The sequence below is a fragment of the Maylandia zebra genome, linkage group LG10 (genome assembly GCF_041146795.1).
Source record: "Maylandia zebra isolate NMK-2024a linkage group LG10, Mzebra_GT3a, whole genome shotgun sequence".
NCBI lineage: Eukaryota > Metazoa > Chordata > Actinopteri > Cichliformes > Cichlidae > Maylandia > Maylandia zebra.
This window is the reverse complement of record NC_135176.1, coordinates 560,993-667,285: the sequence shown is the minus strand read 5'-3', so window position 1 is coordinate 667,285 and position 106,293 is coordinate 560,993. Positions and strand designations below refer to the sequence as shown.

General features: G+C 44.1%; 4 protein-coding genes across 10 annotated transcripts in view; 1 reads left to right on the top strand and 3 right to left on the bottom strand.

Moving 5' to 3' along the window:
• The window catches only part of ska2 (spindle and kinetochore associated complex subunit 2), a 6,555-nt gene extending 2,154 nt beyond the window's left edge, over positions 1–4,401 (bottom strand). The window contains exons 1-4 of one of the 2 annotated variants that reach the window (XM_004574280.5): positions 4,264–4,401; positions 2,720–2,812; positions 2,079–2,255; positions 1,464–1,535 (exon numbers count right to left, since the gene is read on the bottom strand). In XM_004574280.5, the coding sequence (XP_004574337.2) occupies positions 1,464–1,535; positions 2,079–2,255; positions 2,720–2,812; positions 4,264–4,296 (375 nt within the window). In that variant the 5' untranslated portion in view covers positions 4,297–4,401. The remainder of the gene's footprint in view (positions 1–1,463; positions 1,536–2,078; positions 2,256–2,719; positions 2,813–4,263) is intronic. The other variant, XM_076888873.1, reaches the window with a different exon arrangement.
• Positions 4,402–11,344: 6,943 nt separating this feature from the next.
• tiprl (TIP41, TOR signaling pathway regulator-like (S. cerevisiae)) lies at positions 11,345–19,259 on the bottom strand. 4 transcript variants are annotated; one of them, XM_004574283.4, is made up of 8 exons: positions 19,173–19,259; positions 18,115–18,242; positions 17,508–17,687; positions 17,091–17,190; positions 16,884–17,015; positions 16,694–16,789; positions 16,534–16,596; positions 11,345–11,900 (listed from the first exon to the last, which is right to left on the bottom strand). In XM_004574283.4, exons 2-8 carry the CDS (start codon positions 18,237–18,239, stop codon positions 11,769–11,771), a joined length of 828 nt encoding a protein of 275 aa, XP_004574340.1. In that variant the 5' UTR covers positions 18,240–18,242; positions 19,173–19,259; the 3' UTR covers positions 11,345–11,768. The 4 variants fall into 4 exon arrangements, with proteins under 4 accessions (XP_004574340.1, XP_004574339.1, XP_076744985.1 ...); XM_004574282.3 differs by having other exon boundaries at positions 19,149–19,230; XM_076888870.1 differs by lacking the exon at positions 19,173–19,259 and adding an exon at positions 18,891–19,107.
• A 1,256-nt stretch (positions 19,260–20,515) lies between these two features.
• Positions 20,516–29,227, bottom strand: riox2 (ribosomal oxygenase 2). 3 transcript variants are annotated; one of them, XM_004574287.3, is made up of 10 exons: positions 28,752–29,227; positions 27,731–28,177; positions 25,988–26,107; positions 25,778–25,906; positions 24,538–24,641; positions 23,576–23,678; positions 21,879–22,044; positions 21,714–21,802; positions 21,507–21,617; positions 20,516–20,778 (listed from the first exon to the last, which is right to left on the bottom strand). In XM_004574287.3, the coding sequence occupies exons 2-10, from the start codon at positions 28,166–28,168 to the stop codon at positions 20,626–20,628; spliced, it is 1,413 nt and encodes a 470-aa protein (XP_004574344.2). In that variant the 5' UTR covers positions 28,169–28,177; positions 28,752–29,227; the 3' UTR covers positions 20,516–20,625. The 3 variants fall into 3 exon arrangements, with proteins under 3 accessions (XP_004574344.2, XP_004574342.2, XP_004574343.2); XM_004574285.3 differs by having other exon boundaries at positions 28,740–29,226; XM_004574286.5 differs by lacking the exon at positions 28,752–29,227 and adding an exon at positions 28,307–28,724.
• Positions 29,228–40,631: 11,404 nt separating this feature from the next.
• Positions 40,632–100,680, top strand: sim2 (SIM bHLH transcription factor 2). Its single transcript, XM_012915725.2, has 11 exons — positions 40,632–40,909; positions 45,935–46,017; positions 76,479–76,568; positions 76,809–76,917; positions 83,879–83,964; positions 86,021–86,220; positions 86,526–86,632; positions 86,895–87,042; positions 87,121–87,274; positions 93,923–94,244; positions 98,639–100,680. The coding sequence occupies exons 1-11, from the start codon at positions 40,735–40,737 to the stop codon at positions 99,325–99,327; spliced, it is 2,163 nt and encodes a 720-aa protein (XP_012771179.1). The 5' UTR covers positions 40,632–40,734; the 3' UTR covers positions 99,328–100,680.
• The last annotated feature ends 5,613 nt before the right edge of the window (positions 100,681–106,293 follow it).

The following is a 106,293-nucleotide window of genomic DNA, read 5'->3' as shown; positions in this document are numbered from 1 at the left end:
TATCTGCAGCCGTCTGCTGTGTGTAAAAGTATTAAAGTTATGTAACACTTTGTCTACGTCCACACTAGCCCCAGATAAATTTGAAAACGGCGTTTTCGTCTGAAAACGCGTCCACACTATCGTTTTCATAAAGGTGTGCGTCCAGTCCTGCGCATGTGTGAAGCGCAAGAAGATTCAGCCCGCCTCATTTCTGTCTGCCGTTCATTTACTTTCAGGCTCTTTGAAACGTGGCGGCAAAATGTCGAGGAAAAGCACCGAGTTTGTTAAATGGACTCACAATGAGGTGGAGTTGTAGCTGTGAGTAACACAAAAGTATAAAGTTGCAAAAGCGAGTGCGAGTTAAAGAATTTGAAGAAAAGCTCTCTGGAGCACGTGCAGACTGATTAATCTTTAATAGGGCTGTCAAACAAAACAGCTGCTGTGTAACGCCCTCCGCTATCTTAGTTTAATTGGTCACATGACTGCATCACATGACTAACATGTGTCATCGTTTTCAAAAAGGCTCCGGGTTCGCTGTTCACACTGCGACACGAAAACGGCGTTTTCAAATGTATCCGCTTTGGAGAGCGTTTTCAAAACGCTGCGTTTTCCTTGAGCAAAAACGGCACCTCAGTGTGGACGGGAGGCCAAAACGGAGGGAAAAAGATGCGTTTTCAAACGGAAACACATTAGTGCGAACATGGCCTTTGATTCTTTACGATTCCACATTTTCAGGCTCAGAGCATCTTTCTGTCGCTATGTTTAAAAAGAGCAAACAAAGACTGATGTGCTCTGGTGAAGTGACAGTCGCGTTTGTGGCAAAGATTAACAAAAAAGGAAAAAAGAAGAAGCTGCGGGTGGGGAGCAGTGCTATGCTACAACACCACATACTGTGAATATTACAGGTGGACTGGGGGATCACTGGGGGCCACTATCAGGTTTTAAATGTGAAATGAGGAGCCTGTGACTGAACTCAGCACCGAGACCAGCAGGAAATAAACCTAAGAATAATGATGATGATGATGATGAATGTACACAGTCCAGGTTGGAAGCAGAGACGTTCTGTGGCTCACTGTGAGGAGAAGGGCTGGGATTACATCCTTCTTACTCCTTACTGACATGTAAACTCGTGTAATTTATTTAAAATGATACATCGTGGGACACATTCAATGGCAGGTGCTGCTGGCACCACTGTGGATGATGGTGCAGCTACCACTGCTGTACTTAGTTTGACTTTTTCTCTCTCGGCTCCACATCTCTCTACACTAAACTCTGCTCTGCACGGCGCACAGGGAGGAGATGTGATAGGGCAGTAATGAAAATGAACAAAGGGCTTGTTGCTCAGCGGCCCTTCGATCGACCCACTGGCCTCCCGGGCCAGTCCAGCCCTGGCTCCTCCTGTTAAGCTCCCACTGAAGCAAACCAAGCATATGCTTCTAGTCCACTATCAAAGAAGTGCCGTCTAAAGGTGTCGTACTGCTTACCTCGGCTGTGGTGCGACTGACAGCACTTAGCAGTGCTACAGACTCTCGCTCTGACTCGGTCAGTGTCCCAACCTGCAGAGACACCAACAAGGAAACACAGCAGATCCTGAATGGAAACTTTAAAGAGAATTCAGGAGAAATGTCGATCTGCACGATAACCACAAACTGCAGCAGGATGGAGGTGTGTGCACAAACCCGTGAACAATACACACAATTAATGTGATTAAATGTCATTAGGCCTGCTTTCCACACATGTTATGGATATAACTGCAGTAGCTGCACCGTGTTTGGAGGCAGCTAACTGTGATTAAACCAATGAAAAGAAAACACCACACCTAGGACACGTCAAAGCGCTCTCTGCAGTCTCTGTGTGTGTTCAACTTTGATGCTTTCTTGGGCCAAGCGCAGGTACTCTGGGACAGGAAGACCAGTTTAAACTTTGAATTAGCACTTCAAGTGCTCTCACGCCTTCCTCACTTCATCGCCAAGTTCACCACAACGTATCTTTGCACATTTTCCCTTTGATTAGATGGTTAATCAAATCTGACCTCCCACAGCAGTAGTACTTGTATCAGTGAGCTATGTTAAACAGTCATAAGGTGTCGATCTACCCACCTCCATATCAGTGGTCTGTTCAAAGTGTTGCAGCAGCTCCATGACGCCGCTGAGGTTGTTTCTGATCGAGTCTACAGACTCCTTCTGTGCACTCGTGAGCTCCTTCACCTGCGAGCACAGGGCTGAGTGTTTGGACTTTATAGACTTCAGGTTCTCCAGCACCACTGCCAGGTTGTTCTACAAGCACATGGTCAATCATCAGCCCACAGACTACATGCTCAGGTGTGTACCTGATTTTCTCTTATTGCCTTTCTGCAAACATGAAATGTTCTACCTCATGCATCACTCGTATCACTGAGTGACAAAGTGTTTTTCCCACTAGAAGCGCTGCATCCAGGTGAACTGAATGATAGCTCTGGGATTTCCGTCCCTCTTCTATGTCTTATTACATGTACTGGTTGGTACGGTTATAACTATTAGCATCTTTATGGGTATAGGCCGGTTCATCTTACTTTCACTTTAGTTGGAGTTTGTTCTTCTGTGTATCCTGATGACATCATGTTTTTTTTAACAAAAGACAAATAATACACAACTTCCAAGCACAAAGGCCGCAGTGTTAGCAGCCAGTAATTCACTAAGAGCTCTTTGATTTTCTCTAGATCTGCCTGCAGATGCTGGGAGAAATGTCATCTGTTAGTCACCTCAGCTGGACATCCATTTTCTGCACTGCTGTTGATGAAGTCCAGCTTCAACCGCTTCTCAATGTAATCCAGGTCTGCCTCTGCCTTCAGAAACTGCAAAGACAAAGTGCATCACATTGTGGCACTGAACTTCCTGCACCATGTTCAGATTCTTTGCTGTTTGACTCAACATTCCTGGTGGAATCACACTTACAGCTCATTGCTTTATGTGAACCTCATCATGTTACACTATATCAAGTGCAGCGCCCATGTTCCTGTTCCAGGACAGAGTGTGTACTAGGCAGCAGGACTTTGGCATATCCAGGTAGCTTCAGGATTAAACCGGGGTCTTCTGTACCACTGGGTGGAAATCACCAAGAAACGTTCCAGATCAGAGATCAACAGGTATGAACTCACCACCTACTGACCAATGCATTCTCAGGACAGAGACACAAGGCTGCAAAGGTCTGGACATGTGCAGAGGAGGGACAGCGGATAAAGATGGTCTATGGTCCAGCAGTCCCCAGACAACATCAGCCATCAGATCTCCTCACTGTAGGGGGCCAGTGGTTCAAGTTTCTGATTTGATGAGTGATTGAGTGGTTCAGAGAGCACCGTCACTGCTGCTACCCTGACAGCTGTACTGCAGCCACATCGGAGCGAACTTAAGAAGGAAGTCGTCTGATTCGTTGTTTAGAGAGCACAAATGTGTAGATTACTCCAGCTTGAGCAGAAGTAAGGATCGATGTGTGCGCACACACACACACACATTATTATTTTAAATATTGTTCTTGTATTACAAGGTAATATTTGTATTTAGACTTATTTTCAATGGCTGTATTTACATTTGGATTACAGATAAGTAATTATCTGATATTGACTTTATTCCAGCTGTGAGGTAAATAAAGTGCATCTTTAATGCATTTATTGAAGGTGTGTAAACACAGAGGTGGTCCTTGCAGTTTTCAGATGCTTTGACAATACTATTGCACTACTAGTTGTCTGATACAGTAGTGCAATGAAGTCAGAGCATCTGCCAACAGCTCGAGGTTCACACACGGTAAACTTTGCACTAGTCCCAGGATTGCACAACCTGTACAGATGGTCAGCAGCACAGACAGACAGACAGAGCTCAGCTACAGGCTGCACATCCTCCCATTTCCCTTCTGCAATAAGAGTTACGGGGAAGTAAGCACGCTTGTCTTTGGCACCGTGAGACTTGATGCACTGAGCCATGTGCAGGAGACAGCTGGTGTTTGAGACGGTCTCGAAAAACAAACAATTTGTGAATAAAAGTCCTAAAACAACAGAGCGATGCTACACTTGGTCCCGCTGCGGACTGCTTGCTCCGAGTTGCTCTGTGACGTTCGAGTGGCGGCGATGTTGAAACTAGCCGAGCTCCTTCGCGGTCCTGCGGTATTTGATGGGCCTGACTTTGGATTATTTCTTAGCAGAGAACCGTGAGTCGCCTGCTGTGAGCGGCACACCGTGTGCAAAGCTACGATCAATAGCGGTTCAACAGCCAAAAGATACAGTCGGGAAAAGGAGTTTGACGCTGTGCTTACCATCGCCTCAAGCTTTTCAACTGTTGTCTCCATGTTGAACAGTTTTCACCCTGAACGTGGGCGCTGTGATTGGCCAGCTGTCAGGAAGGAAGAAAGCTGATTGGACGTGTGTCAGAGCCGAGAGCTGTGCGCCATATTACTCCCAGTCTGTTTCTGTGTTTGGCGCCCCCCTCTGGCTTGGAGTGAGATGAGTCCTGCTGAAACATTTTAGGATCTTCCTGATAGTGATGGGATTCCGGATCTTTTTAGAGAACCGGCTCTTTCTAGAGAACCGGCTCTTTCAGCTCGACTCAATAAAAGGACCCGATACTTTCGGCACCTAACCGACTCTTTAGGTTGTTTTGTTTCTTTAGTTAATTTATTATTAACAACAATATAAAATTATGCACAAAAGGAATTACTAATGTAAAAAAAAAGTGGCTTTATTTATATATGTTTATATATAAATATATACGGTGGCCCCTAGAGACAAAGCACGTACAAACTCCAAAACACATTTCTAGCGTTAACTGAACTTCCAAAACAGAGCTACCTAGATCACTTAAATTACACATTGAAAGCATATGTGTATTGTTTGTATATTTATACACCAGCACTCATATATATTCAAACAATTAAAAAAAAAAAAAGTTCATTTACCTGTTACTACCACACACCAAATCCGGTCGTTGGTACTTGCTGGCTTGTGTAGCCACTAGGTAACAAAAGCTCAACACTGCGCCCTAGCATCCTGGAGAACTTCTGTTGTCTTTTGTACGTGTTTTGGAGTTTTTACGTGTTTTGGAGTTTGCACGTGCTTCGGGGTTTGTACATGTTTTGGAGTTTTCACGTGCTTCAGGGTTTGTACGTGCTTCAGGGTTTGTACGTGCTTCAGAGTTCGGACATGTTTTGGAGTTTGTATGTGCTTTGTTAGTGGCCACCGTAAATATACTTTTATTTATTCACTCCACATAAAATGTAATAAATAAATCATATAATACAAAAACCAACTATTCACATTTCAGCTTTTATCTATTTAAATTTTCCTTTTAAACAAATTTAAAATGAAACAACACAAAACACTGCAAACCACAACACAATTAAATATAAATTAAAATATGAAAACAAAAAGAACATGCATATTCTCTGTCATATGGGCCTGCATGAATAAACTTTCTGTATCCGTTATCATCCGCAACTGAAAATAGTTGTGGATGATTACTATACCTTTCTAATGTGACGCAGGGCTCTAGACTAACTTTTTGCCATGGTTGCACTGGTGTGCCTAAAAATAAAATTTAGGCGCACCAGCACAAAATTTAGTCGTACAAGCACAAAAGTTAGGCGTACCCAAATTTTTTAACTGCATTACTTAACACCGCAGTTTTACATGTTCACGTTTTTTTTGATTTGTAAATGATTAACTAACAACCTTTCAAAATGATTAACTTGACACCCCCTTTGCTGCCCAAATTAACAGCAGCTCCATCAGCCCCCATAGCAATGATTTTATCCAACCAGTTACTGCACTGGTCCCCAAGAGCAGCAAATGCTTTCTTTGAGGCAGCATAAATTCCTAAACAAAAAAAAAAAACAAAAACATTTACTTATCAGATCAAGAGTTTACAATGCAGTCTTTTTCAGTTTGAGTTTCTATATTCATGTATTATTGCTATGTTTAATTTTCAATGATGCTAGATATGGTTAATTCAGTAACACGATGTAATATTATTAATCATATACATAGGCTACGTGACATGACATGGCTTACCTTGGGCATGGGCATGCTGGACCTCAATGTGTCCAATCAGTATATTCGCTGGTCTTCCTTTTTGTAAGATACGAGCGTACACAATGACACATTCTTTTGTGGCGATGTCTGTGTCTCCATCGATCAGGAAGGCCATGTATGTACTGTTCGCAATTTCCACTGACGTCTTTTTTTTCAGTGTGTCAGCGATTACGCCTATAAACTGGGCGCACGCAACATCATTGCTGTATGTGGGGTTTATGTCCAAGCCATTTTTCCTGTGAAGAGTTATTTCTGACTTGAACTTAGTAAACGGAACTTCTTCTTTTGCAATATTGTAGGCGATGTTAAACTTAATGATCATCTCGGCCTCCTCCGATGACCTGTTTACTCCTGCCTGCCGCTGAAAGGCAGTGGGGAGCGGGGACATTTTGGCAGAGCATTTATCGCAGCATATAATGTGTCTTCTCGATGCTGTATGCTTTTTCAGCGTTTCAATTCGAAACGTATTAGCACCAGTGACAAATGCTGTGTTGCCGGCCATGGTCTTTCCACACTCGTGACAATAAATGCAGTGCATCATATTGTCAGCTTGGCTGTATCTTAGCCAGGGAAACTGGTCAAGCCACTCGATTCGAAATCTATACATTTTCTCACTTTTACTTTCAGTGGACTCCGGCTGGGAGTCGATCGTATGTGGCTCATTTTCTGATGCCGTCTCCGGACCAGTGTTTGACAAAAACGGAGAGGTTGATGGCTCCGTGTCAGAGCGCTGGCTCAGAATTTTGGACTGATCAGGCCTTAACTTTACGAAAAAGTTATCAATTGTTCTTTTCATATTTTCTCAATACCAACTTCATACACTTCTGACCTGGGCTACTCACCCATCTCTATCTGCCCGCACTTTCAAACGTAAACACAAGTAGGTCTGCAGGAATATCTGGACCACGGCCAATCACAGAGGTCCCCGCCTCTGAGTATCTCTGATTGGTTTAGAACACGACATGGGCATAATGTGTGTCTGTTGTTGAACACACGGAGACTTTCAGGGTTGCTGAAACTTTTTTTTTCCGAGAAAATACTTGGTTGCACCGGTGCGACCAAGTATTTTTTTTACTTGGTCGCACCGGTGCGACCAAGTATTTTTTTTACTTGGTCGCACCGGTGCAACCAAGTATTTTTTATTAGTCGCACCATGGAGAAATTTGGTCGCATTTGCGACCAAATTGGTCGCACTCTAGAGCCCTGTGACGTTGTTGTCCCTGGCTCTCTTTCTCTGTCTCTCCCTCCCGCTCTGTTCCTGTGCTACTGAGAGTGTAACTACTGCCCCTCCCACCTCTTCCCAGCGCAAGCACAAGGCTCGAGTGCGGAGTGAAGCGGGAAAAAAGTGCGAGAGAGAGAGAGTGAGAGAAAGAAAAAAGAAAACCCACGGCTCGCCATAAGGAGCCGGCTCGCATCGTCCACGTCAAAGAACAGTAAATTTACGCTACGGTAGGATGTTTTGACAAGGTAGGACGTTTTGTCAGAACACCGGCTCTAAGAGCCATTTCGTTCGCGACCGACACATCACTACTTCCTGAGAGTTACAGACACATCGAACCGACCTCCTCTCTCATTTCTCTTTCTCGCATTATATTAAATAAATAACCTGGTGCGTTATGTTCTTCTTTCCATAATCTTCACATTTTCAGGTATTATGCCTTCCAGTCACGTAGATAGCAAACATTTTGAATTTACACCTTTTCTCACCGCTTTGTTTGGCCTGTGAGAGGAAGCCAAAGCACCCAGAGAGAACAAACAGACACAGGAGAACACAGCCGGGTCAGATGGAGGATTCAAATTCAGGGCGCTCCTCCCGCCAGGCAACGGAGCAAACCACTGTTCCGCTGTACTGCACAGGGTGTGTTATATTATGTGGATTGAAAATGTGACGTCATTCAGGGGTAAAACCGCAAAGAATTCTGGGAACTCGTGGCAAGAGGTACTAGCGCACGCAGGCTTTCAGTAGAGATTGAAAATGTGACGTCATTCAGGGGTAAAACCGCAAAGGATTATGGGAACTCGTGGCAAGAGGTACTAGCTAGTACCTCTTGCCACACAGGCTTTCAATTGAAATTACATTACACAGCGATAAAAAGAAACACAAAAAATGGCAAGAAGCTGTTGTATTATTAACTGCGATAGCCGGTCGCATGACAGCCACGGGAAGCCGACGGGTAAAGAGATCGGTTGTTATCGGATTACGTCGTTGAAGAGAAATTGTTTGAGCCATGTTTCCGAAGTAACAAAGAGGTGATGGATGGCCTGGATTGCAGCCATTCAAAGACCAAATATAACGTCCCAGAACACTCCAGCTCACAGGTTAGTCTGCTCCAAGCATTCCCACAAAGGTCAGTCTTCTGTTGTAGTTAATACGTCATTTTTCATAACATAATTGGTAATATAGGTTACAAGCAAGTCTGGCGCTGAACAGAAATTGTCGCGCTATGCTCCTTTGTTTATTGTGCATAAATAGTGAATTGTCCTGACACGATATTGCGTTTCGCTTCTGTTATTACCATGGTACATTGACAAAAACATATACTTTTATTCACAGGATAAAACTGTTTTTTTGTATCACTAATTGCCCAGTACGATTACAGCATACAATATTATTGTCACTGCTACATTTCTGTAATGCGAACCAGAAATTATTTCCACTACTAATTAACGGTTAACGAATGTGTATTTATGAAGACGATTTGTGAGACTGGTAAACTTATGATACGTACAATGGTCTTTCGTTCTACACGGTGCATTTCAAGGTCCTGTACTCATCCGTCGGTAAACTGTACCTGGGCTTGTTGCAGTGACCTGAAGTTACTAAAAACTTCATGAGTGTATGCACTCACTCCAAGAACTGTATAATTATAAATATGAGCGTGGTGAAAGTTGGGCAGCACGCTGACGTATTTTGTCCACTCTGTGTGCTCGTAAGGGTCTAACCCTTTCACTCCTTTGATTTTTTTTCCTTGTATCTTTTCTTTGACATTTCATCAAGTCTGTCTTTGTACGGACCGGCATTGTTCTCCTTCGTTTTGTACATTCCCTTTTTGGGGGGCAAAGAAAAAAGAATTTATTGGAACCGGAGAATGAACGTTTTGCGGTGCTGCAAATGCTTGCATTTGATGCGGTACTTGGATTGTTTTGCCACGAGTTCCCGGCATGCAATGCGCGAAAGTCACGTGGTATTTCAATCTCTATACTGTTGTTCAGTGATGACGCAACGAATCCTACTTCCGGGTCTAAAGTAGTCTGCGTTTAATATGGCTTTTGTGTTGTTAACATGTTTAATGTTATGTATTTTCTTCTATTTGATCTCAAAAAGCTCCTAAAACAGTCAGTGATCACTGTTGACCTCCCTCGGCTTTTATTACCACTAATCATTTATTTAAGCTCAGTTTTTAAAACCTTAGGATGTAACTACAGCCCAGCCCATGCAGCAGTATATGAATGACTAACCTCATATTGTGGATGGATTATCTCAGTTGTTCTCCTGGCTGAAATTTGGTCCTTTTACAGCATCCTGCCACGCGATTACATTTGTTCCTGACCACCGAGAACACTCACGTTAACTTTTATCGAGTGGAAAAAAAGTTAGCTTGTTTATATTATGCTAACATAGCTGTGTCGCTAGCGGTCACGTAGCACATCATTATATACCAGCTAGCCCAACTTCAGTAACCCTACAAACGTCACTGCTGTTTAGTTTCCTGTCTTCATTTATGTTGGAAGTGATAACAGAGCTGTACTTTGAATTTGTTTCCAAAACCCCGCAGTCAGGACATGCTATATTGTATTTAGATAGAAGCTAGCGAGCTAACTCCCTGCTAACTTCTAACTCCGTTAAATGTCAAAAATTCCGTTTTCATGGATGCCTGGATGTTAAACTCAATTGTTACACCTGGTAGAGCAGAACGCTGATCATTTTATTAAAGATGAAAGACTTTAGACAGTTTTTCAACTCTCAGTAATGCCACAGTGATCGTTTGATATATGGACCTGCAGCGGAGTTTAGGCCCAGACACGGCTAGTGACGTCAGACTGAACAACCGGATAGAAAAACGGTTCATTACTCGAAGCTTTTCAACACAGTCCACTCTGGTGACATCTGGTGGCCAAATATATGAAGAGCAGCTTGAATCCACAAAATAAAACCAACTGCCTCATTATGATTGCCCACTCGATAGAGTGGAGTTCTGCCTGATATTGGGCCACCGTTGTGTTGCTTTAAACGTGTATTTATGGGGGTGAAAAAAATGTTGTTTATTTCTTTAATAAATAATTTTGACCAGTAAACTTTCCTTGTTTAAACATGCACCATGGTTTGGTCTTTGCTTGTGACTTCTCGATGTTGGTAAATACAATAATTGAAAAAATACCACGCTACATATAATATACATATAATAATGTACAACACATTTTGGAGTATATTTCTGCTGTGAGGTCCCGCCTCCTTGTACTTATGCAATTAACCGGGTTCCAACCCGGACAAACGGATCAGATTTTCACCCAGGTGTCATCCACATATCTGAACCAATGGCTTGGTGGTGTTCCAGGGTAGGATAGCAAAGCCCTCTTTTCCACTTCTTCCATGTACAAATTGGCCACAATGGATGAAACTGGGGAGCCCATGGCACACCCATGTTTCTGCCTGTGGAACTGACCCTTGTATGTGAAGTAGGTGGAATGAAGACACAGTTCAAACACACTTGGTCGGTGCTGAGAGCGGTCCTGTTGCTGAGGTTGGGGTCATCTTACGGACCACCTTCAGTGAAGACAGATGTGAAGCCTGATCTTGAAAGTTGAGCAGATGTCTGTCTCCTGAGTCTGATCTGGGAGCTGCTTCCACAGGAGGTGGGTACTGTAACAGGCCTTTTAGAAAACGCCAGCTACCACCAATCCTGTGGCAGAGGTTTACTGGAACAACATGCTCTTAAAAATATGATGCACTCACATCATCACACACGACTCTGTATATTCTGCCAGTGCAAGAGTGGAGCTCCCAACTCTCTTTCATGGTTGTTATACACACTCAGGGAATTCTTTCTGGATAATGACGATTATGTCTGTTATAAATTACATTATTTAATGTAATAACAATTCATATTTTAAACATTTTTGTGCAACATTATTACTGCCATTATGCTGTTATTACAAAACACTATCATCACATGTTCTCATTGTTCACCTGGTGAGGCTCAAAGCGCTCCCAGCTGGAGTCCAACCGGAACGCTGTCTGATAGAGGGAATGATTTAAAAATGTTGATACTGTTTTGTCAGGAAAGAACTATCGACCACACACAAAGCAACGTAGTTACTACACAAACAAAATTTATGTGGCCATATGGGAGACATTTGAATCTGAAGGTGCTTCCGACACAAAGGAAAAATACACTTCTTCACCTTCAGCAGGGATATTTACACAAACTGTTGATTTTGAATTTGGAAAATACAGGATTTGTTTGTTTTGTTCCGATGAACTAATATTAGAAACAGTTATTCTACAATGCTTTATGTTACAAAGCAAGTCTCATAATAAGAAATGTCAAATATGAACAAAACAGGAAGCAGATTCTAGTTTTAAGGGCAAACTATATGAAAAAAGTTGTTCCTGTACAGATAATTGTAAGAGCAGTCGTGGCTTTGTGTTGGTGTGAGATAAAGGAACAGTTTAAGACTAATATTTCTGTTTGTCACTATGCAGAACAGTTAGCGCGGATCTTTCACTATACTGTCACTCAATGACTTTATTATCAGCTGTGTGAGTCTGCAGCACAGGAAGTTCCAGCTTCTCACACTCGGTCATCTTCAGGGTTAAGTACTGGGCCACCTCGTTGGGATCGGTGAACAGTGGAGCCGGAACATTCTGAAAAGGAGGACACAACGAATCAAACTGAAGAACTAATCTGGAGTCAAAATAAAAACCACATATTAAAGTAAAAATTGATCTGAATATTCATATTTATATAAAAAACAACAAATAATAATGTACTTCAGAATCACCCATGAAAAACAAAAATCCTAAATGCTGTATAAACAGCATCATGAACGTGTGATGGTGCAGCACAGTCAGCATGTCAGTGTGAGCAGTCCTGGTGCTGCTTCAGACAACACGAGTACACTGAGCGCACCACAGCTCCCAGCTTCCTCTGCAAACACACTGCTAACATGCTGGGGTTCTTCTGCACACTGACATCTCGTCCCAGGACGGGCACAGGCAGCTGTCTGACGCTGGTTTCATTATTATTGTTGTTGTGATACAGTTTTAGTACATTTCCATCGTCACCCTTAGCCCTCTACAACATGAATTTAACTGTTTTGTTCTGATTTCTTTTTTTTTAGAATTAAATATTTCATCCTACATTTTGATAGCTTGGAGCGTCCTCTACTGATACATCAGCCAACAAGTATCCACAGGTAAGCCAGCGGTCTGAGAGCGACGTGCTGTCAGGATAATAACTGTGAGGTGTTGAGGATGTGGCTGAACAGACTTTGAACATGAGAAGGATTTTAAATTCAAGTCTGAATTTATCAGGGAGCCACTGAAGGGAAGCTAATAATCTCTTTGCAGTGCCAGTGGGCGGAGCTTTGAGTCAACTGAAGGCTTTTCAGGTCATGTTTTGGACATCCTGAGAATAATGAACCCGTTTTTTAGCAGCACTCTGACTCAAGATGTTTCTAACTTTAATGACATTGCACAAATGAATCAGGCGAGCTCTACGTATTTGTTGAAAGTACACCTGAGGCCATCTGAGCAAAGTATCAGGTTGGACATCAACTTTTAACATTTTTAGGACCAAGTATAATATTCCTCTTTTGGAGATGATGAGTTAACTCTTTGATTACTTCTCTTTCAAAACGTCTATAATGAAGATAAGATATCAGTCTATAATTAGCCAAGGCAGCTGGATCAAGTAAGGGTTGGAAGTCCGTGGTATGTAACCTGTTAATAAAGACAGATTCATCCTGTTAAAACCCGAAGCATTAATTCATAGGGAAACAGATGGACACCATCTGTCCAGGTTTTCCCACAAAGTTTGCCAATAAAACCCACGTTGTTTTTCTGGACACTGCTCAGACAGGAGAACGCTACTAGTCCAGGTGGAGAGGGGACCACAGAAAGCTTCAGAGTCTGACATCTTTTTAGCAAAACTACCATCGACACAGTATTGGTAAATGGACTGATTCTTATATAGCACTTTTCTTCTCTCCCACAGCACTCAAGGTGATCTATACAACATGCTTTATTCACCCATTCATATTGTTCTATCCTGTTTCCATCTAAGCAGCAGAACAGACTTCACCAACTTCACGAGGACATGACGTACTCTAGGGGGCGCTGTGTTTGCTGCCCAGGACCGAGGAGCCTGATTGGCAAGTTTACCCTGAAGGACATCCATGGAGGACATCGTTTAGCATGTCCGGTTTGGCGGTGGGTCAGTGATGGTCTACGGAGGCATGTCCATGGATACCCACCCTCACCTGACCCCAATCCAACTGAACACCTCAGGGACATCATAGTTCGGTTGCACCTCGGACTGTCCAGGAGCTCGGTCCAGATCTGTGAGAAGAGCTGCTAGTGCACCGGAGGAGCATGGTCCCATGTTGTCAGGCATGCATGTGGCGGCATAAACACTACTGAGGCCCATTCTGGCAACAAGCACTAGCCTGGTGCACATTTTTGTTCACTTTGATTTACAGCTTGTCTTTGAATTCAGCCTGTGATTATTTTCATTTCATTTCATGTTGTGGTATCCTTCCTTTTCTAACACATTAACCAGTCCAGTCAGTAGATTATATTTTTTAAAGCTCAATGAGGATAAAACTGAAATCCACCTTACAGGCATCAAATCCAACCTTTTGAAGGCGAACCATTTCTCTCTCACCATCGATAACTCCAGTTTTCCCCTCTCCTCAGGTTAAGAGCCTTGGTGTCATCCTAGACAGTTCACTGTCCTATAAATCTCACATCAATAATCTCACCTGCCCATTTCCATCTATGCAGCATTAACAGATTACATCCTGCACCCAGTCTACATCCACAGTCTCGTTACCTCCCACCTTGACTATTGTAATTCTCTCTTACATGGTCTCCCCCCAAAATCCCTCCATCAGCTTCAACTGGTTCAAAACTCCGCTGCCTGCATTATTACCAGACAGATTATTACCAGATTATTACCAGAACCCCTCCTACCAGCACATCACCCCTGTTCTTCAGGAATTTCACTGGGAGCCTGTGAAATTCCGAATAATATACAAACTTCTTCTGCTCACCTTCAAGGCCCTTCATGACCTTGCTCCTTTTTACCTTTCTGACCTGTTAAGCACCACCTGTTCTGCCGTTCACTTCGATCCTCTTCTTCTGTCCAGCTTGTTGTGCCTTCCTTCCGCCTCACCACCATGGGAAGCAGAGCCGTCAGCTGCTCCGCTCCCAGGCTGAGGAACTCTCTCCCCCAGATGTAAGAAACACTTTCTCTCCCCCAATTTAAATTTCAACTCAAAACCCATCTGTTCAAATCTGCATATTCACTGTGAACCTAATGTTTGTTCATTTTATCTTGTGCTTTTTTGTTTTTATTGTTCATCTTGTTATTGATCTATTATGTGTTTTACTCTTTGTTAAGTGTCCTTGGTTGTCTTGAAAGGTGCTTTTAAAATGTACTATTATTATCAGGCCTCGCAAAATTTCAAACTCCCTGGTAGCCCTTCGGGCAGGGACTCTTCAGTTTTAGCCCAAAATAAATTTAAGTAGCCCGAATAAAAAAGAGCAATGTTTTGATTGATGTTTTGTTTCTCGTTTTGTTTCCGTTACAATATTATACATTAAAGTATAATATTGTAACGGAAACAAAACATTAATCAAAAAATTGTTGAAAAACAAATTACAACATTGTATAAAAATGACAATCATCAACTCAAATACTTGGTTCTAATTGAACAGAAATTTCTATGAACTTGTAAGAACTGTGTAGGACACGAATCAGTCTGTGTCAGATCCTGAATTTGAAATTTCCACTGAAGTCACGGGTAAGAGGCAAGTGGAACCAAGATCGAGGCCGTTTGCTTTTTGAAGTTTGCAAAGACTGCTAAATTTTGCCAGTGGTAGTTCACTCTTTGCAACATAGTAGCTGTTCTAAACAGATTTTTCAGGTTTATTTTTAGTATGTTATTTGCAATTGGTGTTTGTTCTGGGAAAGATATTGCAGACTGAGCAATAATGCATTTCTTGCATTTCTCATGGGTTCTAATGGGGTCTTTCTTAAAATGACTGGTTCCAGTAACAAAGGCGCTTGTCGACTCAGAAATCGAGGGAAAACCAACAACACACCCGGCAGAACATTATGTTATTTACACGGGTGCACATAAGTGGTCTGCATGTGCGCATTCGCTGTCAAAATAAAAGACACGCACCAGATAAGAAGTTGCAGCGCGCGTTTGCGTCCATATAAAAGGCTGTTTTTGTCCTAGAGTGGGATTTTCACGGCACATTCTGCACCACATCTCTGTGCGTTCATCATTTGTTTGAAGCCAGCTCACCTCCTGCAACCACTTTTCCGAGAATACGCGCTTCTTTTGTGGTTCGGACTCCTGACGTTTCTTTGGAGGTGGAGGAACATCACAGTAATTGCTTAAAGGAGCTTCTTCGACATCTTTAAGAGTTTTAAACAAATGTCTGTCCTCCTCCTGAAAATCTTATGTACGCAAACATGCGTTGCAACTTCTTATCTTGTGCGTGTTTTTTATTTTGACAGCGAATGCGCACCTGCGGACCACTTATGTGCAGCCCTGGTTATTTAGCTCGTCATGTTGCAGCCACAGAAATTCTTTTGTCCATGAAACCATAAAGCTGCACTTTCTTTTTGCCTTATAGTCTGATTTGTCATAACTTCTCCGTTTTGTGGTAAGCTTTTCTTTGGCTGTCACTTCTTCACCCTGACCTGTCTTATTTGGCTCAGCAGAACTAAAATATATATCCTGCTGCTTTTACACACACACTCACATAAGCTCAGCGATTCTCTGCGCGATCAACCTCTCACATGTTTAAGCTGCGGGAGATTTCACTTGTCATGTTTGCATAGTAAGCTAACGATTAATAAGACGATGTCAGAGGAATTGGTGCACAAATTATCATCACTCACAGATCAGTGCTGTCGCTCTCTATACACAGTTCGCACGATTGCAAAGTGAAAGCAAAAAAACAAGCGCAAATTCAAACGCGACTTCAATATGTCACATATTGACAGTGGCTCACCGATGCCAATGACATAATTACCCAGCTACATTTCTGAAAGAATGCAAAAGCATTGACATATATTTTTCCTTCCTACGATAGTTATTAACAAATCCAAAAGGAGTCGGTGCTAGAATAAAGTGCCAGACGACGTTCAAACTCACACAAAGCCTTTCGTGAACATGAAAATATTCGGGCTCTGCTTTGGATCGAAGAAGCCAGTAAGTGGAAACAAATAACAGAATCACAGCTCTGTGTCACTGCTCACCTTCAGCTCTGAGATTTTGCTTTCCCTCGTAGTGAACTCTCGCAGCATGTAATCCTTCCCAGCCTGAAACCAAACGTTACATCACGTGAGTCACTTTGAAGTCTGTCACCTGCCCGTGATGAAGTCTGGCAGCACACTCTCAGGTGATGAAACAACTTACCTCGTGATATAGTCGAGTATCGTTTATTCTAATCAGCACTCCGTCCACTCGCAGGAAGAAACGCATCAACAGGAAGAAGCTGGTCGGCATCACTCGCTGCATCAACAAGAAACATCATCGTCATCATCAGTGTTAAATCGGCTGCTCATTTGGATTTGGCAGTCCCACGGGACAGGAAGACGGCACTCACAATTTTGACGCTAAGCATAGAGACTCCATGGTCGTGCAGCTCATCTTCAAACAGCAGCACCTCATCAAAGAACATGATGTGTTCCCGAGCCTTAAGCTTCTCCATGTCAATACGCTCGGCAGTCTCAGACACCTTCACATGAAAACCTCACATCACTTTCTTACAAACCTGTGACTGTGAAGAGTGAACAGTGTCAAACCTGCCTACCTTTATCTGCATGCTTTCTCCTGTCAGAGTGCCTCTGTAGTCTGTGGTGTACGTCCAGTCATAAGGTCGGATCACATCTTTAGAGTGTTCAGAATCAGCTCTGGAAGGGATATCATCCAAGATGTTTAGCTCAGTAAGCCAGTGTAACCCTGAGCCTATACTACACCTTTAGCTGACAGAATGAACGCACCACACTTTGTTCTCTAGGGTATGACTGAAACACCAAGACCTGTCAAATACATTGGACAGTAGCTGACAGTCAGAAAATTGGTGCAACGCAGCGGCGTCGCAGAAAATCTGCCGCAGAACGCCGTAGACAGACACAGCAGCACGCCGAGTCCCAAGTACTGGTCTAAAAGTGGGTTTTTATCCAAGCAGAGAAGATTATCTGACAGAAGCTAACAGTGAGCGTCTTACCTGCTCTCCTGCCATTCCTGAGCACACGCCACCTTGACGCTATCCTCCATGTTGCTGACTCTCTTCAGGGAATCAACAGCATTGAATTCAATCCCGTAACCGTCCGTGTGCTGGATGCGCAGTATGTTGTCTCCAAACAACATCTCTGGAAGAGAAGGCATGTTCATGTCTTCTGCTAGCCTGGAAAGTCAAACAGTGAAGACTGATATCAATCAGGTTTTCTCATCTATTCTAGTCGTTTTGGGAGGATTCAAAACATCAGAAACAAATCGAGCAGCGCCTGCAACAATATTAGTTTGTTTTCTTTAACGTGTCGCGGCTGCTTCTTTCAGTGTCTACATTATTCATTTATGGTTATTTCTATTTTTCCACCATGTGATCACATCACAGCGAGAAGATGTGATGATGCTCGGTGCGTTGCTGTCTGATGAAGAGGACGTGTTACAGCTTTTGTGATGCAATAAACAGGCAAAAACAGCTGATCATGTAAACACGACTCATGTGGACACACACAGACTCTACTGTTTGGTTCTCTGACAGTCCGCCTGGTTACACAGGCTGGACCCAACACAGCTTAGATGATATTAAAATGTGACAAATATCTCACCGTTCAATGTCCTTGGACTTCATGATGTGGTTTTTGGAAGCAGTCACTTTCCATGGTCCAAAGTTGAAGTCCTGCTTACTGCTCTTGAAACCATGTGACATCATCATGGACAGAGAGGCCAGCATCAACTGCAAGACAAACATCAGCAGGTTTGTCCAAACAGAACAGGTGGACAGTATCTGCTGTTCAGAGCTTATGGTGTGTTTGTCTGTTTAAATGCGATGACTTTGTAGTTGTCATGTGTTGTCTTTGTTAGAAACCAAATCTGGCAAGGACACAGTGAGCTCCTTCCACCGATGCAAAATCCCTTTCCAGACATTTTCACTAAAAGGGCGATTTACTGGCTGTAGCTGGTCCCAAAGTTGAAACCACTCACAGGAGTAGTTGTGGAAATTTCGACTGTGGGAAACCCGCTGATGATTTGCAGAAGTGGCCCACAGATGCTGACCATCCAAATGATCCCTGGTCAGGGTTTTCAAAGCTGCTCAAACGTGGGCACCGAGACAGAAGAGCAGCACTGTGCCAGTGAAGAGCTGTGACTACAGTCAGGGTCAGCTCCGTGCCCGCCAGCTGCTGCACAACAATCCGAGAAAATCACTGCGCAGCGCATTTTGCTAAAGAGGATAAAAATCCCAAATAACAGAGACATCCGAGGTTTAAAAAAAGGAAATTCTTGTCAGCCGTGCAACATTTAGTTATTCCTACAAGCTGGTCGGTTTGTAGCAATAACTAAATGTTGGTCAGGCCGTCAGCAGCTTTATTATGAGTGAACATACCGAATCTGTGACTCGTATTATTATAAACTTGCACGATCTGCACACTTAAAGTAGCTGAGGCTCGGTTCACGCACAGCGTGTTTGCCGTGTTACAGAAACAAATATTAGCACAAAGGCTCGCCGGACGTTTGTTTCCCTGCGCTGACTCGATGTTCGCTCAGGCAGCTCCAAATGCTTCGTCCCAGTTTAGGCTGTGAACGTAAAGCTCTGCGGTCAAACACACAGGCTGTACACAAACACACAAACACATTCATTTACCTTGATGTTGTTGTCGAGCGTTACCTGTCATTGGAGGCTCCCGGGTACGCCGGTGAAATCTGCCCGGTGATGTTTGTGACGCTCGCACTTTGGTTCCACTTTCAAACCTTTCTTTAAAAAAAAAAAAGATAATCATTTTTCGGTGTTTGTGGGTGAACACGAATTCAGTGGTGATCTCACAGTGTTTCATTAACATAAAACATTTTGAAATAAATTCGGAGAGTTAATCGTCTGTTTTTAGAACTGCGGCTGTCGGTCTTACTGTTGGCCGGTTTCAGCCCATCCCTCCTTCCTCTGGTCTCCTGGCCCCAGCCTCCTCCTTTGTCCTCGGTCAAAAGCAGCCATGCCTTATTCAGCACTGAAATCTTAACGATGATATGCATGCTCGATTTGGAAAACATTTGATCCTGATGCAGTCCTCTGCATTTATGCCTGTGACATGCTCCAAGTCAAACAGTTGTGAGCCCTACTGCTGTGTCTCAAGTCGCCTCCTCCTTTCATGTGCTGCAGATTCAGCCGTCCTATTCAATCCCTCTGTAACCAGCAGGTCACAGGTGCTGCAGTACAGGTCTAGCAGCATCTCAAGGAAGGACATGGCATTTGCCCAATTACATTTGAGCCTCTGAAAATGGAGAGCTGTAAAGAGATGGCAGTGGAAATGGTAATTAAATAGTTACTTAATACTTGTGAAACCAAGCTGAAAATCTGCTCTTAAATCACATCTTCATTGAAAAACCACTATTGTGATGTTCAGAGGTGAAATCCTAAAAATGTTATGAACCTGTCTGTGAAGATTGGCCTCGGTCTCTGGTATCAGTGTTTCCATGAACTGGCCAACATCTACATTCATCATGACTGTAGCATCTCGTCTTGTACGGTTGCACCATTCTTAATGAAGCTTTGCATAAACAGCTTATAATATTTTATACAAATGACACAATCATGCATATATGTCACATTAGATCATGATGATGGCGACCGCTCCGTGTGGGCCGCCTCCCCGTCTCCTGCTTGGGGTCAGGTCTCCTGACTGTGATGGCGGATTGTGTTTGTGCATCGATTAGGCGCCGTTTGTTTTTGTATGCACGTCGTCGCAGGAATGACCAGTTGTGTTTTCCTGGCACTGCTGTATTACTGACACACTCAAACTAATAACAGAAACCAATAATTACATTAAAAACAAACTAGATGAGCCCGTCGATTTTACAAGTCTAGTCTATGGTTACAGCAGTGAGAGGCTACAACACAGCAGCTATTACTACTGTTACTGCACAGGCACACAGAGCCATGCAGGTTTTCCCAGTGACGTTCCTGTTAATCCTCATTATACAAGAAGACATTTGAACTCAAGCAGTAACTGTCAAAACTTTGTAAAGGTCAATCTTTAAATACCAGCTTTATTCAGGAAAAGAGGTCAAAGACAAATACGACGTTTTGATAACAATCAGGTGTACATCAGTAGCTGACTGCAGGTGAACTACAGGACACGCAGCAGGTTCTCACTCCACAGAGCAAGGGCCAGGTTGAGTTTGTCCTCCTGTGTGGGCAGCTGAAGCTGGGCAACAACCAGCTGCTCTGCCAGCTGGAGCTGCCGCAGGGCCTGGAGGTAGGACAGGGGAAACTGCAAGCCCTGCAGACACAGACATATGGTTGGGGTGGAGACCTTTTTCAACACACATGTTCAACACACATCCATATAGTGCGCTTCATTGTCTCACTGTCCATGTCCAATCAGAAGGTAAACCCAGGTCCTTCTTCAAATACCTGATGATATAACACAGCTGCACATCTCACTGGTATTGATTGGTGGATATTTTCAGCATGTGACGCTCAGCCTCACAGTCTGGGGTCTTTACCTTGGAATGTAAAGCACCTTGAGATAACTGCTGTGAACTGGTGCTGTATAAATAAAGCTGCCAGTGCTAACCCTCAGCCTCCCAGTACACACACCTATCGGGTCAAAATCTTACGTCAGCTTGTTCTCCAGTTATGGCATTAACAAGACTTTCAGAGAACATGACCTCTGACCTTTATGTTGAGGTCACAGACTTGAACTGGTCCAGTTCTTCAGCAGCAGCACCTGTGTGTCAGTGTGAACCTCCTACACTGCCTGATCCGAGTGACAGCACCCGACCAGCTTTTACAGTTGAGGATAAAAACCCTTAAAAACACTCGTTTTAAACCAAACATGGACAAATGTTTCGGTTTTCGCGGGTCACACTAACTGTTTCGTGGCTGTTCGAGGTTTCGTCACAGAGGATAAATATCTGTGGCGGTGGATTTCTGCACCTCTGCAGCAGAACACTGCTGAACATGTGTTATGAATATGAAAGGACCATCAGCGAGGTATGGCATTACCGTGGAGATGCTGCGTTCTTCCTGGTCATCACAGCTGTCACCCATCATGTGACCTTCTCTCTGGTTCTTCAAAGAATGCAAGACAAATACTACCAGCTCTGTGGCGTCGTCCTGAAACACACACAGTTCAGAGCACACTGTTAGAGCGCACGCACAGAACCCCAACAGGGCTGCACATTTCTGTACTTACAGCCTTAAAGGACTCACTGTGCTCTGTGGGCGGGGCTCCACTGTTATTACCACGTGGTCTTTAAAGGTCAGAATCACTGTATCCTCCAAGGCAGGACTCTTTCCAGCTGTGACACACACCATATGTTTATATGCACAAATGTACATCACTGAAAAATCGATCTGAATGCATCCATGACATACATGGTGAAGACAGCTGCTGCTGGCAGTAAGGAGGCAGTCTGTTCATGATGAAGTCTCTCTTCATGTGAGTGAAGCCCAGGTCCTGCGCCCCAGTTTCCATCTCGTCAGCCAGAGCTCTGAGGCTGGCGGCCAGCCGCTGGTTGGTGTGCAGGCCTGCACTGCTGCTCTACACACAGACATGCATGTGACTGTGAATGCATCTCATTCATATTTTACATAATTCAGAAAGCATTAGAAGTTGAGCTGTAATGACAGAGGCACAAATACAGACCTCGCTCTCTTCTGAAGCTATTTTCGTTTTATATTCATTCTTAGAAGATAAATCTTCTAAAAACTATGAAAGCAGTGCATTATGAGGACCCGTTTACCTCAACATTGCTCCAGTTTCAGGGAAAAAGATCACAGAACAGCTTTAAGTAATTATGAGTCAATTAAAAACAGCACATTGCAGATGTTACACACACTACCTGTCAAACGTTTGGACAGAGATTCTCATTTAATGCTTTCTCTTTATTTTTACTTCTTCAAACTGATACAAACTGAAGACATTAATATAATAAGCATGACGGGTGGAATTATGTAGCAAAGAGAAAATGTATAAATAACTCTACATATATTTCAGATTCTCCAGCGCCCCCCGCGACCCTGAAAAGGATAAGCGGTAGCGAATGGATGGATGGATGGATATTTCAGATTCCTGACAGTAGACGCCCTTTGCTTTGTTGACAGCGCTGCAAACCCTCGGCCTTCTCTCAGTGAGCTTCATGATGTAGTCACCTGACATGGTTTCACCTCACAGTGAGCCTGTCAGGGTTCGTCTGTGGAGTTTCTTGCCTTCTTAATGACGTTGGGACCATCTGTTGTTTGTGTCAGGTTGGTGCACAGCTGACAGGCCTGTTTGACAACTGTTAGAAACAGTCCCTCATTACTTTAAGAACTGAAGGTCAGTCAGTGCATAAAATTGCTAAAAAGGTGAACGTATGGTCTCTACGTGCATGGTTCCCACTGTGAAGCATGGAGGAGGTGTGATGATGGTGTGGGGGGCTTTGCTGGTGACGCTGTTGGGGATTTATTCAAAACTGAAGGCAGACTGACCCAGCATGGCTACCACAGCATCCTGCAGCCACAGGACAGGACAATGAGCCCAAACACACCTCCAGGCTGTGTGAGGGCTGTTTGACCCAGAAGGAGAGTGATGGAGTGCTGCACCTGATGGCCTGGCCTCCACAGTCACCTGACCTAAACCCCGTGGAGATGGTTTGGGATGAGATGGAGCGCAGAGTGAAGGCAAAAGGACCAACAGGTGCTCAGCATCTCTGGGAACTCCTTCTAGACTGTTGGAAACCACTTCAGGAGACGACCTCATGAAGCTCATGGAGAGAATGAAAGAGTGAGCAAAGCAAAGGCTGGCTTTGACCGCTACTTCACACTTTTTGTTTACTGCATGATTCCACATGTGTTCATTCATAGTTTGGATGCCTTCAGTGAGACTCTACGATGTAAACAGTCATGAAACTAAAGACAAACCATTAAATGAGAAGCTGTGTCCAAACTCCTGACTGGTACTATGAAACCATCTCATATACTGCCATAGATTCTTCAGCGTGCAGTCACAGACAGAAAAAGCATCTGTCAGGATCAGTTTGGAATAATATGTCATGGGAATACAGAGATGGTGTTCATACTGTCGTGATTACCAGTAAGAGTCTTCTGGCCATCCCCTCTCTGAGGCTGACTTCCCTCCTGCTGCGGCCACACAGTAAGCTGGGAAATACGTCCAACAGCAAATCTCCCCATGACCTGACAGCAGGCGGGGACAGTGAGACAGTGTGGGACTGATTAGCAACAGAGAACTCTTCTGGATCTCATTCACACACCAGTTTTGTTTGAGCACGACAGAAACAATCATCATCAAACCCATCTGTTATCAGTGTTTGGAGCTTTGAACAGGACCAGTTCTTCTGTTTCTTATTGGCTGAAAACCTGATGATGTACCCTGACTTTACTCTGCTGAGCAGACGTCTGTTCTACTGAGTCGAGTACGAGTCTGTGTGCCGGATCAGTGGGCAGTAGTTTTACTGCACACTTACTCCCTGACATGCCAATAAAGGAAAAGGAAGTGCGATTTCAACAGAATCTTTTTTTTTTATGAAAGTTGATACTTTGTAAAAACAAACAAACAAACAAACAAATCACTTTCAAAATTCTACATCGCCTTGTTGTCAAGTCACTGGATTCATGAGATTTTCATTAAGTGTAACCTCTCAGGTCAACGCCATGGAATTTGAACTCTTCTGAGTTAGTAGATGCTCCTACAGCCGGGTCTCGAACTCCAGGCCTCGAGGGCCGGTGTCCTGCAGGTTTTAGATGTCCTTGATCCATCACAGCTGATTTAAATGGCTAAATGACCTCCTCAACATGTCTTGAAGTTCTCCAGAGGCCTGGTAATGAACTCATCATGTGATTCTGGTGTGTTGACCCAGGGTGAGATCTAAAACCTGCAGGACACCGGCCCTCGAAGCCTGCAGTTCGAGACCCCTGACCTATGGTATCAATCTGAGACTACCTCGGTCTCCAGTTAGCACATTCGCAAAATTTTTATCTGCTACTATCAGCCTTTTAGGGCTTGGGGTAAAAAGGGGAAGAAGAAGAAGCTTACATTCTCTGGTAGGTGCTGAGAGTTAAGTGGATGGAGCAGTTCACTCCTGCCGGGGTTCTGGCTTGATGGATGGTTCCCCGAGGAAAGTACAGCAGATCTCCAGCCTGTCCAGAGAGAAGACTTGTTCATACTTAAAACACTGTGATTAACATGGTCAGACAGAGCTCTGTGTTACTGGTCTCGGTTAAAGGTTTTGTACATATAAACACAGAATAAGTTCAATTATGTCTCACATAATAAAGCAATGACATGACTGTTCAAACTTAGTTTAAGAATTCAAATCAAAAATCTTTGTTCTGTGTAAAAACTTCAAAAAGTATCTTTGTTTCATAATAACTGTATGACCTCATAGTGACATCAGCCACAAGTAGTCCTCACACAATGAGGCAATACTTGGAATGTGACCCATCCTTGTAAATGTTGAGTCAAATTGTTACATGTTGTCATTGTGTTACTTAAATTTGTAAGTCTTAGTTCAAGCAGCAGGATCAAAGACATTCCTTTGTCTCGGACCACCTCCCCAGCCTGTTGGTGGGGGGGCTGTAGTGTTTTATAGGGACACATCCTATGAGAGGGTTCTGTTTCTTACTTAGTGACTTGCGTCTTGCTGTTGTAGTAGAATTATCTTGGCCTTCCAGCAGTAGGTCTGTGCTACACTGACCCATCAGTAAAATTCACATGAAATTCCTAATTCAAACCCAGCCCTTTGTTCTCATGTGGCAGTGTAGCTGAAGGAGGATTCAGGGTCACTGATCCAGCTCTAACTACATGTTTTATTAAAAGGAAAGTTTGAAGCCTAATCTTGAAAGTAGAGATAGTGTCTGTCTCCTGAATCCAAACTGGGAGCTGGTTCCACAGAAGAGGGGCCTGAAAACTGAAGGCTCTGCCTCCCATTCTGCTTGAAGCAATACCACGCTATGAGGTCTGTAAGATACGACTGGGTCTGATTATTTGAGACCATGTGCGAGACAAAGGATTTCAACCTTGATTCTGGATTTAACAAAGACAACAGAGTCAAGCACGTCTGATTTGAGCTCCTTTTCTTTTCCGCCTCTGTGGGAGAAACATTTAAGGAACCATTACTACTGCTCCTCCAGGGACTTCTGCACCCCTGCCCATTCCTACAAAGACATTCCCAAAGATGATCATACGTTTGAATAAAAATGAACATTAAACCTTGAACAGAAGATGTACTGCAGAATCAGATCATACTTGCTTTAGCTGATATAAAGTGCTGTACCTTCAGTATAATATCATGAGTTGGGATGCCAATACTGTCCTCTGACTGCACGCTGTATTCAGCTGCCAGTGGAACAGTAGGATTATAAAGACGCCAATGTTTCTGTCCCTGCAGCTGCAAGATAAACACCTGTGCACAGAGCACCATGGAGATTAGCAACACGTATGCTGGACCGCACATTACTCACATCATCCACAGTTATTGTTGTACCTCTACATCATCATAATGAGGTGGAAGGCCCTGCGACTCCTCTGGGGTGATATAGATGTTCGAGCCCACCAGAGCCCCAAAGAAGCACTCCAGCTTCTCCTGAATCCTCCACAGCTCATCCTGACAACACACAGAAGACCTGCTGAGAGCGGCCTCCACATGCACAGTGTTAGCTCCACAGGTACTTGGACAGTGTCATGATCTTTGAAATCTGGCCTATGTTCACAGTGGGTGTTGAATTAAACAGTTCAGGCTGATTGGAGTGAAGACTTTAATCTGAACAAAAGCTGTGTCGCATACATGTGACAGCGCCGAGCCGGAGTTAAATCTTATAAGCACAGGCTCATCGAGGAATATGACAACAAGCCTTTGCTGAAGTTTGACTGCTACGCCGAGCGTGTCGTGCTGGACTGCAGGGCGACGAGGCGGCTGACCACAGACGGAAAGCTGACCGAGGAGGTGGATGCCTCGGTGACACATGTTCGACTATGTGAAGGGAAAGTTGCTGCAAGAAGCCAACGTGACACTGGTTTGAACTTCAGAGATCAAGGAACAGTGTGAACGAGTAAAGCTGCAGATGGCAGCGATGGAGGGGAACTTTAATACAAGCAAACACTGTGAAGATGGGAAAGAGAAAACAGATAAACGTGGGGGTCAATTTGCTAAGGAACAGGCGTGCCTCAGGACGATCATGTAGAGAATACAGTGGAAAGCAACAGTGAGATGTGTGCAAACAGAATCAGAGCCAAACTATACGTTTGTAATGAGAGATCAAACACAGTGACATGTACCGTTGGTGAAGTAGATCTGTAATGCCAGCTGACTTCACTGCATCAAGCAACAGGAGAGCCAATACTCAGCAAGGAAACTGCAATTCAACTAGATGTGCTGGGAGTGGGTGCAGACATGTCCAGGGTGACATTAAAGCAGAAATAAGACACAATATCCACACACAGCGGCACACAGTTCCTATCTTTGACACCCACGTGGACACAAGTAAACGGTGACGTGAAAAGGAATGCACATCGCACAATCCGAGGGGTTAGACTGGAAAAAGGAACTCCGGAAGGACGTCACAATCCACAACTGGGACGAGCCCGGCAGAGCTACTCTTCAAAGGACAGTAAGAGGAAAATCCCCACAGAGACACAGATGAGGAGGAGGAGGGAAGATCAATGAGCACAGGGCAGAAACTCAGTGGGAGACAAATCCCCCACTACATTCAACAACACATCAGATCAGGTGGTCAGGATGGATGGAGAAACACAGATATCACACGAAACACGACTGAGCACAGCAGCAAACAGGCTGCAGAGACTAACAGTGAGCCGAGCCTGACTGAGCCCCCACCCGTGAGGCCTCATGGGAGACCAGGATGCAGTGCTACTGGTTTAGTCTAACATGAGGTGGTGGATGTTGAAAAGAAGAAACAAAGGTGCTCGGCAAGAAATGAAATTGTTTGGTGAAAAGGAAATGAGATGGTCTGAGAGAAATGTGTACATGGAACATCCAGACACGGGTTTGTGAACAATGCTCGGCCATAGAAACGTCTTCAGTTTCATGTACTGGTGATGTGTGTGGTCCAGAGGCGAGGGCGCCAACACAGCTGTGCAGACAACAACTGCTCATCACAGCTGGCCATGTATCGGCAGCGCACCAAACACACTGCATACACAAAAAGGAAACAGGTGGATGAACCATGAATGCAAACTGGTCCAAAGGCAGCAAAGCCATGACACTCACCTTGAACCTCTGCGGCTGGTGGTACTGGACGGTGGCTTTGTTCTGACTCATGATCTTATTGAGAACACTGTGCTTCACTCGGCCTTCCTTGTTCAGAAGCTTTTTCTTGCCGTTGACGCAGCGAACGACGTTGATGTCCCTGTAGTACTCGAGACCCTGAGAACACAGGCTCTGCAGGTCACACAGCTGAAACAGGGACTGGTAGTACGAGGCTGTGCCAGGATCAGACCTCTGCAGATGAAGAGGCTTCTTCTCCCAATACTCTGAGAAGAACCGATCTGTCCCCATCGGCTGGATGAGGCTCTCGAACAGTGTGGCTGGGCTCTGGAAGCAAAGGGGTGAAGTGTCGCTCTGCTCCTCTTTGCTTCGTTTGACAGCGGGCTGCTCTTGGTCAGCGATCCGTCTCTTCACACTCGGAGTTTTGCTTTTCTTTGGCATCTTTTCAGTCTGCACACAAGTCCAGAGAATATTATTAGAGTTAAAGCAACACATTGAAGGTTACTGAATTCATTATCTGATCATTCCTATATCAAATTCCTTTTCTTGCACGGTGAGCGCTGTTGAGCTGTGTCTTACTTAAACTGGCCAAAGTCTGCTGGAGCAAACTGGGAACACTTGATCATCCCACTGAGCCAGTCTGTGGATCAGCTGTGTGGAGCAGACAAACTCTTAGCTTCTCCCGCCTCTTTCACCGCTCACACAGCGACACCTCTGGTCAGAAGGAGTAATAGCACCCACAGAAGCTCGTAACGTTCAGATTCAGTCCATACAAGCTTGTACACACAGCACAGCCCACACCGCAAGCATCGCTGCGAACAGAGTTTTCTACCCGAACGGTGTTTGGGATGGTCCCGGATCAGGATGGGCTGACGGAGCACCGGTGAAGGTGCTCGGTCATAAAGCGGTGCTCGGATCACGAAGACGCCGTGACAGCTCCATCACAGCCATAGCAAAGCGACGGCTTTATGTTCCACATCACCACATCCAACAACCCCACGCACTCACTCACCTCCCAACACACCTCCACTCGAGCTCGATGACGAACCCGGTCAGCCACACGTGTGACTTCACAAGTGTTTTCCAAATTATGTCCGACTGGAAACTCACACCAGCGTCAGAACACGGGACATGTAGTGAGACACAAACGGGGACTTTAGCGTTTTACACGTGTCAGATGGTCCGAGAGGAAAACAGGAGCAGGACGTTGCTCGCTGTCGGGACCAGCGACACGCATGCGCTGGAGAAAGCCGGCACCATCAGTCATTCAGCGGAGGCTCAACAAACCCACTCACAGAAAACACGCAGACGTGTTCGGCTGCTGTACCGGGACACCGGGAGCTCTCCCCCAGCATCGGAAACAAGTCACGGCCTTGAAAGTTGTTGACGGTCACCAGCGTCGCTCTGTGAACACGTTTAGGGTGTAAAAGCATTTCACAGACACGGAATCAAGTGAAATGCAGACTGTAAAACGGAGCTTTCCCTCCGTGACATCACAGCTGCAGTGCATTAGTGACGTCACCATGGACTCTGGAAACTTGTTATTTTGAACTTGATTTACATTTTTATTGCCAAATGTTTTTTTTATTTCATTTATATTCCTATTGGGGATTGTTAAAAAACGTTTGATTATTTTCAAATTCATGTGTTTCCAGGGTCATTAATTGAATTTGCTGTGGGACAAGACAACAGGGTGATATTCACAGATGGGAAGACCTGAGCAGGTGAGGTCCTGGAGCCTAGAACAGCAGGTTTGCCCACAGGAAGCACAGATAAGAGTTACTGAAATAACCGCTGACTTTCATTACACGTTTTTAAATTAAGTGACCAGTATGAAAACATACAGAGAGATGGGACAGACTTAATGGCGTCCTACATTTTCTCTGTGTAATTCATTTTCTCTCTCTCTCTTCCATATATATGTATGTGTGTGTGTGTGTGTATTAAATAGGGGGAGAGGTGCCTTTGGATAGTCACCTGAATTTATTTCCACAAAGAAAATTCAGGTACCGTCAACATAAAATGATGCTCCACTGAATTAAAGGTTTTATTGGAGTGGAGAAGAGGAGTGACTGTCTTCAGTTCGGAGATGTCCTGGACCAACCTTACATTACAGTGGATCAATCTTCCTTTCAAGAAAAAAGACTGTTTCTGCAATATGACTCAACATTCCTATATGACGATGAGCAGTGAAAGTATAGGTTAGTAGTTTATAGGAGTCTGAACCCAGTTTCCCCCTTCATGGGCCACCCTGCCGCCTCCCAGCTCCGTTCCAGAGCAAGTTCAACGGGACATGTTCCACACAGAGTGCTTAACTCGGGCCGGCGTTCCTGTCACCGGACCCGCCAGAGGGAAAGAGAGCCAAAGTTCACAGCAGAGTGAAGCTGACCCCCCACCCACTTGAAACGTAAAGGCAAATAGGCGGAGCGGTTAGTGCTACGTTTGTGCAGATTTGTGCAGGTAAAATTAGCGTTTGTGCTGCTACAGTATCTGAGATATTAAAAGTTATATTTTTTGCTGATGACATCACCATCCCCCCAGACTGCTCCAAAACGGGCCAAAATGGTCTACTTTTTTAGTGCTACGTTTGTGCTGGTTTGTGCAGGTAAAATTAGCGTTTGTGCTGCTTCTGTTTTAAAGATATTAATGAAAATGTAAAGGTCAACCAGCCCCCCCACATTACCCAAATCCAACAAAAGTGGTATCAAACGTTTGTGCTACGTTTGTGCTGGTTTGTGCTGCAGAAATTTTTGTTTGTGCCGTTATTATTTTAAAGATATTAACAAAAATTTCTAGAGGTCAACCAGCCCCCCCATATTAATGGAATCAAACAAAATGGATGTCAAACGTTTGTGCTGGTTTGTGCTGCTAACATTTTAAAATGTTTAATAAAATAACGTCTTGATGCGTGCTTAATCATCCAGGTAAGTAAATCCCAAAAGGTTGATTCTGTTCATCTGGACATTTTCAGTTGGAGAAACGTTTCGTCACTCATCCAAGTGACTTCTTCAGTCTCAGCTGACTGTAGGTTTCCTAACCTTATAAACACCCGTGAGTGAAGTTGCCCCCCCTACCTTCTTCAAATCGAACAAAATTGATGTCAAACATTTGTCCTGCAAATTATTTTGTTTGTGCAGGTTATGTTTCCCTAATTTTATAAACAGTACATGTACAGTGAGAGAGAGATGTTACATCTGTCTTCACTTGCATCCCAGTCATAGAAGCGTTGGAGGTCGTTCATAAGAGATTACAGGATCATCCCAACCTCAGCAACAGGACCACTCTCAGCACTGATCAGTTGTGTTTGCTTTTGGAACTGTCTTAATTCCACCTATTTTGCATAAGGGTCAGTACAGGCAGAAATCTAGGTGTGCCATGGGTTCCCACAGGCCCCTGGTCAAAGTCACCAAACCAGTTCGTAAGCAGGTACAGGTGTGGCCAGAAGGGTCCTCAGAGGCACTGCTTTTCCACCACAGGCCGCCACACACGACAACACCACAGACTTTCAGGAATATACAGAAACTGTCACTGCCTACATCCCAAAATGCATCGATGATGTCACAGAGACCAGGACTATCACTGTCTGGGCCAATCAGAAACCATGGCTCACAGGTCAGGTTTAAATGCTCCTAAAGTTGAAAAAATGCAAGCCTTCAGAGCCGGGAATTAGGTGAGTCTAAGAACAGCAAGGGCAAACCTGTCACGTGGCATCAGTTACAGCAAAGCTTCAGCGACAGCAGAGATACTTGGAGGCAGTGGCAAGGAATACAAACCATCACAGACTACAAGCCCACTCTACAGACCGTGGTGACACAATCCCCAGACAGTGTGTGGAGATCCCTCCACCATCATTACTGAACCCAAGAAGTCATCTATCTCCTGCTTTAAGGACTACCGTCCTGTCAAACTCACCTCCATCATTATTAAGTTAAGTGCTTTGAACGGTTAGTCATGCATCAAATCAAATTATTGCTTTCCCCCAACCTGGATCCATTTCAGTTCGCATACCGGTCAAAACGCTCAACCGATGATGGAATTTCAACTGCCCCTCACTCAGCCCTCACACATCTGAACACTAGAGACTCATATGTCAGAATGCTGTTCATAGACTTCAGTTCAGCATTCAACACCATCATTCCCCAGCAACTCATTCACAAACTGGATCTGCTGGGGATCAGCACCTTGCTGTATAACGGGCTGCTAGATTTCTTGACAGGAAGACAGCAGACAGTACGGGTCGACAGCAACACCTCCAGCCCAAGAACACGGAATACGGGGGCTCCCCAAGGATGTGTGTTGAGCTCCCTTCTCTTCACTCTGCTGACCCACGACGAGATCTACTACAGGGGTGAAGTTAACCATCTGGCAGAGTGGTACAGCAACAACAACCTGTCCCTGAATGTGGAGAAGACCAACAGTGACTCTACTTCCTCTGCAAACTGAGAAGCACAAGAGATTCAACCCCCATTATGAGCACCTTTTACAGAGGCACAGTTGAGAGTATCCTCACCAGCTGCATCACTGTGTGGTATGACTCCTGCATTGGGTTCTGCAGGAAAAAATGACAACGGGTAGTGAGAGCAGCCGAGAGCATTGTGGGGACCTCTCTTGCCTCCCTCCCCAGGAGATCTACTGCACCTGCCTCATCTGGAAGGTCGTCTCCATTACAGGTGACTCCACTCATCCCTTCAACAGCGTCTTCAGTTTGCTGCCATCAGGAAGGATACTGAAGAGCCTCCGGACCAGAACCAGCAGACTGAGAGACAGCTTCGTCCATCGGGCTGTCAGGATGCTGACCATCTCTGGATCGAGAAGGGGGGCCCAAGGGTACATCTTTCGCCATCCTACAATGCTGTGATTGTAGCCATTCCCCACTTTCTGTGAATGGTACTCATGGCCATTGATCAATAGGCTTTGATTAGTTGTCATTGATCAATGGTCATAAGAATTTGCATACTAACAATCATGGAATTAACCCCCCGGCACATTGTTCATTCAGTGGCGCTAGTTTCCTTCACTATGCAAATGTACTGTTTATATGGTTGGGGAAACCTGCAGTCAGCTGAGACTGAAGAAGTCACTTGGATGAGTGACGAAACGTTTCTCCAACTGAAAATGTCCAGATGAACAGAATCAACCTTTTGGGATTTACTTACCTGGATGATTAAGCACGCATCAAGACGTTATTTTATTAAACATTTTAAAATGTTAGCAGCACAAACAAAAATTTCTGCAGCACAAACCAGCACAAATGTAGCACAAACGTTTGATACCACTTTTGTTGGATTTGGGTAATGTGGGGGGGCTGGTTGACCTTTACATTTTCATTAATATCTTTAAAACAGTAGGAGCACAAACGCTAATTTTACCTGCACAAACCAGCACAAACGTAGCACTAAAAAAGTAGACCATTTTGGTTTGTTTTGGAGCAGTCTGGGGGGATGGTGACCTTTGAATGACCTATAAAATAAAGTTTAATATCTCAGATACTGTAGCAGCACAAACGCTAATTTTACCTGCACAAATCTGCACAAACGTAGCACTAACCGCTCCGCCTATTTGCCTTTACGTTTCAAGTGGGTGGGGGGTCAGCTTCACTCTGCTAAAGTTCACAGTGTTGTTTCACGGGCACTTATTTCGTGCATTCTGTATTAAAAAGCCCCGACACGCGCATCCAGGCAGTTTGCCGAGGGCGCTGTCGAGTGTTGCAAAACACATGAAAAAAAATGTTGAAAAACAGAGCACCGTCTGCCATAACGCAGCCCGTGGAGACTCGCGTTTCCATGGCTGTGATGACGCAGATGAGCCCGTCACCTCGCTCGCCTGTGACAGAGGTGACGGGACGCCAAAATGGCGTGTGGTTCGCGCTGCGACCACAAGGGGGCGCCAAAACGCCATCTTCGGTGGAGTGGCCAGTGAGCCCTCTGTCTCTCCACATGAAGAGCTGGGCCACCTGCATTCAGTCAGCATGGGCGCTGAGGACATTGAAAAAGGGCTACAGGCTGCAATTCAGTGTCGCTCCACCACAATTCAAAGAATTCGTTTACTCTCGTGCTCCGGGCGAGTCCGCCAGTTTTCTCCTGGAGGAAATTTCCACCTTGAGAGACAAAGGAGCTATAAGACTTGTCCCTCCCGAGGAAATGCACAGTGGATTTTATTCAAGGTATTTCCTTGTGCCAAAGAAAGGGGGGAGGGGGATGAGAGCCATTCTGGATCTCCGTGCCCTGAACCGGCATTTAAGGACATACAAGTTCAGGATGTTGACACACGCCTCGCTGCTACGGTTTGTACGAGCGGGCGACTCGTTCACATCAATCGACCTGAGGGATGCTTATTTCCACATCCCCATATATCCCCCACACTGAAAGTATCTGAGATTTGCTTTCCAGGGGATAGCATACGAGTGTGTAGTCCTGTCTTTTGGTCTCTCACTGAGCCCAAGGGTGTTTGTGAAATGCACCGAGGCAGCAGTGGCCCCGCTCATGGAAAAGAGCACATTGACGCCAACTCAATGCATTACTTTCATAGGGCTCAGCCTAGACTCCCTCCGAGTGAGAGTCTCTGCAGACTTTCATATCAATGTGGTCAACGCCATGGAATTTGAACTCTTCTGAGTTAGTAGATGCTCCTACAGCAGGGTCTCGAACTCCAGGCCTCGAGGGCCGGTGTCCTGCAGGTTTTAAACGTGTCCTTGATCCATCACAGCTGATTTAAATGGCTAAATGACCTCCTCAACATGTCTTGTAGTCTCCAGAGGCCTGGTAATGAACTCATCATGTGATTCTGGTGTGTTGACCTAGGGTGAGATCTAAAACCTGCAGGACACCGGCCCTCGAAGCCTGCAGTTCGAGACCCCTGACCTATGGTATCAATCTGAAACTACCTCGGTCTCCAGTTAGCACATTCGCAAAATTTTTATCTGCTACTATCAGCCTTTTAGGGCTTGGGGTAAAAAGGGGAAGAAGAAGAAGCTTACATTCTCTGGTAGGTGCTGAGAGTTAAGTGGATGGAGCAGTTCACTCCTGCCGGGGTTCTGGCTTGATGGATGGTTCCCCGAGGAAAGTACAGCAGATCTCCAGCCTGTCCAGAGAGAAGACTTGTTCATACTTAAAACACTGTGATTAACATGGTCAGACAGAGCTCTGTGTTACTGGTCTCGGTTAAAATTTTCCAGCTTGTTCTCTTCCCAATCGTGTGATCTAACAACTGACAACACAACAAGGGCGAACCATTGCTGATGCTTTCGCTCCTTTAGCCCTTTGTTTGGCCTGCTAAAATGGCGCCTCGGCGGTCACGCCCCCTCCTGTGACATCACGCTCTAAAGCCCTATACTTTTAATGATTGGTTTTTTTCAGTATGTTAAAAATGTTTCCCCCTCTCATTAGCTCTGTATACGTGTCATAGTTTAGAATGAGAATACTTTATGAGGCCACAGTTACTCCAAGTTAGTAAGAACATGAACTCACTAAACTAAATGAAATAAAAATGTGACGGTTGGTGGTTTGATTCCTGTCTGCCGCAGTCTGCATGACAAATATTCCTGGGAGAAACCCAAGCTGCTCTCCGGTGCATCCATCAGAGTACAGACAGAGAGCACTGAAAGTGTGTGTATGAATAGGATAATGAGCCCAGTAGTTTAAAGCTGTTTGAGTCAGGTAGAGTAGAAAACCTTCCATTTATCATTTAATATGAGATATTTCACAGTTACAAAGTAGCTCTAATCACAGGAATCCCAGTTACACAAATTGAACATCTATAGTTGACACTGAGGTGTCAATCTGATCGCATTTGACTTTGTAACTTTGTCTGTAGTGGATGTGATATTATGGCTGTGTAGCCACTGCAGTGTGTACGTGTGCTTTAAATACACAAATATATTTTCCTTTAAAGAAACTCAGTTCAGATCCCTCGCATCATCAGAAAGAAGAGACTGGCTGACAGTCACAGAGCAGCCACCCACACTGAACAATGAAGTAGTAAATAGTTGGAAAATGTCACAGGCTCAACTTGCTTATGGTGTAACGGGTTTTCCTTGCAATGTGAATCTTTGTGATTACCCATCATGTCTTTTCTTCTTCTTTGTCTTTGAGCGCTCTGGTTCTGACACTTTCCACCTGTGCTATGCTGATGGTATACACACCTAAATGAAACACAAACACATTGGAGGATGTAATGTGTTTATGTTTTCTAAATCCAATCTACCAGTGAAATACGGGCCCTCCTCCCCAGACACGACTTGTGCAAACTCTTCCACTCCAATAGATGGCAGCCTGACATCAGTCAGCAAGACTCATATTTTAAATGACTTTATTTTTAAGATCAGCTCAAATCACATCGTAGAAAAAGATGAGCCTGTCTGTGAACTATGTGTCATTTCATTTAAAACAACATGACTATGTGTAAACTTGGGGCGATCGTGGCTCAAGAGTTGGGAGATCGCCTTGTAATCGGAAGGTTGCCGGTTCGAGCCCCGGCTTGGACAGTCTCGGTCGTTGTGTCCTTGGGCAAGACACTTCACCCGTTGCCTACTGGTGGTGGTCAGAGGGCCCGGTGGCGCCAGTGTCCGGCAGCCTCGCCTCTGTCAGTGCGCCCCAGGGTGGCTGTGGCTACATGTAGCTGCCATCACCAGTGTGTGAATGGGTGGATGACTGGATATGTAAAGCGCTTTGGGGTCCTTAGGGACTAGAAAAGCACTATACAAATACAGGCCATTTACTTGGACTTTATGCAGGGCTTCAGTATTAACTCGATGGTTTTAACGGCTTCATTTATGATCCGGTTAGCACTTTGATTCAGAGCTCCAGAGCTCTTTCTGTATAACACTGGATTCTTTTTTGAAATCCTGTAGTGCTGTATCTTTTGTGTTTTTAATGATTATTTTGGCCTTTTTCTGACTTCATTGGATGGGTACGGTGAAGACTGACAGGAAAGTGGAGGGAAAGAAACGTGTGACAAAGGGCCGCAGGTTGAACCCAGACCCACCTCCTGCTCATCCCACTGCAAATAAAACCACAGCATGTAGTGTAGAATGTCTTAACTTTCTAAACTTTTGAAATGAAATCCAAAACAGCTCTGGATTCTGTTATCGCTGTCCCGTCTGACCTGTGCTCCACTGGAGATGTTTTGACATTAAAATACAAAACTGATCTTGTGTTCAGACCATCGTGATCCTCTCGTCTCATCCTTTATCGGTTTATATAAAATCAGCTGTCAGAGACCTGGTGTGATATTTGACTCGAATCTCAACCTGTACAAACATAAACAGCAGCATTCGATCAATACCAGACATAGAGGAGACCAGACTTTTGCAGTAGCTGAGCTGAAACTGTGGAATAGGCAGATCTTTTTAAAACTCATTTAAAAACCTAGTTTATTTCCAGGCTGTTAAACCTGTCTAAATAATGTCTTTCTTTTGATATTGTCCAAATTGTACAACACTTTGGTCGGCGCTTGTTGGTTTGTAATGTGCTTTATATTGTAAAATTGACTTGACTTGAGTTGAATATTGAGTTTTAGTCTGTGAAGGTTCTCAGTCATGGTATTTCAACTTTTACGTATCAGAAATTAACTTCAGGCTTTTTACATGAACCAAGAAAACCAAGCAGAGTCTTAATGGCTCTGCACTGGCTGCCCATTAGTTTGAGAACTAACGTTGAGATTTTACTGTTCAAATCTTTACTGACACGAGCTGTTGTTCCTGAACCAACCAATGTGCAGCCTCAGGTCCTCGGGCAGTAATGTGCTAGCTTTTCATACGTCAAGCTTAAAGACAGAAGCCACTGAGCGTTTGCTGTGAGGACTGATCTGCCTCAGCTCATTGTTAAAGGCTCATTTATATCATAAGGTTATATTTATAAATATATTTTAGTATAGATTTGATATTTTTGAACATTCTTAGTTTATCTCCATCTTAATCTTTTAATATTGATACGGGATTTGAGAAGCACTATACAATTATTATTATACTACCTAGCTAACATGAAAGGCAACAGTGTGATTTTACTCCTGTGGAAGGATACTTCATTTAGTTTACTGAAGCTCAGTGACCCAGAAGTAAATTCTTTAAATGTGAGTCGTCCGGTCTCTCCACCTTCCTGTGTGGCCCTTCGTAGTCACAATGAGCCGTCTGCTCAATGTTGGAATAAATGTTCAGTCGTCTTCGGATCTTTGCATCAGGCAGGTACGCTCTCGGTCTGTGATCGTCTGGAGTCAGATTTCTGTTTGTGCAGATCAACCTCGAAACCTGAAACTGTGAAGCCTGCGATACCTGGTCGACACTTTGGGGCCCTGAATAAACTTTTACAGTGTTCTGCACTTCGGTGATCATCAATTGCACACATATCAAAAATAATCAATAAAACCAAGCAAATGAATTTCCCTTTTGCAAACTAAATAAATGTCCATGTGTCTGTTATTATTTATCATCCTTCTTGTGAGATATGGGACAGTAACCTTTAATGTATCAACTTTAAACTGCATACATTTAAACAACATCTGACATTAAGCACTGAGACTGCACTCAATAAAAAAACTCACTTGACTTAAAATGTTTCTTTCATTGCTCTGTGTGCCAAATCACCAGATCTGCTTTGTTTTTTAGAGATTTTTAATCCCCATAACAGTCATCTGATAACGTCACTGATTGGAGTAGGAGTCTGTTTTCAAAGTGTTGATATATGTTTTAAATAGTAGAGAGCAGTTCTGATGACCTAATTGATTAAAATAACAAACCTGAGATCACAAAACAGCGCCAAGGTTCATTGGAGAAGCACCATGGGACACAGAGCGCTCACACATGCAGAGGCAGTTTCACAAGTTTAGTATACAAACCCTGGATTCATTTACAAGAACAAAATTAAACTACAGGCCTTCTTTACTCAAACAGAACTCTTACCTGTGGAGCATTAACAGCCTGAACACTGCTGGTTAGTTTCACTGTGCATCTGGAGGACACTGGGACCAGATTTACTGACCGTCTCAGCAGCACAGAGCTCTCTTCAAATGTTACCAAGGTAGTGGATTTGCTAACGAGGCACACGAGTATGAACGTTGTGGACGGGAATGTTTTGTGGCTTACTTTTTGCCAGCTGTGTTTTTCTCTTACACGAGGAGAATATTAGAGTGAATCACTCAGACATGCTTCACTAATGTTTGCAGTTTGTATTGTAATGCAGACGATGATGAATGTATGGAAGTGTGTGAACACAACAGTTGCTGCTCGCCTACACCAACCATAAAAGTGACAGATACTCAAAGTCCTCCGTTTAATCAAACAGTTCATTTTAATTCCTTTCATGCTCTGCTTTACACACTGGCTAATCTAAACGGATGGAATTCACAGTAACGATGCAGACAGTATTGTAGAAACACATTTGGTACTTGCTGTATTTAATAATATGGCACAGGCTGTTTAACATTCTGCTCTCTGGTTTAAATCTTTGTGTACTTTCGAGGCTGCAGTGTGTGATCCAGTTGAATTATGTCATATTGTACCAAGGTGTTTTAATAATGAACAGACGTGTCGATGAAACTAATGACATAAAACATATTAACTGTCCAATCTGGTTGTTAAAACACTGCAAGCCCAGATTCAGAAGTCTACAGGAAGTACCTTTGGAAAGATTTTTCCAATCTAGCCAGAGCAATGTTCATCCATCACCACAGACAGCCGTGCAGAAAACGATAGCCGTGCTGTTACTGCCAGTGCAAATAAATGGCCTGATTACAGGAATGTAAGAAACCTTTTTCTTCCAGTTACTATCCAGTCCACACTCAGCTGCTGTGGCTAGGATGAAATTCCTCTTGTTATAAAGTAAAATGACTTTGATGAATTGATTCTGTGACACCTTGGAGCACTAAAACGATTGTTGAACTAGCATTTACCCACTCGGGCTTCTGACCGCTGACCTTCTTTCCAACATCATCAACATGTGTCAGAATCACTCTGTTGGTGAAGTCGTCACAGATCAGTCCTTTCGGTGGGCAACCTTTGAAACACGTGTGACAGAAACTTGAATGTAGTTTCTCACGTCTTCTATCAAACGCTGTGAGCGCACAGGTGCAGGTCGTGAACATGGAGGCTGTGTGGATGTGTGGCAAAGGGAAGAAACAGAAGTCAGGAGGTTTTCCTTCTTGTTCTGCTAATGAGAATGATTTACAATAATACAATTATTTTAAAATAATACAATTTTGTCATCTTATTGTGTGGAATAAGTGTTACAGTTTTGGTGGCATGAATGATTCACTGACAGAGACCCTCTCCAGGAAGTCTGCAGGATTCTGCTTCATGTTTGAGCTGTCTGGGGAAACGCCTGCTATGCTGAGGCCTTCATAACGTTTCAGTAAATGTGTTGTTGTGTGTTCTGTGTTGTTAACATTGTGACCTGTGTTTGCTTGTTGAGAAATAGTCTTGCTACTTTAAAACATCTGAACTGGTTTTTGGTTGCACTTAGACCAGTTAGTGGCAAAACTGTGATTTTTAGTGAACTTTAATGTGTAAAATATTTTCTTATTTCTTTATCTTCTTAATTTTTTAAGGTTCAGTGCGCAGAAGACTTATACTGGTTTTACTGCAGAGCTACAGGACAAATAGAAACACACACACACACACACACACACACACACACACACACACACACACACACACACACACACACACACACACACACACACACACAGTGAGCAGCGGGCGGAGAGACAGGTCTGCTGTCTATATTCTGATGTGACTGTGCTTGAATAGTTGTAAGGCTGTAGCTCAGAGGGCCGCGGAAACCGGGTGAAGTGGACGTGGCATTCGCGAGTTTGGACTGCAGCTTGTGAAAGCGCGTGCCGTGGCACAGGTGAGAGTGTAAAGTTGCCAGGGCTGGGAGCTGCGCTGCTGCACGGGCATAGGAGGCCCGGGACTCTCGGACCTCTCCGGCACTCAGCACATCGTTCTCACGGAAACGCCGTGTTTCTGACTCGTCGAGTGTTTTCATGCAAGCAGCGTTTAACTGAAAGTTCTTCAAATGAAGGAAAAATCAAAGAATGCCGCGAAAAAGCGCAGAGAGAAAGAGAACGGAGAGTTTTATGAGCTGGCCAAGCTGCTGCCTCTGCCGGCGGCCATCACCTCCCAGCTGGACAAGGCCTCCATCATCCGGCTGACGAGCAGCTACCTCCGGATGCGGAGCATTCTCCCCGACGGTAGGCACCCGACACCCTTTCATTTGTAGCCGATTCAGACAGAGGTTTTCTTCCAATAATAATAACAATAACTATTAATCACTATTTTGTTAGTTAGATGGACACAGTAGATTGGAAGTTTAAACACTGATGTCTGCTTCAAACGACTCATTTATCAAGATGAATTATTTCATTAGTGCCCGTGGGCACTGGGGCAGTGCGGGAAAACTCTGTCAACACTCGGAAAGTCTGCTTCAGTCACTGACCTGCCCGTTGGTCGTTCTCGCGTGGATTCTTACCGAGTTTGAAGACTAATCCAGCTGTAATCCACGAATGACAACAAAGTTTCATCATACAGATGCACGAGACGTGGATTTCTAAAGGCGTCATAGACGAAAGACAGAGTCCTGCTCAGGGACGCCGCTGTGTTTCAGCACAAACGTGTTCTCATGCTGGAAGTCCAACGATCTTTGAAATAATAATAATAATAATAATAATAATAATAATAATAATAATAATAATAATAATGAAGCGCTTCATAACCTCGCTCCTCCATATTTATCTGATCGTCTCCATACGGAGAGCTTTATTTGGTTTAATAATATTGCATAAAAATAGAATGTAATAATAATAATAATAATAATAATAATAATAATAATAATAATAATAATAATACATTTGATTTCTAGGCGTCACCTTACATTAGTACAACAAAATAAAAACAAAAGGTAAATGAAAAATAAAAAAACAAAAATGAAAGTATAAAAACTAAACAAGGTTAAAATCGACTTAGAATCAATGGTTTTAAAACGCGATTTAAAGTAGAGAGGAGGTCTGTAGTCCGGAGATCTGCTGAAAGTGCATCCAAAGACTCGGGCAGAACAAGTCCCACGGTAGTCAGGCGGGCAGGTGGAACAGACAGAAGGGAAACTCTCTGTATGGAGACGATCAGATAAATATGGAGGAGCGAGGTTATGAAGCGCTTCATTATTATTATTATTATTATTATTATTATTATTATTATTATTATTATTATTGTTGTTGTTGTTGTTGTTGTTGTTGTTCTCGCCAGCAGAGATCGCAGCTTGCATTCTTTTTACATTTGAAAATGGGTTTCAGCTTCCAGATGTGGCCTGTACTTTCTGTGGATCTGTGAAAGAATGACTCGTGTCTGTAAATGTGACAAAGTTAAACGTGTTAGCAGCGCTGAGCCTGTGTTAAAGTGAGCGCAGCGATAAGCGTGGGCCTGTTACTGCACGGCTGAGGCTGCTTTTAACGAAGGAAGCTTCGTTTGTCTCTGATAGTCTGTTTCTTTCACTGCATCGCTCTGATACGGAGAGCTTATTTCTTCTGCTAAATGTTTATTATGTTCAGAGTTTAGTTTGGCATCATTTTGGCTGAAGCTAAACGCTCCACATCGGGAGCCTCGGGATAATCTGACAGCATTTATCCCGGCTGAAGGCTGACATCAGCGTCATCTGTTAAAACGAACAGGATTACAACAACTGTAACAGTTACAATGCAGGACTCTTGTTTTTCTCTGTTTGCAGTTAAAAAACAGAAAATATTTCATTCAATTGAAATTTCAAGTGGAATGTAAACATGAAAAAACATCTTTTTGTATCAAATTGTCAGTTTTACATGTGTTAAAAAATATTACCCACATACCGAGATATACATAAATTCAAAAGAAATACACAAGCATGCATTTCACTTCTGTTGCTGTCACATACACGTTGAAATATATTTGTCACGTGATCTTATTGCGTTATTGATTATTATTAATTATTAATATCTGTTGTTCGTTTGTAAAACTGTTCTGGTCTTATTAGCTCATCAGTGTCGTTGTGCAAAATAAACTTTGAACTCAAAGGATTGAAATCGAGTTACCGTCACATTAGTTTGGCTTTGAAGCAAAGTAGAAATACTCACCTGACATCAAAACAATGTGAACATACAAACATTCTTTACGTTAAATAATTACATATAATTACATGCTATTATAGTAGTGTGATTACGTGACTTTTTAAGTGTTGCGGGTTAATATGACCTATTTTGCTCTATTTTCCTTCCATTTAAATGAACATTACAGTTTACGCAGTATTAGGTACACGTGTACTACTCTTTAGTCCGCACACGTTCTTTTTATTAAAAGATGACTAGTGTCGTTTCAGCCTTCTGTGAGTAATGAAGGCAAGTGTAACCCGATTCCAGTCGCTCCTCCAGAGACTGTTGCAAAATAAAAACTCTGTTGATTTTTTTTATTTCCTCAGTGGACGCTTGGCGGGCTGTGAGATGACTCCTATCACTGTTTTACAGTTTATTTGAATGGTTTAATATTTTGTTTTAAAAAAGCAACAACCCTAATTTAAATGTAGTATAATTTCAAATACCAACATGTCCAACTGATAAATGTAAAATAAATTAAAAAAAATAAATGTAAAAACCATATATATATATATATATATATATATATATATATATATATATATATATATATATATATATATATATATATATATATATATATATATATATATATATATATATATATATATATGCTGTTTTTCAAAAGTAAAAGCTATAGTATTGCAGAGTGAAACTGTATCATGTCAGTACTCATGTTGAAAGCTACACAGTGGCTATTCTGATTATGCTATTTGATTTCATCTGTAGTTCCAGTGGCCTTGGGGAAGAAATCGTACCTCAGTTTGACCTCTGATGGGTGCTGGGACAGCAGGTCACTCAGGTGTCTTTGCAGAAGAGAAATGAGCTTCTTGTGCTGTTTATGACATTATATTTATATTGTAATGTAGAGAGTGAACAACAATCCAGAGAAAATACCAACAATCTCAAACTGAGGTTGTGAGAAATATTCTTTACTCTTTACAGTTTATTCGACCTCTAATAGAGGATAGCATTATTTTTTTACTGGAATTCAGAGAATACTTTTTGCATTCCCAGAAACTTGATCCTGTTTTTGTGGATATTTTCAGACCTGGATGAAGAGAATCAACTTGATTTCTGTGCCCAGATTCTCGAGCATGCATCGAGACAACCTTTCTTCAGTATTAACACGCTGTAGAGTGTACCGCACTGTTTTTTTTTTTTTATTTGTTTCACTTGTCTCAATATGGATTTTTAAAAATGTGCTTTTTATGTCTCATTTTGTTGGATACTTTTCATGTCTTTTAACAGCTAAAATGTGTCTGTCCCAGACGTATGGTTAAATTTCATGATAGGAGCGTGAAGCACGGACATACAGTGTGAAAAATGCAGAAACATATATTAAGTCATTTGATGGCAGGTCAACTTTTTATACTTGCAGTATAAAACCTTTTTCAATGTAAAGCTGCTTCTGTCTCTTTTCCATGCACACACCAGTCCACAGCAGAGCCTGGAGTCAGGACTGACTGTGAGGACATTATTGTGCTGGCAGCAAATGTCTAGATTACTGGCATAGTTAGAGAAATTTAACTGGACGTTTTTGTATTAATGACACAATAACACAATTCACTCCAATATGTAAAAAAACAACAACAACAATTTAACTTTGTTCTCCTTCTTTTTTCAAACACTTACTTTGTGTTCCTCACATCTCTTCACTCACTGGCTTTCAGCAGATTTCATGTGAAATAACTTTGATATTAAAAGCAGAATTAGTTCAAACTGCTTGATTAGCAGAGACACTGGTTTACAGTTCTGTCTTTGAAGGACCTGACTGTGCAGAGATGAACTGTTTCATATTTATGTAGCTTGAAAATGCTTCACTTAGTTTCCAAGTCATAGATTTAAAACCAAACCAAACCTTCCACTGTGTGATTGGGACACCACCATGACGAGGTGACAAAAAAGAGTTTAGATGAATTATGTCAAGCCTTAACGCTTCAGGCCGATTCTCATATTTCATCGCCCCCTTATTGTCCGTTTTCAGATTTTCCCACACATACTGTGTAAATACGGCACAGCATACCTACATACAGTAGGTAGTAATTCGTTCCATTGTGTATACAAAGAAGGATGCAGCTCAATAATGTTATTCAATTATAGAACACTGTAATAACTTTATATAGTAAAATACATATTTTCAGAATATTCAGAATACTCCCACTGATTCATTTTTGTATGTCAGCTGGCCAACATACAGAATACACAGCTGAAGGCAAATCTCATGCATAGGTGGGAGAATAGTCTTGGAAAAGGAAAGTTAACATTAGAGATTTCCTGTTGATCTGAAAATTGAATTATGTTTAATACTACATGGTCCGATTCTAGAAGAACAGCAGTGGTTCAATCTGCTCCTGTCTGCACGCCAAATATCCTTGAACCTCGAAGCTGCTCTCCGATGCAGCCATCACATTATAAATATGTGTAAATGTCAGATAGAAAGCACTTCAATGGAAAACAGAAACAAAGAAAAAAGCACATGTATGAATTCAATGAATGAGGAAAGTTGTGCAAAGTGCTTTGAACTCTTTTGATCCTGTATGTTGGACAGCAGCAACAGTGTCACAAATATCATGTTTTTACCCTTAATTAGACACATAAATAAACATTTATAGTAGAAAAATGTGCCAAATATTCTAAAAGTTTTTCTAGAGATTAAATATTTTTGGTTTAATTCCACCCAGATTGTAAAAATTACGAAAAACCCAACTTGTTTTTTCTTCCAATGAAAACAAACAATGACAAATTTCCAACAACCTTTTGTATATAAATCATGACACATTATTTTAATACTCTTCTGATGGCATCAGCATCAAATAAATAAAGTTTCCACTGCTTGGCTTTGTAGTGAAATAAAAAATCAGCATGTCTGATGCTTCAGTTATTTAATCTTATTAAGGTCGGCTTCATTTGCCCAAAAACTTTGTGAAAGAATATTTTCTTCATGTAAAAAAGAAAATGAATGTGTGACATTAACTTTGTTCTAGTGACCGTGTGCGTGTTTGTCAAAGATATATTTTTAATTTGTCCCGTAGTCTGGTTCATGTGACCGATGGAGCCAGCCTTTGTCTCTCTGATTGTGTCTGTCTCTCTGTGCAGGTCTGGGTGATGGATGGGGGCAGTCAACAAGGTTCAGTCCTCTGGACAACATGGCAAAGGAGCTGGGTACCCACCTTTTACAAGTCAGTATAACCAATAACCCACCATGTCATCGTTCTATGCTCTTACACAGTTTCCTCTAACTTATCACGTGTTGTATGAAACTGACGCCGTGTGTAAAATGAGATTACTGCGTGCGAGTGCTGGTGTGCTTTGATATGACAAAGAGCTAAATTTGGACTTAAACGATTATTTTTCCTTAAATGATTTGGGTTCCTCTGACATTTGCATTTTACACCACATCTGGGAATGACTTTTGATGCAATGATGCAATATGGTCCTCATATCTCTGCAGAAGAAAGATAAGAATATCATATGAATTAAATGATGGTGTCAGCACATAGCTAACAGTTTCCTGGGACACACGAGATGATTTCCTCCTGCACACAGCCATCCTGATGACAGATTCAGATAACTCTATTAACCCCAGTTTGTTTACAGCATATCCAAACTACCTGCTCACACAACCTGCAGTCTTTAAATACTAATCACAAGCACTGATGCATGTCAAGGTACAGATCAACAAACCATGAGGTCAAGAATAAATATATTAAAAGTACAAATGTCTAAATACTCCCTGTCAGCGTTAAGTCATCTAACGGCTGAGGGATGGAAGGATTTTAAGCTTCTGTTTGTTCTACATTCGGTTACAAGGTTACGGTGACCTGAGACAACATCCTGGACTCAGATGAAAAAATATGTCTAGGATGGATAATCATGTTTCTTGCCTTCTTTATTTTCCCAGAGTGAACCCAAAGCTCTCTTCTCCCTGTGAGTTTGGAGCAGGGCTTAACAGTACTGCTGAGGGAGTTTCTGCCCTTGATAGAAAAACACTGAATAAAAGAACATTTTAAGACTTTCTATAAATGCACAATATAAACTTTCTTATTAACATTAAAAGATTTCAATCTTCTTAACAAGTATATTCTCTGTTGAACCTGTTTTATGAAGGACTATGTGTTCATATCAAACTTGAGTTGATGGTCAAAGACTGCTCTGTTTGTAACCTCCACTTCACAAATTTGGGTAAAACAGGGCCATGGACAGGCTCAGGACCTGGAAGCATGGAAATCAAATGGGGTGGCCAAATTAAAGCCTTTAAAAGAACAAACTCATATGCAGGTGTTACATATGGTTAAATGATTCCAATGCAGTAAGTATACACGTGTTTCTATAACTTAGTTATTTCTGTAGCCCACATAATTAAACATTTCAATTACATAACACATGTGAACTTTGATTAGATGTACTGTACAGCCTGTATAATGAATAAATATGTAGCCCAATAAGTATAAAATCCAGAAAGCTACACAACATGGGGCGGTTCACATACAAACACAAGTCTAACTGAAGTTTTTGTTAGAAAAAATAAAATTGTTGCTTAAATTTACACCAAATGTCAGAAATCTGCACCGTCATGAACAAGAATTTAAATCTAATTTTTTCATGATTTCACCCTCTGAGGTCCAAAATGTCCAGTTTTCACTGCTTTTGATTTTACATTTGTATTTCACAATGTTTTTTTTGTCATCATTTTCAGCTCAACCTCACGTGTCTGAATTTGCAGTTATTTTTTCATTGACATACTGTATTAACACAACTGATCTGAAATCACACACAAAATATAAGATCCTAGTAGTAGTTATATTATTTTACTGTGAAAAACACAGAAATGTTTAGTAAATGATTTATTATATATAACTTGAAATGCAAATTTAACGTGTAAATTTTGAAAAAGCTGTGCACATATTTGTAAACAGTAAAGTTATATACAACTATTTATCTATGGTACATTTTTCCACCGATAGGAAAGAGGTGGCTTTTGTTCTTTCTTTACTGTTTTTTATGCTGTCCTGAGAAAATGCTTTTTTAAAAACTGCTTATACTTCTTTTTTTAATCATAACTCTGGATTTAGTGGCCTGTCATTAAAATGTAAAAACTGGTGTATACTTTGAAGTCCGAACCTTCAAAACAAGCTGAAACACAGACTCAGCGTGGCTGCAGCTTGTTGCTATGTCAGCTTACATCAGTCATGTGATTTGGAGGTGCAGCGTGTCCGTGGACCACAGAGGGTTAATAACACTCACCTTCATTCCATTTCCAGACCAACCCACCACCTGTGTAAAATCTGAAATGCCCATGGTGTTGTTCAAATGTGCTCTGGCACGGTCATAGGCATCTGTTGCTACTGACAACAAGAAGTAAAGCCGGTCCACGCTATGGGCTGAACCATTTGTGGTGGTGGTCAGTTCAATTTTATTCAATTTTAATTGCTGCTGGGATCAAAGTGTTAATGCTACCTTATTTTAATAAACAACACTGTCATATGCATAGGGGTGGCAAGAGATCAGTTTAGGGTGGCACATGCCACCCCTCTAGATCCGCCCCTGCCTTGAAGCAAGGACAAGAGGACAGTGTCATCAGAAAACGTAATTATAAATCTTTTCTCATACCAAGTCCAGCAGCTGTTGGTTTACATCAGGGGTGGGCAATTCCAGGCCTCGAGGGCCGGTGTCCTGCAGGTTTTAGATCTCACCCTGGGTCAACACACCTGAATCACATGATGAGTTCATTACCAGGCCTCTGGAGAACTTCAAGACATGTTGAGGAGGTCATTTAGCCATTTGGATCAGCTGTGTTGGATCAAGGACACGTCTAAAACCTGCAGGACCTCGAGGCCTGGAGTTGCCCACCCCTGGTTTACATACTAAAAAGAACTGGCAAATGTGTAAATGAGTGGTGGACCGATTTATATATACTGTATAAGTTCTCCGTTTTCATGTCTCAGACTGCTTATTGTGTCTGGGTTTTTTTTTGGTGTCTACATTGATGGTTCTTTTAAATTGAATAAGCAGGTGAGTGCAGCAGTTCAGTCCTGCTTCTTTCAGTTAAGACAGCTGGCCAAGGTAAAGCCATCCCTCCCGGCTAACGTCTTTGAGCATGTTATTCACCTTTTTCTTACTTGCAGATTGGACTACTGCAATTCATTGTGTTATGGTCTAGATCAGGCCTCCATCCATCGTCTTCAGATGGTTCAAAATGCAGCTGCTCGCCTGTTAACTGGTACCGAACGGGGAGAGCATATAACCCCAGTTTTAGCTTCTTTACACTGGCTTCCTGTCTCCTACAGGATCCAATTTAAACTTTTACTTTTTGTTTTTAAGTCACTTAATGCCTGAGCTCCTCCTTACCTGTCTGAGCTCCTCTCTGCCTATGCTCCAGGAAAAACCACGAGGTCTAGCTCAAAACTAATGCTGTCCATCTCACGGACTAATCTCAAATCTCGTGGTGATAGATCCTTCTCTGTGGCAGGTCCCAGACTTTGGAATAGTCTCCCCTTAAATATTAGATCTGCACAAACACTTGAGCAATTTAAATCATTACTAAAGATACATTTCTATGCCCTGGCTTTTAACACACTATGACCCAAGCATTTTGGTCTTATTTGAATTAGTTTAGTTATTGTTTTAATTCTTTTATTGTCCTATTATTGTTTTTTATTGTTAATATTGTATTACATTGTTGCTTTGTAATACCATTTTTATATTGTTAAGCACTTTGTGCAGCATCGGCTGTTTGAAATGTGCTATATAAATAAACTTGACCTTGACCTTAAAGGACACAATAATACTTTTTAGGATCTTTTCAAAGGTTTCCATTACTAGTCATGCAAGTACAGCTGTTATGCATTAGCATACTGATTAATGGAGGGCATATTTTTGATTCCCTGCCAGGGAGCTGTAAGGTTTTTATTTCTATAATTCACCTCAATTTTAGCCTTATACTTTGTTTAGCGTTTTTAATTTCGTACCTCTCTGGAGAAAGCTTTTTTCTCAGGAACGTCTCCACATCTGTATATCAGTTTCTTTGTTATTGATGAATGCTTTGATTTCCTTGGTTATCCAACGTTTCTTTTTTGGATAAATAACTTTTTAGGTGGAGTCCAGACAAAAGTGATATATGATGAGTCCAATGTTCCCTCTAAGCTGCGCACTGCTGGCTCGCTCTCTGCGCACAGAAAATCTGCGTTGCACACAAAAAAAAATCTAACCTGAATTGAAATGAAAATAAATCCGTTAACAATTCTGTTCTGCATGTTAGTCAGTGACTGGCTGCTCCTGGATGGGATTAGAACGATGCCACCTTATGCCATAATCCAGCCAATGATGCGATTCACATTCGTATGCAGCTAATCAACGTGGCTGACAGGCTATGACAGCGTCCTTATGTGCCGGTGTTTTAGCAAAGCGGCTGATGTGGAGTGAAGCCACGTTAATGACAACGTGTCCAACCATTGGAGATGTGAGCAGGACAGACGGAACAACTGACGGACAAAGTGTGGACTTTATACCAGTTTTTAAATCGTGTTGATCGGCCACGTAAAACCAGAGTTATGATAAAATATCTGCAATGTTTGTTTTTCTTCCTGAATACTGTCGTTGTTTCTATTTACTGAACAATGAGGCGCCTGCTGAGTGTTACAGGTGTTACAGCAGTGACACATCTGCTGCTGTCAGGCCTGCAGGTATCAGGCTGTTGTTCTCCTTCATCTCAGTGGACAGAAATTATTTTTTGGAGCGGCACAAATAATTTGTGTGGCATCAGATTTGATGCAGAACAGCTGATTGTTCTGTAAATAGTTTGAAATATTTGTTTAAAAAACGCCTTGGCTGCATTTTTAGGTAAAAGCTGCAAAACTTTGTTTGCTTAACTCAGTTACTTTTTTGAAGAAGTAACTATATAATTAACTGCCCAGCATTGGTCATTATTTACTGTTATTTGCAGACAGAGTTACAGACTCTCTCCCAGACCACAGACTCATAATACAGTCAGAGCTTTATAAAAAAATAAAAAAGAAGAAGTTGTGTTTTCGAAATTGGAGTTCAGGTTACTTTTCCTTCCAATAGTGTTAAAATGCTGCACAGGTCATGAACTAGATTTATTTAAATTTTCATTGTAAGTGGATTAAAGCAGGTAATTAAAAGTAGTCTAACATAAATGCTGTGATTTACGGAGCCCCGCAGGGGACATGGGAGAAAAAAAAATTAACTTTTGCGAGATCTCGCAAACCTTTTGCGAGATCTCGCAAAACAAACTCGGGATCTCGCAAAACTTTTAACCACATTCTTCGGACGCCGGCTCGAAGCCGACCGGGAGGTCGAGGCACGATGTGCCGGGAAAGCGGTGTTCCTCCCAGCTGTAGTAGGTCTCGACCTCCCGTTAGCTTCGAGCTAACGGGAAGAATGCGGCTAAAACTTTTGCGAGATCTCGCAAAAGTTTTGCGAGATCCTGAGTTTGTTTTGCGAGATCTCGCAAAAGTCTGTCTTAATTTTTTTTTCTCCCATGTCCCCTGCGGGGCTCCGTAGTAATTTGATTATTTTAATAAACATGTAACTTGGATGATTGGATGCTGGCGTGACCACAGTGCACACGTCTGCTGTTGCTCACAGTGGTCCAAGGGACGCTCAGGGAGTTTGTGTGTTCGCTCAGACACATGAAACATTAGAGGGAACATCGGATGAGACAGATTAACAGAGATCATTAATGTTGTTACCACATGTATTATAAAAATGATACCAGCCAAAGCAAGCCTGAAGAGATGAGATGCTGTGTTCTGACCAGCATCTCACAAGTTATACCTCACATGGGAGTCTCCATGAAGAGGGTGTATGGGTGCAATAAATACACACTGCTGTGGTATGGTGATCGAAGGGAAGGCAGGGGCAACGACGTGGACGCACAACTTGTCACAAATGTTCAGTTTTAAATGTTTAAAATCAAAGATGACGCACTTTTGGGCATCTGGACAAATTGTGTCAAGCCTCTGTGCTACATCAGCAATCAGCAGAGATGCAACAGAAGCATCGTCACACAGATGAATATACACTCAACAAAAATATAAACGCAACACTTTTGTTTTTGCTCCCATTCCCCATGGGATGGACGTAGAGACCTAAAATTCATTCCAGATACACAATATAACCATCCCTCCCAAACAGTGGTCACAAATCAGTCCAAATGTGTGGTAGTGGGCACATCTGCTATATTGAGATAATCCATCCCACCTCACAGGTGTGCCACATCAGGATGCTGATCTGACATCATGAGTAGTGCACAGGTGTACCTCAGACTGCCCACAACAAAAGGCCACCCTGGAATGTGCAGTTTTTTGCGCTATTGGGGGTCTGGGGACCCAGAACCGGTCAGTATCTGGTGTGACCACCATTTGCCTCATGCAGTGCAACACATCGTCGCATGGAGTCTATCAGATTGTCAATTGTGGCCTGTGGAATGTTGGTCCACTCCACTTCAATGGCTGTTCGAGGTTGTTGGATATTCGTGGGAACTGGTACACGCTGTCGTATACGCCGGTCAAGCACATCCCGAACATGCTCAATGGGTGACATGTCCGGTGAGTATGCTGGCCATGCAAGAACTGGGACATTCTCAGCTGCCATCTGCCCTGAACAATGTGAACCATGATTCATCCGTGAAGCGCACACCTCTCCAACGTGCCAGACGCCATCGAATGTGAGCATTTGCCCACACAAGTCTGTTACGGCGACGAGCTGGAGTCAGGTCAAGACCCCGATGAGGACGACGGGCATGCAGTTGAGCGTCCCTGAGACGGTTTCTGACAGTTTGTGCAGAAATTGTTTGGTTGTGCAAACCAATTGTTCCAGCAGCTGTCTGGGTGGCTGGTCTCAGACGATCTTGGAGGTGAACCTGCTGGATGTGGAGGTCCTGGGCTGGTGTGGTTACACGAGGTCTGCGGTTGTGAGGCCGGTTGGATGTGCTGCCATATTCTCTGAAACGCCTGTGGAGACGGCTTATGGTTGAGAAATGAACATTCAATGCACGGGCGACAGATCTGGTTGACATTCCTGCTGTCAGCATGCCAATTGCACGCTCCCTCATTGCTTGTGGCATCTGTGGCATTTTGCTGTGAGACAAAACTGCACATTCCAGGGTGGCCTTTTGTTGTGGGCAGTCTGAGGTACGCCTGTGCACTACTCATGATGTCAGATCAGCATCCTGATGTGGCACACCTGTGAGGTGGGATGGATTATCTCAATATAGCAGATGTGCCCACTACCACACATTTGGACTGATTTGTGACCACTGTTTGGGAGGGATGGTTATATTGTGTATCTGGAATGAATTTTAGGTCTCTACGTCCAACCCATGGGGAATGGGAGCAGTAACAAAGGTGTTGCGTTTATATTTTTGTTGAGTGTAAATAATTGTGAAACACATCTGGCGAAATTCACAGGGCAAGTAGAAGCGTCGGAGTGAGACTGTTAACAGCTCAATGTCACGAGAGCTTCTCACGAGCCACCACAGTGTTAAAGGACCGTTTCTGATGTAGAAGCACACACCTCCCCATTGCTTGTTGGTGGTTTCCACTGAACGGTCCAGACACAAAGGGATGCAGTTAGTGCCAGCTCCTTCTCCTGATCTGGATACAGAGCCATGTCTTGATGAAGGCCACAAGTGTTTTTCACGTCATGTTTCAGTGTGACCCAAGCTTTCTAGCTCATCCATCTTTTTCCATAAGGACTATACATTGGACAAGAGCATTGTAGGGAGAACCGGCAGCTTTTGGCAGTCATTAAGGTATGTTTACCTGAATTGTCTTCAAATTCCACCTCATCCAAATGAGCAAAATGCCCTCCATCATCAATAAATGGAAGGCGTTTGGAACCACCAGGACCCTTTCTGGAGCTGGCCACCTCCACCCGACTAGTCTGAGCAACTGGGATAGAAAGGTCTTAGTTATGGGGAATAAGAACCTGATGGTTACTGTGACAAAACTCCAGTATTGCTCTGTGGAGAGCCTAGCAGTAGGACAACCATTTCTGCAGCACTCCTACAGTCAATCCTGCATAGTAGAGTGGCCAGATGGAAGCCATTACTCAGTAACGTGTCTGTGAAGGTTCTCAGTCATCCAGGTCATCGTAGTCAGTAACACATCCAGATACATGACAGCTTGCCTGGAGTTAGCTAAAAAGCACCTGGAGGATACTTAGACCATGAGAAACAAAATACTCTGGTCAGATGAAACAGAGACTGAACTCTTTGCAGACTTGCACACAGGCTTAACCCTGGTTGAACATCTTTGGAGAGATCTAAACATGCATGTGACTGTGCACCAATGCTCCACATCCAACCTGATGGACCTTTGGTGGTTCTGCAAAGAAGAGTGAGAGAAACTGCCCTAGGTGTGCCAAGCATGTATCATCATACTCAAAAAAAACTGAGGCTGTATTGTGGCCAAAGGTAAATGGCCTGTATTTGTATAGCGCTTTACTTGGTCCTAAGGACCCCAAAGCGCTTTACACATCCAGTCATCCACCCATTCACGCACTGGTGATGGCAGCTACATTGTAGCCACAGCCACCCTGGGGCGCACTGACAGAGGCGAGGCTGCCGGACACTGGCGCCACCAGGCCCTCTGACCACCACCAGTAGGCAACGGGTGAAGTGTTTCGCCCAAGGACACAACGACCGAGACTGTCGGAGCCGGGGCTCGAACCGGCAACCTTCTGATTACAAGGCGAACTCCCAACTCTTGAGCCACGATCGCCCCAAGGTACTTGAACAAAGTACTGAGCAAACTGAAGCACCTCCCACAGGACACTCCGGGAGACAGGGTTGAATGCCTTCTCTAAGTACACAAAACACACGTAGTCTGGTTTTGCAAACTCCCTTGAACCTCAAGTATCCTCAAGAGGATAAGGAGCTGGTCCAGTGTACCATGGCCAGGATGAAAACCGCATTGTTCCTCCTGTATCCGAGGTTCGACTAATGAACGGAATCTTCTTCTCGTGGCATAGACTTTCACAGTGAGGGTGCAAAATGTGATTCACCTATAGTGATAAATCTCTATCATACAAAGAAGAATACACATGATTCTGAATCACTGCCATCTTCTCTGGGCCAAAGCTAATTTAAAATTAACTTTTGTCAGGACTAAGGACTCCAGCTTGTTATCAGCACTCAGTTCGAAACCTGCACCTTTGATAGGAAGGGGGTGCATTCGTGCCTGTGAAATTGGCAGCTTGCACATCTGGAAAAGCACCATCAGTGCCAAAAGCTATGTGTAGCTTTTTCAGTAATACTGTTTGGCGCGGCTAATACTGTCATGACAAGCACCAAAGATTTCAGGCTACAGATCTGCATAGCCGCCTCACCAACAGAGGTGTGGAACATCTTCTCTTCACCCGAGAGTCCAGAACATGCAGCTGCAAATCTGAAATTACACTATGTTGACACTATTCACTCACCCATCCAAATCATTATCAGGTGTCAGAATGACTTTCATGGCCACAGGTGTATAAAATCAAGCACCTAGGCATGAGTTACACTGCTTCTACTTTTGTGAAAGAAGAGTCACTCTGAGGAGTTTGGTGAATTCTAACATGGTATCATGATAGGATGCCATTTGTGCAACAAGTTCAGTCATGAAAATACCTTGTGGGCAAGATGGCGGATGTAGCAGGTGGTGGTGCAGACGTAGCTCCGACTTTCATACGGTTACGATTAAAACCAGATCATATAAAACAACTGATGGAAAGGTAATTGTAGAGGATGAGCTACTTAATTTCCTTGCTGTAAAAATCAAAACTTTAAGTCAGGATGAAATTCTGTTGTTGGCCACGAACACATTTGAATCTGAGGGGATTGAAGCCTCCAAGAAAGTTTTGTTTGAGCTCTGCCTCACTACCTCACAGTCGTTGGATATAAAGCAGCGGTCCCCAACCGGTACCGGTACCGGTCCGTGAGTCATTTGGTGCCGGGCCGCGAGAGTGAGAGTCGGGTGTGAAATGTATGGTTTTCAGGGTTTTTATCGGTTTTCAGCGTTATTTTGTTAGCGTTTTTTTTCGTTAACTCGGTTTTCCTGGGTCTTTTCACATGTGTTATGAATAAATCTTCTTTTTTTCGGTACCGGTACTAGTTTTATTTTGTTGTATTTATCCGTGACACCTTAAAGACTGGTCCGTGAAAATATTGTCGGTCACAAACCGGTCCGTGGCGCAAAAAAAAAGGTTGGGGACCGCTGATATAAAGGACAGCATAAAGACACCAACAATATTAATTTATGTCTTAAAGTGCTGAATGAGTGTGGGGAGAATATCCCAAGATTTGTCTCTCATCACCTGGATGATTTGCCGCCTGTTACATACTCCAGCATGGATGTGTTGTCTACTACAGCGAATGGACCAGCTGTGTGCTGAGGTGGGTGCTTTAAAACATGTAGTTAAACTACAGGCGGATGTCTGCGAGCAAGTTATGACCAATGCTGTGGAGGTCGACCAACGTGTGACTGCTCTTGAGTGTCGGCCTGAGGTACCGGCTGAGCATGTTACACTGAATGGGGTCAGGGACCGCTTCCCACTTTCCCCTGGGGCAGGGGTCGGCAACCCGCGACTCCGGAGCCGCATGCGGCTCTTTAGTCTTTATTTTGCGGCTCCGGGTGGTTTGGGAAAATAAATTAGTATTTAGGTATTTAGCTGAAGTGTATTTTATTTGTGTTTAGTTCTTTTTTTAACTTGTAGTTCTAAATTGGAAGATTATTGTGATTTTGAAATATAAAAATAAAATTATATCTTATTATTTTTTCATTGCTGAAAATAAGCGTCACACTCGCGGAAGCGGTGTACCCCCCGAAACGCCGTGCATTTATCGAGACTTTCAACCCCAGGTAGGCCAATTATGGATCTTCGGATCCACATTATGTCAGCAGCTGTTCTCCACCCTGAACTATGTTAAAAACAAACACCGCTCACGCCTCACAGATGACAGCTTACAGTCCTGGGACCATAAGTCTTATTGTAAACATATCACAGCAGACCCGACGATGTTTGCATGAACACGCTTTTCAGCATCTCTTTATTGACCGCTTTTCACACACGGTTGCTGTGCGCACACAGCCGGCTGTAGCTTTTCAGCTCACAGCCCAACACACACCAACACAACAGTATAGAGACTGAAAGACCACGTGACTTTCGCGCATTGCATGCCGGGAACTCGTGGCAAAACAATCCAAGTACCGCATCAAATGCAAGCATTTGCAGCACCGCAAAACGTTCATTCTCCGGTTCCAATAAATTCTTGCTTTTCTTTGCCCCCCAAAAAGGTATGTACAAAACGAAGGAGAACAATGCCGGTCCGTACAAAGACAGACTTAATGAAAAGTCAAAGAAAAGATACAAGGAAAAAAATCAAACCAGTGAAAGTGTCAGATCCTTACGAGCACACAGAGGGACAAAAGACGTTAGCGTGCTGCCCAGCTTTCACCACGCTCATATTTATAATTACACAGTTCTTGGAGTGAGTGCATACACTCGTGAAGTTTAGTAACTTCAGGTCACTGCAACAAGCCCAGGTACAGTTTACCGACGGATGGGTGCAGGACCTTGAAATGCACGTGTAGAAAGTAAAGACCATCGTACGTATCATAAGTTTACCAGTCTCACAAATCTTCTTCATAAATACACATTCGTTAACCGTTTATTAATAGGACCTTTGAACTCAATGGTAATTAATTAGTAGTAGAAATAATTTCTGGTACGCGTTACAGAAATGTAGCAGTGACAATAAGACTGTATGCTGTAATCGTACTGGGCAATTAGTGATACAAAACAACTGTTTTATCCTGTGAATAAAATTACCGTAATTGTCGGGCTATAAGCCGCTACTTTTTGCACCAGCTTTGAACCCTGCGGCTTTTAGTCAGGTGCGGCTTTTCTATGGATTGTCCATGATTGTTGTCATATCGTAAGAGGATTTGTTTTGTTTGTTCTGCTGTTGTACGGCACTACGTTGCCTGGCGGAAGGATCGGGGTTCAAGAGTGGTATGTTGGTCACGTGTCCGTCCGCCAGGCAACGTAGTGCCGTACGAAGTAGCGCGAAAAACAAACTTCAAAGTAGCGCTACGCGTTCAGCGGGAGGCGTGGATGATGAGCGGCGATAAACTTGCGAAAAGCAAGTTATGCCCAACTCCACCGGTGGATTCTGACAGCGTGGAAAAGTGTGAAAACATCCACGATCACCAACAGATTTCTAAGGGCTGGACTGCTGCATGATGGAGAGGAGGACACCGCCACGGCCCTTCTGAGGGTGTTCGACTCTGACAACGAGGATTTCTTTGGTTTTGAAAGTGACAACGAAGGAGAGAAGCGGAGAGTGGATGACGAAGCCATCCTGAGCCTGTTCGTATCCGACACTGGAGAAGAGGACTTTGGTGGTTTTAGTGGGCAGGAAGAAGAGAAAGATGGTGAATGACTGACTTTTCTTCTTGTTAAAGCTGTGTCACTGCACCTGAGCCTAAAAGGTAGTCTGAATCTATTGTTCTGGTGTGCTGCAGGTTATTGTTATGTACTACATGTGCAAATATGTACCCATAACTTGTTTTTCAAAATATTAATAAAAGGGGTGTGTCTCCAAACAGCCATCTCTTTCCTGACAATTCCCTTTGTGCATATTCTCTTACATATGATGAGTCAACATTGAAACACCTGCGGCCTTTAGTCAGGTGCGGCTAATGTATGTACAAAACAGGATTTTCCCCTGATTTTAGCTTGTGCGGCTAATATTCAGGTGCGCTTTGTAGTCCGGGAAATACGGTATATGTTTTTGTCAATGTACCATAATAACAGAAGTGAAACACAATATCGTGTCAGGACAATTCACTATTTATGCACAATAAACAAAGGAGCATAGCGCGACAATTTCTGTTCAGTGCCAGACTTTTTTTGCAAATATCTATTTATTTATTTATTTTTAGCAGCATAGTGGTTTTTTTCCAATTACTTTTTAAAAGTCAGGTCAAGGCTCCAAAAGCCCAAAGGCGATATGAGGGTGGCGGCTCACAACAGTTTTTCCTTGCTACATGGATCATTTTAGTTCAGCTTTCCTTTTGTTATATTTCTTTAAGAGTTCAAAATGTGTTAATTACATAAATAAAATGTAATTTGCTCTGTAGCACTTCATGGATTTCATAAGCAACACACTTTAGTTGCTTTCTTTTCAAACAAGCCTTTTGTTGATCTGAGTATTTTATATTCTTTACATTATTTACATTTGATCTTTTACATTGTGCATAATGTCTATTGATTGTATTGTTTATTTTAATATTTGTGTACAGCGCTTTGTGACTGCCTGTCTGTGAAAAGCGCTTAATAAATAAACTTTACTTACTTACTTTAGTTGTTCACACAAAGCATAAAGGTAAAAAAAAAAAAACAATATAAACAGTGTTATCTTCATTTTAGATTTCAAAAAGTATTTGCGGCTCCCAGTGTTTTCTTTTGCGTGGAAACCGGGTCCAAGTGGCTCTTTGGATGTTAAAGGTTGCTGACCCCTGCCCTGGGGAAACACCCAGAGGGGCAGTGGGGGAGTCGAAGTAAAGGCGGCCCGCGCGGAAGGCAGAGAGCTGGAGCTTTGGCTGCTTCAAGGACTGGGACAGTTTCAGCGTTTTGTCCGGAGATGTTGCTATGTGGTCAAGATCGGGCTCCGACGACAGCCTCAGGTCGTAATATGGAAACTACTGCAACAACGGAGGATCCCGTCGAGACAGTGCTTCTTACATGCTCCCCACAATGGAGTAAAGTTGTGAAAAATGGCAAGCCTCGTCACAAGCTGGAGAAGGTTAATTCGGGTTCAGGAATGCATGCTGCTACCACTGGACACAATAAGAGGCCTGGACCTGTATCGATTATCGGCCCTGGAGCTGTGAGTACAATCAGAGCTGTGAAAACTAAATTGGTGAGCGTATTTGCCACTAAATTTGCCCTGGATGTAGATGCAGAAACTCTTGCTCTGTATTTGAGAGAGAAACTCAAAAGAGATGTGACCTGTCAAAAAATTGCTAGTAAACGTAGCAGGTTCGGCTCTTTCAAGGTTACTGCTGAATGTAATGATGTGGGTGAAATGTACAATCCTGAACTCTGGCCTGAAGGGGCTCTGGTCCGGCGTTTTTATGAACCTCGTAAGCCCGGTACGGTGGTGCCAAGCACAGTGGATCCAGCAGGGGAGATAACTGCGCCTTCTGGTACCAACGTATCAACATGAAGATGTCTATCCGGGTATTATCTTACAACTGTCATGGTCTACGTTTGGGACAGAGTGCAGAGGATAGAGCTCGACGGATTGTTGTGGACAGTCTGCTTGCAGAATGTGACATTTTATGCTTGCAGGAGACATGGTTGTCCAAACACGACCTGGGAAAACTTAACTGTCTAAAGGCAAGTTTTTTGGGAGTGGGGGAATCAACAACTGATCTCAGCACAGCTATAGTCAGAGGCAGAATACCTGGAGGGGTTGCTGTGCTTTGGGACAAAAAAATAGACCCTGTGATAAAGCCCGTTAGACTGAATGTAGACTGGTGTATACAATATACACAGAATAATATCAGTTTTATCATTCTTAATATTTATACTCCCTATGAATCTTGTCAAAATGAGCAAGAATACCTCAGTAGGCTGGTTTTATTTATTCAAGTATTCAAGTATATATGTTTTGGGTGATTTTAATGCTGATCTCACAGACAGCAGTTCTCGGTTTGCTGACCACTTAACCCACTTTTGTGAAGTTAACAATCTTATCCTGTCTACCAAAGTGTTACTGCCTGCAGACAGCTATACATACATAAGTGAAGCCTGGCATAGTACATCATGGCTGTGTCAGCCGGTGAACAGCTGTGATCAGCTGATCACGGGGCCGGGGTTAAAAGAGAGACGCCACCCACCTGTTCGCCGCTCAGACATCATTCTCTTCGTGTCAGGAGCTCCGAAACTCTGCTGACGTCAGTCTCCGCCTGATTCAGCAACCGTGAGTGTTTTTCCCTTCAATCCTTTTTCTCTTCCCGGCTCCGCTCGCTCTCTGTCTGTAACGACAGTTCCGAAGCCACGCTTCGCGCACTGATCGTTACTAGAATAACTGCGTGTCTGCTCCCAAACCCACCGCTAGCCGTAGCCGTGCTTGGGTCTAGTCAGCACGCTACACAGGCACGCCGAGCTACTGTGCGTAGCTCGCCCCGCCGTGACAGGATGTCTGAGCCCGCTATAGGCCCAGCGGAATTCGAACGGCTGAAAGCCGAAGTTCTATATCTTCGCGGTGTGGTAGATCGGATGTGCACAAAAGTGGAGTCCCTCACCGAAACTGTCCTCCAACTTTCCACTTCCATCACCTCGCTGCAACGTCAGCCGGCGCCGGTGAGCGCAGAACCCCGGATTGGACTACCAGACAAGTGGAACGGAGTTGATGGCCGACCTGATGGTTTGCTTGCCACTTTAGACATGCTGTTCGAGTGTCAGCCCACTAAATACGCCACCGCCCGTGCAAAGGTCGCACTACTAACCTCTCTCTTGTCTGGCCAGGCTCAGGAATGGGCCGCGGCTCTCTACTACAATAAATCGGCAGCTTGCAATGACTATGCCCTGTTTGTGGAGGAATTAAAAAAGACGTTTGTTCCCCCGAGCAGCGAAGTGGAAGTGGAGTCACAGCTGCTTCATCTACGCCAGGGCAGTCGACCCGTCTGTCACTTTGCCTCTCAATTCCGCACCCTGGCCGCTAAGCTACAGTGGGGAGACGCTTCTCTGCGCTCTATTTTTCTGGAGGGACTGGCTGACTACATCCGAGACGAGATGACCGGCCGTGAGGCCCCTAAAACCCTGAATGAGGCCGTGGACCTCGCACTGAAGATTGACCAATGTGTGATGTCACGGCCTCGCCATACCCCTCGGGTCTTCAAACCCTTCCAGCCTCAGAGGACCACGTCTTCGCGACCTCCACCCCCCTCTGATGGAGCCACGGCTAGCCCAAGCAGCACATCCAGCGAGGGGCCCATGCAGCTGGGTGGACTCCCCAAAGAGGAGAAAGAGAGACGCTGGCGTGAGGGCCTCTGCGCCTACTGTGGATCAGCTCGACACCGTCGTCCCCAGTGCCCGCTACGGCCGGGAAACGACGACGCCAGGTAGACTGCGGGGGTGTCCCACCTGGCCCTTCCCACTCCTCTGACCCCTCTCGTTTTCTGTTACCGGTAACATTTCACCTGAAACACCAATGGCTCTCATCTGAAGCCCTCCTGGACACCGGAGCCGCTGAGAACTTCATCGATCAAAAACTGGCCTCTCGGCTTCGCATTCCGTTGACTTCCGTCGACCGATTCCTCCCGGTGACCTCAGTAGACGGGCGACCACTCCAACCCTACCCGATCCAGTTCCAGACCCAGCCAGTCCGCATGTCTGTCGGGGATCATCAGGAGGAGATCCGGTTTTTAGTAGTCTCGGCCACTTCCTCTCCTCTCATCCTCGGATACCCCTGGTTCCGTCAACATGACCCCCACGTCTCGTGGTCTTCCTGCCAGATCCTGGACTGGGGTCCCCAGTGTTCACGCCGCTGCCTTCTCTTCCGCACTGGAAAGGACTCAAAGTCAGAAGAGGCGTCACCCCCGGAGCCCATTGATCTGGATAAGATCCCTCCGGCTTACCATGACCTATCTGAGGTCTTCAGTAAGAAGCGAGCCTCTGCTCTCCCTCCTCATCGCTCCTACGACATGGCCATCGAGCTCCTCCCGGGAGCGGTCCCTCCTCGTGGTCGCCTGTTCTCGCTGTCACCCGCAGAGAACAAAGCCATGGAGGAGTACGTCGCTGAGGCTCTCCAACAGGGCTTCATTCGCCCTTCTACCTCCCCTGCAGCTGCGGGATTCTTCTTTGTCAAGAAGAAAGACGGCGGGCTTCGCCCCTGTATAGACTACCGGGGCTTGAATAAAATCACTGTTAAGAACCGCCATCCTCTTCCTCTGCTATCCACCGCACTCGATTCCCTCTCCCAGGCCTGCATCTTCACCAAACTAGACTTACGCAGCGCCTACAATTTGGTGCGGATTAGGGAAGGGGACAAATGGAAGACGGCCTTCATCACCCCTAACGGGCACTGGGAGTATCTGGTGATGCCCTTCGGCCTCTGCAACAGCCCTGCTGTCTTCCAACATCTGATCAACGATGTCTTGCGGGACATGCTGGACCGGTTGGTGTTTGCCTATCTGGATGACATCTTGATCTACTCCCGCACCGAAGTGGACCATATTCGCCATGTGCGGGCTGTGCTGAGCAGGCTGCTCGAGTACCAGCTGTTCTGCAAACTGGAAAAGTGTGCCGTCCATCAGCGGTCCACCACCTTCCTGGGCTTCACCATCTCCTCCAATGGCCTGACCATGGACCCGCAAAAGGTCCAAGCCGTGACCCAGTGGCCTCAGCCCTCCAGCCTTAAGCAGCTACAGAGCTTCCTGGGCTTTGCCAATTTCTATCGGCGCTTTATCCGCAATTTCAGCACCATTGTCGCCCCACTGACATCCCTCACCAAACCAGCTAACCTGCCCAAGCCCTTCTGCCTCCCCCCTGGTGCGAAACAGGCATTCCGAGACCTTATCCGCTGGTTTGCTACGGCTCCCGTCCTGCTCCACCCTGATCCTGCCGGAGATTTTGTGGTGGAGGTGGATGCCTCCGATGTTGGCGCTGGCGCCGTCCTCTCTCAACACGGCCCAGATGGGAAACTTCACCCGTGCTGCTATTTCTCGAGGAAATTCTCTGACACGCAGCGACGGTACGGTGTCGGTGACCGGGAACTCCTGGCCATCAAGTGGGCCTTGGAAGAGTGGCGGCATTGGCTCCTGGGAGCGAAAGAACCGTTTCTGATCTGAACTGATCACCAGAACCTGATCCATATTCGTTCTGCCAAGCAGCTCAACCCAAGGCAGGCCCGTTGGGCCTTATTCTTCGAACCTTACAACTTCCACCTCGCCTACCGCCCTGGCTCCAAGAACACCAAGGCAGACGCTCTCTCCAGGCAGTTCGCCCAGGACGGCCTCACGTCAGACCCTGGACCTATCCTACCGTCTCATTGTTTCGCTGCCCCCCTTCGGTGGCCCTTGGAGGACTCTATCCGGGATGCCCTGACCGCCGAACCGCCTCTGCCTGACACCCCGACTGGGAGGCTCTATGTACCATCCCGGTGCCGTCAGGAGGCCTTGCTCTGGGCTCACTCCTCCCCGCTCTCTGGTCACCCAGGGCCCGACAGGACCCTCCAGCTCCTCCGTCGTGCCTTCTGGTGGCCCTCCATGACTCGGGACGTCCATGACTTCGTTTCCGCCTGTGACACCTGTGCTCGGGCCAAGTCCTCCACCCAGCCGCCTGCTGGCGACCTTCGCCCTCTCCCTGTGCCGAGACGGCCCTGGTCCCATGTCGGTCTTGACTTTGTTACCGGCCTCCCATCTGTGGACGGTCTTGACACCATCCTCACCTTTGTGGACCGGTTTTCTCAGGCGGTGCACCTGGTCGCCCTGGCCGGCCTCCCCTCCGCCAAACGGACGGCCGAGCTCCTCCTGGACCATGTCGTCCGGCTTCACGGATTCCCCAAGGACATAGTCTCCGATCAGGGGCCCCAGTTCACCGCCAGGTTCTGGAAAGCCTTTTGCCGCCTGATAGAATAGAATAGAAGAGAATAGCCTTTATTGTCATTGTACAGAGTACAACGAAATTGGAGTGCCACTCCCTTGGTGCAAGTTTCAATAATAAATATAAATGTAAAATATAAAAAGTACAAAAAAAAACAACAATCGTAAGTACTCAAACAATAGTATGTACAATATATACAGGATAGCAGCATTAATATGATGACAGTATGAATAGCAGCATAATATAATGACAGTGACGGTATGGAATAGGTTCAATTGTTTTTGTGCTTATTTACTACGGTGATAGCTCTGGGAAAGAAGCTATCCCTGAATCTGTTTGTCCTGGTTTTATGTGACCTGTACCGTCGGCCTGACGGTAATAGTTCAAACAGTTGGTTGCTGGGGTGAGAGTGGTCCTTGATGATATTGCCAGCTCTGCTGAGGTACCGAGAGTTTGCAGTGACCTCCAGGCTGGGCAGAGAGCAGCCAGTGATCTTCTGGGCTGTGTTGATGACCCTCTGCAGTACTTTCCTGTCTGCAGCTGAGCACCCTGCATACCATGTTCTTATGCCGTACATTAGGATGCTCTCTATGGTGGCTCTGTAAAATGTCACCAGCAGCCTCTCCTCCAGGTTGTTCCTCCTGAGCACTCTCAGAAAGTGGAGACGCTGCTCGGCCTTTTTTACCACCGCCGTGGTATTTGCAGTCCAGGAGAGGTCATCAGAGATCTGCACGCCCAGAAACCTCATGGAGTGTACCCTCTCCACACAGCTCCCGTGAATGTAAAGTGGGGTCTGCTCTGCCCTTCCTGAAGTCCAAGATAAGTTCTTTAGTTTTCGTGGTGTTCAGTTGGAGGTTGTTAACTGAACACCACTCAGTCAGTCTGTTGACCTCATCTCTGTAGTCCGACTCATCCCCCCTTGAGATGAGTCCAACCACTGTGGTGTCATCCGCGAACTTTATGATGGTGTTTGAGAGATGGGTAGGGGAGCAGTCGGATGTGTAGAGCGTAAACAGGAGGGGACTCAAAACACATCCTTGTGGAGACCCAGTGCTGAGTGTGATGGTGCTGGACCGGTGGGGGCCGAGTCTGACAGACTGTGGTCTATTTGTCAGGAAGTCCTTGATCCAGAGGCAGATGGGGGTGGAGAGTCCCAGGTGAGACAGTTTCTGGACCAGGATCTCCGGGATGATATGATTGAATGCTGAGCTGAAGTCCAGAAAGAGCATTCTCACATAGCTTCCTCGGTGCTCCAGGTGACTCAGCGCAGTGTGGAGCTTTATGGTGATAGCGTCCTCGGTGGAACGATTTGTCCTGTAGGCAAATTGGTGGGGGTCCAGAGTGGGAGGCAGACCGGCCCTGATGTGCTGACAGACCAGTCTCTCAAAGCACTTCATCACTACAGGCGTAAGTGCAACAGGCCTGTAGTCATTTGGGCTGGCCACAGCTGTCTTCTTGGCGATGGGGATGATGGTGGAGGTTTTGAGGCAGGGCGGGACGGTGTTTGATGACAAGGAAAGGTTGAAGATTTTAGTGAAGACTCCGGTCAGTTCGTCAGCACATGCTCTGAGAACCTTTCCATGTATTCCATCAGGACCTGCCGCCTTCCTGGGATTCACTGACCTTAGAACACACCTCACTTGGTGCTCCCTAAGTGTTAGTGTGCCAGTGCTGGGGGCGGGTGGAAGTGGTGTGGCAGCTGAGGGCTTGGTCGTCTCAAAGCGGGCGAAGAAACGGTTTAGATCCTCAGCCAGTGAGGCATCAGTCCTAGATGTTGCCTGGTTATTGCTTCTGTAGTTGGTAATGTGATTGATCCCCTGCCACATTTTTCTGGGGTCGTTGTCAGCAAAGTGATCTTCAATCCTCCTCCTATAGGCAGCCTTAGCTTTCCTGATGCCTCTACTCAGGTTTGCCCTGGCCGCCCTATACGCAGCCCTGTCCCCTGACTTGAAGGCAGTGTTGCGGCTTTTTAGGAGGGATTGCACTTCGCTATTCATCCAGGGCTTTTGATTTGGAAACACCCTGACCCTTTTGTTGACGGTGACATTGTCAACACAGTTCCTGATGTACGAGAGTACAGTGTCCGTGTACTCCTGGAGGTTGTGGCTGGAGAATAAATCCCATACAGTTGTTGAGAAGCAGTCCTGCAGTTGAGAAAGGGCTCCTTCAGGCCAGGTTTTTATTGTCTTTGTCTGGGGCTTTGTTTTTCTCAGCAGGGGGGTGTAGGTGGGGGTGAGGGACATGCAGAGGTGGTCAGATCCAGCCAGGTGGGGGAGGGGTGTCGCTCTGAAAGCATGCCTGATGTTTGAATAGACATGGTCCAAAGTGTGTTCTCCTCTCGTAGCAAAGTCCACAAACTGGACAAATTTAGGAAGCACAGTCTTTAGGCACGCTTTGTTAAAGTCGCCGGCGACAATAAAAACCCCATCGAGGTGGGCAAGCTGTTGTTTGTTTATGGTGTTGAGCAAGAGGCTGAGAGCCGTGCTAACGTTAGCATCCGGCGGTATATAAACAGCTATCACAATAACTACTGTAAACTCCCTCGGGATGTAAAAAGGTCTGCACGAGACTGCCAGAACCTCCAAATCAGGAAAACAGTGTGTGTGAATGATCCTGCTGTTACAACACCACTCGTTATGCACGTAAACACATAGCCCCCCTCCTCTGCTTTTACCTGAGTTGCTGTTTCTGTCATGCCGGTGTAGCGTGCGGCCTGCTAACTCGACTGCAGTTAGCAGGAGCGTCTCCCAGCCTCTCGTCCGGTTATCACCCTCAGACCAATGGGCAGGTTGAACGGACCAATCAACAGTTGGGGCGCTTCTTACGGTGCTTCGTCTCCGCCCAACCGTCGCTTTGGCCTCGTTACCTGGTGTGGGCTGAGTTGTCTCATAACCTTCACGTCTCTTCCGCCACCGGTCTCTCGCCCTTTGAGGTCTGTCATGGTTTTCATCCTCCTATCTTCAGCCATCAGGAAGCGGGGGTCGACGTGCCTGCTGCTAAACGGATGGTCCGCCGCTGTTGTCAGGCCTGGATCAAGGCGCGGGCTGCCATTACCCGGGCCAACGCTCTGTACACCCGGCAGCATCGTCGCCGCCACCGCCCGGGTCACCGCTTCCAGCTGGGGGACCGCGTCTGGCTCTCCACAAGGCACCTGCGGCTGCGCGGTGAGTCCAAGAAGCTCACTCCCCGGTTCGTCGGCCCGTACGAAGTCACTGCCCGGCTCAACCCCGTGGCTTACTGTCTCCGGCTTCCACCCGCCATGAAGGTCCATCCGGTTTTCCACGTCTCGCAGCTTAAGCGGCGCGTCACTTCCTCGCTGGCGCCCCCCTCCCGGGCCCCGCCCCCGCCCAGGATCATCGATGGGGGTCCTGTCTACACTGTCCGACGGATCTTGGACTCCCGTCCCCGGGGCCGGGGGGTCCAGTATTTGGTGGACTGGGCTGGCTACGGCCCTGATGAGCGCTCCTGGGTGCCGTCCCGCTTCATCTTGGATCCTTCCCTCATCTCGGATTTCCGTCGCCGCCGTCCTGGCCTGTCGGGTGCCGGTCCTCGGGGGGGGGGGGTTCCTGTCAGCCGGTGAACAGCTGTGATCAGCTGATCATGGGGCCGGGGTTAAAAGAGAGACGCCACCCACCTGTTCGCCGCTCAGACATCATTCTCTTCGTGTCAGGAGCTCCGAAACTCTGCCGACGTCAGTCTCCACCTGATTCAGCAACCGTGAGTGTTTTTCCCTTCAATCCTTTTTCTCTTCCCGGCTCCGCTCGCTCTCTGTCTGTAACGACAGTTCCGAAGCCACGCTTCGCGCACTGATCGTTACTAGAATAACTGCGTGTCTGCTCCAAACCCACCGCTAGCCGTAGCTGCGCTTGGGTCTAGTCAGCACGCTACACAGGCACGCCGAGCTACTGTGCATAGCTCGCCCCGCCGTGACAGGCTGGACCACCGTATCTGTACAGCTGATGGACATGCAGCTTTAGCAAACATGACTATCAGGTATGAGGTAACTCTGTCAGACCATACACTTTTGGTTTTACTGTGAATGTGGAACAAATGCCAGCAACAACTGGAAATAATATTGCTAATATTGCTACCAGTGTAAAATTAGACTGGTCAACATTTGGTGAAGATGATTTCTTAGCTTATCATAGTGATACCGATATACATCTGAACAACATTTCTTTGCCCAAAGAAGCTATTTTGTGTAAAGATGTCAACTGTAAGAATGCTGTGCATAAACATTTACTCTGCTCCGTGTAAGATAAGATAAGATAAGATAAGATAAGATAAGATAAGATAACCTTTATTAGTCCCACACGTGGGAAATTTGTTTTGTCACAGCAGGAAGTGGACAGTGCAAAAGTTATGAGGCAAAAATTAGAATACAATAAGAATAAATACAGTACACAACTGTACAGAATAGAATAAAATAAAATAAATATACAATAAGATAAAAATAGAATACAAATACAAATACTATATACAACTGAGTAAAAATACAACGATGACAGAAAGGATTATTGCATGTGTATGATGATATAGTGACTGCTCTGCATGAAAGTGGTACACTGCTTGATAAACAATATAAGCATAAGAAACCTAACATCAGACCTGGCTGGAAAGAACATGTATCCATGTACCATGATGAAGCTCGCATAGCTTATAAATGTTGGGCCATGGCTGGAAGACCTAAACAAGGCCCAGAATTTGAACAGAAAAAATGTGCGAATGCCAGATATAAGTACGCTGTTCGCTTTATAACTAAACATGAGCAAATGCTGAGAGCGGATTCTTTGGAAAATGCTGTGTAATAATATGGCAGATTTTTGGAAAGAGGTGAAAGCTCTTAATAACTGTAAACCATCTCTACCATCAACTGTTGAAGGTGTTTCTGGGGCAGATAACATTGCAGCATTATGGAGACAGCATTACAGTGCATTGTTTAACTGTATAAAAAGTGAACCATATGAGGACAATTTTGACATGAGTAATGACACAATAAATGTAAGGACACATGAAGTATATGAAGCCATTCATAGGTTGTCTGATAATAAATCCTCTGGTTTGGATCACATCACGGCAGAACATTTAAAACATGCTAGTGTAAGGCTAGCTCCTCTTTTAGCGCTCTGCTTCACTGGGTTTATGATTCATGGCATATTACCAGACTCAGTGCTGTGTATTTTACTGGTACCAGTTATGAAGGACAAAGCTGCAAAAGTGAGCTGTTTGGATAATTACAGGCCGATTGCACTAGCCAGTATTTTATCTAAGGTGTTAGAAAGAATCTTGTTTGACAGAGTTAGTGAGTTCATCTCTTCTCTGGATAATCAGTTTGGCTTTAAACCAAAGCGCGGCACTGACATGTGCATATATGCACTCAAGGAAATAGTCAGTTTGTACAGGGCTAAAAATTCATCTGTCCTCATGTGTTTCATTGATGCCTCTCAGGCTTCTGATCGAGTGAACCACAGAAAACTTTTTGATAACCTGAAGACACGGGGAGTTCCTCAATACATGGTGAGGATTCTCTCTTACTGGTACGCTCATCAGAACATGCAGGTTAAATGGGGAAGCAGTATTTCTGCCCCCTTTGATGTCAGCAATGGTGTTAGACAGGGTGGGATTTTGTCTCCAATTTTATTTAATCTATATGTTGATGATCTGTCCATACAGCTGAGAGCCTGTAACACTGGGTGTATATTAGGTAAAACATTGATAAATCATCTTATGTATGCAGATGACCTGGTTGTTTTTAGTCCAAGCAGTGCTGGGTTACAGGATCTTCTCAATGTCTGTACTGAATATGGTGTGCAATATGACATAAAGTACGATTCTGCTAAAAGTGCTGTTTTGATATGTAGAACCAAGCAGGATAAACAGCTAAATTTCCCTTTGTTTAAACTGGCCCAAAAACTCTTGAAGTTCATAAAAAGGTGGAATACCTCGGTCACTTTAGAATAGAATAGAATAGAATTCAACTTTATTGTCATTGCACATGCACAGGTACAGGGCAACGAAATGCAGTGTGCATCCATCCAGAAGTGCTTTAGTGATATAGATATATATCGATGTAGATCGTTCCTGTCTACATCGCCTTCAACTGGTGCAGAACGCTACCGCCCGCCTGTTGACCGGTTAAAAAAAAAGAGACCACATCACTCCGGTTCTCTGCTCTCTCCACTGGCTCCCAGTTGCCTTTAGGATTGATTTTAAAATCTTATTGCTGGCTTTTAAGGTTTTAAATGGCACTGCACCTTCTTACCTGTCAGAACTCCTTAGTACTTATCGCCCCAGGAGATCTTTGAGGTCAGCCGACCTGATGCTTTTAGATGTTCCCAGGTATAAATTAAAGACAAAGGGAGAGAGGGCGTTTGCTGTGGCTGCACCCAGACTGTGGAACAGTTTACCTCCTCACATCAGATTCTCCAAAAGCCTAGAAACTTTTAAAACCGCTCTTAAAACTCACCTCTTTTCATTGGCTTTTAGAAAGGTTTAATTTATTTGTTTTATATATTTTTATTTTATTTTTATCAGCGAGGTGTTATTACGAAATTGTGTTCTATTGTATTTTTATCTGTATTTACTGTACAGCACTTTGGTCAGCCTTGGTTGTTTTTAAATGTGCTCTATAAATAAACTTGACTTGACTTGACTTGATATTACAATATATATTAGCAATAATATAGATATGTGAGTATATTACAGAAATGGGTCTATTATGGTATGTTATAATGAACACGGTATGAAGTATGTTGTGAATATTCTATAACTATAAGTATGTACAGGCTGTAGTGAGTACAAACTATGTACAGGCTATGGACAGGATATAAATATGAAAAACTATACAGAATATGAAATAAATAACTTTACAGAATGTGAGATATACAGCTATACAGAAATGGGAACTATGCAAGTTGTAAACAGTTGTAGGATTAAAGATTTTCGAATGTACAGAATGATTATTTACACAGAGCTATACAGTAGTGCAGTTAAGATAAGTGAGGGTGTGGATAGTTTCTACAGAGGCTATATAAAGTGCTAGTGGTTGTGAGTGGTGGTTCAGTCCATGTTATTATTGTGTGTTTGAGGGTACAGTTGTCCATTGTGGGTGTGTGTATGTTCAGTCCATGAGTTTAACGTGGGTCAGATGTCAGGAGGCAGAGTTCAGGAGTCTGACAGCTGTGGGGAAGAAGCTGTTCCGGTACCTGGTGGTCTTAGTCCGGAGGCTCCTGTGGCGCCTCCCAGAGGGCAGGAGGGTGAAGAGTCCATGTGATGGGTGACTGGTGTCTTTGATGATTTTCCCAGCCCTTTTCAGACACCACTTCCTGTAGATGTCTTTTATGGCAGGAAGTGGTGCTCCGGCGATGCGCTGGGCAGTTTTCACGACCCTCTGCAACGCCTTCCGGTCCGAGGCAGAGCAGTTCCCGTACCAGACTGTTATACAGTTGGTCAGGATGCTCTCGATGGTGCAGCGATAGAAGTTCACCAGGATGTCTGAGGACAGGTGGTTCTTCCTCAGAGTCCTCAAGAAGAAGAGGCGCTGGTGAGCCTTCTTGACCAGCTTGGAGCAGTTGTTCGTCCAGGTGAGATCCTCGGAGATGTGGACTCCCAGGAACTTGAAGCTGCTCACACGCTTCACAGCCATCCCCTTAATGTGGATGGGTGGATGTGGGTCAGCATTCCTCCTGTAGTCTACGATGAGCTCCTTGGTCTTCTCGGTGTTAAGCAGCAGGTTGTTTGTGTCGCACCACTCAGCCAGACGATCCACCTCCTCCCTGTAGGCGGCCTCATCGTTGTCACTGAGGAGGCCAATCACCGTGGTGTCATCTGCAAACTTAATGATGGTGTTGGAACCATCAGCAGGTCTGCAGTCGTGGGTGAAGAGGGAGTAGAGGAAAGGGCTCATCACACAGCCTTGTGGTACACCGGTGTTCATCGTGATTGTAGATGAGCAGCGGTTATCCAGCCGGACATGTTGGGGGCGGTTGGTCAGGAAGTCCAGTAACCATTTGCAGATGAGGGAACTGATACCCAGGTCTGTCAGTTTCCTGATGAGTTGTGAGGGAAGGATTGTATTGAACGCTGAACTGAAGTCTATAAACAGCATTCTGGCGTAGGTGTTGTTGTTGTCCAGGTGTGAGAGGACAGAGTGCAGTGCGATGGAGACTGCATCCTCTGTGCTCCTGTTCTGGCGGTATGCGAATTGGTGGGGGTCCAGGGTGGGGGGGAGACAGGATTTGAAGTGTGCTAGGACCAGCTGCTCTAAGCACTTAGTGATGATGGGGGTGAGTGCTACTGGGCGGTAATCATTGAGGCAAGATGGGTTGGAGTTTTTGGGTATCGGGACGATGGAGGTGGATTTGAAGCAGGCCGGTACCACAGCGTGGGCCAAGGACAGATTGAATATGTCTGTGAGCACTCCTGCAAGCTCCCCAGAACACGCTCTGAGAACACGCCCGGGGATGCCATCAGGACCTGCAGCCTTGTGGATATTGATCCTGCTCAGCACCGCTCCTACATCGGTGGGGGAGAGAGTCAGAGGTTGGTGGTCTGGCGTCATGTCTGCTTTGGTTGTGGTTGTGGGGTTCCCTCGCTCAAAACGAGCATAAAAGTTGTTGAGCTCGTTGAGGAAGGAGACATCAGAGGATGCGGGGGAGGGTTTGGTGGTCCTGTAGTGTGTGATGGGCTGGAGTCCTTGCCACATGTGTCGGGGGTTGGAGTTGGAGAAGTGTTCTTCTACCTTCTTTTTGTAATGGTGTTTGGCTTTTTTGATACCCTTCTTTAGATTAGCCCTGGCTGTGCTGTAGGCGTGTGCATCTCCTGACCTAAAGGCAGTGTTGTGGGCCTTCAGGAGGAGACGAACATCCCGGTTCATCCAAGGCTTCTGGTTGGGGTACATGGTGATCCGTTTCTGGGTGGTGACACTGTCTGTGGTTTCGGAGATGTAATCCAGTACAGATGAGGCATACTGGTCCAGGTCTGTGTGCGTGAACATATTCCAGTCTGTGTTTTTAAATCTGTCCTGGAGCACTGCGTCTGTCCCCTCTGGCCACACTTTAATTGTCCTCACAGCAGGTTTCACACGTTGGATGAGTGGTGAATACCTAGGTGTGAGGAACAGGGAGAGATGGTCCGATTGTCCAATGTGGGGGAGGGGTGTGGCTTTGTAGGCTCCAGCCAGGTTTATTACTGAGCAAATGAATGATGATGACGACATATACAGACAGCGGTGTAAGCTCTATGTGCAGGCAAATACTATTGCTCGCAAATTCAGCTTTTGTTCACTTCCAGTTAAAGTGGCTTTGTTTAAAGCGTATTGCACACCGCTATATACTGCCCCCTTGTGGTCATCCTACAAACAATGTAGCATGCAGAAGCTGCATGTTGCATAAAATGATGCGATGAGAATCCTTTGCAGGTTACCTAGAAGGGGTAGTGCCAGCCAGATGTTTGTAGCTGTGGGTGTTTGGACTTTTAAAACACTTTTAAGAAAGTTAATGTTCAATTTTAGAGAACGACTGGATGGCTCTAGTAACAATATAATTTTAGCGCTCACAGATCCGACAGTGAGTGGTTCCCATTACTCATCCAGTCTGAGAAAGCACTGGTTGAAGTGTTTGTGTATTTATTGATTTCTTTTAAGTAATTGTGTTTTATGTATATTATGGTTTTATATTTTTACAAATGCTTTATATGTTTATATGTATATACATATATATATTTTTAAGGTTTATACCTTGTGTTTTATTTTATGGGGGGGGGGGGGGGGGTGTTTCTGTCTTGTTCTTATGGACATGAAGTCTGCCAATAAAGATTGATTGAGTGATTGATTGATTGATTGATTGACCTCACTACAAAATATTCCAAAGGTAACTGTTAAAAAGGTGAAAAAGATTGGGAATGATAGCAACTCAGTTTGGTGGAGGGGGATTTTGCTGTGGCGTTGTTTTTCAGAAGCCAGGCACGGCCCCATAGTTCCACTGGAAGAAACTCTCAGTGCTGCAAAATACCCACCAAAAGACATTTGGCAGAGTGGAGACTGCAAGCCAGGCTTTCTCAACCATTTAAAAAAAAGGAGTTTATTGAACCATCAGAAAAAATGTCTTTTAAAAAATTAATTACATTTTAATTTCCATGCATGACTTTTAATTTTGGCATATTTATTACATGTGGCATTTTGCTTAAAAATGTGCAATTTATTGAGGTTTTTCAGGGGGGGAAAGGATCACATTAATGATGTTGAAGTCTCAAAAACTCACAAAAAAACCCCTGTATGTAACAAATATGACACACTAGGCATTAAGGTGCTAAACCTTGTGGAAAGCCTTCTCGGAAGAGTTGAAGCTGTTATAGCTGCAAAGGGTGGACTGACATTATACTCAACCCCATGGATTAAGAATAGGATCCCACTCAAGTTAATTTGCATATGAAAGGCAAACGATGGAATAAGTTTGGCAATATAGTGTACGATTACAAATTCAAACATCAATCTTCAGTCTACCATGATCTGCTGCCATACACACTTACACATAAATTATGTTCAAACATGGTGTTAGTTATGCAGACTGTGGTTATCACATAAGTCCAACAAAAGAGTTTAACCCCTCTCCAGTAGACCTCCAGTTGTGCATTGAGCTCGACATCTCTGTGCTCTTCTTGCGCTTTACTTAGGACCAGTTTGTCTTGGGAGACCCTACCAGGGGCTCCAGACAACATAGCCCCTATAGGCACACAAACCTCTCCATCATGATAAGGTGGTGATTCATGGATGGGTGCGAAATACTAATTTGATCATGAAGTCACATTTTGTGGTATATGGTAGTTATTTGTACAGCCAGAGCTTTTGTGCAGGCAAGACCCAGAGTTGTACTGACACGTGATAACCCAACTGATTCAATTCAAATCTGTCATGAGAAGCTGTGTGTGGGAGGGAGGATAGGACCCAAAATGCAGGACCCAGAAGTGGGACTAAACTTGTCATCAGCTTTATTGCCAGAATTGCAGAATGCTATTACTATTTATTTAAATTATTTCTTTCAGATTGGTGCAGCGGCTGCAGTGATGCAGACGTTGTACCGGTCCATCATGGTGTAGAGAGCTGAGTGTAAAAGCGAAGCTCTCAATTTACTGGTCGATCTACTTCCCTACCCTCACCTATGGTAATGAGCTGTGGGTAATGACCGAAAATACAAGCAGCAGAAATGGGCTTCCTCCGAAGGGTGGCTGGCCTCTCCCTTAGAGATAGAGTGGAAAATTCAGCCATCCGGGAGGGGCTCAGAGTAGAGCGGCTGCTCCTCCACATCGAAAGGAGCCAGTTGAGGTGGTTTGGGCATCTGATAAGCCTCCTGGGCGCCTCCTATGTGAGGTGCTCCAGGCATGTCCCACCGGGAGGAGGCCCTGGGGCAGACCCAGGACACGCTGGAGAGATTATATCTTTCGGGTGGCCTGGGAATGCCTTGGTGTTCCCCCAGATAAGCTGGAGGAGGTGGCCGGGGAGAGGGAGGTCTGGTCTTCTCTTATTAGGCTGCTGCCCCTGTACCCCGGCCCCGGATAAGCGGAAGAAGATGGATGGATGGATACTTTCTCTCCAAATTATTTTTCTGAGTTAACTTCAGCTTCCTCCAAACCATCAACAGATCTCTTAGACTGTATTGTTACAAGACTGCTCAAAGAAGCCCTACCATTAATTTATTCATCAATCTTAAATATGAAAAATTTCTTTCAGTTAATGAACTTTATGTTGGCAGTAATTATAATCACTTTAAAAGCCATCACTTGACCCAACTGTCTTGGCTAATTATAGGCCAATCTCCAACCCTCCTTTTAGCTGTAAACACCTAACTGATCATCCACAGAGGAATTTATTTATTTCAAGAGTTTCAGTCCGGCTTCAGATTTTCTTATGGACTATAACAGCAGACCCATATCTATGCATGTCCTACTAGACCTCAGGGCAGGTCTAGTAGTTATCGTCAACATAACTTGTTGTTAATAGTACCTTCATTGTTGCTCTCTCCCTCAGACTCTAGATGGGTTTGTTTTTGTTGTTGCATCAGATGGAAAAATCATGTACATATCAGAAACGGCATCAGTGCACCTTGGTCTGTCACAGGTAAGACAATCCACCTCAGCACTCTCTCATGTGGACTAGTATACCCAGGAATAAGTTTAGATTTTCTGAACCAAACAATCTGGAGAAAAATGTATAAGTAACATAGAAGCATGTGTCATGTAACAACTGAGTTTTCAACACACTTCAGACATGGCATAAATAGAACACTCTTTTGTTTCTATATGAATTTAATGCATTTGTGCAACTAATCACTAAATGTTCCAAATGTGTGTGCCACAGGTGGAGCTAACAGGAAACAGTATATTTGAGTACATCCACCCATCAGACCATGATGAGATGACAGCAGTGCTGAGTCTCCGCCAGGCCCCACAGCAACATTTCTTGCCAGGTACTTAAAGACCTTATTTCTCCATTGTGTGCCACACAGTGGTAGTTGATATTTTATTCTTGAAGTGAATTAACTGTTTGTTCTTCGATGCTGTCCATGCCTGGCTGCTCCTCTTGTCTCTCCTCCGGTTGCGGTGTGCTACTGAAGTATGGGATGCATGATTAGAACCGTCTGTGTTGGCCAGCCTCCCTTGGCACCATCTGTAACACCCCTCCTACTACAATGATGTTATGATGTGATATACATACAAAAGATATTTTAAAAATTTATAATATATGCCCATGTTTGCAGAGGTCATTGATTGATTGATTGACTGATTGATTGAATCTTTATTTTGAACATGTTGAAAAAGTACAACAACATAGAATTTGAAAACAACAACATAGAATTAAGAAAATGTGCCCCATGTTCGGATTGTGTGTACAAGCCAACTCTGCCTCCTGTGAAAGGAAATCAGCTACAACTACCTGAGTCCCCAGCCTATGGACCACCTTGAATTTAAAAGGCTGAAGTTTCAAAATCCACTGGGTGATCTGGGTGTTGGCATCTCTCATGCAACAGAGCCACTGCAGTGGGGTACAATCCAGCAGAGGGTGAATGGGCATCTCAGGAGGTAATAACAAAGAGAGTGTGCCGCCCACCAGATTGCCAAGCCCTCTTTTTCAACAGTACTATACCAGGTTTCTAGTTCTGACAGTTTCCAGCTGATGTACACAACTGGGCAGTTGACCGCCCCTTATCTGCTGACGGCAGGCCTCTGCTTTAGGTGTTAGTCTGCAGGATAAAAGAGAGGGAAAGGTTTGGTGTGTGGAGCAGTGGTTCCCCACAGAGAGCCTTCTTCACCTTCAAGAAAGGCATTTTGCACTGCTCCATCCACTGGACCAGGTCTGGGGTAACCTTTCAGATGAAGTCAGTCAAGGGCCTTGTTGGCATCGCAAAGTTCAGAACAAACCACCAGGAATTGCCAGCCAGCCAGCCCTAATAGGGCTGAAATAGTGGAATAGGTGAATTTAGTACCTCCAGCCCCAACTCATCTCAATTATTTAGCACACTCGCCACATTGGGGTGATATATTTGTGTGGCAGCTCCTCTGTCTTACTGCACCAACTTGTGGTCAACATCCACTTGCCATGTGACCAAATCTTAGAAATATGGTATCTAACCAGATTCTTACTCTGGATGGCATTACTTTGGCCTCCAGTAACACTGTGAGGAACCTTGGAGTCATTTTTGACCAGGACATGTCCTTCAACGCACATATTAAACAAATATGTAAGACTGCGTTCTTCCATTTGTGCAACATCTCTAAAGTTAGAAATATCCTGTCTCAGAGTGACGCTGAAAAACTAGTTCATGCATTTATTACTTCCAGGCTGGACGACTGTAATTCATTATTATCAGGATGTCCTAAAAACTCGCTGAAAAGCCTTCAGTTAATCCAAAATGCTGCAGCAAGAGTCCTGACAGGGACTAGAAAGAGAGAGCAGATTTCTCCTGTTTTGGCTTCCTGTTAAATCCAGAATTGAATTCAAAATCCTGCTCCTCACATACAAGGTCTTAAATAATCAGGCCCCATCTTATCTTAATGACCTTGTAGTACCATATCACCCTATTAGAGCACTTCGCTCTCGCTCTGCAGGCCTACTTGTTGTTCCTAGAGTATTTAAAAGTAGAATGGGAGGCAGAGCCTTCAGTTTTCAGGCCCCTCTTCTGTGGAACCAGCTTCCAGTTTGGATTCGGGAGACAGACACTATCTCTACTTTTAAGATTAGGCTTCAAACTTTCCTTTTTGCTAAAGCATATAGTTAGGGCTGGACCAGGTGACCCTGAATCCTCCCTTAGCTATGCTGCAATAGACGTAGGCTGCCGGGGATTCCCATGATGCATTGAGTTTTTCCTTTCCAGTCACCTTTTTCACTCACTATGTGTTAATAGACCTCTCTGCATTGAATCATATCTGTTATTAACCTCTGTCTTTCTTCCACAGCATGTCTTTCATCCTGTTTTCCTTCTCTCACCCCAACCGGTCGCAGCAGATGGCTGCCCCTCCCCGAGGAGGTTTCTCCCTGTTAAAAGGGAGTTTTTCCTTCCCACTGTCGCCAAAGTGCTTGCTCATAGGGGGTCATATGATTGTTGGATTTTTCTCTGTACCTATGAAGCGCCTCGAGGCGACTTTTGTTGTGATTTGGCGCTATATAAATAAAATTGAATTAAATTGAATTGAATTTAGTAGACAAAGGTGAATGGCTTAAACATGAATTGAGCTGCAGTTTGGGGAAGGCCTCGGAGGGGACTGGCCGCGGCTCCTGGGCATGGCAGATCCCCAAAGAAGGCATCCCCTAAAAGCAGTAATAACTGTGCTTTACAAAGGTCAAAGACCTCTGCAGTAATATAACTGGTAGTCAGGCTAGCGAAGATAAGTAGCCCATGGCCTCAATAAGGTGGTGGAGGATTCCATAGAGTGGAGCGGATGAGCTCGAAAAATTAGGAAGAAATTGCAGGAGAAGAGATCAAAGGAATTTCAAAATTACGAAAGACCTTGATAGATGATTAAGGGGAACCCTTCATCATGTAGCAACATGACTTGACTCGGAACTGAAGCTCTAACAGTGATGTATGCTGGGATTTTGAGACTTGAAGTAATGACTTGAGGGGTCATAAACGCTTAAGTGAGCTTGTCTTGGGGCAGAAGATGGAGAGGGGATGCCTGGCTGGTTAATTTGCTTTGGGTAAGGTAGCAATAACTACTGTGCCGATTTCAAAAGGGACGCCTTGAGGAATTATGCATATGGTGGAGTTCAGATCTCTTAAAAGGAGCAATAGAGGACAGAACCCGGCATCCCGGTGCCACAAGGGTTTGCTGCTGCATTCTGCACAGGAGGGAACAAAACGGAGAAACTGTCATCCTGGTGTGAGGAATGTTTACTGCTGTGTTTGCAAATGACTGATATGGTGAAGGAGACTGGGCACCCGGTGCCAGGAATGTGCACTGTTAGATTTTGTGAAAGATTGATAGATGCAGGGAAGCTGGCATCCCAGAAAGGAAAGCTTGCTGCTACATTTGTGACAGAGGGATAGAGTGAAGAGAAACTGGCATCCCGGAGCCAGAAAATGTTGCTACTTCTAATTGCAAAGGGGGGACAGTAGAGCAAAAAACTGGTATGAGAACTTGGCATCCTGGTATCAGGAAGTTTTTTGTTTTTGTTTTGTGCAAACGACAGATGGCAGACAACTGACATCCTGAAGGCAGAAGGGTTCCCTGCTGCTTTTTGCAGTGATAGCTGCAGAGAAGCTTATTGCTGCATATGAGGGACAGAGAAAGAGAACCTGGCATCCCGGTGCCAAAAGCTTGCTGCTGCATTTGCAAATACGTGAAGAGAACCAGACATCCTGATGTCAAAACCATCCCAGTGCCAGAAGGGTTCACTGTAATGAACCCTTCTGGCACTGGGATGCCAGGTTCTTTCTTTATCTATCATTCTCAAATGCAGCAGCAAGCTTTTCTACCAATGAGTTGCCAGTTTCTCTGTATCTGTATGATGTCTACTGTCATTTCTTCTCTTTATTGAGCAATTCATTCAGGACAGTGTAGCCACTGTCAGGAATGAAATGTACATAATAGCTTAGCATCATTGTTCAGGTAACAATGAGTGTATGGTAGTTCAAAAAGCACTTGGACCATAGCCTTTTGAAATAAGCCTGGTGATGATGTTATCCCAAAGGGGAAACAAAGCAGAATAGCTCTTTTTGAGTAATAATAATAATAATAATGGATTGCATTTATATAGCGCTTTTCGAGAACCTCAAAGCACTGTAAACTGTCAACTGCTTCTTTGAATTCTCTTCTACATCAATCTATAGTTAGGCATTTGATAAGTCTAACTTACTGCAAGGGATGCAAACAGGTCCTCAATGTGTGGAACTGGGTACTTATCCATGCAGAGCTGTGTGTTGAGAGTGGCCTTGAACTCTCCATACAGTCTCACTGTGCCACCAGGTCAGCAGAGGGCAGCACAGTTGGCTTTAGGGACAAACCATGGACGATGTCCACTGTGATTCTTGGATACCATGGACAGTTCTCACACAGAGTCCCTGTAACAACTACTCCTGCACCTATGAGTTTGTGAGGTCTCAGAATTTTGAATTATCTGGATGACTGGCTGGTCTGTGCAGTCTCAGAACAATAGTCTTGCAGCCATGTAGTTGTGCTCTTAGAACATGTCCAGCCTGTGGGTTGGCTTCTGAACTACCAAAAGAGCAAGCTCCACCCATCCCAGGTCACAACTTTTCTAGGTATGACTCTGGACTCCAACAGGGCCACTCAGACATTGGCTCGCCCTCTTCAGGCTACACTTTTGGGTCAGCTGGGGAATGCTCTTTGCCTCATGGGCCTCATGGCATGTTCAGCAATGCCTTCTGAGTTTGGGCCTTTGCCCACAGCAGTCTCATCAGGCAGGGACTTTGGTGCCACAGAGGCTCCACTGAGCTCTCCACTTTTGAAGGTACTCTCAAATTAGAGCAGGGTTATGTGTTGGATATAAATGTGTTGGAGCTAATGGCTCTGTTCCTTGCACTCCAGCAGTTCCTGCTAAGACTGGGAGGCTATCATGTCATCATCAGTACAGACAGCACAGTAACTACAGTCACAGCAGCCTACATCAACAGGAAGGGGGCCTAGACTCTAACATCCTCTGCAAGCTGGCAACCAGGTTGTGACAAGCCAGCTCCTGGTTTGAAGGAAACTCCTGTCTTAGGTGAATGGAACACTATTCTCCCCTTTCCCACAGACTGATGTGTGGCCCCTGAGGAAAAGGCTCCTTGCCTTGTGGCTACCAGAACTGGTGGTACAAACTATGCAAGAGTCTATGCAAGAACCCACTAGGACTGCCTACTTGTATCACTGGGGACTGTTTGGCTCCTGATGCATGGCCCACCAGATGGCCAACCATGAGGCTACAGTGGAGATCATCCTGCAGTTCTTGCAATCCTAACTGGAGGCGTGCAAATCAGCAGTTACCCTGCGAGGTATTGTGGCATTGATCAAGACAGATTATATTGGTCACTCACCTCCAGCTGAGTGACCAATATGATCACTCATCCGGAGTGAATCAGAGGTGATTCATTTCCACTCAGTGGTAATGAATCAGCTCCCAGTTTTAAAAGGTACCCAGAGGGCGACAATTCACCAGTCTAGATCCCCACTTCCCCTATGGGATTTGGATTCAGACCTTTGTGCACTTCACCAACCTGCCTTCAAGCCTCAAGGATGCTGATTTGAACTGAATTTCCCTCAAAACAGCTGTTCTGATAGACATAACATTTTCCAGAAGGATTAGTGATTAGTCCATAAAGACTGTTGCAGGTTTTTACTGGAAGCAGCAGGGTTTATCCTCCATACCAACCCTACAGGCCAACTCAGGACAGAAGACAGCCTGTGCCAGGCTGCTCTGTCTGAGTCTTGACAGAGTATATTAGGTGCACTCAGACCATTAGGAAGACTGATCAGCTTTTTACCTGTTTTAACTTTGGAGTCCTGGTAGACGCTTGTCAAAGGCCAGACTGTCTCACTGGGTTGTAGATATCATGCAGCAGGCATATATATTTTCGGGTACTTCCTTCCCATTCATTTCCCATGCATATGGAATATGTAAAAGAATAGATATAGTCTCTTACTCAGAGAACCAAAGTTACAATGTAACCATACAATTCACAAAGAGCTATTAGCTATTAACTTGGTATATCTCAGCATGCTGTGTCATATATCCTAAAACAATGAGATAACTGGACAAGTAGAAGACAAAACAAAAGTGTACAGGAGATGAAAATGGGTCAAATTTCTGTCTTTATGAAACAGAAAAAAATCCAGTGAAGACTTGACATGCGACCTGAGATATGTATCTGCCCCTTCACTTGATCCATCTACTATTTGTTGAAGTCGCACCAGAAATAATCTCAGTGCAAGTCTGGCTGTCAAGAAGCCATTCTTAACCCTCTCAGGCTCAAATTAAACTTTTTGTTGCTAATGCACAACCAAGTCCTGCAGTGGTACTTCTGAGTAAAAAAAAACCCTCATAAAATATGTATGTGGGGTAATCAAGTTGTTAGTTTTTACTTTTGCAAATCGGCAACGCCTGCCTTGAGAGGGTTAAGGAAGGGAAGCAAGGGAAATACCTGAAGTATGCCAAATTACACAAGCGATGGACTGAAAATCTGTGGCAACAAATCTTACAGAGTGATGAGTCTACATTTGAAATTTCTAGTTCAAATCATTGTCAGAATCTACAGAGGACAAAGGAAAATAAGTAAAACAGTGATTATCTGCAGCCATTTGTAAACACGGTGGGGACTCAGTCATGGTTTTGGGGGTACAGCCAGTGGTGTTAAGGATCTTGTTATAGTTAATGGTATTATGAACACAAAAGATACACCAAATGCTTGAATTTAGATCCACAATGCAATTCAATACCTTCTGGAAAGCACCTGATTGGCAAGAGGTTTATTTTTTAGCATGAAAATGATTCCAGAAATCTTGCCAATACAGTAAAAGCATACATGGAAAGAAAAAGACAACGAAAGACCACCAGCTATGGATTGGCCTCTCCAGATCCCGGACTTCAGTATTACTGAAGCAGTGTGATCGAGAATGGAACACAAAGTAGCCACCATCCACCAGCTTTGGATGTCTTTCCACAAACCTGCAAGCCTGGACACTATTCCTGTAAACTGCTTAAAGACAAAGAAAGCTTTCGTAAGAGCATTCCACCCCCACCCCAATTTTTTACTGTACTGTACTCCTAAGAAACTCTTGTCCCAGAGCTTTTGGACAGGATTATGGTAAGGTTGTGCAGTGGCAACCGGGTGAGAAATGGAAGTTGTTGAAGAAGTGTTAAAAATGGAACATAATATAAATAATATAACATGCGTAATGCCTCTGAACTATTTTTTGTCTGTTTCTTGACAGAGTATGAAATTGAGCGGTCCTTCTTCTTGAGGATGAAGTGTGTTCTTGCCAAACGAAATGCAGGGCTGACATGTGGAGGATATAAGGTATGTAAAGCCAGTGGATGACAAATCTGCCAACAAGGACACCAAAGTTCAGTGGGTGCGTTTGTTTCTAATTTCTTCCTATCTTGGTTCCTTTGTGACATGAAAATAATTTTCCCTTTTCCTATTGATGATTTTCCAGTCCTTTTTTTAGCATTTTTTTTTTTAACGAAAAACAAAGACCCCCGTCCTTTGTAATAGATTTACTGATTGACTAACTGACTTGGATGTTCATGGTGTTTTGAATACAGTTCAGTGTATAGATTGTTCACAGACACACCGCACACATTGTGTGTTTGTGTCTTTAATGCTTGGATGAAAACCCATGTCCGCATGTACATCAATAAATGCTCTGTCTAGTCCCTTGAGATACTCTGTCAGGTTTTTACTCCAGCTGCCTTCATTGGCTTTTTGTTTGTGGGTCTCTCTGCCTTCAGTTTCATCTGAACTTATTGAAAGCAATGCTCTTTTTGCTTGAAATCAGATGACTTACTTTCCATTAACATATATTCAATTTTCTTGCCTTGCAAAACTCTTGGATTGCTTTTGTAGTATGCTATAGCACACAAGCTCCAGGGAACTTTAAAGCACACTTTTTGTCCTATTTTGTCTCTATGAGCAAGCACCTGGTAACAGTAGGAATGAAAACCTCAATTTTAACAGGAAGAGGCCTCCAGTAGAACCAGGCTTAGGGAGGCAGCCATCTACCAGTTGGAGGCGAGGGGAGGGAGACTGGACAAAAGACATGCTGCAGAAAAGAGCCAGATTAATGATACTGAATTATTAAATGCAGTGTGATGTATAAATACATAGTGAGTGAAAAAGGTGAGTGAATACGAAACATGCATAACTAAGGGAGGATTCAGGGTCACCTGGTCCAGCCCTAACTATATGCTTTAGCAAAGAGGAAAGTTTGAAGCCTAATCTTGAAAGTAGAGATAGTGTCTGTCTCCTGAATCCAAACTGGAAGCTGGTTCCACAGAAGAGGGGCCTGAAAACTGAAGGCTCTGCCTCCCATTCTACTTTTAAATACTCTAGGAACAACAAGTAGGCCTGCAGAGCGAGAGCGAAGTGCTCCAATGTCCACATGCATGTAAATGCTAAACAAACAGTTAATTATAAGCTTACTCATTAATTCAAAAAGCTGCTGTTTTCTATGTAAGGAGTGCATGAATGTCAAACATTCTGACACTCATTTACACTGCAATGGATGCATCAAGGGCAACTCGGGTTCCAGTATAGTTCCCAAGGGTATGCAGCCGGGAGGAGTCGTGGAGGAGGCATGTGTTAGGTTAAAAGCACTTTCCTGTGTGTGTGTGTGTGTGTGTGTGTGTGTGTGTGTGTGTGTGTGTGTGTGTGTGTGTGTGTGTGTGTGTGTGTGTGTGTGAATAAGGCTTGTAGTAAGACAGCACTTTGTGTATTTAGATGAGGTGCTATATTAAAGTGCTATTTCAGTACCAGTGCATGTATCATTTTATTTAACCCCTTAAATTAAAGCTGTAATTCTATACTTCAATATTATTCTGATAATTTGAATAATTACATTTTATAAAAATATTATAAAATTTATATTATAGTAATATAGAAGTAAAATTGAAATATTTACATATTAAAATATTGAAAATATTAAATATTTATTACCATTATTACTACTACTATTGGAGCGGCACAGGAGGGTTGTTTTTAAATTGTTAAATGAACACATTTCATTTTTGAGATACTGTATGTCTGAGAAGTTAACTTAAAAGGGGCACAATCAGTGCATCTGTGGCACACATATTTCTTGAGCATCCTCTCTAGAGCCCAGATCAGATCCGACAAAAAGGAGCATGTGATCCACATGAAATGCACGCAAATACGAAAGCTGCATTTCACAGTGGAATCTGGGTGACTGTGATTTGAACATTATGGTTTGTTAAATGATAGTTTAACTGTCAAAATTTAATCCTATAAAAGTTGTTTCATAAAGTGCTACTTGGTTAAACAATGAAGTTTGATTTGGAAAAGTCCCAGCTCCTTTTGAATGCATTGACGTTTGTTTCCTACCGTTGTTTCCCAGGTCATCCACTGCAGTGGCTACCTGAAAGTGCGTCAGTACATGGTGGACATGGTGCTCTATGAATCATGCTATCAGACTATGGGCCTGGTAGCAGTTGGACACTCCCTGCCTCCCAGTGGTATCACTGAGATCAAACTCCATAGTAACATGTTCATGTTCAGAGCCAGCCTGGACTTCAAGCTCATCTTTTTGGACATGAGGTAGGAGACATGTTGAGAAGGTGGGTAGATAAAGGAAAACCATGACATTATGATATTCTGTCACCTGTTAAAACTCATCGTCACAATAAATGAGCAACGTAAAGATAAATCTAGTAATAAGGATTAATGCAGGTATAATACATTAAGCAATTTAAACGATATTCACTTTAAAAAAATATTGGTATATAAGCTTAACAAAAAGCTATTTTAAAACATTTTAGGGCTGTTAAATGAACATTATGATTCACTTCCACATATGAATGTTCAAATCAGCCCTGACCTATTATTCTTTTCTGGGGAGTCAGGGTGGCAGAGCTGACAGGCTACGAGCCTCAGGACCTGATAGACAAGACTCTTTACCACCACGTTCATGCCTGTGACATTTTCCATCTACGATACGCTCATCATTTATGTAAGTTTAAATATTTTCAGTGGTATTTATGGGGGAGGAGGGAGTGACTTATGTGTGAACATTTGTGAGGAGTTTAAAACATTGTCTTTGATTTGTATTTTGCATTTATAGCTTGATTAATGTTGTATGTATTTGCCTTGAGGATGAAAAGTACTCGCCTGACAAATAAATAATAATTTTAGATGCTAACTAAATTAAAAGAACTAACCTAAAGATAATTACATAGGGAGATTTGACCAGTTTATCTCTGTGTTTACTACAGTGCTGGTGAAGGGTCAGGTCACCACCAAGTATTACCGCTTGCTATCAAAGCATGGAGGTTGGGTATGGGTGCAGAGTTACGCTACCATTGTCCACAACAGCCGTTCATCCAGACCTCACTGTATTGTCAGTGTGAACTACGTCCTCACGTGAGTCAGCAGCCTCCTTCTAAAATGTAAAACCTGCATGAAACAATGCAGACTATATACCTGTTTTATTGTACACAGTGACATTGAAAGCAAGGAACTACAGTTATCTGAAGATCAGAGTCAAGTCACTAAGTGTGGTGTAAGTCTCACTTCCTCTCTGGACCACAGCAGACAATTCAGAACCAAAGCAGTCAAGATGAAGACCAAACTAAGAGAAGCTCCCTATCTTGAGGTAGGACTTCCACGTGACCTAGAAATTATTAAGATTCCAGAGAAATATAGAAATAAATGAAATATTTCCCACCTTTCTTATAGCAAAAAATAATATATCAGTTTCATTACAGAAATATTAATATTGCAAACTACAAAACTAGGGAAACTGTGTTTGTGTGAGCCACCATACCAACTTTACTTTTAAATCACTTTAAAACAACCAGAAAGGACCAAAGTGGTCTACAGCAGAATAAATATAAGACAGTAAAAAACAAACAAACAATAACAACACATATCTGCTCATACAAGCGTAAAAATAGAACATCCATACATCTTCTTTCACTTATCGGGTGGCAGGGGCAGCAGCTTAAACAGAGAAGCTCAGACCTCCGTCTCCCCGACCACCTCCTGCAGCTTGCCCGGGATAAAACCAAGGTATTCCCAGGCCAGTCAAGAGATATAATCGCTCCAGCATGTCCTGGGACATGCTGCCCGGCCTCCTCCCAGTGGGACTCACCCAAGAGGGGGCCAGGAGATATCCTTGTCAGATGCCCGAACCACCTTAACTGGCTCCTTTCGATGTGGAGGAGCAGCAGTTCTATTCTGAGCCCCTGCCGGATGGCCGAACTCCTCAGGGCCACCCACCCATTGGAGAAGGCCTTTCCGCCGCTTCTATCCACGAACTCATTCTTTCGGTCACTTCCTACAGCTTGTGACCATAGGTGAGAGTAGAGACGTAAATCGACCGGTAAATTGAGAGCTTCGCTTTTACACTCAGCTCTCTCTTCACCACGATGGACCGATATAGCCACATCAGTGCAGTTGCAGCTCCAATCCATCTGTCAATCTCCTGCTCTTCTTCTCCCATCTATCCATCCATCCATCCATCCATCTTCTTCCACTTATCCAGGGCTGAAATGTGGGAGCAGCAGCCTAAGAAGAGAAGACCCTGACATACTTAAACTTCTCCAATTGGGGCAGGAACTCCTCCCTGACCCATCCTTTTCTGACTGAAGACGTTAGCCTCAGATTTGGAGGTGCTGATTCTCATTCCCACGGCTTCACAGTCAGCTTCCACCTGTTCCAGTGCGAGTTGGAGGCCATCACCTGATGAAGCAACAGAACCACATCATCTGCGAAAAGCAGAGATGAGATTCTGAGAGCACCCAAATGAAAACCTTCCGCCACTTGGCTACGTCTAGAAATTCTGTCCATAAAAAGTGCGAACATAATCTGTGACAAAGGGCAGGCCTGGCTGAGTACATCGTCTAAGTTGGTCCGACTTAATGCCAGCTATGTGGACCAAGCTCTTGCAACAGTTGTTGGGCCAGACACCCCATACTCCAGCATTTCCCATAGGACACTCTGAGGGACATGGTCAAATGAGTTCTCCAAGTCCACAAAACACATGTATACTGTTTGGGCAAACTCCCATGCACCCTCAGATATCCTTGAGAGGGCAAAGAGCTGGTCCAGTGTTCCATGACCAGGACAAAAACCGCATTGTTCCTCCTGTGTCCGAGATTTGACTAAGAGATGGACTCTCTTTTCCAGCACCCTGGCAAAGACTTTTACAGGGAGGGTTAGGATTGTGATTCCCCTATAGTTGAAACACATCCTCGGGTCCCCCTTCTCAAAGATGGGAACCACCACCCCAGTCTGCCAATCTCCTCTGTGAATCGCTACCTTGATTTGGTGGAGGGGTTTGTGAGTACCAGGGATCCCGGCGGCTATGTTGTTGGGGGGCTTTTGCCCCCAGTACGGTCTCCCATGGCAAATTGGTCCTGGGTGAAGGACCAGATAAAGAACTATTCAAAACACTCTGAGTATAAGATCAAGGGAACAGTTCACCCTGCCAGCAATATGGTTACTGGTGCCCTGCCCTGGAGCCAGGCCTGTGGAGGGTGCCCGAGGTTGAGTGTCTAGTGGCTGGCCCTTAATCCATGAGGCTTGGCCGGGCACAGCCCGAAAAGGAACATGGGCCCATCCTCCTGTTGGCCCACCATGCACAGGAGATGCCGTAGCTACCAAGACTAGCAGTTCCAACATGGAATGTCCCCTCTTGCAGGGAGGGAGCCAGAGTCAGTGCGTGAAGTTGAGAGGTAGCAACTAGATATAGTCGGGCTCACCTCAAAGCATGGCTTGGGCTCTGGAACCAGTCTCTTTGAGAGGGGCTGGACCCTGGGTGAAAGGCGGTGGGCTGGGGTGAGGGTGTTAATTCGGAGCCCTGTGGGACCCCACATGAAGGGGAGCAGAGGAGGATATCAACAGTGGACAGTCTCGGTCATTGTGTCCTTGGGCAAGACACTTCACCCGTTGCCTACTGGTGGTGGTCAGAGGGCCCGGTGGTGCCAGTGTCCGGCAGCCTCGCCTCTGTCAGTGTGCCCCAGGGTGGCTGTGGCTACAATGTAGCTGCCATCACCAGTGTGTGAATGGGTGGATGACAGGATGACGCTTTGGGGTCCTTAGGGCGCTATAAGGCGCTATACAAATACAGGCCATTTACCATCTGGAAAGCATTCTACTTCTTCCACATTTTGTCATGATACAGCCTTATTCTGCAATGGATTAAATTAGTTTTGACCTCAAAAAATACACACAATACCCCATTTTGACAAAGTCCAAAACATTTGCTTTGAATTTTTGCAGATTTCTTAAAAATAAAAAGAACAAAACCATAACATGTACAAGTATTCACAGCCTATGTACGGAAAATGTTTGGCATTGAGTCTTTGGTACTCTTGGGGGCCGTGGATGGCACAGTTGTCCTGGTTCCATCTCTTTCTCCTTCCAGGTTTTTGGGGGCATCACTACAGCTTCCCACCCTCATTATCAACTATATGTGTGATAAAGACACACACACACACACACACACACACACACACACACTCTCTCTCTCTCTCTCTCTCTCTCTCTCTCTCTCTCTCTCTCACTATAGGTAGCCGAGTATTTTCTAATTTTTGTGTTCCAGGTGCTGTATGTTTGGAGGATTTTTTGTTATATTTTTATTGTATTTATTTATTTATTTTTAAATATAGCCTCTATATTATTTTTTGTCTTGCCTGTCTTGCCTTATACATCATCATACTATACTACATATAATGTAATAACTGAAATAACACAAATAGAAATTAATTAATAAACAAATAAAGATTCAGATGAACAAGAGTATTCATAGCTTTTGCTCAGTACTTTGTTGAAACACCTGTGGCAGCAATGACACACTCATATCTTTTTGAGATGTAACAAGTCTGGCAAACCTATTTTGGGGGAGTTTCTTCCATTCTTCTTTGCAGGACCTGTCAAGCTCCATTAGGTTGGATGCAGAGCATTGGTGCCATTTTCAGATCTCTCCAGAGATGTTCACTCAGGTTCAAGTCTGTGCAGTGGCAGGGCCACTTCAGGACATTCACATAGTTGTCCCAAAGACACTTCTTTGTTATCTTGGCTGTGTGCTTAAGGTTATTGCTGTGTTGGAAGCTCTGGGGCAGGTTATTAAATTCCCTTAAATCCATTTTTATGTATATAGAACCAAATCACAACAACAGTAACCTCAAGGCACTTTATACTGGAAGGTTAAGATTCTACAATAATACAGAGAAAACCACAACAATGAGATGACCTTTATGACCCAGGACCTGGCGACAGTGGGAAGGAAAAACTCTTAAAAGGAAGAAACCACAAGTAGAACAAGGTTTAAAGAGGGGTGGCTATCTGAAACGACCAGTTAGGGATGATGGGAGGAAAATGGGATAAAAGGCACAGTGTGGAAGCGAGCCAGAGATTAATAATAAATAATGATTAAATGCAGAGTGGTGTATAAATACATAGTCAGTACTTTACAATATAGAGCACCTTGAGGCGGCTGCTGTTGTGATTTGGGAATATATAAAAGAAACTGAACTGAACAGAATTGAATTGCTCTAATCTATGTAAAAAAAATATCGTGCTAAACTGAGGTCTAGCAACACAAGCACAGAGATGAGTCCACTGTCAGAGGCCATAAGAAGATCATTTGTAACCTTCACTAAAGCTGTTTCTGTGCTGTGATGAGCTCTGAAACCTGACTGAAACTCTTCAAATAAGCCATAATTTCTGCCACCTCAAAGGTCTGTTGTATGTAGCCCATTATTAGAGATGGATTGATCAAAAGTTTAAGACCACTTGAAAAATGGCAAAAACTCATATTTTGCAATGCTGGATCTTAACAACTTGCTAAGATCCATGTTAAAAATACGAGTTTTTGCCATTTATCAAGTGGTCCTAAACTTTTGATTGGGACTGTACTTGAAGCATCAAGGATGTTTGCAAATAACAATTGGACTGGTTCTTATATTGTACTTTTCCACTACGAGCACAACTTGCCTTAATCACCCATTTACCCAATTACTTTTTTCTATGTCAGTACTCCTAACATTCACACACATTCAGACTCTAAATTGGGGTTAGTATTTTGCCCTAGTCTGGCATACAGACTGGAATTGAACCACCAACCCTCTGATTAGTAGGCGACCTGCTTTACCAGCTGTGCTACAGCAACTCTTCACTGCTGTACACTGCTGCATTCATCTTTCCCTCAACCTTGACTAATCTCGGTCTTGATCCTGGGACTGGGACCCAGCATTTGGAGTTTTAGGTATTATTTCTGCATTTCGTTTTCCTCATATTTAGAAACCCAGGTTTGTGCCTACCTCTAGTCCCAGTTTCTGATCATTTTGCTCCACTATTGTTTTTGTTGCTCTGTCAGTTGCCAGTTGTTATAAATTTAAGTCTTGTCTTATGACAAGTCCTGCTTTGGGGTCCACTTCCTGGCTGCATGCCACACAGTGGTTATATTACAGTCTTCCAGTTCCTGGTGATGAAAAGAATTCCCAGAACATGATGCTGTCACCAAGTTTCACTGTACGGATTTGTGATGAGCGGAGCCTGGTTTCTCCAGACATGACACTAGAAAGTTCAGTCTTTGTCGTGTCAGACCAGAGAATGTTTTTTCTTATGGTCTGACAATCTTCTAGTGCTGTTTAGCAAACTCCAAGTTAGCTGTCATGGGCCTTTTAATGAGGAATGGCCACCTTGACCACTCTACCATACAGGCCCTGATTGGTGGAGTGCCGCCGAAATGGTTGTCTGGAAGGTCTCCTCTTTCCACAGATCAAGCGGAGCTCTGTCAGACTGACCCTCTCATCGGTACAACCCTGTCTTGGAGTTCTACAGACAATTCCTTGGACTTCATGGCTTGGTTTGTGCTCTGACATGCACTGTCAACTGTGGGACCTTACATAGACAGGTGTGGGTGTAACCCTAGTTACTAAGGGTTTCAGTGCATTATCATTGAGGTTGACTTTTTTTTCATTATCAAGTTTAATTAAGTAAAATTATTTTTTAAATAACTGAAGAGCCGGTGTTTATGATGTCTCAATGGTCTGTAAAGTATACAGTTTGGGAGTACTGCCGCCTTGCATTTTACCTGAAGCAGCTACGGAGATCAAGAAGAAGGGGGAGAAAAAAAGTCAGGTCCTCTGAGTGAGAAACGTTGTTGCCTCTTTAGTCGGATTTTGCTGAGGAAACAAGCTGCCAGGCAACTGTTGTTTAGTTGGAGGAGAGTTTTATTATTGCTGGGATTCTTCTGGTTGTGCTATGACGCCGCACCCTCGCCTATTTGAGGGTTCAGGAGAACCCGTTTTGTTGTTTACTTTTCTCAGGTTTTTTGGGTGTACCAGTCCAAAGATGGCGAGCCACCCCTCCAGGATTTGTTGAGATGATTGATCTGAGAAGAAACTGAAATTCTTTGGACAAGCCATGAACTTTACAAATTCTACTTAAGTCCCAGGACAGAGTAGCACTTCACTGCTCCTTTGCACATTCTACAAGAAGAGATTTTATTGCTGGACTCACACAACTTAGAGATGTGGGCTGAATCACATCCACTGGGGGTGTATTCTGTTTATTTTTTTGTTGATGTAATTGGTTTTTTTTATTATATATGTAAGTGATTATTCATGTTGAGATTTTAAGGTTGTGAAGAAATGCAAGTTCAGTGGTCCAGTACCCATGAAAATATTCAAATCTGTATCCCAACTATTAAAATGTGTTACATGTACTTTCCAATCCAATTACATGTAATGTCCAATCAACTGAATTTACCACAAGTAGACTCTGATCAAGTTGTAGAAACATTTGATAGATGAACAGTGGAAACAAGATGTACAACAGGTACATAATATACGTGTTATGTTTTTGTTCTTTAATTTTACTAAATTTGCAAGACTTTGAAGCAATTTCTTTAACGTTGTCATTATGGGGTATTGTGTGTAGAATCTTGAGATGAAAAATGAATTTTTAGAATAAGGATTCAGTTTTAGAATATGACAAACACTGAAGCACATGAAGTGCTGAATACTTTCTGAACTAACACAGAATGTTTTACCCACCGACAGTGAATAAGTTGAGATGTCATTTAAGCTTCTGCTGAATTTTACTCAGAAGAGCTTTGACCCTGATGATTACAGCGAACAAAGAACAATTCAAACCATTTTTGGCTTACAAGGGATCTAGGAGGAAAAAGATAATCAAATATTTTATTGTCTTACAGAGCTACTTTGATAAATACTGAAATAAAGTGTTATCCTAAGATAGTAACCATCCCTGTATTTTTTATGAACATCAGAAGGCTCCTCGCCTCTTCCAGCCGGACCTCTCATACTGCTCGTCACAAAAGGGGATGTTGAAAGACAGATCCCTGTACCCAATGACCCCTTGCAAGGAGACGAGAACCAACCTGAGACCTGAAGGAGTTCAGGTGTCCTGCAGCCCCACTTACAATCTGACTCTCCATTACCCATCCCATCATCAGCATCTGAACGTTCAGAGCCAGCTGCCCAGCTCAGTTCCCTCCTCTCAGCTATCTCAACAAATCATCGGCTCCCTGCATAGTAAAGGGGCTGATGGATGGAACATCAGCAACTCCACAGCAGCCAACAAATACAAAGGTTACGTTTTTATTTAATTTGATTTATAGTCTAGGTTTCTATGATTAAATCTCATTCTGACATTCCATATTCTAGATTTTGTTTTACCATATTTTAACTACTCTCACCCAACCCCACTTCTGTTAAAACCACCTCAGTAGAATTGCCACTGTGGGGACCTAACACTAAACCATTTGTGGTGGAAGCAGCCTGGGCGTCAAGGATCACTGGGCAGGCAGGACTCACTTTTACAGCTCAGTGATTTTATTTACAGTGATAAAAAAAATTCAATTCCACAAAGATGTTCTCCCAAGAACACAATAGCTCATCGCTCTCTAGCAAGGGTCTCTCCAATACAATCTGTACACAGGGAACCGGGCAAGTTTCTCTCTCACAGGCAAGTGGCAAAAACAGTGGTAAAGGAGCCAGGCGTCACTAGCTGTTTGAAATATAATGGTCCAGCGAGGACTGATGCTACCTTAAATAGTGGCTATAAACGAGGACATCAGGAACAGGTGGACATAGCGAGCAGTTCAGGAGGTTGAAGAAGGATGAATTGATCGATCTGGCAGGAGAAGAGGAGGTTTCGCTGGAGGAAGGTCTGGCTAAACCTGCAATTGCGCTGCACCTAATGGAGGTTTTGCGGCCAGAAGTGCGGTTAGAGCAAAGGCAACGTAGAAAATTGGTGGAGGAGAAAAGTGACAGCAAATAATGGAGCAAAACGAGGGAAAGAGTTAAAAGAGGGAAGGGACTTGCCTGGAGAGATTAGGTAAATGAGAGGTGAACAAAGCTAAGGAAGCCAAGGTGATGATAGATTCGATCTGAATAGAGCTCGTGTTTTTATGCCTTCATTTGATGAAGATGCTGTTGATGTGTTTTTTGAGATGTTTGAAAAAGTTGCTATAGATAGTGGGTGGCCTGAAGACAAGTGGGCTTTGATGGTTCAGAGCAGTAGCAGCGCTAGATGCCACTTTTGAAATATGACGCCTTCTTATGGTAGGTGTTCCGTAAACTTACCGCAGGCAGTGACGTGAGCTGGGGAGACAACCAAGTGAGTCTTATTTGGATATGTGGCATAGACAGGAAGTTGCTTTGCATTGTTGGATAAATTCATCTCAGGCTTTTGGTCATCATCATAAGTTGAAGGACCTAATGTTGTTGGAGCAATTTAAAGTGAGTGCTCCCAGGGAGGTTGACTTTTATCTCAATGAATGTGATGTTGTGAGCCCCCGGAGGCCACAGAGTTGGACGATTGTTATGAAGTTGCCCGTGGATTTAAGGTGGGAGTCAGTCTGGGGAGGAGGAGAGTTAATGAGGATAGGAGTGAGGATGGTCCATATGGTCAGGGTGGAAGCAGGACCTGGCACCCGTCAGGACAAGAAAAGAGTTTGATACAACAGCCCAGTGGATCAGCTCTATTCCAAAGTAGGAGCCAGAATTCTCCTGCAGAGCCTCGTTGTTATTGGCGCCATAAATTAGGTCACAAGAAAAATCAGTGCCCTGGTTACCAAGAAGGCAAAATAATACCAGGCCGGTAGGTCTGTAACAATAGCTCGGGAGTCTCTCAATGAACTACAGGGATATGATGGATTTATGTCTGAGGCCACTGTCTCCCACAGTTCACCACTGTGCGAGGTGTAGGAGGGGTCATGAGATCCTGCAGGTATACAAGCTTTACCTGAGATCTGAGCTGGTTACAGGCTTTGTAATGTAGCAGAGTCACAAATCTCTCCTTTAGATCTATCGATTTGATTATGGCCAATGATGTGGCCTGGGTTAAAGTTGCTCTGTCTGTCAGTGATTACGCAGTGGATTCCCCCAAGACAAGAGAGCTGGAGTTTCCTGAAGTTTTTCCTGCATGTGTGGCCCCCCTGTGAACCACCCTTTTACTAACCTCTCTGATTCCCTATTAAGCACTTGGAATGGCTGTGATGTGCAACCTGTTGATGGGAATAAAGCATGTGGTGGTATAGGTGATGACCCAGGAATGGGTGCTCTTCACAGCTGTCAGAAGAGATAAACAGGTCATGTGAGTAAAACATGAGGAGGACCCTCTGAATTGGGAGTCTCTGGTGCAGAAGCAGCAGAATAATCCTTCCCTGGAACATGCTATGAGGTCAGCAGTAAGTGCAGGAGGCTAAAGATGTGCCAAAGTGTTACTATTTTCACAATGACACATTGTTCAGGAAGTGGAAGCCTCCTTCTAGGCCAGCTGATGAGGACCGGGCCACAACAGAACAAGTCGTTTTGCCAAAGTGTTGTCGCCAGGAGGTTTTGCAGTTGGTGCATGCGTCATTGTTTGGACACATGGCTGCAAAGAAAACCTTGGAGAAACTTAGCCAACACCTATATTGGCCTAGTATGTGGAAGGATATGAAATTATTTTGGTGCCGCTGCCATGTTTGTCAGGTTGTTGAAGAGCCAAGTGTATCTAACCCAGTAACACCATTACAACTTTTTCCAGTTGAGGATGAGCCTTTTGCTCACATAATGGTTGACTTTGTTGGACCTTGTTGGAGCCAGGGATCGAACCAATAAGCTTCCAATCAGTAGGTGACCTGCTCTACCTCCTGAGCTACAGCCACTCACTGGCAAACATGAGTAAACCCTCACTAGGTTTTGGATAAAGTGTACACTCACAAACCTGTCAAATCTGCATTTGAAACGTTGGCTGCCATAACAGTATAGTATTGCAACATGGCATTTGGGTCTTCTAACTAAAATAGGAAAAAAGGAACATAAATAGCGCCATCATTGTCAGACATGGCGCACATCTGGTTGACATACACTCTGCCATGACACCAATCTGGGCCAGACCTGCTTGCTATGTGGGTCTGAGGTTGTTAATGCCAGACTATATAACACAGAGGCCAGAGCAGCTCCAGAGGCAGGAGGTAGTTGACTGCTATTCTGAGCTATTTCAGGATGTGCCTGGAATATCTGATAGGATTGTTGATGATGTGGATGTGGGAGAGGCAGTCCCAATCAAACAACATGCATCATCTGTCCCCTCACAAATGGAAGGTGGCGAAGGAGGAAGTGCTTTACATGCTCCAGATTGGTGTGATTGAGCCAGCAGATGGGGCGTGGAGCTCACCTGTACTGTTAGCTGCTAAGGAGGGATATTTACACAAATTCATCTGACCTCCCCTCTGTCACAGAACAGATGAACAAAAGACAGAGAGCATGCAAACATTTAACTGAACAAATAACATGAACTAAAATGCTCAGACACACACACACACACACACACACACAGTGCTGGTGGTGACTAATTCACAGTGACTCATGCCATTTAACAAGATATTAATAACCAGCAGATGATCAGATCATTTTTGGAAGGTGAATTTTAGGAAGGTCAGTCATGTCACGAATTCAGATGCTTTCCCCATACTTCGGCTGGAAGACTGCATTGACCAAGTGGGTAGGGCTAAGTACGTAAGGTTGATCTTTTGAAAGGGTACTGTTAGGTACCACTGACAGAACGTGTTTGTGAGATGTCAGCATTTGTGGCTTATGATATCTTATACCAGTTTAAAGTGCTACCGTTTGGGATAAAGAATGCTCGTGCCACCTCCCAGTGGTTGATGAATTTTGTCATTCAGATCTTTTTTTTCCAAAAAGCCTGCGCTGTGAGGTCAGGAAGACGGGTGAGTGAGCCCAGCAGCTAGAAGTATGTATTTTTCCTTCATGTCCAGGCTTAGAAGAGGCAGCTTGATGGCAAAGGTGCCCACAAACAGGTCTCCCAAGAACACAAAATAGCTTGCTGGCTCTATGCAGAACAATCTGTACACAGGGAAACAGCAGTTAAGTTTCTCCTGAAGAGGCAACTGGTGAAAGCAGTGGTAAAGGAGTTGGGCTTCACAAGCTGTTTGAAATATAATGGTCCAGTGAGGACTGAGGGTCTGGAGTTCTGGTTCTGAACAAATGCCAGACTACACAAACACAAGTAGGAAGTCCATATTGAAGCCAACAGAATCATTTTTTGTAGTCTGGTGTTTTTCTGAATTGTTCTGTGTTTTCCAGGTTAGCCAGCTTGTAAAGCTGATGCTGTTCTGAAATGCATTCGGTCCTCTTGATCTCTGCAGTGTTACAGATAGGCTTTCAATGGCATTGCCACTCGCACCAACAACCGAAAGCTGTAGCTTTAACTTGCAAGTCCATATTCATATCCACACAATTCATGTTGTTTTCAGAATGGAAGAATGTTAAACTAAAGCTTAGTCTGCAGTAGTGAATGCAAGCTCAGGAAAACATGCATTTGTCAATAACATCATAGGTGGATTCATTAAAACACTGACAGTCTGACATCTTATGAATAACACTGTAAACTCCTTAGGAGCCATTCAGCAGAGTGCTCATGTCATTTTAATTAAGGTGCAAGCCAACTTCTGAACATGTCTTCTCTTTAATAGGGCCTGTACTGGCAGCTGACCGTAGGTACCAGGATGATTGTCCCAGTGGAATGAACCCTCTTTCAAACAGCAGGCTAAAGGACGAATTCTGTGAACATTACACACTCGTCCATAGCAAAGTTTGTCCACATGCCCAGCCTCATGCCGCAAAGGGGAGTAAAGCTTTAAACCAGGACATGCAACATTATGTAAAAGGTGACAGGGCCCTGGCTTGCCCTGTGCTCAGCAGCCTGGTACTTGGTAAAGGTGAGCATGGTGGCTTGTTGCATGGCATAGGCCAGTCGCTCCCTGTGCAGATAGTGCTTGAGCAGAAGAAGATGCTCTGTATGATGGAGACCCCTTACAGTCACATTGCTGCAGAATATCATCAACCTGCTGACGACCAGCAGCAGTTTGGAGCTGCCACGGAGCCACAGTCCAGATCTGCAGACGACACAAGAATGCTGACAGGTATAGGAGCTCCATATATGTCTTTAAACTTTCATCAAGTCTTGGGCAAACCTGGTCCTATTAAGGCCTCCCCTTTTGCCTCACTGAGCAATATAACAGATGGCCATTGTTACCAAGGTAAAGAGATGGTGTCTTACAACTGTACTAGCCAGAGTCCCAGCTCCAGCTCATCTCCTGAGAGCCACAGAGAGACCCCACACCGCACTGGCACATCTGTCATCATCACGAATGAGAGGTGACCCAGAAAGAGAAGCAGGCTTTATCCGTGTCTGCACACATAGCTCTGACACTGCAGCTGATTACATCATGTTAAAACAGGTTTAGAACTTTTCTGTAAAGCATATGTAGTAATGCAGCGTTTGAAAGTATTTTATTTACTTTCTACTGAATAAATGAATGAATGATTTGATCGTAACCTAAACTTAGGACTTAAAGATGGAATAATGTCTGAATCATGTGATCAGAATATTTGAAATGCAAATATTACTACTGTTACTTCAGTCATTTCATAGCAGGTGTGTTTGTCCATGTGTCACTTCCATGGGAACATGTCTGTGAAGCCTCAGTCATCCAGGTCATCGTAGTCTACGGAGCTCGGAAAGAAAAGCCTCTGGACTTCTTTAAGTTGCTTGAAGACGTTTCACCTCTCATCCGAGAAGCTTCTTCAGTTCTAGGGTCAAATTGTGGAGAGTCACAGATTTAAGCCCTGTGGGAGTGTCCCCCCCAAGAGGGGCAATGGACCCCCTACCTAATCACACGAGCCAAGGTGTGGAAACGGGTGTAGGTCACAGTCAGCCATGGTTCCATGGGAACAGTTTAGTCTTCAGCTCATTTCATTGTTCACCTTCATTTTCTGTAACTCTTGAACTTGTTGTCAAACTGGTAAAGTTTGATGTTTTTAGTCTGCCTGTGTTTTAGCTGTGCTGTGTTTGCTTGTGCTGCCATGAATACTGCATAGCAGACGTGTTGTGAATTTTCATATATTTATTGCATAGCTGAAATTATTCATTAAAACTCAAAATATGATAAGTTAACGACCAACACAGGATGAAACACTATCAAAACTCAAATCTGTGACAGATCAGAAGACTTGATATTTGATTTCACTGTTAACAGCTGTCTTCTAACAGGGGCTTGTTTCAGGGTTAGGGTTAGGTTTACTCATATAAATCGAATCACGTTGGTTTGTTTATGATAACACTCATTCTAAGGCTGAATAATGACGACCAAAAACCTAAAAACATTTGCCAAAAATTATTATTATAAGTATTCTGGTGTTCAGCATTTTAACCCTAAATATTAATGTTTGTCTGCTTGTGTTTTTTCATCCTTTGCACTTTTTTTTTTTTATAAACAATAATTTTCTGTGAAAGCAATCAAATTAAAGTCAAGCGTAATAAGCTGGGTTTGTAATATTATATTATTCAAACAAGGACTGGTATAGCTTTGGAAAGAGACTGGTTTGTTCCTGTTTCCTGATGGTGTGTTTAGTTAACCTGTTACTGACCGGAGCTAACTTTGTACTGCATACTGCTAATTTAGCCAAACACTTTCATTCCAGACTGTACCACACTATCAACCTGCTTTACACCAGCATGTCAGTAACATTTGTAATTTATCAAAATTACATTAATAAAGCTATTTTTAAAAAAAACATTTTTTCAAATCAGTTCTTCCTGTTTCTTTATGTGGTCATTGACAATCTGTCCATAACAAAGTTCAGCGCTCCTAAATTTAAAGACGTTTTTAAGTGAAACTAAGTTTTCCAGTGGATATTCTGTTGCCACCTCAACACAAATGTGAGTGGTCATTGCTGCCCTTCCTGTTCAAACACAGTATTCAGACTTTTTTTTACACTGTATTCTCATTAATTTGACTTGTGTTGTGTTATGCTTGCTGAAGACTGGTGCAGAGTGGAGGCACAGGACAACATGTTCAGGCTGCTGCATCATGTGCAGTTTCTCCTTTTGGTTACTTTGGTTACCGTGGCTCAGGGGGTTGGGAAGCGTATCTGTAACCGGATGGTCGCTAGTTCGATCCCCGGGCTCTCTGTCCTGGTCGTTGTGTCCTTGGGCAAGACACTTTACCCTATCGCCTACTGGTGTTGGCCAGAGGGGCCGATGGTGCGATATGGCAGCCTCGCTTCTGTCAGTCTGCCCCAGGGCAGCTGTGGCTACACCTGCAGCTGCCTCCACCAGTGTGTGAATGTGAGAGTGAATGAATAGTGGTATTGTAAAGCGCTTTGGGTGCCTTGAAAAGCGCTATATAAATCCAATCCATTATTACTTTCACATGGACATTTTGGAGAAGCACAAATATTTTTGTACAACTCCTATTTTTCAGCTTTCTAAGAGCTTTAAAAATGATTTTGATATTTATGAAGTTATTGGTTTCTTTGCTAACAATCATTGACACACACCTCTGTGAAGGAGGAGTGCCCAGTGTCCGTATTTTACTTTTGCCAGCTGAGGATTTCATGACTATGGCAATGATGGGCTTGATTGAGTACCAGTAAACAGGGCCTAGTTTACTGGAGCTAGTGTAAAACCTTTCAGTCCTAATAGGTCCTGAACGAGCAGCTAGCGTTCGTGCAGACAGGCTGGCTGTAGGAGGTAGAGCAGGTCATCTGCTAATCAGTGGCTCGATCCCTGGCAGGTCCAGGCTGCATGCCAAATATCCTTGAGCAAGGAACTAAACCCAAAGTTGCTCTCCAATGAATGTGTGTGAAAGCACTTAAGTGCAGAATATCGTGCCTGTGTGAATGGGTGAATGAGGCATGCTGTATAAAACGCTTTGATTGATTGATTATGCCTTCAGTTGTCACTTGCATCATTACATGTACATGTTACCGACTATACACACATTGTACAAACATCACATTGGGAAGACAGGTCAGAGAAAAACTATGAAATACACAAGAGAGGAGGAGAAAAAAAGCTCTACCCAGACTGAGCTCCTGAGAGGAGAAAAAAACCGGTTCATTTACCGATCACACGAAGCAGACTGAGTGACTTTGGTGCTTAAATGAAGCCACACGCAGCTAAGTGTCATTTTTCTTTTGGTTTTGTTTCCTTCAGTTTAAAATCTGCCTTCTGAAGAGTCATCACAGCGCTTTAATGGTCTGAACTGTGTGTGCGTGTCCACCGACGAGGCTGTACATGTGTGTCACACACTTAATACAAAAAGGGAGCGCTTCCTTTTGACCCCAGCAACCTGCAGACTTGAGTTGTTTAATAGGATGTTGAGAGTATGGATCCAACAGAGAGCCATTTGCTTAATAATCTTCAGATGGCTTTTGGCACCAACAGCAGCTTAACGGTGTCTCTTCACCCCTTTTACTTAATATATCTGCTTCTGTCACACAAGAACCCGTGGGCTAAAGGACTGAGAACAGAAATGACCTTCATAATATTGTGATGGTACAGGAGGATGAAGGAAGAAAGGGAGTGTTATAAAGTGGTCATAAATAATTAAGACTGACCTTTTATCTAGGAGATTAAAGATTAAATGATCTTTGATTCAGTTTTGGTGAATTTGTGCACATCAAGTGTAAATCTGTGTGTGCATCATCACAAACTCCTGTTTACAGTACAGCTGAATGGTGCAGTTGCTGCACTGGCATTTTTACTAAACTAATCTAAATGCAATCTCAAAGAGAACCAGTCCGTTTATGCTGTGAATGAACCGACAACACTACAGTAGTGTCACTATGATGACTTCCATAATGGCCTGTTATGTCTGAGATACAGGAAGTTTTGAGGTCCCATGAAAGCAACATGCTGCGTCCACTTTGCACATTTCCTGCCACTTCATCTGGAGAGGAGAGCTCAGCAGTGTAAGGTGCTGGAGACAAATGAAGAGTCAAGAAATAGATCTGTGTGTGATCACATCAGCCACATGAGAGGAACACTCGACTGGTATGCATATAATGCCAACAAGCCTCACCTAATAACACACACACTCACACGCACACAAACACGCGCGCGCACACACACATTAGAGGAAACCCAGGGTTCAGTATATTGCCTGAAGACACTTGGATATTAAGCCTCTGGAAAATCCTGTTCCGGGCGGGGTGGGGGGCTAGAGGAAGAAGACCGGACAACGATTGTTTTGGAGGAAGGAAGGTTCAGGGTTTCAGTAGTCATCATCATGGGCTCATCGGATTAGAATGAGAATAAGCAGTCATCATTTGCAGGTTTTGTCGTTTTATTGTATAACGGGTAAAGGAAAGAAAGACACACATGGACTGCTCTCTCTCAGCTGCCGCCCCATGTGGGAGTGAAGAAAGAGTGAGGGGTAGGTGAGTGCAATTAAGGCCAAGCACCACACCCAATCAAAGGTGAGGAAAAGAAACAAGGTGCATCTGGTGAAGTGAATGTGCTAGAAGGTGAGCCTTTACAACAGCCGCTCCCATATTTCTACTGAGAAATATGTTCAAAGGATTAGAGATGCTCCTTTTCTCAATGCGGGGGCAGAGGAATCAGACATGCTACAGGTCTACTATAAGTTCAGGGGGTCGACCTAGAGGTCGACAATGCAGGCCAGACAGTTCAGGGGGCCGACCATGTAGCCAGCGGTGGCGGCAAAGCAGGTCCAAATGCCAACCGCGTGGGATGCAGCGGCAGGCCCAGACCTGCAGACCGTTGGGCAGTTTTGCAGGTGCTGGGGGCAATGTACGGGGCTTGGCAGAGGCAGGACCAGGTGATGCAGGAGCAGGCAGCGCCCTGACCACTGGCGGAATGGCAGCCACAGGCGGTGGAACTGGTGATAGTGGCACTGCCGGTGACGACATAGGTACTGCTGATGGTAGAGTATGAAGTGGCTGAATGAATTCAGAGCCATCAGCGGACACAAGGATGTGCTGGAGCGGTTCTCCTGAACCTGAACTGGAAGATGTGAATAAACATTGGGCATGCGTGGAACTGCTCTGGGGTTGGAAGTCTGTGATTGGACCTTGGAGTGTCCATCCTAAGCGGGTTTTGACTGCTGCAGGAGATCCAAATGGTCCATGTCTAACTGGTGCAATAGGTGTAATAAGGTGGGTATGATCAGAGCCTATGAGCAGTAGTGGAGCTGCTTTGTTAGTAAAGGTTAATGGGATACCTTGAAGATGCTTGTATCTCCGTTGAAGAGAGGATACGGGGTAGGTGTGGTCTGAAAGTGCTAAGTGACTTGTAGCGAAGGCATTATTAATTGTGTATGTTTTCTCTGGATGTGCGATGGGTGAGATTTTGAAACTTACGGAAGAACCTTGAATAGTTTCAACTTCTTGACGGACCGTTCTAAGTGATAATCTCTCTGCTTCCCCAGTTAGATTGAGATGCTGTGCAGCTGATGTTAGAAGAATGGTACGCTGGGAGCCATCATCAAGTACTGCATATGTTTCAAGAGTTCTTTTGCCATTTCGCAGGAGCACTTTCACAACCTTTAAAAGGACACTGGGACAATCACTAGATCTATCAAAGTGTAGTGTCCTCACTACAGGATTAGTTTCAGTTTTAGATCTCTTATTTACATCACATAGGATCTGTAGATGTAGTCCCATACAGGTGGCACATGCTTTCCTCAGGTCACACTTTGCGGCCTGATGAGTCCTAGCACAACGCCAACACCGTTTGTTTGCTTTTATCCAGTTTATTTTCTCATCCTTTGTCTTCTGAATGAACTCGGGACACTTACTAATGTGATGTTCAGGTGAGCAGCAATATGCACATCTTGCCTTAGTCATTATGATGGGTTGTGCTGCCTGTACAGGATCGGATGCATTTGTCCCATGTAATATTGTTGTGAGTGGAGAGGTGTACTTATGGGCAGGTCGTGGCTGGTTAAAGGATGAAACAGGACTGTCCTTTCTTGGTTGACACTTGCATTCCATTTGCAACCAGGATGAGAACAAAGGTAAGTCATACGTCACATCTCCTTGTTCCCTGTAAATGTGCCATTTGAAGCGACTGGAATGCTCTGGGGGCAACTTTTCAAGTAGGCGATCGACATGGGAGCCACAATTTAGTTCTGTCCGTCCTTGATCACCCATAGTACTAAGCAAACCAACTAAAGCTTGCACATGAAGAGCAAAGTTATCCAGAGTCCGACCATCACCTGCTCTGATAGGAGGAAGCTCCAGTATATTCCGTAGCTCTTTCAATGCTAGCTGTCTTGGTTGCCCATAACGCTCATCAAGAGCTTTGATGGCTTGAGTGTATGGGTCAGGAGCATAGGAAGAGGAAATAGCTAACCGTTTAGCTTGGTCTACTTTCAGATGATCGAGGAGGACATGATATTTAAAGTGCTCCGTCTCATGAGGGTCAAGCAGGTTAGTAAGGGCCATTCGTAACAGCCTATACTGGATTTCATCTTCTCTGGTAAGGTCTGGGAAAGAAGGACCCTCAAGCTTATACACATGTGTTCTAGTGCTAACAGGGTGACTAGAACTAGCAGTAATGGGTACTGAAGGTTTTTGTGCATGCAAACCATCAGATGTAGCTGGTTGCTGCTTTACAGGAGGGTGCTGCCTTGGTTCTGGAATGCAAACGAGAGGTTGAGCGGGGTCTTCATCTAGAGGAACAGCAGGTTGAACACATGAAATCTGGTGGGGACCCTGCAGTGGCGTGGCCAGGAAATTAAAAGGAGTCTCATCTGGTGTCGGAAAAACTGGTCTAGGCAAACCACTTGAAGGAACTGCAGCATCTAATATTGTTGAATTAGGGAAAGGAGGGCTAGCAGCCAGAACTGCACCAGAGTGACGGCTAACCTGGGGGGGCTGAGAGGGTGATTGACATGTTGCTGGATCAATCACTGGGAACTGCTCATGTTGCTGATGTGTTTGGGGAATGGCTTGTAAACCGCAAACAGAGGATTTGCTTTCATCAGAGACAGTGTGAATTGAAGATCTGGAGGAACTGCGAGAATGGGGAGGAGATAACTGAATCATGAATTGCCTAATCTCCCTCATTGTCATCAGGAGTTCCCTCATCACCTCATCTTGATTGGTGGGTAAAGGAGCAGGGGATGTCTCTGGTTGTCTTTCTGACTCTCCGACAGGATCCTGCAGCCCATGTGTGTCTTTGTCACTATGTTGGCATTCTGTTTGACTCTCTGTCTCACATGTAGCTCTTCTAGCTCCAGGGTACTGAACGTCATACTGCTGCAGGTAGACAGGAGGTCGACTATCACGACCGGAACGTCTCAAATCTTCAGTCAAT

Coding starts and splice junctions, on each gene's coding strand:
- sim2 (XM_012915725.2), top strand. CDS start 40,735: ATGAAGGAAAAATCAAAGAATGCCGCGAAAAAGCGCAGAGAGAAAGAG. Junction 83,965..86,020: donor TGACATGTGGAGGATATAAG/GTATGTAAAGCC, acceptor GTTGTTTCCCAG/GTCATCCACTGCAGTGGCTA. Junction 86,221..86,525: donor CTCATCTTTTTGGACATGAG/GTAGGAGACATG, acceptor CTGGGGAGTCAG/GGTGGCAGAGCTGACAGGCT.
- riox2 (XM_004574287.3), bottom strand. CDS start 28,168: ATGCCAAAGAAAAGCAAAACTCCGAGTGTGAAGAGACGGATCGCTGAC. Junction 26,108..27,730: donor ACCAGCCGCAGAGGTTCAAG/GTGAGTGTCATG, acceptor GTGTGTTGTCAG/GATGAGCTGTGGAGGATTCA. Junction 21,618..21,713: donor AGCCCCGCCCACAGAGCACA/GTGAGTCCTTTA, acceptor TGTGTGTTTCAG/GACGACGCCACAGAGCTGGT.
- tiprl (XM_004574283.4), bottom strand. CDS start 18,239: ATGCTGGCCTCTCTGTCCATGATGATGTCACATGGTTTCAAGAGCAGT. Junction 17,016..17,090: donor GAGAAAGCATGCAGATAAAG/GTAGGCAGGTTT, acceptor TTTCATGTGAAG/GTGTCTGAGACTGCCGAGCG. Junction 16,597..16,693: donor ATACTCGACTATATCACGAG/GTAAGTTGTTTC, acceptor GTTTGGTTTCAG/GCTGGGAAGGATTACATGCT.